General features: G+C 61.7%; 3 protein-coding genes and 1 non-coding gene across 6 annotated transcripts; 1 reads left to right on the top strand and 3 right to left on the bottom strand.

Annotated features, from left to right (window-relative positions):
• Positions 1–55,950: 55,950 nt before the first annotated feature.
• On the bottom strand, positions 55,951–81,822 carry FBXO31 (F-box protein 31). 2 transcript variants are annotated; one of them, XR_005884104.1, is made up of 10 exons: positions 81,522–81,822; positions 74,278–74,349; positions 65,670–65,746; positions 62,708–62,875; positions 62,050–62,124; positions 59,409–59,518; positions 58,535–58,688; positions 57,582–57,886; positions 56,800–57,140; positions 56,739–56,748 (listed from the first exon to the last, which is right to left on the bottom strand). XR_005884104.1 is itself a non-coding variant. In XM_040982263.1 (9 exons), the coding sequence occupies exons 1-9, from the start codon at positions 81,820–81,822 to the stop codon at positions 56,918–56,920; spliced, it is 1,485 nt and encodes a 494-aa protein (XP_040838197.1). In that variant the 3' UTR covers positions 55,951–56,917. The 2 variants fall into 2 exon arrangements, 1 of the variants encoding a protein (XP_040838197.1); XM_040982263.1 differs by having other exon boundaries at positions 55,951–57,140.
• A 427-nt stretch (positions 81,823–82,249) lies between these two features.
• On the bottom strand, positions 82,250–82,322 carry TRNAM-CAU. The gene has a single exon. It is a non-coding gene; the product is annotated as a tRNA-Met (tRNA).
• Positions 82,323–84,279: 1,957 nt separating this feature from the next.
• Positions 84,280–89,101, top strand: MAP1LC3B (microtubule associated protein 1 light chain 3 beta). The gene is made up of 4 exons (XM_040982262.1): positions 84,280–84,392; positions 86,851–86,906; positions 87,570–87,676; positions 88,700–89,101. The coding sequence occupies exons 1-4, from the start codon at positions 84,353–84,355 to the stop codon at positions 88,872–88,874; spliced, it is 378 nt and encodes a 125-aa protein (XP_040838196.1). The 5' UTR covers positions 84,280–84,352; the 3' UTR covers positions 88,875–89,101.
• A 4,661-nt stretch (positions 89,102–93,762) lies between these two features.
• ZCCHC14 (zinc finger CCHC-type containing 14) lies at positions 93,763–134,424 on the bottom strand. 2 transcript variants are annotated; one of them, XM_040982260.1, is made up of 13 exons: positions 133,870–134,424; positions 115,110–115,233; positions 110,115–110,188; positions 102,004–102,075; positions 99,861–99,970; positions 99,380–99,474; positions 99,244–99,298; positions 97,883–98,165; positions 97,360–97,451; positions 97,113–97,240; positions 96,317–96,457; positions 94,783–96,243; positions 93,763–93,818 (listed from the first exon to the last, which is right to left on the bottom strand). In XM_040982260.1, the coding sequence occupies exons 1-13, from the start codon at positions 134,422–134,424 to the stop codon at positions 93,763–93,765; spliced, it is 3,246 nt and encodes a 1,081-aa protein (XP_040838194.1). The 2 variants fall into 2 exon arrangements, with proteins under 2 accessions (XP_040838194.1, XP_040838195.1); XM_040982261.1 differs by having other exon boundaries at positions 94,783–96,235; positions 96,306–96,457; positions 133,870–134,090.
• Between the last annotated feature and the right edge of the window lie 5,193 nt (positions 134,425–139,617).

Below are 139,617 nucleotides of genomic sequence, written 5' to 3'. Positions count from 1 at the left end.
CACAGAGGGTTCTAGAGGGTGGGCACTGGCATGGAGGCCATGACGCTTCATCCAAGTCCGAGCTTAACTCCAAATCCAACCTCCCGCTGTGCACACCCTGAGAGGCAGCGGGGTCCCCATCACCCACATGGGAGATCGGGGGGAGTTCAGGCTGGCCCAGCCCTGGCTGTGAGGGGCACCTGGGGAGTGAACCAGCAGATCAAAGATCTCTCTGTGTATCTCTCCACTTTCAAGTTAAACTGAAAATAAGCCAGTTCCTTCCCAAAGACTGTCCAGATCCCTGGGCCATCCACCAGCCAGACCAGTGACCTGCAGGGTCACAGGATGTTCATGGTGGGTGGCACAGGCCAGGGTGTGTGCACAGGAACCTGGGGGCCCCAGCTGCACCCCACATCAGCCGGGGGTCTAGGTCACTGCTACATTTTTCAAATACTGAACATGTTTACGGGCGTGTTTTGACGTGTACCTAAGGGCACCATGCCAGGCAGGTCTGACCCCGTGTGCTCTCAAAGGCTCACCATTTCCTGCCGGTGCACACAGGCCCAGTCCTGCCCCCTGGTGTTCTGAAGGCAAATCTACAGCACATGACGGTGGTCCTCAGCCTGCTGGGCGAGGCATCCCAGCCTTCTCACCGTCTGTGGACTCGGTACTGGCCAGCCGAGCTCTCTTCCCTCCTGCCCCGCCGGCCTCTCTCACCTTACAGAGGCCAGCCTCTTTAGATGCTGCGCACACACGAGATCGCACGGTGCTTGTCTCTCCATGCCCGGCTCATCCCACTAGCAGCCTCCAGTTCCGAGCGTGTCACTGCCCAGACAAGAGGCCATCATCCTTATACTGCAGCCGCACCCCACTGTGTGCGTGCCCCACATCTTCCCTCGCCACTCACCAGGAGGTGGACACAAGCAGCCAGCTCTCGGAGGGCCTCCACACTGCCTCCACAGCCGCTGTGCAAGTTTATGCCCCCGGCGACGTGTGAGCGTTCCACTGCCCTGCCAACACTTGCTGACCACACCTCGCCGGGAGCAGGGATGTGAGGTTATCCCAGCTCTACCTCAGATAATGAGCCCCTCATGGAAGACCTCAGGGAACCCTGCACAGTGCTGACCAGAGGGAAGACCCCCCGGACCCTGGAGGTCGGGCAATAAGAGACCAGACTGGGAAAGCGATGGAAGCGAGATGCTAGTGGGTCTGGGAAGGGGGAGCTGGGGACAGACAGGAAGGGCAGAGAGGCTTCCAGAAGAGAGGTCAGGGCAGCAGGGCATGGGGGCACAGCTGGGGGGCACAGGCGGGAGGGCTGGGCTGGAGGGGCATGGGGCACAGCTGGGGGTCACAGGCGGGAGGGCTGGGCTGGAGGGGCTTCCTCCGTGCAGCCCACAGCTCCCTTCCATCTTGGGCGTCCTCTCATTGGAGAAAGACGAGAAAGAACAAGAAAATAAGACAGAGGTGGACATGGAAGCAGCAGGAAGGGGAGGGAGTGGACACACAGAGAGACAGCCACAAAGGCCAAAGGGACACACAGAGAAGGCCAGAGGGACGTGGCACAGAGAGACCCCGGCCTGGACAGAGGAAGCAGCCTCTGACCGGTCACTGCCCAGGAGCCCCAGCAACGCCCTGCCCCCACAGCTCAGAGCCTCTCACAAAGGCCTTCAGAGGGCCAGGGGGCGGGAGACCCAGCAGAGGCCAAAGCAAGCCTCACCTGACCTGAGCCCCAGGCACTCACCAGCCTGCCTCCCTCTGTCTCCATCCCTCCTCTGCTGCCTTCGGGGGAGGTGCAAGGCAGGGGGCAGGTGCAGAAGAAGGCAATGCAGGCTGCTCCCCCGGGCGGCCCAGTGTGGAGTGCGGCCCCCTGCGCCTGGAATATGCCTCCAGTCTGGAAAACAGTCCGCAGAGTTCGCCCCTGGACCAGCACAGGGGCCAGGAGGGCAGTGCCAGAAGCTGCCCGCTCCCTGACCTGAGCACCTCCCGGGAACAATGGACCCCCACAAAGCACACACATGCTACCTGCGACTCCACAGGGAAGACCCATGCTGCACTGTAACCCCGAAAGAACCCAACGGCCAACCCTGGCCACACCCTCCAGCCCCGGAGCCAAACAGGGTCTCTGCCAACGGGAACATGTGACGGGTACACGGCTGGTCCTCAACACAGCAAGTACAAACGGGGATGGACACACGGCCCCTGTCACGGCAGACACAGGGACAGATGGACACACACAGTCCCCAGCATGGCAGACACAGGGACAGATGGACACACACGGCCCCAGCATGGCAGACACAGGGACAGACACGCACACACGGCCCCAGCATGGCAGACACAGGGACAGGCAGACACACACGGCCCCAGCATGGCAGACACAGGTGTGGACATGCATGGCCCCTGACATTTGCAGACTGATTCGTTTCACTGCTACCCACCTCTGTGAGCGCACAGCCCTAGAAAGCCACAGTGAGCAATGCCAGCTGCACCCAGGCCTCCCACCACAGTCTGTTCTTGGAGAATCCTTAAGGCTGAGAGGGACGCACGGGAACTCAGGGCACTGTCAGAGAACAGGAGTCAGTAAGGTGTGTCCCCCACATGTATGCCCAGTGTCGGCAGCAGCCACGGGACTGAGGCCAGGGACACTGAGACAGGGTGCCCGGAGCGGGAGGGTGATAGCAGGGACAGGCCGTCCTCGGGGCCAGAGCAACACTGCCCAGGGGCTGAGCCCGCACTTAGAATGCTGATCATGTGCTAGAAGTGAAGCAAGGAGGGTCCTGCCATCCCACCCTGTCTGTGCACTCGGCCACGGGCTTTGGAGGCAGGACTGGAGCACGGGGAGCGGGGGGTGCAGATACCACCCAGCCAGGCCCGGGGGCGTGCGGCCCCCTGGAAGCGGGCAACCAGGGCTCCGGGATGTGCACTGCCCAGTAAGGACTGCAGGCAGAGGGTGAGGAAATGAGACAAAATGTTTTCTATGGAGGTGCAGCTCTCACATCCTAAACTCACCCCCTTTAACATTCGCAACTTGGGCAACAGACTAAGTTGCCACTCAGGTTGTCCACACTGGGCGCCAGTCAAGTCCTGGCTTCTCCACTTCCCATCCAGCCTCCTGTTCTTGCATCTTGCAGGGTTCAGGTTGGTGGTCCGAGTGCTTGGGCCCCTGCCACCCACATGGGGGATGCAGACAGAGCTCCTGGCTCCTGAGACCAGCCTGGCGCAGACGCAGACAGAGCCCCTGGCTCCTGAGACCAGCCCGACGCAGCCCTAGCCTCTGCAGGCATAAGCTGTGGTTTTTAGCAGACTTACAAACCGCAGCCATCACCACCCTGCATTTCCAGGATATTTCCACCCCTCCCCACCCCTGACACCTGCCAATCTCGCTCTGGGTTTGTATTCTAACACCTCGCACAGCCGGGCGCCCTGTGCCCAGCTGCTGCAGCCACACGTGTTCCGGTTCCGTCTATGAGGTCGTGTGGGTTTGCAGCTCTGTTCAGGTTCTCACCCCGCACCTCTCCGCTCACTGGGTCCGATTGCACTGGGTGGCACCTGAGCCCATTCCTGTCGCTGTCATGAAACACAGAACAGATTCTACACAGCGCGTGACGGCACATGAGACCGAAGTGCCTGCCAACCTGGCAGTCTGCTGGGACATGTGGCTCCCAGTGGCAGGAGAGGCGTGGAGGTGGCAGGAGACCATGGCATTCCCTCCAGCAGAAGTCCACTGTGCTCCCCCAGCCTCCCATAAGACACGTGCCTCGGCCCTCAGGCTGGACCCCAGTTCTTACCTCCCCTCACCGCCCCCCCGCCATCCCGCTAGTGCCGAGACCGCAGTGTGGGGGCCGGGGACACATCCGGCCAGGGCACTCAGACACACCTGTGACAGCCACCGCTGTTCCTCCCTTCGGGCCATTGCAAATCACACAGCTATGAACACACATACACAAGGCTTTCGGGTGGTCAGCTCAGGCTCTGAGGAACCCAGCTGGCGCCCAGCAGGGGCTTCAGTGGAGCTTCACGCGGTGGGGTGACTGGGAGAACAGAGCTGAGATAGACAGGGTTTCTAGGAAAGGAGCAGAGCCCTACACAAGACCCTCGGTGGAGAACCGGAGACCCTTGGGCTGCGGGACTGTGTGGCCTGACCTCCACCAGCCATGCGGAGCCCTCGGAACGTGTACACATTGAGACTCTGGGTTGACATGAGGTGGCGGTTCCTCATCCCCGGGGACTGGGACATGTGCAAAGTCAAGAGTGGTTCCCTCTTTGTCTCTCCCTTCCCCTGGGAACAACAAGAAGGAATAGCAAATTTGGAAGCAATGAGTTTACCCAATTTCCCTTAATCTTCGATCCTTCCCACCCGGATCAGCCTGTAATCATGATTTTAAAATAAAAAAGAAGACATCAGCCCCATGAGGTTCCCAGCAGTACGTGGCACAGCCCGTGGGCAAACGCGAGCGAGCAACCCCAGGCAGCTCTGCTCCGGTGCAACCAGGAGGGATGGCTCCGCTCCGGTGCTAGAATCATACACACTGCTCAGTTCCTGGTGTTCTCCACTTCCCACTGGAAACATGTAATCCTTTATGGACTGCAAAGAAGCAAATGGCAGGTTTGGGAAGCCCAAGTGCCCTGCAGCCAAGGGGCCAGCGGCTCCACCGAGGGCCACAGGGAGAACTGTGCTGGGGGCGGCAAGCACCCACCCTGAAAGGCCCATCTTTCCCAGCTCTTCAGATCCCACCCTCTGAAGGCACGTGGGGTCTGCCGGGGAGCTGAAAGGTCAAGGCCAAACACCCACCCAGAGAGAAGGCCCACCCAGGAAGGGGCCCCAGAGGAGGGGACTTGCAGCATAACCCCCGTACAGCCAGCCCCATGTGAGCCCACCAGCCCAGGGCGGAGCAGCCAGCCCCTTCCAACATGGCTCCCCAGGCCTGCTGGGACGGGAGGCCCCGCACTGGTCTCCCTGTCCTGTTTCCCAGCAGCAGAACCCACTCCTACCCGCCCCCAGGCAACACAGAGATCCTTATTTAAGCTATAAATCGAATTGAAAACTCATTGACTGGTTCTGGTGTGGTTAGCGGCTTTGTGGCCAGGCTGTTGCCTTCCTCTTTGCTTCCAACGTTGTCCTTAACGTGTGCCAAGGCAGGCTGCTCGGGCGACGAGGCGGTCAGGTTATTAGCAGTTATTACCTTTTACAGCCATCGTTGGCCCCGATATGCTTTTCTGGTGGTCTCATAATTTCCAAAGCCGGACCTTTGAAATTTTACCCCAAGCCAACGGGGCCCGCGGACAGTGCTTCCTCTCCCAGGTCTCGCTGTGGAATGTTTTTCCACACACCGAGCTCCGACCGGCAGGATCTCCAGGCCCAGGCAGCACAAACCAGCTCCTGCTCGCTGGGGCGGGCAACGCCAGCTCCAAGCAGGGTGTCCTCCCCCGCTGAGGAGTGGGCAGTTCAGGGCGTCCTCCCTGCAGAGCCTGGCTGTGCCTTGGCCACCAACAGCACCTGAAGAGCTTTTCCTAGCCTGGAGGGTCACCTGCATTGCTGTGTCCATGCATGCGTGCCCTGGACACGGGGGAGGGGACCACATGCTCCTATGTATATGTGTGGGCCTGTGGGGGTGTGCACATACGTGTACAGTACATATGTGCCGTGCTCACAAGTACGTGTGGGTGTGTGTGCACACAGTGGACAGAAGGAACCCAGCGTGGGTCACGTGCTCGGTTCTCAGGTGGTTCCTGTGGAATAACTCACGGACACTGCTTACTTGGCACATGGTGGCTGTGCATCCAAAGCCACGTGACGTATAAAGCATGTGGGGCCAACAGGAAAAGCCCGAGTGTCGCTCCTCCGCGTGGGTCACACACCCTCTGAGATGAGACACTCCGCTAGGAGTTTTGAGCAAAGGGAGTTGGGAGCGGCCTCGACTCGCTCAAGATGGAGAGCAGGGCCCGAGCAAGGACTGGGCCTGGGTGCCACTTGACTTGAAAGTCAGAGTGACAGTGAGAAAGGGAGAGACACAGAGAGGTCCTCAATCTGCTGGGTCACACTCCTCCAATGGCTACAGCGGCCTGTGCTGAGCTAATCTGAAGCCAGGAGCCGGAAGCTCCATCCCGGTCTCCCACATGAGTACACGGTCCCGGGACTTTGGGCCTTCTTCTGCTACTTTCCCAGGCCATAAGTAGTGTGCCGCATTGGGAAGTAGAGCAGCCAAGATTCGAACCAGTGCCCACATGGGGATGCTGCAGGCAGAGGACGAGCCCACTATGCCACCACGTCAGCCCATAACTCCTGGATATTTACAGGGGCGTCTGGGAGGCCAGCCTGTGCTCTCAGTGGATCTAACATCTCTTCTCACTCTGCCCATGTGTGTACAGCGAGAGTCCCAGCCTGCTGAGCCAGGGACACGCGGCAGAACTACCCAGCTGAGCCGTGCTGCCCCCGGGGGCACCTAGACACCGGACGCTAGGTAAAAGAAGCCGGCCCAAAGAGCCAGCTCTCCTGCCCCCACCAGAGGCTCCCCTGCTCTGGGCATGAGTGATCCCGCATCGGCCCAAGCCCGCCCAGAGAGCATCACCTTGTCACAGTGACATCTGATTCACACAGGGCATGAGGGGCTTGGGATGCGTGGATGTTTATCTGCTGGGGTCCTTGGGCTCAGAGACCCCCGGGCCATCAGCCCCTGTAACCATGGAGATGCGAGGTTCCTGTGCTGTAAACGAACTGCCCAAGCTTACGGAAAATGGAGTTACAAGATGAGCTGATTTCCCTGCAAAAATTTATGAGGTTCACGAACCCTCAAAAGGCTCAGACAAAAAAATTTACATACGACACCCAGCATTTTTGCATCCAACGCGCCTGTCTTTCCACTCCACTTTCCCAGAGCTGTTTCTGAAGAAGCCTCATCTGACCTGAACCTGGGACACAGTTCTTTCCTACACAGACACAAAGCCTTTTTCTTGCTTTTCAGCACACCCCGTACACGTCAAGGCTAGACCACCGCGGGCTTAGCTCAGAAGGCCAGTGAAGCTGTTCAGCCAATTGCAGTGTGAGTGGCCAGGCCTCCTTGCCGGGCCCCAGGCAGCTCCTCTGAGGCCGCCCCTTGTGGGCCAGCTGATCCCTGATGCCAAAGCTCCCGCGTGGGCTGAGGCACCTGGGAGAGCCGCAGGGGTGGCCCTAGGACTCAGATGACAGACCCTGAGCGGTTTCCACCTCCGGGCTGTGACCTGGCACAGCGCTGGCCGCTGCAGTCATTCGGGGAGTGAATCAGTGGATGGAAGAGGGAATACACATATCACTCTGAGTTTCAAATAAACAAGCCTGTTAAAAATAGAAAAAAGGGGGGAGGGAAAGAACAAAAAGCAGCAGGGGCTTAGCCACAGGGTCTGACAGGGCTTCTAGAAGTTTCTGGGAGGATTTTCAGGCCTCAGATGCCATCGACCTCCTGGGTTGTGGAGACGAACATAACTCAAGGTCATCAGAAGGGAGAGGCCGAGAACAAGCAAGATGGACAAAGATTCTGTGCACGGAGCAAAGCTGGCAGAACAGCCTGACCCACTGCCCTGGCTGCCTCGCTGGGGGCCAGGGGCAGGGCCTCTTGGCTCCCGGCACCCCTGGAAGGCGGCAGCTCCACCCGGGCTCCACAGCCAGAGAGAGGAACGGCCCTAGGCCTGGGACACAGCACAAGAAAACATCCACGTGCAGACTCACACATCGGAAGGCGCATCTCACGCTGCCCAGGCCAGCAGCGGCCAGGAGCAGGCATCCCAGCACAGCAGGGCCTGGGGAGACTCACAAGGCAGCCAGTCCAGGGCACACGCGGCAAAGGGGAAAGAGGGCTTTTCAGCCAGGGGATCAAAAGTGTCCTTTAGCAGGCGATAATTACATCCAGGAAGGCAATTACAGTTTTAATAATTTAACTACCTTCCTGCCAACACGGGTGGCCACGCCAGGCGAGCCCATGCCCGGGCAGACGGCTGGGAGGTGACAGACCACAGGGAGGACGTTTCTGCCACAGTGGCCCCAGCGCCTGGGATGCTCATTATAGCAGATGTGGTCCTAGCCATTCCCTGGCGCTCGGCCTTGTTTCCTGAAGCTGCCTTTGGCCCGAGACGGGGCCAGCCCTTGAGGCAGGGCGTCAGGCTGCCAGGCTAGCAGCACAGTGACGAACAGGAGAGCCAAGGGAGCCAGGGCTGGCACAGCTGGGCACTGGCCACCAGGCAGAGATGGTCTGCAAGGCCTCTGGGCCTCAGCCGCTCCCTACCCCCGGTGGCGCCCACCTGCTCTGTCTGATGTGTCAGAGGAAGCCCACGTGGCCTTCTGGGACCGCTGCCTCCACCACAGCTGTTCACATGGCGTGCTGTCACTTCTGGTGCAGCTCATTCCCCAGGCCGCTCCACTGGGCTCACGAGCAGAACGTGAACCACCCCCACAGCACCGCATGGCATCAAGGAGCCCCAGAAGGAAGCAGGAGGCTGTGGCACCAGAACAGCCGGAGTAGCTGTCACCTAGAGGGCTGGGATCCTGCAGACCCTGCCAGCTTCCCTGAAACCTGTCTTCACCAGGGTTGACTGTTTGCACCAGTGCCTCCAGGGCCTCTCTAAGGCAGGGACAGCAGTGGGGCACGGCTAGCGGCAGAAGACTGGGAAAAGCGGGCAGACCACCTTCCACCAGCAGCACACTCGGGGCAGCGCTGCCAAAGTGAGACTGTGCCAGGTGCCTCCTGTAACTGCCTGTGAGCACAGCTGCTGAGGCCCCAGCCCGGGGCAGAGGGAAGGACACCCCGGGAGGGCTGCAGGTGCACACTGCACAGCCGCTCACAGAGGTCAGCACCATGGCTCCGTTTCAGATTGGAGTGGCCGTGGCACAGGCATGAGGCCCTAGGAGGACGCGAGCGGATGGTAACAGCAGCCCCGCAATGGGCAGCCTGCACACCACTGCCTGCTGTGCCCCTGTTGACAGGGGAGGGGCTGGGGTCCCAGGGACTGCACCAGATCCTGCAGTTTTCCACAGGGGCCTCATGTCGCTGCTTCTGCACAGAAGAAAACGCGGTGCAGGGCAGCCTATCGGGTGCTCTTCCTGCAGCTGCCCCCCACGCCTGGGCCCCACGGCACCGGGGCCTGACCTGCAGCCACAGAGTTCAGCACTGCCAGCAGGGCCTGCAGCATGGATTCCACGGACTGTGACCGGGACCTGCTTGGCCTGCCCCTGGCCCGACCCCAGGCCCGGCAGGCGGCTCCACTCCCACTCCGAACAGGTCTGGGACGACAGACTGCACTGTGCCACATCTGGGTCCTGCAAGCACCCCACAGCTCCTGCAGACCCATGCCAGTCTCCCACCATCCCCTTCACAGCCCCGAGCCCAGGCCGCCTGCCACTGAGACTGTCTGTGAGGCGGGGCCAGCGCCGGGGGGCCCCGTTCTTCCTCCAACAGGACGGAGGGTCCAAGAGAGTCCAGACAGGGGCCCGCCGGCCGGGTGGGGCGCACGGCGTCGGAGGCCTCCTCGTCAGCCAAGCACTCGTCCAATCTGTTTCCTCCAGACAGGTGGTGGGTGAGGGGACCATCACAGGAACACGCCCGGCCACTGTGATTGGCCAGGGAATGGACATGTGACTCAATCTAGCCCAACCACGTCACTTCCTGAGAAGAAAGGGTTCTGTCTGGTCACTGGCTCCAAGCCGAGTGGGGACAGCTGATCTGATAGGCCCTACCTGTCCAGCATTCGTTGTCCAGTCCTTCCAGGAACCTCGGCTCCCTCACCTGCCAAGTCGCAGCAATGCTTACCACACAGGGCTGGGCGCCACAGGCACTCATCCCAGAAATGTTCAAACTGGCCGCTTGACCCACAATGCCAGGCGAATAAGCCACAGGTGGAGGCAGCAGCACACACCCGGGAACGCACGGCGCTGGGACAGACTTGGGACACAACCGGCCCGTCCCCAGAGGGCAGGCATGTGGCCCCATGGACGCAGCAGCTCTGCAGTGACCACATTCCAGAAACCAAGGGGAGGCAGGCAGGACGGCACCGGCTGAGCTCACACTGGGTCCCCACAGCTCCTCTCCGTGAGGTTAACACATGAGCATCCTCGGGCTGCCACTGTGTCGTCACCAGACCAGGTGAAGAAGGCAAAGGCCACCGGGCCCGGAGCACAGGTGCGGCTCTGACCCCGGGAGGTCCCTTAGCTTCATGGTGACCAAGACGGCATCAGGCTGGCAGGCCCTCTCCACAGCCCCTCCTGAGCGGCTCCTGCTGATGGCCCCGAGCCTGCCAAGATCCCCACTCCTGCCTGCGAGCCAGCCCCTCGCCCTGCAGTGCCGGCCCACCCACCTCCACTGCATTCTGTACTCCTGAGCACCTGGGTTTAAAGGAAAAGCAGGGGTGGAACGGGTGCCCGGGTGCCCGGTGTGGGGTTCCTTCTTCTGGGAGGAAGCCTTAGAATACACCACGTCCCAGCCACCCAATTTCTGCCCATGGTGAGCATGTGACCTAGGCCAGGCCAATCAGAGCCTTCCCCGGGGTTTTCCAGAGAACAGGAAGAAGCTCAGACCAGCACCTGCCCATGCGGAAGGTCCAGACACAGAGGAGAGGATGAAATGGCCATGGGTAAAGGTGGAGCCCAGCGACAGAGGGAAGGCACGGGGAGTTCCTGGGGTCAGCCATGCCTACATTCTCTCCATGCAGTTACCTAAAAAGGATGTGGTTTCACTCAGAGTTCAAACGGCTGCCGCCATGTGATCCCAAGAGATCAGGACAAGGCCTCACTGCCATGAGACCACTCTCTCTCTCCTCGTTCCTGGCTCCTGGCCCCAGACCAGGCTGATGCAACACATCCTGCTGAAAACCCCAGGGGAATCAGGCCAGGAAAGAGGCTCACTTGCTCCACGCAGGCCCAATCAATCAGACCTGAGTCACAGGGTCTTCACAGCAGGTCCCTGTGAGCCACGCCATGTAAGCCACGCCTACCCCCTTATAACCAGAGCCATGTAAGCCATGCCTACCCCCACAGGCAGGTCCCTGTGAGCCACACCATGTAAGCCACGCCTACCCCCTTATAACCAGAGCCATGTAAGCCATGCCTACCCCCACAGGCAGGTCCCTGTGAGCCACACCATGTAAGCCACGCCTACCCCCTTATAACCAGAGCCATGTAAGCCATGCCTACCCCCACAGGCAGGTCCCTGTGAGCCACACCATGTAAGCCACGCCGGGTGAGCCATGCCTACCCCCTTATAACCAGAGCCATGTGAGCCATGCCACCCCCCACAGGCAGGTCCATGTATGCTGTCCCCCGATGGCCAAGTCCACGTGAGCCCTGCCCTCTCCTGTCACAGCCAGGTCCACCACCCACCACCTGCAGCCCTGCCCTGCCACTGGCCAGTCAGCTGACAGTGGTCAAGCACATGGACCCCGATCCCCAACACGGGGGACAGAAGGAGGTGCTGAGCTCACGGTTCTGCCTGGCCCAGCCCTAACTACCGCAGCCATTTGGGGCATGAAGCAGTACATGGAACAATCTCTCTCCCCCTCTCGTCTCAACATAAATGTCCATCAACAGGCAGGGCTGGGTACCTGACACCACTTGGGCTGCCCACTCCCATCCGAGGCCTGGGTGGGAACTGGCTCCACTCTCCACTGCAACCTCCTGCTGGGCACACCCTGGGAGGCTACCAGCGACAGCCCAGAACGTGGGCTGAGTTCCCAGCTCCTGACTTCAGCCTGCCCGGCCCTGGCGTGGTGGACATTTGAAGAATGAGCCAGCCCACAGGGGAGAACGCCGCCCTCTCTCTCTCTCTTAAAGAAGTGGAGTAACATTTTAAGAGGAAAGGAAATGTAGTTAGTGTTCTGTGACCACACACTGTCGAGCCTTTCTCCTGAAGGAGCGAGGCCCTGCCGTCTGCACCAACGGGGCATGTCACACTGGGCGAAGCGAGCCAAGAACAGGAAGACAAAGGCACACAGTTTCGCCCATGCGCAGCCAAAGCACCAGTGGAGGTCAGTGATGCTGAGGGCAGAGCGGTGATGAGCGGAGCCCGGCAGACAGGCAGACGGGCTGACGTGGAAGGACCAAGTCACAGCCCAATGGGAGGAGCGGCTCGCCTGAGTGGACTGCGACTGCACGGAGCCCTGGCTGCAAAGCGTTCAGGCGGACATGTGCTCGCCGCCCTCGCACAGCCACCACGGAGTGCCACCGTGTGCAGCGATCCTGTGTCAGCCACACACAGCCACCTGGGACACAGGTGCAGTTTCCTGAACACACCAACACCCGTGCCATGGGGCCGGCAGCTCCACTCCTGAGCCTCACCATGAGAGGGATGCAGAGAAGGGACCTGTGAGGCACCTGGGGCCCTGGGCCGCGTCGGGCCCCACGCTGAGCGGGGGCAGCCAGGTCCACGGGCAGCCGCAGCCTCCTGGGCCCACTCAGGCCGGTCTTGCTGGGGAGGCAAGGGGGGAGCGTCAGGGCAGGGCAAGGTGGACGCGCAGACAACACCTAGCCCCAGCTCAGTCAGTACCCCAGCTGTGACAGGGTCCCTTCTCAAGACAGAGGTGGGAGACAGGGGTCGGTGTTACAGTGCTGGACACATAATCAGGATTCCGCAGTGGGTCGGCATCGGGGAGGGAGAGACCCTTCCTGTGCAAAGTGAAGAAAGTCACGTATTTGCTGGCACTCGCTTTACCCTAATTCCAGGCGCAGACGATCTAGTGCTGAACCTCAGAGTGAAGGAGCAATTATGGCCTGAGGAATCCTGACAGCAGGGAGGGGAGGCCGAGGGCAGCCAGCTGGGGTGGGGGCCAGGGCCCTGCGGCTGCCTGCTCTCCCCACCGGCCCGGCCGCTGCGAACCGCCCTGGGTGGGCGCAGGGCCTCCACATCTGCAGAAAACATTTGTTGCAAAGGGAGGACGCAGGGGCCGGCCTGCTGCACGGGTCTCGCAGCAAGCACATCTCTGCCTCGCCGTGGGAGGGCCCTGGGCCGCCCGAGCTGCCCCCTGGGGCAGGATAGCTCAGCCCTGGCTCTGGCCCCTGCTAGCCAGCTGCCTGCGTCACCAAATACCCTGAAGGTGACCTCTGCTCAGGGTCAGGAGGCAGTGACCTTGTTTATCTGAAAGGCAGAGTTACTGATGGGATTGGAGGAAGACTCTTCCTCCCACTGGTTCAGTGCAGATGGCCACCACCGCCAGAGCCGACCTGGGATGTACCCTTGCCCATCAGTAAAACGGGGTGATGTCTGCCAGGTCACCCACGCACCACAGCACCCAGTGCACAGCAGGCATGGGCTAATGCACTCAGTACCCGCGCCCTGAGGCAAGCGAGGCCGCCTTGCCGGCTGGTAGGTGGACAGAGTGAAGTCACTGCAGCAGTCAGCCGAGAATGGGCCCAGGGCTGTCCAGGGGCCCCGGGGTGGTCTGACCCTCCATCCCCACGGGCCGCACACGCGATGAGAATTCAGAGGGGTGACAGAGGTTGGAACACTTGGTGGAATTGAAGCGTCTCTCAAACGTATAACCAGCACCAGGGCAGCTGTGTAGAAGCAGCTGCTGTCACAGGCATTGGGGACAGGAAGATGGCAAGATGGGCACAGGGACGCTGGGCTTCCTTCTGGGGAAGCAGAAATGCTTTGGAGGGGCACAGCAGGCCAGTCCTCCACCAGCACTACCAGCACCCCATGTGGGCAGCAGTTTGTGTCCCAGCTGCACCACTTCCCCATTCAACTCCCTGCTTATGGCCTGGGAAAGCCTTGGGACCCTGCACCTGTGTGGGGGACCTGGAAGAAGCTTCTGCCTCCTGGCTTTGGATCAGCTCAGCTCCTTCCAAAGGTGAGTGTGGGATGCAGATGAATGTCATCTGTACCTTGGACCTGGTTCAGGAGCTGCAATATGGAGCACCCACACAGACAGAATGACAGATCAGGGGCCCTGTGCCGCTGCTGCAAGGACACAGAGCCCTCACAGGGAGAAGGGAAGGGGCCCAGAGACTCCCCAGAAGACAGAGATTCCAAGCAGACATGACGGAGTTGTTGGCACAGGCAGATGTGGAATGGGGTCTCCAGAGCAAAGCCCAAGGTGAGAGACCTGGGGACTTGCCTGAGCCCCGACGGGGGCGGTGGGGGAAAAGCCAGTGCCTGCACCATGTCTCACACGGGCGCGGGCAGGGAACATCTGCAGCTTCTCCATGCTGGCACATCAAGCCTGCTGTGAAGGCTTCTGACCCATTTCAACCTGCTTAGCTCTCCAAGGCCCCAACTCCAAACATGATCACATTAGGACTGAGCACCAAATGCCCAGGAGCAAGTGAGGGGAGACACCAGCTAGTAAGAGCACGGTGACGAGGACGGCAGTGGTGATGGTGATGATGGTGATGGTGATGGTGATGGTGGTGATGGTGGTGGTGGTGATGATGGTGATGATGGTGGCTATGGTGATGGTGGTGATGATGGTGGTGATGGTGATGGTGGTGATGGTGGTGATGGTGGCTATGGTGATGGTGGTGATGATGGTGGTGATGGTGATGATGGTGGTGATGGTGGTGATGGTGATGGTGGTGGTGATGATGGTGATGGCGGTGATGGTGGTGATGATGGTGATGATGGTGGTGATGATGGTGATGATGGTGATGGTGATGGTGGTGATGATGATGGTGATGGTGGTGATGGTGGTGATGATGGTGATGGTGATGGTGGTGATGATGATGGTGATGGTGGTGATGGTGATGGTGATGATAGTAATGGTGGTGATGATGGTGATGATGGTGATGATGGTGATGATGGTGATGGTGGTCATGATGGTGATGGTGATGATGGTGATGGTGATGATGGTGATGATGGTGGTGATGGTGGTGATGGTGGTGATGATGGTGGTGGTGATGGTGGTGATGGTGGTGATGGTGATGATGGTGATGATGATGGTGGTGATGGTGGTGATGATGGTGGTGGTGATGGTGGTGATGGTGGTGATGATGGTGATGGTCATGATGATGGTCATGATGGTGATGATGGTGATGGTGGTGATGATGGTGATGGTGGTGATGGTGGTGGTGGTGATGGTGATGATAGTAATTGTGGTGATGATGGTGATGATGGTGGTGGTCATGATGGTGATGGTGGTGATGATGATGGTGGTGATGGTGGTGATGGTGATGGTGATGGTGATGGTGGTGATGGTGGTGATGATGGTGATGATGATGGTGATGATGGTGGTGATGGTGGTGATGGTGGTGATGATGGTGGTGGTGATGGTGATGATAGTAATTGTGGTGATGATGGTGATGATGATGATGGTCATGATGGTGATGGTGGTGGTCGTGACAATGATGACCTGCCACTGTCAGACAGCAGGAGTGCACAAGGCACAGGTGGTTTTGACAACTTAGCTAGAAAAACTCATCTACAGCCTGAAGGGTAACTCCTTGTCAATGGCAGCTGTGGTGTCTGCCACAGTCATGATGAGATTCTGGTGAATGGTGACTCCAGGCAACTGTACATAGACCACAAGCATCCCTCAGCACATGCACTGTGTCAGGTCCTTGGGTGGCAAAGAGCAGGTCCATTTCCAGCTGTCTCCTGTCATGCCAGCCCAGGAACTCATGAATTCTCTGTCGGAGGGCCCATGCTCAGTCCCCATGGGCCAGGGGCTACATGGCGTCCCCCAGCCTTGGTCTCCCTGTTGGGGGAGCCCATGCTCAGCCCCCATGGGCCAGGGGTGCATGGCGTCCCCCAGCCTTGGTCTCCCTATTGGGGGGGGGCCATGCTCAGCCCCCATGGGCAAGGGGCTGCGTGGTGACCCCAGCCTTCATTTCTCTGTCTTCTGTCGGCCTCTGTGCTGACTTCCTGTGTCTCCATAGAGTAGCAAGATTCTCCTGGCTTCCAAAAGTTCAAACATCCACAGTTCAGCAACTCCAGAATTATTTTATATTAAAATTCATTTTCTTTGCTTATTTTAAAAAGACAGTAACACAGAGGGAAAGAATCTTCCACGTACTGATTCACTCTCCACGTCACTACAGCAGTAAGGGCTGGCTGAACAAAGCCAGGAGCCTGCAATTCCAGCTTGGTCTCCCCAGGGGCCCAAGCACTTGCCTCCCCTGCCTTCAGAAGCACAGCAGCCAGGACACTGGCATCATGGGCTGCATTGCCACACTGGCCCACAAGCTTCTCTGGCACTGTTCCAGAAAAGGCCACCAAGGGAGGTTGTCCTTGGTATCATCAGGGTTACACAGCATCCCTGGGCCAACGGCTGTGACCCGGAAGGACGTAGCAGTGCCAGCCAAGCCTGGACCAACGGCTGTGACCCGGCAGGATGCAGCTCTGCCAGCCAAGCCTGGGCTGACGGCTGTGACCTGGAAGGACGCAGCTCTGCCAGCCAAGCCTGGGCCACACAGCATCCCTGGGGGGCAGGGGATAGACAACATGGCTCCCTCAAGGGGAGTTCAGCTGCTGCTGTTTGCAAAACCACAGATGGCACCACATGCCCACAGCACTGGGGGCAGGGGCACCCATTCACCTGACATTCTGGAGGACTTTGCATGACTGAGCTCAGCTGTTGCGCTGACCACTTCCTGTGGCAAGCCCAGCAAGCGCAGAGAGCTTGGCCTTCCCTCGCCAACCTCCAGGCTGGTCAGCCGTGCACGAGCTTGGCTCTTCCGTTACAAGAAAGAGTTAAGAGTGGCAAGGAGAGGGCCTGACCACCTTGGGCAGCACAAGGAAGCCCACCCACGACTGGATGGAACCAAGAGCTTCCTGTGAGGAAGCAGGAAAGCCTGGGTGGCCTACAGGCAAGGTATGCTGGGTGGTGTCCGGCTTCTCAGCAGGCCAGTGGCTGGGGTCAAAGGTCGAGCCCATTCTTCCCAGCTGATGTCACCAGGCAGAAGGAAGGAAGTGGCTTTCTCCAAAAATGCTCTGCTCCACTGAGGGCTCCTTTCCAGGGTAAGGCTGACCACAGGCACTGCGGGACGACCATGGGGGCATGCACAGAGCCTGTGAGCGCCACGAGACTGTAGCGCATGTTCCAAAGCTGAGGGCAAAAACAGCAAATATTTCCGGGGCTCCCACCCTGCACGCTCCCCAAGGGCTCTCTCCTTTGCACTCAGGGTGGCCAAACAACATGAGACCACCATGGGAGTCCTTCAGACGAGGGGACAGCAGCTCACAGAAGGGGCTGAGATGGCCCAGGCAGCACCGTCAGGATTGCACGGCATCTAACCATGCCACAGCTCTCTCTCAGCTCCACCCCACTGAGTCGCAAACTCACCCTGCTGGCCTGGGAGGTGCAGGCTGGCCTCCTGCTCCAAGGGCACCTGTGCAGCCCCCACCACCTTGGGTAAAAACTGCATGGATTATCATCTAGGAAGTACACAGTTCCCCTACTCCACATTTCCTTGGATCCCCAAACTCCAGTCATTTATGCTGCCCACCAGCTCCTGCAGACAGCTGTTGTATGCAATGGCTGGACAGCTTCTGGAAATGTCCAGCAGTCCACGATAGCATCCTTCACATCGTCCTTCCCTAATGGTGCAGGTGCTGACAAGGAGGACAGTGAAGGCAATGGCAGCAAATGTGGCAGTGAGAATGGTGATGGTGATGATGGTGGTGATGATGGTGATGGTGATGATGGTGATGGCAGTGATGGTGATGATGGTGATGGCAGTGATGGTGATGATGGTGATGATGATGTTGGTGATGGTCGTGGTGGTGATGGTGGTGATGGTGACAATGGTGATTATGATGTTGGTGGTGATGGTGGTGATGATAGTGGTGATGGTGGTGATGGTGATGATGGTGATGGCGGTGATGGTGATGATGGTGATGATAGTGATGGTGGTGATGATGGTGATAGTGGTGAAGGTGGTGATGATGGTGTTGATATTAATAATGGCGAAGAGGAGGGTGGAGATAGTGATGGTGGCAGAACAGCCACACCCAGTGACTGAAGGATGTAGATCTCCCACAGCCCTGCTCTGAGTACCTGGCACACTATCCAAGGCTCTGTCAGACCACATCACAGTAGGAGCTCTCTGCCTTTCTCTTATGAATGTTGACCCATAAACTTCTACAGCCATCATCCACTTCACTCAGAGTCTATTCCCAAAGAGCTCAGCCAGGATCCTACACCATGCCAACCATTATGCTTCCTTCCTGCACAACTTCATCTCAGGGCCACTAGACTCAACCCACCTCACATGGTACGTCCTCCCATCTCTGGTCAGAACTGCAGGGATGACGGCGGAACCAGAGGGGGCAGGAAGGCAACAGGATGGGGATTGGAGGATAAGTAGGGTGGCACCTCCCAGACTCCCAGAGGCCCTTGTGGCTTAACAGGGCAGACAGGCAGAGTGTGCCAGTGCACCAGGCCGGCTGCAGCAGGGGCAGCTACCTGGGCTCATCTCCACCGCTGAGTGAAAGCCTGTCCTGTCCTACCCCATCACACAGCCCTTGGAGCCCTGCCTCCTTACCCAGAAAGTGCTGGGTCCAGAGCCTGCACTCCAGTCCCAGACTCCACCTGGAACTTCAGATAGGAAGGGGTAGATGGTGGTCACGGCCGTGTTAACAGTGAGGGGCACCTAAGGGGTGGCACTCCACCTCCCAGCACATATCCATGAGAGACAAGGCCACGTGGATGTTCCACAGATACCCCACTGCCCACGGAGCCAGCCCTTGGGCACAGACGGCAGCTACCCAGAGGACCTTGCAGATCATGGGGAAGTGCAATCCATCTGGGGTGTGCACGGCTTGCACACGCATGAGTCCACGTGTGCAAACGGGTCTGATCCAAACCCAATCTTTGGGGAGGTGGCACACAAGGCTGGAGTGGAAAAGGCCCAGGAGAGCACACTGCCCACGTATGCCCACAGCAGGCACGCCTGCGGGCCGGGGAGCTGTGAGTGCGGGCAGCGGGCAGGCCCTGAGCACCGGGGCAGAGACAAGGCCCTGAGCACCGGGGCAGAGACAATATGTACTCTGTTCTCACCAAAATAAAGACGGCAGCAGCGCTTCTGGCTTTATGGCTTTTTCCTGGCCTGGAGGTGAGGAGGCTGATTGAAAACGGGCTGCACAGGAGTAGGGTACCCTCCCAAGTGTGGCCAAGGATGCCAACGCCAGGGCTGGAGCCAGGTCGTAGGGCCCCCAGGGACAGGTGGAAAGACAGTGCCCTCCTCCAAAGCCACCTTGTGCGGGGGAGTCTGAGGTCAAGCCGACAACCCAGGGCATTGAGTTTCACGAGGCGAGTTGCTGTGTGGTCTGCGCCAAGCGCCAAGACTTTCCAACCCTGCATTTCAGCGGCGGTTACTCGAGTCTGGGTAAGAGAACGCTTACCCAATTTCCGAGCAGCCTGTGCGCCAAGGGGCCTGTGACCGAGGCGGGAAGCGGGAGCGTTTCCCGGCAGTGTGGGGCACTCCTCTGCGGGGCTGCCTAGAGGAGCGCCTCCTTGGGAGAGGGCCGAGCTCCCGGAGCGCTTTGGGGAAGAGGTCATGTGGCCGCGGCTCCGGAGGCAGCTGGAATGCAGGCTGGAAAGGGAAAATGCCACCTAACGAGGAGGTAGAGGGCTGAGAGGCCACGGCGGGAAGGAGGCCCACCATGGAGGCCCTGCTCAGGCCTAGGCCTCCACGGCCATGTCCGTGAAATAAGGGGCCAGGAGGCAGAGCTGGCGGGCCCAGCCACCTCCTACGTATGTGGCTATGTCAGGCCCTGACCCCAACCCAGGAGCTTCCACCATGGCATGTGCTGGCACTGGCAGAGTGGGGAGCACTGCCCTGTGAGACAGGCGACTCCGGCACATAAGACAGGCCCTGGAAAGCAGGTGGGACAGACTGAGCACCAAGGTCCCACCCTACAAGGCTGTGCTACACGTCAGGCCTGGGCCTGGTGGGAGGAAGGGGCAGAGGCAGAGGAGAGCTGTGTGAGGGAGCACGTCGGAGTACGAGGGAGTGGAGGCGTGTGAGTGTGGGACATTTGTGTCTGAGTGTGTGTGAGCAGGAAAGTACTGGATGCGTGTGTGAACATGTGATTACGTGGCAGATGTGTGTAACTGTGCGACAGCATACGGGACATGAATGTGGGCATGCTCACAGGTGGGTCACGTGTTCCCACCTCCCTCCCAATGTGCTGCCCAGAGCTGGGCACAGGGCCACACAGTCTGTGCCCGCTGAGCTACCCGGCCTGCTGTGAGAGGCAGGATGGCCACCCTCGCTTCCCCGCTCGCTAGTTTCCCGCCAGCCTGGGGATGTGTCCCTGCTCCCCACGCTCATGCTGACAGTCAGTGGGGAGCAGCATGCGGTTAGCTGGGCAGAAGCTCGCGGACCGGCAGTTAGGGCTCGGGTGGGTGGTTAACATGGTCCGGTTGTGTGGGTTGTTGGATGTGCCTGTGGTCTAGCTGACCAGCTAGCTGGCTGAAAATAAACCCGAGGTCTCACGAAGGGCAGAGCCCTGGATGGAACACCCTCTGGGGTCAGAGAGGAGGAGCCGGCTCCCAGCTCGGGGCCTCCGGCTCCGGAGTCACAAGAAGCTCCTTCCCACAGACTTGACCGTGTCTCCAAGTTCTGCCGTGTACAACAGTGACAGTGGCAAGCATGCATGAGGCAGCCGTGCGGCACAACAGCTGGCACACAGGGAACCCCGCCCCGGCACACAGGGAACCCCGCCCCGGCGCGCCCAGGAGGGAACCCCGCCCCGGCACACCCAGGAGGGAACCCCGCCCCGGCGCGCCCAGGAGGGAACCCCGCCCCAGCACGCCCAGGAGGGAACCCCGCCCTGGCACACAGGGAACCCCACCCCGGCATGCCCAGGAGGGAACCCCGCCCTGGCACACAGGGAACCCCGCCCCGGCATGCCCAGGAGGGAACCCCACCCCGGCGCACCCAGGAGGGAACCCCACCCCGGCACGCCCGGGAAGCATGCACACCTGCAGTGGGGGACATCTCTCCCGCAGCCCTTCACAGACAGACCAAGTCAGGCCGGCAGATCTGTCCACAGTCAGAGCCCACCTGGGACTCGGCAAGCGTGTGGAACTCCCGGGGGCTCAAGGGTCCTTCCCCTGGCAGCATCTGATGGGAGGTCAGTCCTGTCAGTCACATGACCCGTGGCCACCCCCAGGACACGGCAGGCATCTAACCATCTGGTGGGTCACACGGCCACCCAGAGCAGGGGCAGCCCACTGCATCCCTGACTGTCACAGACGAGGGGTCAAGCTGCAGGTGGGTGCAGCTAGGCCAGCGACACACGCTGTCCAATGGCACACACGCTGTGAGTTCCCAGAGCCCCAAGGGCGCCATCTCACGCTGCTCCTGTCAGCAGAGCTCGCAGGGAAGCTCAGCGCGCAGTCAGCAGCGTTTCAGTCACTACTTACTTGATCTCTTGATCTCTCTTACCATGAAAACCCCAAGAGCTCTAAGTGCCAAGTGAACGCCTGGTGTTACCATTAACTCCAACATTGCTGACACCTGAACAACATCCGGGCAACCTAGACCCTGGCTCACCCGTGCGGCAGGCACCCAGAGCCAACTCGGCATGTTCCCAGCCACACCTGGCACCATGCTGTGCCGAGCCCTGACGCTTCTCCAGGTCCACCTGGCGTCTGTGTCCCGTGTACCAGCCCTGCCCTGCTGGCCAGAGGGGGCTCAAAGGTGAAGATGGAGCTGTGGGGCCACACGGGGCAGAAGTGGGAACTGAGGAAAAGCCCAGGGAGGGCCACTGACCAGCAGGACTCCCAAGGAGGACACTGGAGGATGGGAGCACACGTGGGCAAGAACACGCATGCCCGGAGGGAGGGCTTGGAACGGGCGGAGAGGAGGACTACCAACCCCTCGGCGACAACGTCACAGGGAGACTGTCCCGCTGCTGGGTTCCTCTTCCAGACAGACGGGAACTGAAGAACTTCCACGACGGAGCAGCCTCCCCTCGCACACAGCTCCAGGGCGGGCACCAGACCTGGCAGTGAAGACAGCCGTACCCCATGCCAGAGGACCCAGGTGAGGGGTCAGCACGCCCCATGTCAGAGGACCCAGCCTGGGCTGCTCAGCCACGCCCCATGTCTGGGCTGCCCCGAGCGGCAGCCTGCCTTTGAGCCGCTGGCCTTCGCCTCCTCCGGGCGGGCAGTCTTGATGGAATTCCTCACGCACAAGGAAGGCGGCCTGGACACTGGTGACCGGGGAGCTGGCTGGGCCAGGCCGCCGCGGGAATCTCAGAGGCCCAGCCAGCTCCCCGGGGCCACTGCCCCCTGGGGCCTCCCTGAGCAAGCTCGGCCCACAGCTGCTGCATGCATGGGCCCGGCCACCGTGGCCTGTGGTACCAGCCCACATCTGCTTGGAGTGTGGTGGTCTGTCTGGGCCGCGCGGCCAGACTCCCTGGAACGTGTGCCTGGCAGTGCCGATGGCCTGATGGCAAGCTCAGGACACAAGCCCCAGAAGGGGTGCGAGGACTGCGGGGAGGGCGGCCCTCTCTGCGCTGAGGCTGTGGCACCCGCTCCTGCTGGGTCACCAGAGATCAGGTGGAAGCCCCCATACTCTCACCAGGGCCTCCCCAGCAGGAAAGGGCCACAGTGGTCCTCACTACCTGGCGTCTGGACCGCAGTGGCAATGTGAACCATCAAGGCAGGAGCATGGCTCCATCAGGGCAGCACACACCAAGGCCTGCGGCTATGTCAGGTGTCAAGGGCACTCGGGCGGACGCCAGAGGTGGGTCCTTCTCTCCACCACGTGTCTCCCCAGCAGAGCAGAGCCTGCGCAACAAGCCCTCCACCTGCCAGTCCAGACTCCTGAACCCTGGCAGCAGCCACCTGCTCATGGAGGAAGAGAAGCCCAGCTGGGCAGGACCGGGCAGCTCAGCCCTGCCTCTTGGAGCCCCATCTCGAGCAGTAGATCCAAGCTGCCCTGGGGTGAGGGCTACCGCACGAAGCCACCCTGCAGACCCGGGTAGCGCATGCCAGGAGCCCCACAGCCAGCACAGCCGCAGCCTGGTGGCCACGTCGGGAAATCAGCTGAACCCCACCCCGACAGCTGGTCCTCCAGGGGCGTACCATGAAGGCTCATGCATGCTCACGGGGTCCTGCCTCGGGGTCAGAGCCATCCTCCCCACTCCCAGCATGCCTGGGGATGCCGGCCGAGCGCGCCCCCACGTGGTCAGCCTCAGCCGGCACAGCCTGCTGCTCCAACAGTCCAGCCACCTCCGCCCCCTCCAGCCAGGGACTGGGTCCCAGGTCCCAGCCCGCCCCGGGGGGCAGAGCCCGCTGCCCCCCTGCTCCCCACAACCATCTGAGGGATCCTAGGAGGAGCCGGACACTGGGTGAAGGTCGTGACTATACTCTCGCTAACAGAACTGGATAAAGATCCTCACTTTCCACCTGCCTCCACACTCCCTCTGGAAAGTACTTTTCCATACTTGTCTGCTTTGCTGGGAAATCTCCCCAGCTAATTGACTTAATTATTCAAAACAAAATTTCCCATCAAACCCAAGTCTCTTTGTGCTGCACAGCTGTTCACCTCCCCCACCATCATCTTTAGGATGACGGACGGCTGGCAAGAGCAATGACAGGCATGTAACATGCCATACCCGCCCCACCCCTCATGGCTCTGGGCCCCGCCACGCTGCCACACTGCCACCCCGCCACGCTGCCACCCTGCCACCCTACCAGCCTGCCAGTCTGCCACCCCGCCACCCTGCCAGCCTGCCACGCTGCCACCCCAGCAGCCTGCCACCCCGCCAGCCTGCCACCCTACACCTCGTCTCCAGGTTCTCAGAACGCCATGCATCACCATGGAGCTCTTGGAAATGGAGCCCGTAAAAGGAGCCACAGATCAGAACTGCTTACCACTTGCCACAACCTCTACGGCCCCTTCCCACACACAAGGGGGCTTCACAAAGTGGTGGGAAACGCACGTCATGGAATCCGTGCGTGTCGTTCAAGGCTGCTGACACCGGATAAACCGCTCTTCCAGTCACGAATACTTCTGGAAGTCCCCTCACACATGCCTGTTTACATGTAAAGGTGTGTGTACACACACGGTGTGTTCTTGGGGGGCAGGGCGGAGACCAGGTGACCAGCCTGGCTCTGTCTGCTCCTCCAATGGGGTGCTAACCCACTCCTGCCCGTGTTCCTGAAAACCGGCAGATGGAGCAGCAGGCCCATCAGGTCCAGGCCGAGGTTTGGGCAAGGCTGCCCCAGGGCCGCATCGGGCTCTCCTGGGGGGCTGTGAGGGGCTCTCCCGTCGGGGGGCCATGAGGGGCTCTCCCGTGAGGGGCTCTCCCGTCGGGGGCCGTGAGGGGCTCTCCTGGGGGGCCGTGAGGGGCTCTCCCGTGGGGGGCCGTGAGGGGCTCTCCTGGGGGGCTGTGAGGGGCTCTCCTGTGGGGGGATGTGAGGGGCTCTCCCGTGGGGGGCCGTGAGGGGCTCTCCTGGGGGGCCGTGAGGGGCTCTCCTGTGGGGGGCTGTGAGGGGCTCTCCTGTGGGGGGATGTGAGGGGCTCTCCCGTGGGGGGCTGTGAGGGGCTCTGCCGTGGGGGATGTCCCACACTGCCATGTTCACTGTGGGAATGCTCCACACCGGTAGGCAGCCATGATTTACTTAGGAGATGGAGTGTGAGCTGAATATGAGCCTGGCCTCGGCACGCCAGAGCTAACACGGCCGACAGGCAGGTGCCACAGCCAGGCCCTGGCTCCCAGCTCCCCGACTGCTGCGGTGCCCTGAGGCCTGTGGCACCGTGGGGAACAAGGCAGGAAGGACTTATTTACACAGGTGTTCCACCCCCCAGTCAGGGCGGCTCCATCCAGTGCACTCACTCCCAGGCCCCAGGGCAAAATGAAAGGCTACTTGGCCCCTCATCCGCCTTCCTTGCTTTCTGACTGCAAGGCCCAGGGTGGCTTCCCTGCCCATGCGGTCCCTGGATTTCCCTGCAGTTGAAGGACAAGAGTGAGGTCACCCACTCATCAGGCGGCGGGCAAACAGGGTGACCTTGTGACAAACAATGTCAGCACGTGGACACCAGTGGCTGCCACACAAAGGGCCGTGGGGGTGCAGCACAGGGGGGTGCAGCACGTGGGGTGCTGTAAATGGGGGCACAGCACGTGGGGGTGCTGCATGTGGGGGTGCAGCACGTGGGGGTGCTGTGTGTGGGGGTGCAGCACGTGGGGGTGCTGTGTGTGGGGGTGCTGTACATGGGGGTGCTGCATGTGGGGGTGCAGCACGTGGGGGTGCTGTGTGTGGGGGTGCTGTAAATGGGGGCACAGCACGTGGGGGTGCTGCATGTGGGGGTGCAGCACGTGGGGGTGCTGCATGTGGGGGTGCAGCACGTGGGGGTGCTGCGTGTGGGGGTGCAGCACGTGGGGGTGCTGCGTGTGGGGGTGCTGTACATGGGGGCACAGCACGTGGGGTGCTGTAAATGGGGGCACAGCACGTGGGGGTGCTGCGTGTGGGGGTGCTGTACATGGGGGTGCTGCATGTGGGGTGCTGTAAATGGGGGCACAGCACGTGGGGTGCTGTAAATGGGGGCGCAGCACGTGGGGGTGCAGCACGTGGGGGTGCTGTACATGGGGGTGCTGCACAGGAATCCCAGGGCCTTGCAGCGTGTATCACCTCTGGGCACTGGGGACCTGGGCGCACAGAGCTGTGGACCCAGGCCACTACTGCCCAGGGTCCAGGCAGTGGCAGAACCCAGCTGGGGCCACGCACTACCTCTCCCTTCGTGATAAAAACTGCACCGCTGCCCTCCTCCAGCTCCACATCCAGGTGGCTCTGCCCACAGCCACCTGTGCCACACAGAGTCGACCGCAGGAGCCAGTCAGTCGTTCTCTGAGACTTTTCACAGTGGCTGGGAGCAGAAGCAGCCCCTCCCACTGAGGATTTGCTGCGAGACAGGTGGCCTGGGGCAGCCGGCACCTGCATGGCAGAGCTGGGAGGCAGAGAGAGACCCCTCTGGCATGACTGTTCCAGGGCCCATCCCTACTGACCCTCCACAGGGCTGGGCGGGGGCAGACTGCGAGGGGGAAGGGTCCGGTGGTGGCCTGCCAGTGAAGGGGCACTGTGTTGGCACACTCCTGACACCTGTAAGGAACACAGACCCCACGCAGGGTGTGGCTCACGGACTCCGAGTGGCACCTCGTAAAGGAGGCTGTTGTCAAGGGAGATTGAAAGGTGCCACTGAGTCAGCTGTTGCGTTTCTTCTGAGTCCTGGACAGGGCTGAAAACGTGCCGGGAAACCCCGAGCCGGGTCGTGGCGCTAGTTTACAAGGTGTCACTGTTGAGGGGGAGCCAGGCCAGCCTGCAGAGAAGCGGGGAGGGTGTGTCACATGGCCAGCCAGCATGGAAAGTTCGCACCAACACAGGCTCGCAGGGGACCCTGAAGGAGGGCAGCGCAGCCCCCAGGGTCCTGGGGTTGGAACACGTGTCACGACTCTGCAAATCCCTCTCGGGGCTCGGGGCAGCTGCCACAGGGCGCGAGCGGCCCCTCCTGTTCCTGGCAGCATGAGGTGTGCCACGCTGCAGACCTGCACCCCACTGACCACGGCGTCCCTGCCAGAGCACCCCACTGACCACGGCGTCCCTGCCAGAGCACCCCACTGACCACGGCGTCCCTGCCAGAGCACCCCACTGACCACGGCGTCCCTGCCAGAGCACCCCACTGACCACGGCGTCCCTGCCAGAGCACCCCACTGACCACGGCATCCCTGCCAGAGCACCCCACTGACCACAGCGTCCCTGCCAGAGCACCCCACTGACCACGGCGTCACTGCCAGAACAGACCCCGGACATGCCAGTGTCAGGAAGATACTCAGGATGACAGCAGACAGCGACTGAACCAAACTGGGGGTCTGTTAGGTGGCTCAGGGCCTCCAAGGCTAAGACCAAAGCTCCAGGACCACAGCCCACCCCGGTCCCCCACCCACACGTGCCCCAATGACTTGCTCACTCTCACGTGCCCCTCCTGTCTCTCCTAACTGCAAACCAGCCTGCCTGGGTCTCTGTACACTGTTGCACTCAGGAGCCCACCCCTGAGAGCAGCATCTCTGGACCCTCATTTTTAAGTCAAAGAATCTGACTGTCCAGGCACGTCACATACACTGCCCTTACTTCCCAGTAGCCAAAATCCTGCCCTGGGCCCTGCTGTGTGCCACTCGATGTCGGGGCCAGGAGACAGCATGCTGAACCAGTGCAGGTCTGGCCCTGCCCACAGCACAGAAGGCAGACCCAACATCGGTGCTTCCGGGATGGGGTGCCCATGACGCGGGACTGGGCCCAAGTGGACACTGCTAGGCTGAGACAGATGGAGCCTGGCGGTGCAGTACCAAGGTACAGGACACACCACTCAGCTGGCAGGCACCGCAGGGCCAGCACTGCAGCCAGCCTGGGAGAGGCGCCCCTGGATTGCCCGTTCAACACCTGGCTGCTGCACTCCCCATCCAGTACCTGCTCATGGCCCTGTGAAGCTTGTGGGTCCTGGCACCCTCAAGGGAGACCTGGAAGAAGCACCTGGATGGGCTTGGCACGGTAGCCTAGAGGCCAAAGTCCTCACCTTGCACATGCCAGGATCCCTAATGGGCTCCAGTTTGTATCCCAGTTGCTCCACTTCCCACCCAGCTCCCTGCTTGTGGCCTGAGAAAGCAGTGGAGGATGGTCCAAAGCCTTGGGACCCTGCACCCACGTGGGAGACCCAGAAGAGACTCCTGCCTCCTGGCTTTGGATCGGCTCAGCTCCAGCCATTGTGGCCACTTGGAGAGTGAACCTCTGTCTCTTGTCCTCTCTGTATGTCTACCTTTGCAATAAAAATAAATAAATCTTTAAAAAGAAGAAGCAGCAGTAGCTCCTGGATCCTGACTTCAACCTGTCTCAGCTCTGGTGAGTGAACCAGAAGATGGAAGATCTCACTCTCTCACTTTCAAATCAATCAATCAATCTGGAAGAAAAAAATAAAAGCCCGCGGGGCTGGGAGTGGCAGAGGCAGAATGAGGCAGGCAGCAGGAAGCGAGGGGGGCTGAGGAGGGCAGGCCCCGGCGGCACAGCCCCTGCCATGCTGACAGGGAGATGCGCAGCATGGCTGCCCACTGCCCAATTTCCAGACAGGGCACAGAGGTGGGTGGTACTCAAGCCCACCCCACATTCTTGCCATCTGAATATCAACTAGGTGCTGCCACTGGCTCCACCCCCTATTCTATCCAAAGACCACCCCAACTTCAGGGGAGCTGCCTGCTCTGACTTCCCCTTTGGCCTGTGACCCAAGGCCCCTTCCTGCCCAGCTCTGGTGGGGACCAGGTGGAGGGCTGAGTGTAGCCCTGGGCATCCCCCAGCACGTCTCCTGAGTCAGGGCCATGGCCACAGGTACCACGTCAGGACCACAGAGACTCGCTCAGACATGGGTCGGGCGCCATCTGCCCTGCCCTGCCCTGCCCTCCCTGGCGCTGCCCCCGCCTGGTCCCCGGGCAGCCCAGCGGCCCTGCTGTGACTCCCTCAGGGGACAGAGACTCCGCCTCCGGCCATGGTCTCTCACCAGATTTGGAAATCACAGTCCCCCATTCTGCCTGAACACTCAGAACAGACAGATAAACTAGACAGTAGCTTTGAAAATAACAACGTGAAACCGTTCAGAACGGACAAAGATAGAAAAAAGGCGATGCAAGAGCCCTGGGATCAATGAAGTCAACTGGCTGAGTCCAAGTTCTCAGGGGAGACGCCCAAGGCCGGGGTTTGTCCCCAAGGTGACGGTGTGCCTCACGCAGCCCAAGCTGGCCATGGAAGAGGGAGGGACACAAATGACCCAGGCCAAGAGATCGCAGGTCCCCCGACAGCAGAGCTGAGCTGCCACCCAAGGACCCGAAAAGCTTCCACTCCCCGCCTGCCCCACGCCGCAGCAGTCACGGCCCCACAGCTGCTGGAGGCCCAGACACAATCACAGCTGTCTGTGCCTTCCAGCTGCAAGGGAGATTCTATGAGCAAACCACCAGCAGGGGACAGCGGGGGACAGCGGGGGACAGTTCTGTGCCCCAGCCCCTTTACAGATGGTGAGGAGGAAGATGCCAGCACAGGGGTGGAGATGACATGTCAGGAGGTAGGACCGGAAAGAGCATCCACGCCGTGGAGTCAGTGTCTGTGCCATGCAGTCAGTGGGCGTGCCATGGAGTCAGTAGGCGTGCCGTGGAGTCAGTGTCCGTGCCGTGGAGTCAGTGGGCGTGCCGTGGAGTCAGTGGGCATGCCGTGGAGTCAGTGGGCGTGCAGTGGAGTCAGTGGGCATGCAGCGGAGTCACTGTCCGTGCCGTGGAGTCAGTGGGCATGCAGTGGAGTCAGTGGGCATGCCGTGGAGTCAGTGGGCATGCCGTGGAGTCAGTGGGCGTGCCGTGGAGTCAGTGGGCGTGCCGTGGAGTCAGTGTCCGTGCCGTGGAGTCAGTGTCCATGCCGTGGAGTCAGTGGGCGTGCCGTGGAGTCAGTGGGCATGCCGTGGAGTCAGTGTCCGTGCCGTGGAGTCAGTGGGCATGCAGTGGAGTCAGTGGGCATGCCGTGGAGTCAGTGGGCGTGCCGTGGAGTCAGTGGGCATGCAGTGGAGTCAGTGGGCGTGCCGTGGAGTCAGTGGGCATGCAGTGGAGTCAGTGGGCATGCCGTGGAGTCAGTGGCCATGCCGTGGAGTCAGTGGGCGTGCAGTGGAGTCAGTGGGCATGCCATGGCGTCAGTGGGCGTGCCGTGGAGTCAGTGGGCGTGCCGTGGAGTCAGTGGGCATGCCGTGGAGTCAGTGGGCGTGCAGTGGAGTCAGTGGGCATGCCATGGCGTCAGTGGGCGTGCCGTGGAGTCAGTGGGCATGCCGTGGAGTCAGTGGGCATGCAATGGCCTGCACCATGACAGCCGTGAGGACGAGCTGGCAGCGAGAGGGAATTTGGCAATGAGACGGGCAGTCCTGCCAGGCATGTTGCTATAAGCACAGGGTGTTCGACAGCCCAGGAAGACTGGAGGGAGAGGAGGCTCGGGGCTGAACAAAGAGTGTTTTCTTAGAAGATGAGATAAGCCAGCAGCAGGGAGGCGTGCTCTGAGCAGCTGCGCTCACGGTATTCCCAGGAAGTTGAGACTCCGACAAGATGACAGGTCAGCCGTGTGGGCAGGCCTGCTGTGGGCGGCACAATCAGGGGGCAAGGACCAGTACTGGCCGGAATGACCTTACTGAGGGGCAGGGCTGTCAGGTGAAGGAGCAGGACAGGGATGGGCAGGGCCTGTGGGGCAGGCGGCTCCTCCCTCCATGGGTGCACCAGGGAAGGAGCTCCTCTCCCGGGGTCCTGCCTGCTGGGAGAGCAGACTTCAGCTCCCCACATCTTGCCCTTTTACCCACAGCCAACTCCACCGAGCCAAAAGCTGCACCTTGGGGGCCAGCACCATGGCCTAACAGGCTGGTCCTCCGCCTGCGACACCGCATCCCATGGTGCACCTCGCAGGCCAGCAGGCCCACCTGGGCACTTAGCAGAGAGCACAGCACAGAGACATCCCCACAGGCCACGTCTGGGCACAGATGCAGTGCTTGGGCGTGCAGTGTCAGAGCGCCCGGCACAGCACGCATGTCCCAGAGCTCTGAGGGCACAGCCTTCCAGGGCTCTGGGAAAGCTCAGCCTTCTGCAAAACGCGGCTTTCAACAACAGTCAATTCTTGAGGTCTCAATAAAAACAAAGGGTTTTGTGGCTTTGTCTCCAATTTGTCACCATTTTCCATAACAACAAGGCCAATACTTGCAACCGTACCCTCTCTCCACCTCGGCTCACAGAGGCGTCAGGGGAGATGCCGCTCCTGACCAGGGAGGACGGTGCGCCTGTGCGGGCAGCAGGCGGTGAGGCCCATGGCCATCCCTGCCATGCAAGCCACCACCTGGAGCCAAGGCCTCTGCAAGGGAGGTGCCCCCGTCCCTCGGCGAGCCATCCCAGACAGAAGCAGCTGTGACAAAGGAAGCCCGACCCCCAGGGTACATTTTCTACATCAAGCACCAGCGCCTAATAAAACAAGTTTTGTGTTTCTGTTTTGGTTTTGGGGTTTTTTTTTAATTATTTATCTGAAAGGTAAAGCAATAGAGAGGGAGACAGAGAGAAATTTTTCAGCCTCCAACTCAGTTCCCACGTGGCTGCAACAGGTAGGGCTGGGCCAGCCAAAGCCAGAGCTAGAACTGTCACAGCCTTGCTCATTGACAGCAGGAACCAAGCAGGAAGCTGGGTCAGAAGAGAGGCAGCTGGGGCTCGAACCAGCACCACAGTCTAACCTACCGCGTGACAACACAGCCCTGAACCAGCACCAGTCTAACCTACCACGTGACAACACAGCCCTGAACCAGCACCAGTCTAACCTACCACGTGACAACACAGCCCTGAACCAGCACCAGTCTAACCTACCGCATGACAACACAGCCCTGAACCAGCACCACAGTCTAACCTACCGCGTGACAACACAGCCCTGAACCAGCACCACAGTCTAACCTACTGCATGACAACACAGCCCTGAACCAGCACCACAGTCTAACCTACCACGTGACAACACGGCCCTGAACCAGCACCAGTCTAACCTACCGCGTGACAACACGGCCCTGAACCAGCACCACAGTCTAACCTACCGCGTGACAACACAGCCCTGAACCAGCACCAGTCTAACCTACCACGTGACAACACAGCCCTGAACCAGCACCAGTCTAACCTACCGCGTGACAACACGGCCCTGAACCAGCACCAGTCTAACCTACCGCGTGACAACACGGCCCTGAACCAGCACCAGTCTAACCTACCGCGTGACAACACGGCCCTGAACCAGCACCAGTCTAACCTACCGCGTGACAACACGGCCCTGAACCAGCACCAGTCTAACCTACCGCGTGACAACACGGCCCTGAACCAGCACCAGTCTAACCTACCGCGTGACAACACGGCCCTGAACCAGCACCAGTCTAACCTACCGCGTGACAACACGGCCCTGAACCAGCACCAGTCTAACCTACCGCGTGACAACACGGCCCTGAACCAGCACCAGTCTAACCTACCGCGTGACAACACGGCCCTGAACCAGCACCAGTCTAACCTACCGCGTGACAACACGGCCCTGAACCAGCACCAGTCTAACCTACCGCGTGACAACACGGCCCTGAGCCAGCACCACAGTCTAACCTACCGCGTGACAACACGGCCCTGAACCAGCACCAGTCTAACCTACCGCGTGACAACACGGCCCTGAACCAGCACCAGTCTAACCTACCGCGTGACAACACGGCCCTGAACCAGCACCAGTCTAACCTACCGCGTGACAACACGGCCCTGAACCAGCACCAGTCTAACCTACCGCGTGACAACACAGCCCTGAACCAGCACCAGTCTAACCTACCGCATGACAACACAGCTCTGAACCAGCACCACAGTCTAACCTACCGTGTGACAACACGGCCCTGAACCAGCACCACAGTCTAACCTACCGTGTGACAACACGGCCCTGAACCAGCACCACAGTCTAACCTACCGTGTGACAACACGGCCCTGAACCAGCACCACAGTCTAACCTACCGCATGACAACACGGCCCTGAACCAGCACCAGTCTAACCTACCGCGTGACAACACGGCCCTGAACCAGCACCACAGTCTAACCTACCGTGTGACAACACGGCCCTGAACCAGCACCACAGTCTAACCTACCGCGTGACAACACGGCCCTGAACCAGCACCACAGTCTAACCTACCGCGTGACAACACGGCCCTGAGCCAGCACCAGTCTAACCTACCGTGTGACAACACAGCCCTGAACCAGCACCACAGTCTAACCTACCGCGTGACAACACAGCTCTGAACCAGCACCACAGTCTAACCTACCGCGTGACAACACGGCCCTGAACCAGCACCACAGTCTAACCTACCGTGTGACAACACGGCCCTGAACCAGCACCACAGTCTAACCTACCGCGTGACAACACGGCCCTGAACCAGCACCAGTCTAACCTACCACGTGACAACACAGCCCTGAACCAGCACCACAGTCTAACCTACCGCGTGACAACACGGCCCTGAACCAGCACCACAGTCTAACCTACCGTGTGACAACACGGCCCTGAACCAGCACCACAGTCTAACCTACCGCGTGACAACACGGCCCTGAACCAGCACCACAGTCTAACCTACCGCGTGACAACACGGCCCTGAACCAGCACCAGTCTAACCTACCGCGTGACAACACAGCCCTGAACCAGCACCAGTCTAACCTACCGCGTGACAACACGGCCCTGAACCAGCACCAGTCTAACCTACCGCGTGACAACACGGCCCTGAACCAGCACCACAGTCTAACCTACCGTGTGACAACACGGCCCTGAACCAGCATTCACTCCCACCATGACCACGTGACCGGCTTTTCTGGGCTGCCAAGCCTGAAGTAGAGGTGCACCCAGCCCCTTGGACAGCCCAGCCCGGTGTGCACACGGCATTCCTTCCAGAATGACAGGTGAGCCAAGCTCGGATTGTCACCCTCTCAGTGACCTGCAGTACTTCCTTGTTGAGCCCTTCGCTCTGGCTGCTAGGAAGCTTGAAGCTGATCCCATGTTCATCGTTGACACCATTTCCCTTGGTCTAGATTTTCCTTAGGGATCTTCCATTTCTGTCCCTGACAAGCCTCAGTATTGCCCTTTATTCTAGATTTGTGTCTTTTTAATGAAAGGCAGATTTAGATAAAGGAAGAGAGACATCCATCCACTGGTTCACTCCCAAATGGCGACAACAACTGGAGTTAAGCCAGGCAGAAGGGAGGCGGGAGCCTCACCTGGGTCTCCCACGTGGTCGCAGGAGCCCTCTGCTGCTTCCCAGGCCACCTGCAGGGAGCGGGGCCAGAATCGCAGCACCCAACTCCCTCATCAGACGGCAGGGCGGCCCAGCACACGCAGTGCCAGCCCCATCACAGACGGCAGGGCGGCCCACCACACGCAGTGCCAGCGCCATCACAGACGGCAGGGCGGCCCACCACACGCAGTGCCAGCGCCATCACAGACGGCAGGGTGCCAGCCCCATCACAGACGGCAGGGCGGCCCACCACACGCAGTGCCAGCGCCATCACAGACGGCAGGGTGCCAGCCCCATCACAGACGGCAGGGCGGCCCACCACACGCAGTGCCAGCCCCATCACAGACAGCAGGGTGGCCCACTACACGCAGTGCCAGCCCCAGAATTAAAAGGTTTTTGACACTCCCAATTTTAAGTAAATGATCTTCTTTTACCTGAAAATCAGCAGAAAATATTAAATAATATTTGTGCTTTCAGATTCCAAACTAAAGTAAGTAACACAGTCAATTCCAGATAGCAGAGTGCAGAAGAAACAGCAATAAAGACCCCTCGCCACCAACATCCACGACAGCGAGGCAGCGTGTCAAAGGTCGCCCTTCAGCGAGCCACCAGCTGCGTGGTCATCTCTGCCCTGTCACCCTCGGGGGCAGTCAGCATGGTGCCAGCCCCCAGCCATGCCAGGGTGCCGGTGTCAAGGTTCCCCTGGGAGCCCCCATTCTAGCCGAACCATGCCACACACAAGGGCCAACAGCAGCTCCACGTGTAAGGGTTGGAATCCGCAACGGTTTCTTTGTTTTTTCAGGGTAACCTACAAGGGATACCAAAAGGAAGAAGGCCGGTTCTAGAGGTCAACAGGCAGCAGTGTGTGTGTGTGTGTGAACGTGTAAGGGAGTGAGTGTGAATACAGTGTGTGTGGACGTGTAAGGGTTCAGTGTCTGCTAAAGACGGAACACCAGAACAGATGGCTTCCCGGACAGCTGGGACCCACGAGCACGCCCGGAACACGGCCTTCTGTGGCAGCGTGGGGCTGACACACATGTCGAGAACGCCTGCATGGCTGAAGCAGGAGTGGCTTTCTAAGTGAAGCTTCCGTGGGAATGCTGTCCCTGTAGGTGAGAGAGTTGGCAGGTGGCTGCTCGCTGAAGACTTCCCTTAATTAGAAGCTGGCTCCGGATCCAAAGTAAACATCGTGAGCCTGCGAGTCTTCTTTGGTTGTTTGTCTGAACGCCGCTGAAAACAGCACGGGTTTCTATAATGCCATATAGACTGGCGTGTCCGTGGGCTGACGGCCTCCTATCCCAGCCCCGCTGAACCTGCCGGAGGCGAGGGACTTGCCCCTGGTTTCCCCAACAAATCCCACAGGAGGGGCAGCTCCCACCACCACCATCTGATCCACGCTCACAGAGAAGGCGTACCAGCCCTGCCATGGCAGTCTCCCCGAGGAGCGGCTCAGGGTCTATGTGGGACACCCCCAAGTCTAGGCAGGCGGAGAGGGTGTGGTGGACAAGCAGCAGGCCACCCGCAGAGCCACAGCCCGCAGCACCCTCCTCCTCCTCGTGGGGGGCGGCTGCAGGCTCCCCAGCCTTTCATCTTGCAGTCTGTGATCTGAGGAGCACACGGGCAGGGTGGCACCCGCTGCTCCAAGCAGCCCCTGGCGCTTCCTGCTCAGACTCGGGCCCTGCTGAGCACCTGCCCGCGGAGGCCTGACAGCGGCAGCCCTCAGGAAGGCCTGCAGGGCCAGCCACCAACAGCAGGCCACTGTCCCCAGGGGGACACACGGCTGGCGGAACCCTACTGCGGCAGCTATGAAGAGCGACCCCGCGAGGAAACCAAGGAGGCTGTCAGAGGGAAAAGAGTGCTGGCGTCCAGGCACTGCGCCGCCAGACGTCGGCCCTGAACTTGGGGTGTCCAGGACCCTCCACGTGCCGCTCTGACACCTTCCTGACACTCAGAGTGGAAAACGCAGCTCCTATCCACATGTCCTCTGTCACGGCCAGCTTCCCTTTAACTGGAGCTGCACCCTACGAAACTTGTAATATGCTCAAAAGCGACTTGGCGGCGGCGAGTTCAGCTCAGGGCCACGGGCAGTGTGCCAGCGCCCTTCCGGGAGCACGGCAACTGAGCCACGGTGGGAGTCCTCCCCAAGCCAGGAAGCGCTCAGGGAGGGGCCGTGCCGACCTCGCTCCCAGGAGGGACACACAGTAAGATGGCAGAAAATGAAGCAGCAGTTTAAGGCAGTCACACCCGGACAGGCTTTGGATGCGGCCGTGAAGACGCAGCATGGGGTGCCCGCACGCCACAGCAGAGAGCCGGGGTTCAAGCCCCAGCTGAGCTTCCTGTCACTGCTCTGAGAAGGCGGTGGACGACGGTCCAAGTGCTGGGATTGCTCCACTTGCACACCAGAGACCTGGGTGGGGCTCCCTGGCCCAGCCCCGACTACAGCAGGCACGTGGGGAGGAAACCAGCAGATGAGAGACGGGAGAAGGAACCAAGGGCAGCCAGCCACGGGCTCACGTCCCCGAGGGAGGAGACAGAGCAGGGCAAGAGCGATGCCCGCTGGGCCTGCCCGCCAGAGCAAACCCAGCCATCATCATCATCATCATCATTATTATTTAAAGATTTACTTTTTATTGGAAAGGCAGACATAGAGAGAGGAGGAGAAACAGAGAAAGATTTTCCATCTGATGGTTCACTCCCCAAGAGGCCATAATGGCTGGAGCCGAGCCAATCCAAAGCCAGGAGCCAGGAGCTTCTTCCAGGTCTCCCACACAGGTGCAGGGTCCCTAAGCTTTGGGCCGTCCTCCACTGCTTTCTCAGGCCACAGGCAGGGAGCTGGGTGGGAAACGGGGCTGCCGGGATTAGAACTAGCGCCCATATGGGATTCTCATTCAAGATGAGGACTTTAACCACTATGCTATCGCGCCGGAAAGACGGACTTACAAAGAGTTGGGGAAACAGAGAGAAAAATCTTTCATCCATTGGTTCACTCCCCAAGTGGCCACAGTGGCCTAAACTAAGCCAATCCGAAGCAGGAGCCTCTTCCAGGTCTCCCACGCGGGTGTAGGGTCCCGAGGCTTTGGGCCGTCCTCCACTGCTCTCCCAGGCCGCAGGCAGGGAGCTGGATGGGAAGTGGAGCAGCCAAGACCTGAAGCAGCGTCATAGGGATCCCTGAGCTTACAAGGGCAAGATCAGCCAATTGAGCGTTCACGCCAGGCCCAACCCAGCCACTCTCCACAAAGGAGCTGCTCCCCAGGAAGGCCTCAGCAGGGCCCAAGCGCTCAGGCCTGCTCCCACACCTGCAGGCCTCTGGTTTCAGTCTGGCCCAGGCCCTGCGCCGCGGCCATTTGAAGAGTGAACACGCAGAAGGAACATTCCTTCTCCTTCTCTGTAATTCTGCCTTTTAGACAAAATAACTCTTGCTTCTTTAAGATCAGTGTGCTCATCTTAGAGAGAACCCGGGTGCAGCTCCTCCACGGGGGCTGGGACGCCGCGGGCTTTGTGCACGCAGACCCAAGGGAAGCAAACAGGTCCCTCTAGCTCTCCCTCCATCTCCCTCCGTGGGGCTGTTGGGGGGCAGAAGAATAATCAAGGGAAACCAGGTCGCTAATGAGGTGCCTTTGGGACTCCCCTCCTCGCTGGGGAGGGGCTACAAAGAGAGCAAAGGACACCTGGTTCAGACACACGGGGCTGGGGGGGGGGCTATGAGGGCTGGGGGGCTGGGGGAGCTGGGGGTCTGGGGGCAGGTCGGGAGGAGCTGGGGGGCTCGGGGGAGCTGGGGGTCTGGGGGCAGGTCGGGGGGAGCTGGGGGGAGCTGGGGGTCTGGGGGCAGGTCGGGGGGAGCTGGGTGGCTGGGGGGAGCTGGGGGGAGCTGGGGGTCTGGGGGCAGGTCGGGGGGAGCTGGGTGGCTGGGGGGAGCTGGGGGGAGCTGGGGGTCTGGGGGCAGGTCGGGAGGAGCTGGGGGACTGAGGGGAGCTGGGGGTCTGGGGGCAGGTCGGAGGGCCGGGGGGTCAGTCTCCACATTTGGAAGCAGCTCTTCAACGCAGCTCGCAGCCATCTCCTTCTCCGACTCCCTCTGCCTCCCCCAGGGTGCAGCCTGCTGGCCTCAGCCCCGTGGGACAGGGACACGAGCCTCCAGCTCCCAGCAGCAGCACGGCCACAGCCTGCAGCAGGGGCGTTGCCCTGGCGTCCATCCTCAGGCCACCCTGGGCTGAGGCGCAGTAAGCATGCAGGAACGGTCAGCTGCCATTGGGGCTCTGCCTCTGCAGCCAAGCCACAGCCCTGAGCTGGATGGACCACACACCTGCCCTGCAAGAGACTGGGGGTGACCCCAGTCCACAGTCCCAGAATTCAGATCCTGCACCTGTGCTCCGTCTCAGGGAATGCCTTGCTGACCACCGCCTCCAAGGGGGACAGTGTCACACCCCAGACTGGCACACCGTCACCATCAGCAGGGCAAATGCTCGCTCCCCGGCCTGACCCCTGCAGGACCACATGGCTCTCGCATTGCCATCTGCATCCCTCCCTCCATACCCCTGTAAGCAGCTCCCGGGTCATGTCCCCCTCTGGCTGTCAGCTCCTGGGAAGACAGCCAGGGCCTTGCCTAAACCATGTCGGCATCCCACCTTGCAAGGGCTCAGGGTGAACAGGCCAAGAGAAGAGAGGGGTGAAAGGAAGGCACAGCCGAGCGCCTCCCAGTCAGGAGCGTGGAGACCGCGAGCACAGCCCCCCGATGTGGAGTCCCTGTCACCCCCAGTGCTCGCTGGCAGCACCACCTCACAGGACAGGGGTGCTGAGACCCACAGCGGGAGCAGGGGGCAGCTATGATGATCCCACACGCACGGAGCACAACAAAGGCACTTTTTAAAAAGCCCTGACATCCAACCTCACAGCCCGGTCTGAGTTCACAGGAAACAGAAGACGAGGAGCTAAAGCCCTGGGCAGCAGGAAGAGCGATTCGCCCATTTGCCACTCTGTCAGTTTGGCTGCACAGCTCCCTGCCGCTCCAGAGAAAAATCTCTTCAAAGATACGATTATGTGGCACAAATGCCAGGGCCACGGCACAGAGAAGTGGCCATGGGCACCTCCCCGCCAGCCAGCTCAAGTCTGCAGGCGCATCTCCCGTGGGTGGTCCAGGCCAGAGTGCCTAGGGACCAAGGGGCAGAACAACCGGCTTCCCTGTCTGCCCCTCCGGCTTTCCTGCCCCCCTCCCGGCTTCTCTGTCCCCCCCCCGCCGCCGGCTTCTCTGTCCCCCCACCGCTTCCCTGTCCGTCCCAGGCTCTACAGGAAAGCACTCTGGAGACCTTCAATTAGTAAACTTAAAGGCCCCGTCCACTCTACAAACCCTGTGGCTTAACAGCAATGTAACACGTGTGTGTGTGTGTGAGAGAGAGAGAGAGAGAGAGACCAGTGCTGCTGTGGACGACCGAGAGCGTCTGCCATGGAGAGACGCAGGGTGAGTGCCACACTCCTGACAACACGATTCACAATTCACAGGATATCCTCCCCCTCTGGAACATCCTTCTCTGTCCAGGGACTGACCAGGGACTGACCAGGGACTGACCAGGGACTGACCAGGGACTCTGGGCTTGCTCCCACCGTGAACCCATGGCCTGACTCTGGTCCCGGCTGCAGGTGGACATGAAGAGCAGGGCCGGCCCTTGGGGTTGCAGGGTGTAATGGTGACGTGCCACCTGGCACAGGCTCTGCCCACCCCCAGCCAGGCCTGGAGACCGAGGCCCAGCACCAAGGAGCCTGCCCTCGGGGCTGCGGCCCTGGTCTGCTGTCACCTCTCCACCTTTGGTAAAACACTGAACCCCCTGGCCTGCCTGGGAAGTGGAGTGTCTCTTTCCTCTGAGGGGCGGCGTGGGGAGATGTGGGAAGAGCAGCCATTCCTCCAGGCCCTGACAGGCCCAGGTGGGCCACTTGTCACCTACTGGCTGAGGTCAAAGTGCAAAGGAAACCGTCTTGGAAATCGCTGCTCAGAGCTGAGCGGAGCTGCGCTGCCTGGGCCAGCGGGACAGTGTTTGCTGGCTGCTGCTTGAGCCGGCATCTCGGCCTGGTTACAGACCGCCAGCTCCCCCTTCACGAGCTGACAGCCAACACACCGCTTCCGTGCCACATGCTTGTGTGTACCACCAGGCAGCTGCCACCCTCAGCCCAGGGCCGGGGGCCAGGCAACCAGGGACAGGCCCTAAACCCCAGGCCTGAGCCGGCTGACCCCTCCCCACCTGCCCAGTGCGGCCCTCGGCTCAGCCTGCCTGGCAGCGGTCTGCATCACCGCTGCCTTTCATCTGTCTGCATGCTGTGTCCTGCAGGAAGCCTTCGCATGTCCGAGAACACCCGGGCACTCAGAGAGAGATCAACAAAGACTCTGCTTGCCTTGGATTCAGATATGACGGCAAATCAGTTGGAAATCAACTTGATGTCCACCAAAATCCAGCGCTGTCTGCGGAGGCTGGGAGGCTCGAGCCCACAGGCCGTGGGGAGATGCGAACAGCCGGGCAACAGCACCGCGGCCCCCACGGCCCGTGAGCCACAGGCTGCCTGCCCCCAGCAGGCGGCAAAGGCTCAGACAAGGGCCCTGAGCTTCTTGCAGGCCCCAGGGAGGCGGGGCCAGCTTCCTGTCCCAAGTGCCTTCCCGGAAGACATTCAGACTGAGTGCGACGCGTGACCTGGGAAGCGGACTGTCACTCACCAGAACTGAGGAACGGTGTGGAGAGAGTCGCTGACAAGCCAGGGAGGAGGGCACAGCCCGGGCCCCTCACTGCAGCGGTGCGGAGCTGACACTGCCACCCAGATGGATCAGCCTGTACTGGCCAGGAATAGACTAATGAGCGCCAGAGCCAGAGCTGCAGGCCAGACGCGTGTCTGAATTCCAGCCCCGCGTCTGAATTAACCAAGGTCCCTCCGGGTGAGCAGGAACAGCCTGGGGACACAGCAGTGAGGACCGTCCCAGCCCGGAGTACAGCAGCACGCTCGGGACTGCTCCACATCCCCTCTCGTCCCTTCCAAGCTCGCCCAGCCCTCTTCTTCCCAAGCACAGGGCACCTGCTCTGTTGATGTGCCCCTAAGGAATGACACACTCCCTTCCCACCAGCTCCTACAGAGCCCAGCACGCACTCCGGCACCAGAAGCCCCGCACCTAGGCTCTCCTCCAGAGCGCCTGGAGACAGCTGTCCATCGCCCAGCTCTCCCCAGAAAGCCTCGGGTGGCAGCTGGGGGCCCGGCCCCTGGCATGCCTCGGCACACCCGAACACACCTGCTGTGACCATGGGCTTCACCTCCCCAGCAGCCCCATCAGCCCCACTCCTTCCCCTCCAGACACCCCGAGGGGCTTCTGTGTCTCGGGGTCCAGAGTGAAAGCGCCCATCTCTCCAGGTGAGCCTCAAGAGGAGGCAGAGAACTCCCGGGGAGGCTGGGCTGCCGCCAGGGGCCCTGGTCCTCGAGCGCCCACCAGTGACGCACAGCCCCCCACCCCCCGTGGCCCCAAGTACGTGTGCACAGTCTCACCGAGACAAAGGTGAGAATGGAAGCGCGCACTGAGAAGGCAGGTGTAGTGGCCGCTGCCCACAGGCCCCAGCGACCTGGCCAGGCAGCTCCAGGGTGGCCACTGGACCAGGGACCCAAGGCGGGGGAGGGGCAGGAAACGCCGAGGTCTCGGCGCTGTCGTCGGAGCTGATGAAAGCCAGGAGCTCCGACAGCGCCACCACGCTGGTGCGCCGCCGGACAAAGGGCACAGTGTGCGGAGCCGGGCTGGCCGGGCTGCCGGGGGCGGGCGGGGGTGCCTACAGCTCCCCTTTCACTTTAATGACTTCTCCGCAGCCGAAGTGCAAAGCCCAGCGCTGCTCCGCACGGCAAGGCTCCACTCTGGGCACCCGCCCGGGCCCCTGCCCCGTGCGCACAGGGCCAGCAGCACCACGTGCCCGGCCCGAGGCCACGCATACCCAGTCCAGCACAGGTGAGACGGAGGGCCACACACACACCAGCCCGAGAAGGGCCAGCACGCCTCACCTGTGCACACACGCGTGTGGGCGTCCCGAGACCAAGAGTCCACGCACAGCAGCTGCGGCCAGCGGGGAGGCGGCCAGCCGCGAGCCCCGGAGTGCCGTGTTAGCTCACTGAGCTCAGCCGACAGCCTGCACGAGCTGAGACGTGCTGTCCGACCGGCCCTGGCTGAGCCAAGAGCGCTTCCCTAAACGTGCGCTTCCCCAGGAGCAGGCAAGGAAGGGGAGCGGGCAAGGAAGGGGAGCGGGCAAGGAAGGGGAGCGGGCACAGGAAGGGGGGCGGGCACAGGAAGGGGGGCGGGAGGGCAACAAGCAGGGCACTCCCTGCGCTGGAGGCTCCCCTTCCTCCACATTTTCAGCATGAAGCCCCCTGGATTCCGAGAACACCCCCATGCAACCGGGCCGTGCACGTCCCGTTCCCCGGACAGCGAACTCCGTCTGAGCCCGGCTCGGCGTCCTGCTGTCGCCCTGACCGGGAACCGAAGGCCTGCTCCGTTCCCGTCCGCGTGGCCCCACACTGCACCCAGCGGGCCCTCTGCTCGCACGTCCTCCCCGCAGTCCTCCCAGGGCGGCCGGTCCACGCTCTGTGTTCCCCGGAGCAGCACGGCCAGGGTCTGCAGGGCGGGCACACGGGCACACTGGGCAGCGCGGGGGTGGGCTCCGCGCCAGCGGCACCTCCACGGCCCCGGGGTCAGGAGTGGGGTCTGGGGTGGTGCTGCTGTGGACCCGGCACACGGAGCCGGGCAGGGCCTGGACACAGCCCGCAGCCTCCGTCGCATGGACCATCCTACAGTGGTCCCCGGGACTCAGAACCTGAACGGAGCCCTCTGGACCTCCTCCTGTCCAGCAGCTGACCGCCGCCCGCTGCTCCCCGCGGCGGAAAGCTCCAAACAGCGTGGGACAGCGCCACCTTCTGGCAGCTCTTGCGGCCACAGCCTCTCAGCCGAGGCAGCGGGCACACTGGGGCCTGGCACCGTAGCCTAGTGGCTAAACCCTCACCTTGAATGTGCTGGGATCCCATGTGGGCACCGGTTCGTGTCCTGGCTGATCCACTTCCCTTCCAGCTCCCTGCTTGTTCCCAGGCCAGGACGGCCAAAAGCCTTGGGACCCTAATAGCCTGTTTCCGGGGCCAGCACCCATTATGGGCACCAGTTCAAGTCCTAGCGTTTCCCCTCCCACCCAGCTTCCTGCTAGTGTGCCTGAGGAAGACACAGAGGATGTGTCAAGTCCTTGGCCCATGCACCCACAAAGCCCCGGGTGGATGTCCAGGCTGCTGGCTTTGGCCAGCCCCGCCCACTGCAGCCCTTTGTGGGACGAACCAGCAGGTGGAAGACCTAGCTCTTCTAACTCCATCTTTGAAACGAAAGCAAACCAATCAATCAATCCTTTCTAAAGTGTCACACGAAGCAGCAGGTGTCGGACCGTACAGTGCATAATTCCTCCACTGGAAAAGTCTAGAATACGGGCTGGAATTCTGGCTTAATAGGGTTAGCTGTCCCTGCAGTGGGCCCTACAAGTGCCAGTTCAAGCCCCAGCTACTCTGCTTCCAACCCAGCTCCCTGCTAACGTGCCTGGGAAAACACCACCAAGCGCCCAAGTCCTGGGGCCCTGCGCCACACGGAGACGCCTGGCCAGCCCGAGCTCTGCGGCCATGTGGGGAGTGAGCCAGAGAACGCAGCTCTGTCCTGCTTTGTAACTGCCCTCCAAACTAGACGGTCCACACACAAATGTAAACTGGGGGTTCCCAGGGCCTAGAGGGAGAGGCCAACAGGCCCTGCTTTCTCCACGGTCCCAAGGATGCTTTGAGACCGAGGCAGCAGCCGCACAGCCCCACGGCGCCCAGGACCCTCTGGCACCAAGGTGGCAGCCCTCCAGCAATATGTGAAGCCACTGCTTCAGACCTTGAAAGGGGGAATTTCACAATGTGTGAATAACTCCACAACCAGTTCACACACACATCTCTGGCACCTGGAAGCCACACGCCCTGTTGTCCCCGGAACATTGGCCGGGCCCAGCAGGGCCCCGTTGCCCAGCATGCTGGGCTCAGGCCCATGCTTGAGGCACCGACTGAGGCCCAGCAAGGAGCGCGAGCCCTCCTTAGCGAAGGGCACTCAGGCCGCCAGGGCTGCCAGCTTAGACACACACATTTATTGACCTCACAGACTTCAGACTCGTCAGGACGAAGTGCCGAAGTGTAAACGCCGCTGAGTCCTGGGTGAGCGCAGCAGTCGGTGGCGTGGACCGCTCCTGAGCAGGGGGCTCCCACGGATGTTCTTGACCACAGCTCAAGTCCAACTTCAAACCCCAAACAACTGCCTGGAAAGGCAAAGACAGCTACCGGACCTGCCCTTTGGCCGGCCCCTGTTGGTGGGTGGGTCCCTGAGTGAAAGCGAGTGGCACGGGGCTCCCCACTGTGTTCAGGGAGGGTGGGGGTCCCTGCAGGAAAGGGCTGCATCACAGGCCAAGACCCCCGACCCCAGAACCCACAAGCTCCTTGTGCGAGGGGAGAGGGTGGAAATCCCACCGCCGCTCCTGCGAGCCCCCCGGAGCCCCCTATCCCAGCATCAGACCCACTTGTCCCCTGCTGGGGCCTGCCTCCCGCCCAGGGCGCGTCGCCCTCCTCAGGCCAGCTCCTTCTCTGCCCCTCCCAGAGTGCAAACAAACCAGATCTCACACAAGTTGGGAAAAAACAAAAAGCAAAGGCCCTTGGCTGCTCTCCAGGTTCTTCCAGGTTCAAGGGCCGTGCACCCCCCGGACAGGCTGCCGAGGGTGTGGGGTCTGCACACGGATGTACCCCCCAGAGCCTGCCCAGAGAGGCTGCCGAGGGTGTGGGGTCTGCACACGGGTGTACCCCCCAGAGCCTGCCCAGAGAGGCTGCCGAGGGTGTGGGGTCTGCACACGGGTGTACCCCCCAGAGCCTGCCCGGAGAGGCTGCCGAGGGCATGTGAACCAGTGGGTGGAGGATTTTTCTTGCTCTCTCCTTCTTCCTGTAAATATGCCTTTCCAATAAAAATAAATCCTTTACAACACACGCACACACACACACACACGCAGGTCTGTGTGCTGAAAGCACTGCCTGCCTGCAGCAGTACTTGCAGCTGGTCCCAAGCCCAGCTCTCCCCGGTCCCCAATGTCCTCTGAATCGGGGTCCCCTGGGCGGTGGGCCCGGAGCCACCCCCAGCCCCCTGCTCACCGAATGGCCCTCAGCACAGTCTGAAGGCAGGCCAGGAAGGTAAAGCTGACGGGCAGGAGGGAGTCCGGGGCGCTGCCTGTCTTCCCAGGGGCCTCCAGCTCGTCCTGGTACAGGGCCTGCAGTTCTTGCCACTCCAGCAGCAGGCGCCTGCTGCAGCAGACCCGCCAGCAGTTGTAGCGCGAGCTCAAGTCCAGGGGCCGTTCTAGGTGCAGAAGCATGGCAGTGAGCCCAGGGCAGGGTCCCAGAGCCGTGCTGGACACACAGAAGCTGGCACTGCCCAGAGCTGCTATCCGGTGGGCTTGTGTGCGTGTAATCAGGACACACACAGGGAAGTCTGATCCCCCAGCCGTCCCCAATCCCACAGAGGCGAACAGTTTACACTGCCACTAACCAGGCACCTCTATCGGCAGAAGGTGCTGATTCGTGGGCGCGAAGGAGCAGTGTGGGCAGCTGTCCGTTTCCTGGGCACTCCTCAGTGCTGCCCCTACGAGTTCCCTCTGACCCCTGGCCCTGCCCTGCGCCCACTGCTCACTGCCTGTGCCCACTGCCACCCTGCTCACTGCTCACTGCCTGTGCCCACTGCCACCCTGCTCACTGCCCTGTGCCTGTGCCCACTGCCACCCTGCTCACTGCTCACTGCCTGCACCCACTGCCACCCTGCTCACTGCCTCCACCCACTGCCACCCTGCTCACTGCCCTGCGCCCAGTGCCACCCTGCTCACTGCTCACTGCCCTGTGCCCACTGCCACCACCTCTCACTGCCTGTGCCCACTGCCACCCTGCTCACTGCCTGTGCCCACTGCCACCCTGCTCACTGCTCACTGCCCTGTGCCCACTGCCACCCTGCTCACTGTCTGCACCCACTGCCAGCCTGCTCACTGCTCACTGCCTGCACCCACTGCCAGCCTGCTCACTGCCTGCGCCCACTGCCACCCTGCTCACTGCTCACTGCCTGCACCCACTGCCAGCCTGCTCACTGCCTGCGCCCACTGCCAGCCTGCTCACTGCTCACTGCCTGCACCCACTGCCAGCCTGCTCACTGCCTGCGCCCACTGCCAGCCTGCTCACTGCCTGCGCCCACTGCCACCCTGCTCACTGCTGACTGACATCCATTTCCCATGGATTTTCTGAAGGCCCCACCTACGGATAGGCCTTGGCATAACCACAAACAGTATGCTAGGAATACACACATGAATCATAGCCTATCATGCTCTGAAGCCACAAATAACACAGGAAGGCACCACGTAGGGAGCATACAGGCATGTCACACTGCAGTCTGTGACCACGTGGGTGTAGACAGCACGTACGGGGAGCATGTGGGTACCAGACTTTGCACCCCAGTAACTACCCGTTACCTCCATGTCTCCATGGGCTTTAGAGGTACACCCCATGACAGGAATCGTAGGAGCCTACAGCTTCTTGTGAAAGCATCAGCAACACTGCCCAACCCCACTTGCAAACAACACCGAGGCTCCCGGGGCCATGGGGCATGGGCAGGTGTGTCGCCAGGCACAGTGTGGTGATGGAGAACACACCCTCCCCACTGTCAAGGTCACGAGTCTCCCCTTTCCTGGGAGGAGAGGGTACACGCATGTGCTGTTACCTTGGAGGCCCCTCAAACTCTGCTGCCTTTTCACCACCTGAAAGGCAAACACTCAGGTGGCTCCTCAGCCTGGGGACCCTCCAGGAGGAGAGGGCAGACGGCTCGGTGTGCCTCCAGAAGCCAAGCCCGGGTTCTCCTTCAGAGGTGCACTGGGCCTTACCTCTGGGGAGCCAGCAATTGGAAAGGTGGGGACAGAGAAACCAGCCCCTAACTTCCACCCAGCTTGCCAAGGGGGCCTGGGGAGAAGGGGCAGGATGGGGCAGACCCCCAGCTGTCACTTCCTGGGAGCCAGAGCCATGATGGCCAGCAAGGGCCTGAGAAAGAGGACAGGATCCGAGGGCTGGCTGCCTGGGCAACCCTCTCCTACCACCTCCCTCCACACCAGCCGGAGCCAGGGGACCACAACTTCAGCACCCTGGAGAGGTGCGGTGAGGCAGGGGATGGCGGGGAGAGGCAGGGGCAGGGAAGAGAGGGAGGGCAAGCAGGCATCAGCCGTGGGTACAGAAGCCGTCCTCTGCAGAGAGCAGTGGCCCGGAACCCCCCCCCCCCCCCGCACCCTTAAGGGCCAACTGGCCTCCCCTGCGCCCGGCCTCCTGCACACAGCTCTGCGGGGTGCTCCCTGGGCACCCGAGAGGCAGAACACTCCCCTCACTGCTATCTGTTGGTCTCTTCCTTACCTTCTTTGCGAACCTCAGGATGCGGGGCACCCAGTAGGGCAGCAGTACTTGACTCCCGGACACAGGGAAGTGGGCCCTGAAGCAGTGGCACAGGCAAGGGCACGAGTTCAAGGTCTGGGACACGAGAAACTGCACCATCTTTTGGATCTAACAAGGGGGAAGAGAGTTCAAGGACAGATGGAGCCGTGCCCTCGCCCCCAACAAGCCGCCTCTCAGCACTGGCCCAGGGTCAGGGCTGAGGGGCGAGTCTCCCCTGCCCGCCCACAAAGGGGCACAGGCTCCCAGCCCACGGCGGGAGGCACGAAGCCCAGCCTCTCCTGGTGTGACCTTGCCTCTGGCTCAGTGTCCCCTGCTGGGAGGAGGGCTTCACCGGCATGCTGACAGTCCGCCGGATGCCACACAGACACAGCCCCGACTGGCTGCACCCCGTGGTCCCCAGCCAGGGGCAGCCCCACGCTCCCTGTGGCCAGCAGCAGCACAAGGACAGAGCGGCTGGCTGGTCCTGGCTCAGGAGCCGCTGCCCCTCAACACGTGAGCCCACATCCACTCTAGGAGAGGCCCCTGGCCGGGCGGCTGAGCACCTCCATCTCAGCTTTCTCCACCTGCTGCCCGCCTCAGCAGCTCCGCCCACCCTCCTGGACAGCTGCCTCGCTGCTGACCCGGGTACCTCAGGGCAGCTCGAGCTCCGGCCAAAGCGTGCCATGCTTCCTCATGGCTGCACAGGGCTGGCTTTCCGCCCTTCTCCCAGGGTCTGGGGCGGGCGGGCGGGCAGCTGGGTCCCCCTCTGACGTACACGACTGCCTGTCCCGCACAGCCAATGCCCACCCCCTCCTCCCCTGTGCCACAAGCCCCTGCCCCTCCCCCAAGTAAAGCCAGACCCCTCCCCGCACGCGGAGGCCCAGGACTGCGGGGAAAGCTTCCTTCCTCCTGCCCACGGACCAGCAAGCACGCCACGAGGGCCACACACCAACAGCCATGGGGCGTGCTGCCCAGTGCGAGGCACGGAAGGGTGCGGCTGCCACCCTCCCCAGCAGGCATGGCTGGGCAGGGCCACGCCGCACGCTCAGGCCTCCTCCCGCAGCAGTGTCCGCCCCTGAGAGCTGGGGGCGGCCTGGGGGAGACGGAGACTGAGCCCCACCCTCCTAGCACCCCATCCCCCGGGACTTGAGGTGCTAGGTGTCCAGAATGGCAGGCTGGCTCCTGCTGCCAGGTCACCTCTGGCACTGCCCTGAGGACACGCGGGGGCCAGCCAGGGCTCCACGACCAGAGACACACGGTCCTGCTGCAGGGCTGCTCAGCTGGGCACCACCCCCCGACCCCGGCAATCAGGCCACTGTGCCCAGGCATGGCACGCAGCACGCATGCGCCCCGGGAGTCAGCAAGAACTTTCCATCCCAAGGGCGGAGGCACAGAGGGCCTTCCCAGCCAGGTGGCCAGAAAGCCGCGACTTCCTCCCCCGCCGGCAGGAGCCAGGGAGGCCGCTTGCAAACGCCACTGGTTGTTGTTTTGTAAGATCCAATCTGCGCTGTCTGGGAGCCGCCCTTCCCCCGCGTGGGTATTTCAGGGGAAACTGAGGCCTCCGTCCAGGGCTGGCCACCAAGTCCAAGCAGCCCTGCCGGGAACGGCCACAGGTGGACAGAAGCCATCGGCCGTTGGGAGGGCACGCCATGGGCATCACGCCGGCCATGCGGGGTGCAGGAAGCCAGACAGAAGGCATACGCACTTCCGTTTCCATACACTCCGAGATGCAAGAACGCCGTGGGGTGGCAAGGCTGGCCGGGGCACGCTTCCCGTGAGCACACGCCCCATGTGCACACGCAGCCGCCTGCACGTTCAGCTCCTCACACAGAGTCTTCCAGAAGTGCTAAAGCAACGCTCCTAGACCATGCGGCACATCCATCAAGACACCAAAGACCCCTGGCTCAGCACCTACCTGCTGCCGGGGCTGCAGGGATAAAGGCACCCAGTAGGGCAGCACGGCCTGGGCCCTGGGCACAGGCAGGCGGCCGGACGCGACGCGGCCCGCACAGCAGCAGGGCTCGTGGTGGGCATCCCGGAGGCCGCGGCACAGCTGGGCGAGAGGACAGAGGGTGTGAGCGTGCGCCCGCAGCGCCGGGCGAGGGGCCGCTCGCGATGCTGCCCACCGCCCACGGCAGCTCACAGGCGGGGGAGGCCCTGGGGCCGCGTCGAGGGGCTGCCACGTGTGCCCGTGACCCTGAGCAAGCCTCAGCTGCCTGCTGCACACGGCCGAGCCTCGCCCACCGGCCCGGGGCACACGGAGCCACGCAGGGCCCTGCGTCACCGCCCAGGACACCCACGCCACGAGGCCACCCGGCGGGAAGAGGGGAGCCACACGGACACTGCACTGCGTGGCGCCCAGACACCCCGCTTCCTTACCAAGGGATCCGAGACGCACGCGTCCTTCCCGAGGGTCTGCAGCGTGCCCCTCCTGGGGAAGAAGCCGGGAGGCTCAGCCCGCGCACGGGGGCAGCGCCCCGGGACAGGCCTGGGGCGCCCGGACAGGCCTGGGCTCTGCCCAGCAGCCGGCAGGACGCGGGGTGCCCCGGGGTTCTCCCCCCACGCCAGGCCCGCACCCAGGGTGCCAGCTGCCCCACACTGCCGGGCCAGAGTGCTCGCGACACGGAGCCCACGGACACGGCTCTGCACCCCGCGCAGGCCCCTCTTAGGACGGCGGCCCCGGGTGTGAGCCCCGCAGCAGCCCCGCACACCCCGGGACTCTCCCTCCCGCACGCGCAGCCGGCCTGCCAGGGCCCTCGGCCCCACGGGAGGCGGGCACAAAGGAGGCAGGAGAGACGGCCAGGGCCCGCACCGCCTCCCGCCGCGGCCTAAGGCCCCTCCTGACAGGGGTCCTGCCCGGGCGCCCCGACCCTGCGCCATGGCGACGCCCCTCGGCCACGGCAGCATGCGGACGCCCCCCAGGCGCCCCTCACAGCCAGTGTCCCCCCACGGCCCCCGGCCGCCCCCTCACAGCGCCGACCGCGAGGGAATGTTCTCCCCGGCGCCGCAGCGACCGCCCGGCCGGCCAATCAGACGCCGCCTTCTAGAAGCTGCGCGACGCCGCGCGGGGAGGGCGGACCCGGGAAGGCCCCTCACCGCTTCCACGCCGCCGGCCGGAGGAGCCGCGGGCCGCCGCTGCAGTCGCCGTCCGCTGCGAGGAGAAACGGGGCAGGTCGAGCGCGTCCCCTCGTGCCCGCCTCGCCCGTGGGCGTCCACTGAGGGTCGTGCCCGCCCCGCCCGTGGGCGTCCACTGAGGGTCGTGCCCGCCCCGCCCGTGGGCGTCCACTGAGGGTCGTGCCCGCCTCGCCCGTGGGCGTCCACTGAGGGTCGTGCCCGCCTCGCCCGTGGGCGTCCACTGAGGGTCGTGTCCGGCGCAGTGACAGCCGGGCGCTGAGCGCGCTGTCCAGGGTCTCCCCGAGGAGCAGCGGGAGGCCCGGGGATGCGGCCACGGGGTCGGGCGTGGGGCCATTCCAGACCTCGGTTCCAGCTGGACATTTCCCACGGATTTGAAGCTGCCCTTGGAGGGGACGGGACCTGCTCCCTCCGCGAGCCCCGTGGCAGACACTGTCCCGTGCGTGGACGGTGATGGCTGCCACGGGAGCCGGAGAAGGGCCAGTTCGCCTCTGGATTCTGGCGGGGCCCTCAGGCGAGACCACCGCTGCACAGGGAGGGGCACAGACCCGCACCCCACCACCAAGGGCCGAGGCGACCCCCGTCTCGGCGTCCATGTCAAGGAGTCTAAAAAGCCCCTTCCCCGCCTCTTCCGCGCTCTTCCCCTGCAGCCCGCTCCATCACGGCTGTCTGCTGCCGGGGAAGGGAAGCCGCGGCCCTGGGTCCCTGAACTAAAGGCCGCCTAGGCTGTTATTCTTTCCGTGGTGGCCGGCAGCAGCCAGCCAGCTCCTGGGCTGCCAGCAGGCGGTGCACAGAGCAGGGCTCCCGCCACGGAGGGGACCCTCTCCCTCCTTTGTCTTTCTTCTGGACAGCAGAGGCCGGCATCACTCCCAAAGCACAGCACACCCACGTGTGGAGTTTTGATTCAGGGTGACTGTTATCCCCAGGCGACCATGGGTAGGAAGGGAGCCCACCGGTCCAAGTGCTGTGGCTGAAGCCAAACACAGTGTTTAAAAACTGAAATCCACCACTTACAACATTGGCACTTCATATGGCACCGGTTCAAGTCCTGGCTGCTCCGCTTCCTATCCAGTGCCCTTCCAGTGCACCGGGAAAAGCAGCAGCAGATGGCCCGAGGGCTCCTATGCCCACCCGGGAGACCCAGAGGCAGCTCTGGCACCTGGGTGCCAGCCTGGCCACTTGGGAGTCAAACAGCAGATGCAAGATCTCTCTCTCTCCCCTTCTTCCTATATAACTCTGCCTTCCAAATAAATCTAAACAAAAACTGCAGTTCTCAGTGTCGGCCGGGGACGCTTTGGGGTCTCCCTGAAGCCAGCCTGTCCCCGCTGCACGCTGGGAAAGTCCGAGGGACGGCTCCCCCACGGACTTCTGTCCACAAGTGCTCCCAGCCAGCCCTAGGGACGCCACTGCTGCGGGATGCCATCGCAGGCACTCCGCTGCCTCGGCCCCTTACCTGTGGCGTGCGGGACCTCTGGGGTCGTCACCCTACCGTCCCGATCTCTGTGGCATGGGTACGGCATGGCACCCTCCTCCGGGCGCCCGTGGAACGCCAGCATGCTAGCCTTCCCCTGCTCCAGCCCACTGCAGCCTGTGGGGACATGGCACCATTGTCATCTTGCCATCATGGCACCACAGAAACAAGTGTCCTGGATGGACAGTGGTCAGCTGTCCATGGGCCTGTATCCCCCTCCCCAGCCTCGGGCATGCGTGCTGGCATTCTGTCTGAAGTCAGTCACCTTGCTTAGGGGAGCCTGCCTGCCAGTGTCCTGTGCCCACCAGTGTCCCGTGCCCACCAGTGTTCTGTGCCCATGGCGTCCGGAACCGGAATGCTGGGAACAGAGGAGAGGAACTCCGAGGTGGTGAGCTGTCCCCAGGCCTTGGGCCACATCAGACACACACATCAGACCCAGGTTCCTGGAGGGTGTCCTGGCCTGTGGCCCTGCCCACTGACAGCCCTCTGTCACCCGGGCAGCCATGTGAGGACAGCAGCAAAGGGTGTCCACTGTGTGGCTCAGCACACACGTGAACACTGCACATGCGCACACACACACCACCAGGTCCCAGGACTGACCCCTCTTTAACCACGTCCCTCCCCACACCACCACTCCCTGCAGCCTCCTGGCATACCCCACATACCCTCTTTTCCTCATTAATGTTTCCCATCCTGGGAGTGAAATGCAGCCGCACAGCACAGCAGGCAAGCCCCTGAAACAGCCCCCACAGGGCACTGGGGGTGTGGAAACAGCCCCAGTGAGCTCCTGCCGTGTGCACCGTCAGTGTGGCTGAGACGTGGTCCTCAGGTCACCCAGCCTTCAGTCAGGACGGCCTGATGGGGTCCTCAGCAGGGCGTTTCCCGAGGGTGGGCGTGGACAGCCCAGGGGGGCCCCACTCTGCCTCCGGGCTGGCACCGTGTCACAATGAGCTCAGCCCAGCGGGCAGTGCGGGGAAGCACCCAGTGCAGTGTACCCCCAGCCATCGCCAGACAGCACGGCGTTGGCCACGCTGGACATCAGCTGGGCAGCTTCTTGCCCACGTAACAGTGCCCAGTGCCACTGGCAGAGGCCTTGGAAAGCTCAAGGGCTTGACGTGCAGCCCCATGGCCAGCTCCATCCCCGTGCCCTCCAGGCGGTGCCAAGGGGTTGCAGGCCATCTGCTCGGCTGCCCTGAGCCTTCTGCACCAGCTCTCCCAGCCTTCCACAAAAGAGCTGGACTAAAGGCTGCTGCTATCTCCACAGAACAACGAAGGTGAGCCCGAGCCAGGGCCCTCTCCCTGTCCTGGAGCCCACCCTCAGCCAGCGTCACCCCAAGTGGCCCCGTCCACTGTGAGCTGGGCTCCTGAGACAGGATTTCCCTAGGTGGAAAGGCATCAACACGGGGCTCGCACTGTGGCGTAAGAGGCTAAGCTTCCACCTTGAAAATAAACAAAACAGGTTTAAATCCACCTCACACCAACACCAGCTCTTCTAGAGTGGTCAGGGTGTGGCAGCTGTGGCCCCGGGCAGGTCCCTCAACCTCCCCCTCCAGCTAGGGGGACTGACCCACCGGGCCTGCACACCTGGATCATTGTAGGATTAACACCTGTAAGCCACACAGTGCCACAGACAGATACATGCCAGCTGTGCGACCCTGCCCCAGCCTGGCCCCAGGCAGCAGGGAGGGCCCACACAGGGTGTGGTCAGGGACCTTCAGGCCCAGATGCCCACAAGTGCCCTCTCTCGGGTGGTGACAAGGTCAGCCACCATGGAACGCGACTTCTTAGGGCGGGGACAGGTCTCAGGACAAGGGGAGGGTGTTTCCAGCTGGTACTGTGGGCAGGGGTCAAGCCACATGCAGTGACCATGAATGCCCACAAGAGGTCACTCTTCTGAAGAGCTGGGACAAAGGGAAGATGCCAGGTGCCAGAGCGCCAGCAGACTCCGCCCTGGGCCTGTAGTCCCTTTGTTGAGCTGCCAAAGACCAGGGAAGCCAACTGGACAGGGAGTATGGAATCTATGCGGGGTCAGTGACCACCACCCCTCCTCCTGCTGGGATCCATGCACTGGCTACAGGAGCACCCACGCCACGCAGACACAGGCTGCCCACACCACGCAGACACAGGCTGCCCACGCCACGCAGGAACATGGCTGCCCACGCCACGCAGACACAGGCTGCCCACGTCACGCAGGAACATGGCTGCCCACGCCACGCAGACACAGGCTGCCCACGTCACGCAGGAACATGGCTGCCCACGCCACGCAGGCACAGGCTGCCCACGTCACGCAGGAACATGGCTGCCCACGCCACGCAGGCACAGGCTGCCCACGTCACGCAGGAACATGGCTGCCCACGCCACGCAGGCACAGGCTGCCCACGTCACGCAGGAACATGGCTGCCCACGCCACGCAGGCACAGGCTGCCCACGCCACGCAGACACAGGCTGCCCACGTCACGCAGGAACATGGCTGCCCACGCCACGCAGACACAGGCTGCCCACGCCACGCAGACACAGACTGCCCATGCCATGCAGACACAGGCTGCCCACACCACACAGACACAGGATGCCCACGCCACGCAGACACAGGCTGCCCACGCCACGCAGACACAGGCTGCCCATGCCACGCAGGCACAGGCTGCCAGGGTCGCAGAGAGGCTCCAAGCAGACACACCCACACTCCCCTAGTGGGAACCTGGGTTTCGTGAGGCTGGGGTGTGGGTCAGCCCCAAGACCCACCCAGCCCCCTCAGGACCCACCCCCACAGCCCACGAGGGCTGAAGGGCAGACGGCACTGAAGGCGAATCCAGCAGGCACACCCAGGGGACCAGGCCAGGGACACAGCTGCCTCCAGCGGGGGCCTTGGCCCAATCCTGCTGGAGACCGAGGGGCCCTTCGATTCCCAGCCTGCCCTGGGCTTCTCTCCCCAGTCAGGGCCAGGGGCTCAACACCAAGTGGTGACAACTTTTGCTAAGTAGACTGATTTCAGACAACCAAAAGCACGCGTGGCTCTGCAAGAATACGGACCTGACCCATCCCCTCCTCTGGCTGGCCCCTGCGAGCACAGTCCACACCCAGGGGAACCCGCTCCCACCAGGAGCCTCCTGAAAACACACCACCAGTGGCAGGCCCACACTTAGACCCAAGTCCCCTACAGAAGCTGAAGACATGCAGGCGCCATCCATTACCTGCACCCAAACAGCGAGACGCACACCCGTGTGGCACAGGGTTGATGCCCTCAGGCCGGGGGCATCCCAGAGTGTGCTCACCCAAACACTACATTGAGAACAGAGGGGACAGGACAAAAATGGCCTGGAGGAGCCCGGCGGTCAATCCAGCGGCCTCATTTTCCACTGTGCCTGCCATTTTCCAGGAGCCACCGCGGCCAGCAGGGGCAGTGCCAGCTGGAGCTCTCTGAGTAACAAAGCCATGGGCAAGCATCGTCTCTCCATCACCAGCTGAGCACCCACAAGCTGTGCCAGCCTGAGGACTCAGGCTGCCCTGGCTGGCAGGAGGATCTCCTACAGCGGCCCTCAGTGGGGGTGGGGAGACCACGGAGCAGTCCCTTGGCCAGGCAGATGTGCCAGGGTGCACGTCTGGGGAAGCTGCGGAGCAGCCAGCAGGTCCGTAAGCTCCACAGTAGCCAGCAGCCACTGTAACAGGCCCCGGCACCCAGGAGGCTGGTGGCTGCAGGCAGAGCAGGGCTGAAACCCCCCTCCATGAGCTGGGCCAACCCCCAACAGGGAGCCAGCACGAGGGCAGCTGCTGGCGGCTTCTGGTCAATTCAGAACCCGTGACTGCCCGAGTGTCTCCTGCATTGTCACAGCCCAGGGCCCAGGCTGCCAGCCCACCTGGCCAACTACAGGCCCCCCACTCCCAGCCCCACCAGTTCCCCAGGCTCTGCAGCACCCCAGGATCCCAGCCCCACCAGTTCCCCCTGAGGCCCCAAGTTCTGTAGTATCCCCGGCTCCCAGCCCCCGATTTCCCGAGCTCCTCAGGCCCCAGGCTTTCAGCAGCCCCAGTTCCCGAGCTCCCCAGCTCCCTGGCTGACCACACTACCTCCCACAGCAACCACATCTGTTGGAGTTGCTGCTGATAAAGCTGTGTAGCCACCCAGACACCAGAAGCAGGCTCATGAGACTGGAGGAGTTTTAATCAGTACTTTCTTCAGTCACCGTGCTCTGTACAAGGCAAGGCGAGGCCTCCGTGGAGCTGGGGAGGGCCCTAAGAGTGAGCGAGCCTCTTGGTAAAACCTGCGCTTCCCGGCCGTGCCTGGGCAGCGGCCGCTCCCTGGGAGCCACACGCCACGCCGGCTCCCCGAGGCTCCGTGGCCAGTCACCACCGCCCAGGTCCAGCCGCATTTGGCACAAGGAAGTCACAACCACAGGGGCCGGGCAGGCGATGACAGTGCTTCTGCGCCAACCCGGGCCATGCTGGAAACCATGGCCCAAACTTCTGTGTCAGGACACGCTGCTAGAACCTGGGGGGGGGCGAGTCGGGGGCCGGGACAGCGGGGCGCAGTTGTGTCCCTGCTGCTGCCATGTGGGCCCCTCCTCCTGAGGGTCTGCACGGTCCACTCAGGGGTCCACTCTTGGAAGCCGGGGGAGAAGGTGCCAAGCAGACCAATCCTGGGCACAGAGCTCCTTTCACTTTCAAGACCAGCCAGGGAACGTTCGGGACGCCTCGCGGGGACCAGTGAGGAAGCTCCCCTACAGACAGGCACAGTGCCCCACCAGGGACAAGGACCAGGACAGCTGGCCTGGGACAGCCAGAGTGGGGACCGGGGGCTCGGACAGCCAGCCCATCTTATCCCACAGGAGAAAAAGGGCTGGCAGCGAAAGGAGAACTGTGCCCAGCCTCCGACTGCCCCCACACCGCTGCCCGGGAGCCCGTCCCTCCCCCCGACTGCCACAGCCACCTGCGCAGGCTGGCCACGGGGCGGCTCCCAGCTGGCCATGCCGCAGCCCCCGCCTCAGCTGTCCTCCACAACTCACAGACACACAGGACTATGTTACACACTGTACGAAGCGTCCTGGGGGGCTGGGCCCCCAAGCAGAAGGTGCGACTTGCAAAGTGCATGCTGCGACCCTTCTCAGGGCAGGTCCAGGCCAGCCGCGGTCAGGACGTGAGGGCTTGGATGTTCCTGAGCATGTCGTCGAAGGCCTGCGGGGACGGCGCGTCGGCGTTCCGGAAGGCGGCCTGCACCCGGCTGTACAGGCTGAAGGACTTGAGCTCCAGCCAGATGAACCCAAAGCGGTCCTCGTCGAACAGGATGAAGAGGCCGGGGGTGCGCTCGGGGCTGGTGAAGCCGTGCCCGGCGATGAGGCCTGTGCCATAGAAGCTGAACAGACGGGCGGCATGAGGGACGGAAGGGCACTGCCCGGCACATGCCAGTCTAGATATTCTAGAACACCCTCAAGCCACGCGGGGCCCTTCCACGTTTACCTGCCATCAGGTAGGCAGTGGCAGCAGTGACACCACAGAGGGTCTGGGCCCAGCTATGGGGGCGGGGGTGCCAGGTGGACCCTTCTGACCCAGGGAGGGGGAGTGCCGGGTGGACCCTCCTGACCCGGGGCGGGGGTGTGCCGGGTGGACCCTCCTGACCCGGGGCGGGGGTGTGCCGGGTGGACCCTCCTGACCCGGGGCAGGGGAGTGCCGGGTGGACCCTCCTGACCCGGGGGCATGAGTAAACTGCGAGATGGGCAGGAGCTTGCCCTAGAGAAGCCGCAAAGCTCTGGAGCCCGCCCAGCCCACCCTGCTCCGTGTGGCCAGCTGTCCTCACCACATCCTGCACGTGCGGGGGTAGTCCTCGCTCCTTGAGCTCACACCCACAGGCAGCACAAATGGCTGCCCCTGCCCCGACTGGGCGGGCTGCTGGGCTGCAGCCGCTTCCTGGGCGGGATGCGCGGCCGGCTCCTTGTCCTCGTGCTGGCCCTCCTGCTGCTCCAGCCGCACCTGCTCCCGCACCTCGAGCACGAGGCGGGACAGCTCGTTGAAGCTGCGCAGGTTCTCGACGTCCGGCAGCTGGATGCGATGCCTCAGGTCTATCTCCACCGTCTGCTGCCCCGCAGGGATATTGGGGTCACCCTGCAGAGTGGGTGGGCGGGGACGCACAGGCACATGCAGACCTGCCCCCATCTGCCCCCATCTCCCACTGACAGCCCTCAGCAGGCCGCCCAGGACAGGGTCTTGCGGCTTCACCCAGCAGTCCATCCAGACAAGGAAGGGTGAGCAGGTGTTCTGTCAACACACCACGCACTCCTGGGGCAGGGCTGGTGGCCTTGCCCGGGACAGGGGCCCGTCTGAGGAGCCCCAGGAAGATCCTCGTCCCCACAGTTCCCCAGGAAACGACAGCCAGCAGAAGCCACACGCAGCCTCTGCCTGGGCAGAGGGGCCCGACGGACAGAACCCAGCTGAGGCCTGCAGAGGCCAACAAGCCCACCGAGGGCCCCTAGCGTGGTCCTGGAGCTGGCAGTGAGCTGTTGGGCAGCCGGGTGAGGCTCACGGGCAGCTGCGAAGCCAGGCGGCTGCCGGGGCCACCTGTGCCACACGGGCATTGGACTGCCTGCAGTTCAGTCTCATCCAGACAGCTCGGGGAAGCCCAGTGAGACCTGGTCCTGCGGGGGTGACCAATGACAGCGCCCACTGGACCCACAGACCCGGGCGCAGCACTGCCAGGCTTCCTGGTGGCGGGGCCCAAGGTACTGCTGGGCCGGCCCGAGTGCGCCCACTCACTGTGATCTTGGTGCCCCTGGCCAGCCGGCCGTGGAAGCTGAGCATCACCACCTCCAGGCCGTGGCTGCCGTAGGTGCCCTTGAAGAGGCCGGGCTGGATGAGGTCGTCCGGGCGGCTGGGCGGGAGGTAGATGCGCCGATAGGTCAGGCAGTTGCTGTGGAAGAGGCAGAAGTCATAACCCAGGCTGGGCCACACGCACAGGGCAGGGGCGCAGCCTGGCGAGGGAGAAGCTGTCCTGGCCTGCGGGCAGTGGGGCATAGCATGGCACCACTAGTGCCCTTGTCCCCACCCCAGACTCACGTGGGGCTTTCAGGAGGGCAGGGGAAGGCCACTCCTGATCCACCAACCTGGAGAAAGGAGTTGGTCACCTGAGGCAACACCGCACAAGGGGGAGGCCAGGTTACACGGCACAGGCCACAGCCAGGGACAGGACAAGAACCCAGCCCCTGCAAGGGACACAACTTCGGCAGGACAGTCACAGGAGGAGCCACGTCAGACATGATGGTCCCCATGGGGGCAGGGGCCACACCCCTCAGAGGGCCACGGGGAGGGCCACACCCACTCACTCGTACTGGCCGGTGGACGGGGCTCCCGCCCTGAGCCCTGCACCCACTCACTCGTACTGGCCGGCGGACGGGGCTCCCGCCCTGGGCCCCCGCACCCACTCACTCGTACTGGCCGGCAGACGGGGCTCCCGCCCTGGCCCCCGCACCCACTCACTCGTACTGGCCGGCGGACGGGGCTCCCGCCCTGACCCCCGCACCCACTCACTCGTACTGGCCGGCGGACGGGGCTCCCGCCCTGACCCCCGCACCCACTCACTCGTACTGGCTGGTGGACCGGGCTCCTGCCCTGGGGCCCCGCACCCACTCACTCGTACTGGCTGGTGTAGATAAACTTCATCAGGATGAGCTCCTGCATGTGCTCGTGGAAGATGTCCTCCAGCGTGCGGCCCCACTCCTCCCGCAGCCACGTCCGGAACTCCTGCCGGAGAGCACGTGCCGTGGAGGTCGTCGGGACACACGGCAGGTGTTGGCCACGATGCTGACGGCAGTCCCTCCCACATGCGGACCATCCCAGTGGGGGGAAGAGGGGAGCTGCAGCGAGCCATGATCCCCAGTGCAAGGCACCGAGCTGCCCAGGGCCGGAGGCACTGCTGGGCTCACAGGCAGGGACCACAGGCAAGGACAAGCGCTCCGGGCCGGCCATCCACACAGGCCTGGAGCTGCAGTGCATGGCCTGGCCCTGCTCCCAGGGACAGTGAGCAGGTAGCTCCTGGGCCGGCGTGTCGGGGCTGCCCATGGGCACTGGATAGAAAGGCAGGCAGTCATCACCAGAGCCAGCACAACACCAAGGGTACTTGGTGCTCAGTACTTTGTCTCTATACTACAAACAGACCCGATTCAAACCGCTGCATCTCAACTCAACATGACAAGGCAGAACCGGCTCTGCTGAGGCAAAGCGATCGACCAAGAAGCCAGCACAATCTGGTAACTGCTTTAAAATCAGAGCTCTCAAAGGCCAGCAAGAAAACAGAAGTTACTACAAGGCCAGTACTTAAAAAAAATAATAAGATTTATTTTTATGCACTGGCACACAATATTAGCAAATAAAAACTTTCAAGGGCCTGGCAGCGTGACCTAGCGGCTAAAGTCCTCGCCTTGAACGTGCCGGGATCCCATATGGGCGCCGGTTCTAATCCTGGCTGCTCCAATTCGCATCCAGCTCCCTGCCTGTGGCCTGGGAAAGCAGTGGAGGACGGCCCAAAGCTTTGGGACCCTGCACCCGCGTGGGAGACCTGGAAGAAGTTCCTGGATCCTGGCTTTGGATCGGCATAGCATCGGCCGTTGTGCTCACCTGGGGAGTGAATCATCGGATGGAAGATCTTCCTCTCTGTCTCTCCTCCTCTCTGTATATCTGACTTTCCAAAAAACAAATAAATCTTTAAAAAAAAAAAAATGTTCAAAGTTCCACTTGCAACATCCTTTGGTCGCACAGGCCGACGCCTTTAAACCACACACTGCCAAGAGTACATGAGCGGCCTGACAGGCAGCCAGCCCGTCCACGTGCAGCCCGCAGGCTGGGCTCTGCCCCAGCTCCCTTCCACACGCATTTCCAGGCCCGCCGAGCTGGCCGAGCACACCCAGACACAGGGGATGCTGACAGGCTGACTCTGAAGTCCACACGCCAGCTCCACTAACCCCAACCTGCAGCCACTTGGGAGTAAATCAGTGGATGGAAGATAGCTCTCACTCTGCCTTTCAAATCATTCACCTTACAATTAGATTTCATTAGAATTAAAACCTTGGGCCTGGTGCAATAGGCAGTGGCCAAGTCCTCACCTTACATGTGCCAGGATCCCACATGGGCGCCGGTTCTAATCCCAGCTGCTCCACTTCCCATCCAGCTCCCTGCCTGTGACCTGGGAAAGCAGTCAAGGACGGCCCAAAGACTCAGGACCCTGCACCTGCATGGGAGACCTGGAAGAAGCTCCTGGCTCTTGGGGAGTGACTCAGCAGATGGAAGATCTTTCTCTGTCTCTCCTCTCTGTAGATTTAACTTTCAATAGAAATAAATATTTTTTAAAAAATAAATAAAAATCTTCTATTAAAGTGGCTGAATCTACAGAGAAGAGGCTCTTAGAAACATCCCTGGATCAGCATCATGGCGCAGGGGGCTAATCTTCCACCTGCTGTGCCAGCATCCCATGTGGACGCAGGTTCAAGTCTCAGGCTGCTGCCACACCTGTGAGGGCAGTGCGAGACAGCCACGGTGCTGTGGCTCTGCTCCCACAGGAGACAGTGAGACCAGACGCAGTGCTGGGCTCCTGCTTGAGGCCACTTTCAGAAAAGCACTTTGTAAATTCATAAACAACAGATACTAAGAGTGGACGAAGTAAGGAAGGACGGGACCTGAACTGAGCACGGCCGAGACGCCCCGTGTGCCGTAACCTCAGACTCCGCAGGACAAGGTGAATGCCAGCCCACCACTCACACAGAAACCTCACAAGTGCACTGACCAAAAACGACCCCTTGGAGCCTGGCCGGATGACGCGACTCTCCTGTCTAGCCAGAGGCCCAGGGGCCAGGCAGGCTTGGAGGCGCGCTGCAGCTGCTGCAGCCTACCGGGCAATGCCAGGGAGACGGGTGCTCGCTCAACAGACCGCCATGCTGCTGGTCACAGGCAGAGGCTTCCTTCTTTTTTTAAAAAAAAGATTTATTATTTTTTATTTATTGTAAAGTTAAATATACAGAGAGAAGTAAAGACAGAAAGGAAGAGCTTCCATCGGGTCTCCACACAGGTGCAGGGTCCCAAGGCTTCGGCCGTCCTCCTCTGCTTTCCCAGGCCACAAGCAGGAAGCTGGAGGGGAAGCAGGGCTGCCAGGATTAGAACCGGCGCCCATATGGGGTCTTGGCGTGTGCGAGGCGAGGACTTTAGCCACTTTGTGCAGAGGGCAGGTCAGGGCAGTGCCCCATGCGTGTCCCCACGTTCCCCTCCAGGAGCCCGGCGCTCACCTCCTGCCTGCCGCCAGACATCCGGTGGTGGTCCGTCTGGTTGCACTTGGTGGAGAACTCGTCCTTCTTCACAATCTTGAGGAAAGGGAGCAGCAGAGAGTCAGGCCAGGATCACCGTGCCTCCTGCTGTTTCCACCAAGCCCCCAGCACTCCCACCACGCTGTACTGCAGCCCGGGTGCTGCTGCAAACACAGCACCCCACGCACAGTCCAGTTGGAGTCCAGGACCCCGTCACACGTGTGGGAAGGCAGCAGAACACTGTGTGGGCCCCTGCCCCACGGAGAAGCGCATGCAGCGCCCGGCTCCTGGCTCCTGGCTCGGCCCGGCCACCACGGCCATCAGTGGAGTGAATCAGCACTGGAAGGTGTCCGTCACTCTCCCCAGCAGGACCTGGGGCAGGTGCCTGATGACACCCGGTGCTCCTGGGCCCTCGTCAGTCTGACAGCAAACAGCACAAGAATTCTACTCCAAGGAAAGGAGAAGGCCGGAGATGAAGTACCATTGCCAAGACCCAGGGCTCCAAGGGCACGCACCGGCAGGAGCCGAGACAGCACACAACTCCTGCTCCCTCTATCCACATGGCCCAGTGAGCGTGCTGACACCCCGCCCAGGAATGCCCCAGTTCTCATCACGCCCCTAAGGGACACCCAGCTCTCACCTGGATGTGGCCATTGTGGGGTCCTTTGTGGCCGTACATGCACTCCACGGTGGCAGACTTTCTCTCCATCAGGTGGATCCTAAACAAAGGCTTGAATCTCATGGGGTCATCAACGTGAGGGTCGTGGGGTGGCAGGTACATCCAGCCAATGATAAACAGGCCGTCCACCTGCACCAGAAAGAGCACTCAGGCCACGCCCACCACCTGCACTCAGGCCACGCCCACCACCTGCACTCCAGCCACGCCCACCACCTGCACTCCGGCCACGCCCACCACCTGCACTCAGGCCACGCCTACCACCTGCACTCAGGCCACGCCCACCACCTGCACTCCAGCCACGCCCACCCACCTGCACAGAGCCCACTCAGGCCACACCCACCCTGCACCACCAGCCAGAAGACAGGGAGGTACAGGACCCCACCCACAAAGCAGTTCCCTACTGAATCCAGGCTGAGTTGAGGAGGCCCCTCAGACTACCTGCCAGCTCCAAATGCAAAGGGGGGTGGTCAGGAACTGGCCAAGGGAAGAGCCCGGAATGTGAGCCCAGCAAGGCACGGACCCAGCATGGGTGGGCTGCAAGTGCATTCAACAAGCACGGTTAGCTGGAGGGACCTGCCGGGTACTGATGGGAACAAACCTCAGTCAAGGTCAATTTGGGTGGGAACACCTGCTGATTCTGCGGGGTCTGGCATGAGCACAGTGTACGGGCAAGAAGCACCCAGAACTCCGAGTGCCAGTGCCAAGTGGGGCAGGTGAAATGCCACAGGGCTGAATCTGCTCGAAACGGCTCCAGGCAGGAGGCAGCAGCTGCCTCTGGAAAGCTTTGGCAGGTGCCAACCCTCCCTCGTCTGTCCTGGGTATGGGTGGTGCACAGAAGGTGGAGGGCAGACAGCAGCAAGCCAGCCCAGCCCCCGGGGACCCCTTGGCCCACAGGGGGTCCCAGCACCACAGCTGCCAGGGCTGAGAGCAGGCGTGGTCAGCAAGGCCAGGGCTCCATCCCACTGTCCCCCGCGTTCAGAGGCTGTCCCACCGTTTTTTCCTTTGTCACTCTGATACTCACTGCTGGTAAGAAAAACAACCCCCTCTTCCCCGACCAAGAAAGGACAGTAATTGGCCCTGCCAGCGGCTGCTTGGCTCAGCTCGGGAGGGAATCCTGCAAGAGCCAGGCCGGGCCCGGGAACTCAGCCGACCAACCAAGGGCAAGCCCGTTTCTCAGCAGACCCAGCAGTCTTTGGTCCCCAGAACACCTCTTGCTGGGCAAAACACACAGTGACAGCAGGCCCTGCAGACCCACACGAAGACTGCCGAGCCAACTTGGGGACCTGTACAGCCGTCTGGAGACAAAGCAAGAGCAGCAAATCCAGTGACCAAGCCAGCCCTGGGCCACTCTATTCCCTGCACCCCAGAGGCAGACACCGGGAGGCCGAGGGCTCAGCCAGGCCGTACCTATGCTCCCCGGCCACGCAGAACACCCACACCATGGAGGAGCAGCGAGGCCCTCTGGAGCCAGGGCACAGCGCCTCACCCTGGAGAACCCTTGCAGAGCAGGGCCCACGGGAATCCAAGCTCCCACTCGGGCGGAGGTGGACAGGGAAACAAGCCCAAAGCTTTTCACATGCACAGCTGGCGGAGACGGGGAGACGGACGCAGACCAAACACATCTTATCTTTCCTTTCCAACACAAGCTAACTGCTGAGCGTCTAACTCAAAACCTAAGGCACCAGCTTTTCTGACTCAGCTCCCTGCTTTTGTGCCCACGAAAGCAGCAGACGATGGTCCAAGTCCTTGGGTCCCTGCACCCACGTGGGAGACCCAGAAGACGCTCCTGGCTCCTGCCTTTGGCCCGGCCCTGGCTTTGTAGCCGTGTGATCAGTGAGCCGTGCATGTCAGATCTCACTGTCTCTCCTCTCCAGGAATTCTTCAAATAAATGAAATAAACCTTAAAATAAACCCCAGCAGCTGACCTTGGAAAGTGAGGCCGGAGGACTGGGATGAGGACTGCAGGACACCCAACAGCCCTGTGGCCACAAGCAGTCCACACGTGGCCAGGCACAACCTTGCTCGCCCCCTGCTCGGGCGCCCCAGTCCACCTGGCCTGTTCTCGGCCTCCTTGCGCTCCCCAGGGGCCAGGCCGCCACCGCCTCTCCTCTCTGCAGCCTGCTGCTCAGCGACCAAGGCCCCAGAGGGCTATGCTGCCAGGGTCTGAGCTGAACGCCACGGGGACACGCCAGGGGGAACATGGGCACCACCAGCCTGCCTGGGAGAGCGTGCCCGCAGCAGACAGTGCCGGTGGGGTGGGAAGCACAGAGGCAGCTCTGTGCAGGAAGCGACAGCCCTGTGTCCAGGCTGCAGGAGGACAAGCTCGTGCTGCGACAGCTGCACGCAGGCCCGTGTGAGGGCAGCAGCAGGAAGCTGACCTGTGGCAAGAAGCGGAGCTCATGGAAGTCTCCAGAACTCTGGCCTCCCTAGGAGAAACTCTGATAGTGCACCAGGCCCATACCGAAGGGCTGCTTCCTGAATTTGCTCTGAGGTCGTCTGCCATAGGCAGCAGCACAGGGCGCACGGGGCACACGCCTGCTCCCAGCCTCACCCCGGCAGCAGGCGCCCCAGGTGGGCTGCAGCAAGGCAGCACCACGTTCAGAGGCTGCACATGCCACAGGTGTGGAGAGCAGAGCCAGAGCCCCACAGGAGCCTGTGCCCACAGCCCTCTTGGCAGGCACTGAGGCCCTGGCACCATCCTTCACTTCCGGGCGGTCAACCAGTACCTGCTTTGTACCACCCTAGAGCTAGCAAGTCCCGTGTCCAGGAGGCTGGAGCGCCTCAGTCCAGGACACCAGGTCTTCCTGATGACAGCTCATGTCCCAGGGCAGGGCTGGCACCCCCGAGGGGCAGAGGCCTAAAGGCCCCAGGCTCACACCACACCTACCCACACGCACATGCCCGCGGCCAGGCTCACACTTACCACCACATTCAGCAGCCCTCCGTACGGCCCGATATCCGGCTGCCACAGTCCCAAAATGTGTCTGTATCGGTGAAGCACTGCGGGAAGAGAGCGAGCAAGGCTGCCTTTAGACCCGCTGCCGAGCAGATGGAGTGGCAAGGCCAAGCCCAGGACACAGCCACACGCCTGCGCAGGGCCCCCGGCCGAGGCGTCCAGGACACAGCCGCACGCCCGCGTGGGTCCCTGGCCGAGGCGCCCAGGACACAGTCACGCCTGCGCAGGGCCCCCGGCCGAGGTGCCCAGCACACAGCCACACGCCTACAAGGTGGCCTGGCCGAGGCCACGTATCTACTCCCTCTGCATGTGTCACCTGCTGGGGGGCAGTGCCGGAGCCTGGACCACACTGGCACTGGGGCAGGGAGCACCATGAGGGGCCAAGAGGCTTGGGCAGCAGGCAGCATCCCAGACCCCTCGGAGCCTGCAGGAGGCTGGAAGAGGCCGAGCTGGGGCCAGTCCTGTGAGAGCCAGCCGGCGCCCACCCGCCCGGCCCGCACTGGGTACTCCCTTCACAGACGGGCTGGGTGAAAAGCCATGGGCAGGACTGGAGCCAGGGTGATGGAGGGGCGTGCGCAGCAGAGCTCAAGGCTGGCCCCGAGGCTGGCAGCTAACCTCCTAATGCATAACATCAAGTTGCTGCGGACCAGCAGAGCTGACAGAAGCGGGAGGGTCACTGCACGAGGGGAAGTCAGAGGGCAGGCTGGGAGCAAGACATTGCCGCGTCTTCACGCCTCAGGCGCCCGCGTGAGGCAGCGAGTCACGCCAGTGCGCCCCAGACCACGGGAACCGCCCAGCACCGCGCATCACACATCCAGCCCTCACCAGGCACCACAGGAGCCATCAGATCCACGACACCACCCCAAAGAGGGCCGGGAGAGGCCGCAGGAGTCCAAGTCCCGGAAGCCCTCCCCTCGGCGACGTCCCAGCGGGGAGAGCAGGGCGCCATCGGCGCTGTCAGCGGCGTTCTCTCCCAGCTGCCCCGGGCCTCCGGGGAGTTCCTCCTTGTGGGGCAGGGAGGGGTGGAGCCAGCAGGAGCGGGGGGGGGGGGGGCTCCAGCGGGGTCTGCCCACAGGGTGCAGTGCTACCAGAGGCAGCTGCTCGGAGGGCCCAGTCTCAAGTGAGGAAGAACTCTGAGATGGAGAGAGGGCGGTGGCAGCAAACGGGGACAGCCCCGGCAGGCTGGGCGAGTGTCCGGAGGGGAGCGGGAGCCGCGCCTGCATTCAGAGCACAGTGCCCCGGGCAGTTCTCCCACCTGTCTCTGCCCTGGGAGACACTGAGTGGAGGGCTTCTGGAGGCGCGGAGCCCCCAAACTCGGCAGGGCCTCATCGGTACACTGCTGTGGAGAGGAGACGTCCCCTTCGCTCCTCCCGTGAGGGGCTAGCAGCTCCCAACAGGGCTCCACACACGAGCAGCTGCCCGGGAAGGTAGGCGCCGGCCTGGCCTCTACACCCGTCCTCCAGCACAGAGCAGTTCCCGTGCTCCTAACCCGACACGAAGCTGCTCCAGCAGCAGGGCCCTAGCACCGGGGCCAACCTCCACGGCTTTCCCAGGCACTCTAGTGGGGAGCAGCTGGATACGAACTGGCACTGCTGAGGGGTACCGGTGTCACAGGAACAACTTAAGCCTGCTGTGCCACAGCACCAGCCTACACTGCAATTCTTCCATCTTCCATATTTCCACACTTTCATAATATTTAAAAAAAAAAAGGAAGTAAGCAGCACTGTTGTTCTGTAGGACAGTGTAGGAGGGCACAGGCCCTCTCCACCGACCTACACTCCTGGCTTCATGCAAGCGACTCCAAGGCCTTCGAGGCCACGGAAGCCTGCAGCACACCCCGGCCACTCCCACGGGGCCTCGCCTCCCGGAGCCTCGGCTTTGCTGGGAAGCAGCATCTCGAGGCTCCAGAGTTGGCTGCCAGCCCCCGGGCTACAAGCTCATCATGCCCGCTGTGGAAGTCGGGGTCCCAGGGGACAGGGGTGTGCCGAGCCACCCTGAGACAAGGGGGTCAGTCACGCACACGCTGACCCCAGAGCAGGCCCAACCTCATTGCGCAAAAACCAGAGTCTTACAACATGGGATTTAAGCCACATCCAAGCAGTTTAAAAAGTAAACACCTCTGCTCTTCCAACTGGGATTAACCGGCCAATCAGACAGGTAGGACAGAGTTCAGACACGGGACGTGACCACGACCTCCACTTCATGCGACAGGCTTGAAGGATACAGGAGTAGCAGCCAGTGTGTGGCAAGGTTCCGCCACAAGGCTCCCCTGGGGCCAGTCCTGACGGCTGCCCAGCCTCTCCCAGGAGCAGCCAGCTCACCATTCAGCCCCTCTCGAGAGCACACCTCGGTCCAGAGCTCAGAGTCCCAGCACGGCGTTGTGCCTTACGGCTGCAGATGGCAAGGCTCCAGAACCCCCCTCAGCATCCTTCAGCAGCACTGAGGGCGGGCCGTGCGGGAGTCGGCTGGAGCCGGCAGCTTGCTAAGCCAGGGGTGACGCACGCAGAAAACCTGCTTCCTCCATCCTTGCCCAGCATAAAATGCAAATGCACCCCGGAGTGAGTGCAGGGCTCTGAGAAGACACCCGGGAACCCTGGAGTGAGTGCAGGGCTCTGAGAACACGCCCCGAAACCCGGAGTGAGTGCAGGGCTCTGAGAAGACACCCCGGAACCCCGGAGTGAGTGCAGGGCTCTGAGAAGACACCCCGGAACCCCGGAGTGAGTGCAGGGCTCTGAGAAGACACCCCGGAACCCCGGAGTGAGTGCAGGGCTCTGAGAAGACGCCCCGAAACCCCGGAGTGAGTGCAGGGCTCTGAGAAGACACCCGGGAACCCGCCTAACACGGAAGCCCACGGCGGATGTCCACAAGGGCTTTCCTACACAAGCTGGTAGTCACACGGACGCACACTGTATGCCGTGAGGATGTGGACACACGTGGGCGCCGTGGTCACGCTGGGCACACCCTGCACGGTGGTCAGGTGAACACACACATTGTGCGACAGCCACCCAGCAGCACAGCGTTCAGCAGAGAAGCACGGAAGCCAAGCCGGCAGCCATGCAGAGAGAGGGAAGCCAGCCTGAAGGACCGCCCACGGCACGTCCGCCTCCACACACACTTCCGAGCTGAGTCAGGAGGAGCGGGTGAGCGGGCCAAGCCAGGGGAGCTTCAGGGCAGAGCAGCCACTTCACGTGATACTAGAAGGATCCGTGTCATCACACCGTGTCGTTGCACACGTGTCATCACACCGTGTCATCACACATGTCATCACACCGTGTCATCACAGTGTGTCATCACACATGTCATCACACTGTGTCATCACACCGTGTCATCACACATGTCATCACACTGTGTCATCACACCCGTGTCATCACACCGTGTCATCACACATGTCATCACACCGTGTCATCACACCTGTGTCATCACACCGTGTCATCACACATGTCATCACACTGTGTCATCACACCGTGTCATCACACTGCCATCACCCGTGTCATCACACCGTGTCGTTGCACACGTGTCATCACACATGTGTCATTGCACACATGTCATCACACTGTGTCATCACACCGTCATCACACCCGTGTCATCACACCTTCATCACACCCGTGTCATCACACCGTGTTGTTGCACACGTGTCATCACACACGTGTCATCGCACCCGTGTCATCACACCGTGTCATTGCACACGTGTCATCACACATGTGTCATTGCACACGTCATCACACCCGTGTCATCGCACCGTCATCACACCCGTGTCATCGCATCGTGTCGTTGCACACGTGTCATCACACATGTGTCATCACACCGTGTCATCACACACGGGTCATCACACACGGGTCACCACACACACGTGTCCAGACCCACTCACAGCCCCTCGCAGGGAATGAACCCCGACCTGAGCCACTCACCGCTCGTGAGGAGGCCCTGTCGGCGCAGGTGCATGTCCCCAAGCAAGGGTACCCTCTACCACAGCACCGACGGGGAAGATGTCCCAGGACAGCAAGGCCTCTCTGAGATCCTACCTGACTGAATCTGAAACTGCCCTTTAAGCGCTCTGGGAGCTGGGGCCGGCTCCAGGCGGCCAGGGGGCCCGAGCAGCAGACCGGGCCAGTACTGTGGGGCATCCAGCATGCAGACCAGGCTCTCTGGACAAGCAGATGGGCAGGGCCATCAGGACAAGGCCTGGGTGCTGGCTGCAACACCCTCTGTCCTGGACCCCGTGGGCAGGTGGACGGACTGGGTCCACATGCCGGGGCTTACTCCCATACTGCTCGCTGTAAAATGACCCCCACTCAGGGAGCGTCCCCACCCTACCAGGCTTGCAGGGGTCCCTGAGCCACAGGGAGAGTTAAACGGGTGTCCCAGGCCACTGAGCAGTTCATCCTGGGCTAAGGGGTATTGTGCTGTTCCCCACGCAGGAACGTGACAAACAGTTCAAAACATTAAGCCCAGCACACCCTTCCCAAGCAGAGAAAAACACTGCAGAACAATGCACCTGGGTTTGGAGGTGATCATTGACTATTTATTTAGACAGAGAGCGAGAGACAAAGAGAGAGAGAGATCTGAAGTGAAAAACAGGACCCGGCATAATAGCCTAGCAGCTAAACTCGCCTCGCACACGCTGGGAACCAGTTCTAATCCCAGCGGCCCCACTTCCCATCCAGCTCCCTGCCTGTGGCCTAGGAAAGCAGTCGAGGACGGCCCAAAGCCTTGGGACGCTGCACCCGTGTGGGAGACCCAGAAGAGGCTCCTGGTACCTGGCTTTGGATTGGCGCAGCTCTAGCTGTTGAGGCTACTTGGGGAGTGAATCGGCGATAAAAGATCTTCCTCTCTGTCTCTCTTCCTCTTTGTATATCTGACTGTCCTATAAAAATAAATCTTAAAACAAACAAACCAGAAAAACAAAACAGGAAAACTGCTCAGAGCAACCTAGAGCTCGGCAGGCTCTCCCCGGCGCCCAGGGCACTGTGGCCCTGCCGTGGGAAGCCATGCTGGCCTGCAGGACACTGCTCCACCAGCCCAGGTGCCCAGAGGCGCTCACAGCACAGCACTGAGCAGCCACATACAGGCAAGACAGAGGTAAGCCGAGGTGAGGTCGGAGAACGGCTGCCCAGAGCCAGCCCCCGGCCAACAGGGCTCCCCCCACGCACTGTCCCCGGCCAGGACAGGGCTCCCCCCACGCTGCCCCCGGCCAGGACAGGGCTCCCCCCACGCACTGTCCCCGGCCAGGACAGGGCTCCCCCCACGCTGCCCCCGGCCAGGACAGGGCTCCCCCCACGCACTGTCCCCGGCCAGGACAGGGCTCCCCCCACGCTGCCCCCGGCCAGGACAGGGCTCTCCCCACGCTGCCCCCGGCCAGGACAGGGCTCTCCCCCACGCTGCCCCCGGCCAACAGGGCTCCCCCCACACACTGTCTCCGGCCAGGACAGGGCTCCCCCCCCACGCTGCCCCCGGCCCAGCACACGGTCCGGGGACTTCCAGGCACCTGGCCTCAGCCTGACCCAGCCTGGCCACTCGGGGAGTGAACCCGCAGATGGGAGATCCTCGTCTCTCCTACTCTCCATAAATTTGCCTTTTCAATAAAAATAAATAGTAAATCTACATGTATATAAAAAAACACAGCTTCACGTTTTTCAAAAGGCCCAAGACAAGACTGAGGCACGGCCAGATGACCGCACACGGCTCTTCCCCACCACCTGTCTCGGGCACAAGGAGAACCTTCCCTACCAGCGGCTGCCCTCAGCTGCCAGGACCCGCCCAGCCCAGCCAGCCCAGCCCAGCCCAGCAGCTGGCGGCAGTCCACTCCAGTCCACAGTGTGGGCGCCACGTGGACAGCTGTTCCGGAAAAATCCCATTGGGTGAGGGAGGGGAGCTCTAAGTGCTGGCCCGCCAGATGGGTTTCCGTCAGCCATGCCCACAGGCGAGGCGCAGGGACAAGTGGCCAAGCCAGCTGCCACAGACTGCCAGGAAGCTGGCAGAGGCCTTCCTGCCTGTGGGCGTCACCAGCCCCTCCTCACACAGGCCCCTGCCACCAGGCTGCACTCCAACACAGTGCCGCCCAAAGCATCCACAAAAAGCCAGACCTCCGATCCTCGTGGGGCTGTCAGCAGGGGCGACCTGCACAGACCACAGAACACTACAGCACCCCAGGGCTGCCCGCTCAGCAGGGCTGAGCAGACCCTGGGCAGACGGGGGCAGCGCTAAGGCTGCAGCAACAGGCACGCATTGCAAACCAACACTACAGCTCCCTGAGGGGCCGCGTCACCTGTCCCCTCAGCTCCGGCCTGCCTAGGCTTCCAGACAGGGCTCGTCCGCTGTGACCACGGGACCTGTGACTGCAGAGGGTGACGCAGCTGGCAGTGGGGGCCACGGCATGTCAGCGGGAGACTGCCCTCAGCTGCTTCCTCCACGGGCACGACCCTCAGACAGGCACACACAGAGGCCAGCCCGCTCAGGCGTAAGCAGCAGGGCGAAGGGACCCCTTCCCACGCGGCGGCCGGCTTGGCTCCCAGGGCGCAGGCGCAAGCCGGGGGCATACGTACGGCAGGTGTACACATCTCTGTACTCCATGTGCTCGTAATCGGGAAGGAGTTTCATAAAACGTCCCGACTTCACACGCGGGTTTATACCTGAACAGACACAGCAGGGAGAGGACAGGATGGCTCCACGTTTCATGACCCAGCACCCTCTGCCTCACCAACACGACACACTCCCCGGGCACTCGCGCCACCCAGCACCCAGGGAGCACAGCTCTGGCCCAGGCTGGCAAACTGAGCCACTAAGGACATCCTACGGCACCTTTCCCGCTCAGCGACGGCTGCCACATATACACGATGGCCCAGGCTGGGGGACCCCTGCCTTGCTCACCCTCCCCTCAGGCTGCAACCCCCCCACAGGGGTCATGTGCCGACAGGGTCCCAGCAAAACCTCGCCCAGCCAAGCCGGCCACTGCCCTTGTCTGTGAGCTGTGGGGTTGCTTCTTCATGTCCTAGGCTCCTGAGTCCCACGTGGTCACTGCTGAGTCAGTGGACAGCTAAGCCCCCTCCTCCAGCGACAGGCAGCTGTTCTCCGACCCACCTGTCCCCAACTTTAGTGGTCTTCTCCCCATTGAGGCTTTCAGGGCAAATTGACAAAGACATGCACCATGAAAATGCAAACCAGCGCTGGCACTGGGCGAAGCGGGGAGGCCGCCCCGGCAGCGCCGGCACCCCTCCATCGGCTCAAGTCCTGGCTGCAGCACTCTGCTAACGCACCCAGGGCAGCAACCGAAAGTGGCCGACTGGGCCGTGCCACGCCCGCGGGAGGCCAGATGGAGCTCCTGGCAACATCTGGCCCAGGCCTGGCCACTGCAGCCATTGGGAGAATGAACCCGCGAATACAAATCTCTCTCTCTCTTCCTTCCTAACTCTGCCTTTGAAATAAATAAATACATCCCCTAAAACAAAGGAAAATAGGGCCCAACATGGGAGCCTAGTGGCTAAAGTCCTTGCCTTGCACGTGCCAGGATCCCATGTGGGCTCCGGTTCTAATCCCAGTGGCCCCATTTCCCATCCAGCTCCCTGCTTGTGGCCTGAGAAAGCAGCGGAGGACGACCCAAAGCCTTGGGACCTGATCTGCGTTGGAGACCAGAAAGAAATTCCTGGCTCCTGGCTTCAGATCAGCTCAGCTCCAGCCGCTGTGGCCACTTGGGGAGTGAACCAGCAGGTGGAATATCTTCCTCTCTGTCTCTCCTCTTCTCTGTATATCTGACTTCCCAATAAAAATAAATAAGTCTTAAAAAAGAAAGAAAGGAAGGAAATTTAAAAAGAAAACCTGAGGGAGGTGTGCTGGCCCAGCCAGTTGAGCACCCTGGGGTGCTGTCCCCCTGGTCTCACTTCCAGCTGACGCAGGGGAGGTCCAGAGCTGGCTGCCTGGGTTTGCCCTGCCAGCCCCGGGGGAGGGCATTCTGCCTGGCTTTGGCGTGGGCCATTTGGGGAGCAGACCCCCACCTCTCAGGTACACATCTTACTAACATTAAAGTTACCAGCACTGCGTCATAGCACTGCGTGATCTGCAGACGGCCGCCAGCCCTCTCCGCCACGCCGCCCTCTCCGCCACGCCTCCCCGCAGCCGGCTGCCCAAGCGTACCCAGAGTGCCCCACACCCACAGACGAGGGTGGCCCTGTCTGCCAGACATGACTGCTGGGCTCTCAGCATGGCTCTGGGGCGACGTGGGCCAGACAGCCCCTTGAGTACCCTGGCGGCCAGCGTGGACACCCACGGTCATCACAGCCGCAGAAACCTGGGGGCCACCGCCTCAGCAGCCGCAGTCTCACGGGCGGGGGGTGGGGCCTGCTCCTGGACTGAGGAGTGACCCCCCCCAGAAACCAAGCAAATGCCAGGGCTGTGGGACCCCGTCAGAGCCCACGGCTTCGCGCCCCCAGGCCCTGCCCCTGGCCACCGCAGCAGGGTGCCTGCCGGACTAGCATCAGTGCTCCTCCCGCCAGCTCCTCCAAGCACTGCAGGACGGCCCGCCGCTCCCACCCTCCCAGCTGCCCCTCCCGGCAGAACCACGGACAGAAACAGGCCAACTCACGCTTTGCGTAGACATCCCGACAAGACACGCCCGTGATCTCCAGCTTCCTCAAGTTCTCACAGACGCCGTACTCTGCAACGAGAAACAGCCGCCCACATGTCAGAGGGAGAGCAGCAGGCAGCGACGGAGACACGCTGTGAAGGGCGGCAGAGCCTCCCGCTGCATGGAGACGGGCAGGTGCACAGCCCGGCCCTGGGTAGCAACAAAGCCACCATCCACTGGCTCAGCGGCATCTTGGGGGACATATCAGCCACTTGTCAGCCAGCCCCAGCCCTAGAACGAGGTGCTGCCCAAACTCCCTTCCCTGCGGAAAGATCTCCTCACCCCCGAGGCCACGGAGGGCTAGTCCAACTCCAGAGCCGCTGGTTACCTGCTCTGTTCAACCCGGCCGCCGACCACCGGCCGCAGCCTGCAGCCGCTGAGGGCAGAAGGCTCACGAATGCGAGGGAGCCCCACGGCTGTGAGGGGGACCCCATGCACCATCCTGCCATCCCTTCCTCACAGCCCCACCAGCTTACTCCTCCCTGGCCCCTCTCCCACCGACCACCAGCCCACATACCCCACACACCCGTGTCCTCGGGGTCGGTCAGTTGCAGATGGAACCAGCCCCATCACTGCTGGTACCAACCAGGCCCCTCACTGGGCGCCAACCGCTCACAGCACTGCCCGGCCTGCAGGCTGAACGCAAGGCCCCGGAGAGCCTGGGACCATGTGGGCAGCCGAGCACAACCCCAAGCTGCTGTCAACGTGGCCTGCAGTCCCCTGGTATGAATGCCCTCAGCTCAGCAAGCTCCGGGAGGGCTCCCCACTGAGCAGTGCCAGCAGGGAACCACAGCTGCACCGTTACCCAAGCCTTCCCACACAGACCAGCCCCAGTGGATCCTGCCGTGTGCTCGGGCCTGGAGCTGCCCAACAGAATCCAGTGAGTGCCCAAGTGCCCATTTACAGACAACATTCAATCCCCACTTGGCCGGGGCTGCTGCTATGGATGGCACACACCCCACAAACCCTGACAAGACCCCACAGAACTTGCAGACCCCATAAACCCTGTAGACCCCACAGACCCTGTAGACCCTGCAGACCCTGACAAGACAGTGCATCCCTTTGCGCTTCACTGCTCATGGCTCATTCCAGACGCAATTCTCTTAACCACCAAGTTACATATAAATCTTCTAAAATCACACACTCCTAAGAGAATCCGGAGGAAACCCCAGTTCTGGGTGTGCTCGCCCACACCGCCCCACCAGGTGGCCCAGAACCAGGTGCTCTTCCAGGTCTCCCACACGGGTGCAGGGTCCCAAGGCTTTGGGCCGTCCGCCACTGCTTTCCCAGGCCACAAGCAGGGAGCTGGATGGGAAGTGGAGCTGCCGGGATTAGAACCGGCGCCCATGCTCCATGGTGTCTGCAATGCCTTAACTGCAACACAGGAATGACCACAACGCACATCGACAGGGGAACGCCGAGCCTGCCACCCGAGGCCCCTGCTACCTACATGATGGCCAAAGGTACCCAAGAGCCTGTCAGGGGTGCAGGGTCCAGGACCACCCTCCCATTAGAACCTGCCATGTTACTAGGCCAGCAGGCACCTCCAACAGGCCACGCCCACCCATCTACGCCCACGCTGCCCACACCGCGGCCATGGGAGTATCCCAGCAAGCACAAGTTCCTCCCAGCTGACACTCGGTAAAGCTGTACAAAGACGCTGGTGTAAGTGCTGGCAGCTCCGGGTGGACACAGCCACCGAGCGCCGAGTAGCAGGACCAGCACATGACTGGCACGCCACCCCGGCCACTGTGTCCCAGCTGAGCAGAGCTGGGCTGCACGAGGACACAGCCCTCCCTGCTTTGTCCACTCTCTGTCCTCCCTCGCACCAATGATGGCAGTGTTCCTGCAGGGGAGCCGGGGCCTCAGCAGGCAACATGGCGGGGCTCCCGCAGCCGACCAGTGCGGGCCTCAACGCCCGCACAGCCCTGATCCTGCATGCTCCCGTGGCTCTCAGAACACATGTGAATGCTGCCTGCGACGGGGCAGGGAGGAGGGCATGGGCCCCACAGCATACCCATGTCTGCCTCGGGGCCAGCCCGGTGCCAGGCACCATGTCGCGGGTGGGCGATGACTGGTCTCGGAGTGCTAACGTCCTTCGTTCAGCACGGAGGCAGCCTCTCTTAACTGCTTGGGATTCCGAGCGATGCCCAAGTTTGAGCAAGGCTGACCATGCAGTGTCCACCGGTGGCCTTGTCATGTGTGCTGCTGGTGACACACCAGTCTAGGCTGGAGAGGGCACCGTGGGCCAGTGTAAGCTGCCACTTGGGGTACCCGGTTCCAGTGCTGAGGATTCTGCTAGCTGCCTGCTAACACACCCACACACAGACGATGGCCCCAACAACCAGGTTCCTACAACCCCACAGGAGCCGCGGGGACAGCCCAGGCTGCCGGCCCCTCCCAGCCTTGGCCACAGGCGCGTGGGGAGCAGCCACCGCAGACAATGTACCCTCGCTCTCTGCCTTTCACGAAGATGAAAGCGATATTTTCTTCTTAAAAATCAGAAGAAAAGAAAAATCATCATGTAGTGTTAATGCAGAAATCCTTGGTGAGTTTTTCCTAGTGTTCCTAAAAGAGTATTACCAACCCTGCTCCTATTCAAAGAATCACCTCCCCACGGTGGGAGCATCTTTGTTCCGACAGTGGCTAAGGCCTTTTCCAGCTGCTTCTGTGTGTGAGCCCTGCCTCAAGTCCTCCAGGGAGGCTGCCCGTACAGCTCCCAGGCCAGCAGACCGGCAACCCTCCCCGCTGCTTCCATGCCATCTCAGCCCAAGCTCTGCTCTCTGGCTTTCAAGCTTACCAGCCCTGCTGCCTTCCCAGGCACGCAGACAGGCTGCTGGGCGGGGGCAGCGTGGCGGCTGACTCCTACCAGCACTGCCACAACGGATGCCGAAGCCAGGGAGGCACACTGGCTCCCCTGCTTCTGAAGTGACGCGTAATGCTACAAGCTGTTAGTTCAAACACACTTCCTTGGCAATTTCGCCTTAACTCTCTTTGTATCTGAAAGGCAGAGAGAGCCCTGGATTCACAGTACACTCCCCAGTGACCCCAACAGCTGGATCCAGGAACCCGGGCCTCCAGCTGGGTGTTCCGTGCGTGTGTTAGGGACCCAGGCACTTGCCTCTCACCTGTGCAACAGCAGTGGCAGGTCAGGTGTGGCTGCCCTAAGCTGCCCCTGGGCACACTCCCACGACCAGCTGGTGCGGGGTCACCCGGCCCCTGGGCGCACTCCCATGACCAGCTGGTGCAGGGTCACCGGGCCCCTGGGCGCACTCCCACGACCAGCTGGTATGGGGTCACCGGGCCCCTGGGCACACTCCCACGACCAGCTGGTGCGGGGTCACCGGGCCCCTGGGCGCACTCCCCAGCTCACACATTCTCCCCTCTTGTCCTCACCTTGCCCTCCAGCAGGACGCACCCTCTGGTCCTGAGCCCAGGACACCCTTCCTGCCTGCATTGCGTAATCGCTGCACAAACCCTGGCAGCAGCACCGGCCAAGACGTCCCTGGCCAGCCACCAGCAGGCCAGCTGGTCACGGCAGAGAAGCCCACCACTTTCGGCGCCCACAGGGCAGACATGCTCCCAGCTGGGTTTCTTCAAGTCGGCTGGATCTCAGCCCACGCTCCTGAGGCCGTGCCCGAGACCCACCTGCACCACAGCCACCCCCGGGCACCAGCAGGGACTCCAGGGAGTCACAGAAGTCCCCCAAAGTCACTTGAAAATCCACACCCTGCCAGCCTCCCTCCTCCCCTTGCCCATGTCAGCCATGGTCTCCTGTGGCCCCCAGCACACCGGCAAGAACCGAAACAACACGTCTTACACACAGAAAAACAAAACTAAACACTGGTCTCCAATTTGCCATTTTCGTCACAAGAACCGGTGTCACAGGAGAGGCACACCTCACTCTGAAGGAGCACCTTTGCACCTGCAACTGAGAGTATGCAAATGTCAGTGGGGTCCCGGGCGGCGGGGTCCGGGCGGTGGAGGTCCCGGGCGATGGGGGTCCCGGGCAGAGGGGGTCCCGGGCGGAAGAGGTCCCGGGCGGCGGGGTCCGGGCGGCGGGGGTCCCGGGCGGAGGAGGTCCCGGGCGGCGGGGTCCGGGCGACGAGGGTCTCGGGCAGAGGGGTCCCGGGCGGCGGGGGTCCCGGACGACGGGGGTCCCGGACGACGGGGGTCCCGGGCGGCGGGGGTCCCGGGCAGAGGGGGTCCCGCGCAGAGGGGTCCCGGGCGGCGGGGTCCGGGCGACGGGGGTCCCAGGCGGCAGGGGTCCCGGGCGGTGGGGACCCGGGCTGCGGGGTCACGGGCAGGGAAATGCTGACTCATGCTCGGCAGGGTGGTGCCAGGGGAGGCAACCCAAGGACACACAGCTGGCTGAAGTCCACCTGCTCCCTGTCCATGAATTCAAACATCCCGCAGGACCAGCACGGACTCTGACACTCGGAGCACAACAGGGAGGCGCTGAGGCAGAAGCCGTGAGGGCAGAGACACCCCCTCACGCAGGAACTGACTTATTTATAACCTCACGCAAACAAGCAATGGCAGAGGCCTGCGGCCAAGGCAGCAACGCAGGACAGCACTGGCGCCCTCCGCGTCCCGTGACACAGACCACGCCACCTCCTCGTAGCAGCAGCACTGGGCCGCTGGGGGCTGGTAGGGCCAGGTACAGGTGGGCCACCGGAAGTTCTGAGCTCCTCACCAGCCGTCACAAAGCTGACCCTGAGTCCCCAGTGTACGTGGCCCAGCAGCCTGTCATCGGAGAGAACTCTCCGGTTGGGCCCTGTCACTGTGTCCTGTCTGCCCCAGGCCGTCAGGACCCGAATGCTCAGCAGCATTCCCACTCCTGTTTTAAAAGGGGCCCAACGCGACAGCTTCGTGGCTCAAGCCCTCCCCTTGCATGCACCAGGATCCCATACGGGCTCTGGTTTGCATCCCAGCTGCTCCACGTCCCATCCAGCCCCCTGCCTGTGGCCTGGGAAAGCAGTCGAAGACGGCCTAGAGCCTTGGGACCCTGCACCCGTGTGGGAGACCTGGAGGAAGCTGGCTTTGGATCAGCTGAGCTCCAGCTGTTGCAGCCACCTGGGGAGTGAAGCAGTGGATGGAAGATCTTTCTGTCCCTTCTCTATAAATCTGACTTTCAGTAAAAATAAATAAATCTTTTTTAATTTTTATTTTAAATTTTGAGTTAATGGTACAATTCTGCATGGTCTGGGATTCCCTCCCCCAATTCCCACCGCCGACTGACTGCCCATACCGTCCCAGCAGCACACGCCTCACGAGGAGTTACAACGCCGTCAGCGTGCTGTTGAAGTGGGCCGGGCAGTGTGGGACAGTCCCGCAGCCCACTGCCAGACACGCCAGCACTTTCCCGTCTTTTGTCTGGAAGCAGGGCTGCATGTTGCATTGTGTCCTCACATCTGGATATGGCAGTCTCCAACAAATATGAATAAATCTTAGAACAGAACAGAACCACAGATGTACCTGACAGAGCAAGAACAGCTGGCCACCCACTGGTCCACCCCAACACGCTGCAGCAGCCAGGGCGGGGCCCGCAGCCCCCCGCCAGCAGGGGCCCAAGGCCTTGACCCACGCCCAGCCGCCTCCCAGACACGCTAGTGGGGGCTGGGTCAGAAGCAAAAAGACCGGGACCGGAGCCAGTGCTCCCCATGGGACGTTGGCAACCCAAACCGAGGCTTAACCCGCTGTGCTGCAGCGCCATCCACCCCCCCACCCACCTCCCATTTCCATGGTCCATTTTTTGTTCTGGAAAGTGCAAAGATTAAGTAGACAGAAAACACATAAACACGAGGTGCAAAACACACAAGTTCTGCTTCCCTGTTCCTGCGGGCCGAGGCTGCTCCCAGAGTCTACACACCAGGACCCGCCTCGCTTCGGACCCGCTGTGTCCCCATGAACACCAGAAGCGGTGCGGGCTCGGGGCTGGCGACCAGCCCGGGAAGCAGCATGGCCCTGCGTGAGCGCCACGCAGCCGGGCAGCACACCAGGGCCCGCCTTCCTCCGGACCCCGGCCGCGAGCCCGCTCACACCCTGGGCACAAAGCTGTAACCCACGACAAATGAAGTTCAAAAGGCTTCACAGCACGGTAAAAGCAACGCAGCCAGACTGTTAAAAACACACAGACACGGAAAGCGAGAGGCACAAGGTTAACGATAAGGCAATAAAGGAAACCAGAAGCCCAGTAACCTCAATCTTAGCCGCACTTCCTCACCCACGACACCCAAAGGCCCTCCACCCACGCTGGCCGGCCACTGCCCACGGGGAAGGCCGCCGGCCAAGGGGCGGCATGCTGCAGAACGGCAGGCGGCGTCCAGCGCACCCACAGCTCACGGCTGCTGCCCGACAACACCACTGCTGCACACAGTGGAATTTTCTTCCATCATAATTATTTATTTGTGGGGCCGGTGCCCTGGCATAGCACACTGGGCCTCAGTCCCACAGGGGCACCAGTTGGAACCCGGCTGCTCTACTTCCCTGCAGCCCCTACCTGTGGCCTGGGAAAGCAGTGGAGGACGGCCCAAAGCCTTGGGACCCTGCACCCGTGTGGGAGACCTGGAAGAGGCTCCTGGCTCCTGGCTCCGGATCGGCTCAGCTCCAGCAGCTGTTTCGGCCATTTCGGGAGTCAATTAGTGTCACCCTGTGTCACCTTCTCTCTGAAAATCTGCCTTTCCAATGAAAATGAGTGAATCTAGTTTTAGAATCTGAGCTTGCACTGAGTGGCAGGTGCCCGCACCTGGGCCAGGAAGTGGGATGCCAGCACCACAGCAGCAGCTTAACCCACTGTGCCACAATGCTGGCGCCACAGCGGAATTTTCAAATATGCACCAGGAGACCATGAAGCTGTGTATGAACCACCACGACAATTCAAAGGCCAAACTAGATGTGCTAACGTGCATGACTCCCAGACACACACAGAGGGAGGCCTACCCTGAGAGCCACCAGGTCAGCGCTGCTTCTGGAGGGCAGGGACGGGCCGGGGAGGGCCTCAGGACACAGGACACACCTGCTGACGGGCCAAGGGGCTTGTGGGGGGCACGGCGGACAGCACGCAGGACACAGGTCCGTCCCCCGGCCCGGCGGCCCGGCGCATGGATCTCAGGCGTCACAGCGCTCTGCCCAGCGCTGCCCTCGGCCCGCACACCCGGCCTGCCCGACCTCGCCCGCGCTGCGCGGCCCCGCTGGCTCACCCTCGCGGCAGCGCCGTCTCCAGATGGTGTCGGTGTGCAGGATGCGGCGGAACTTGGTGCAGACCTGGGCCAGGCTGGGCAGGTCGGTGCCGGGCAGCGAGGCGAAGATCTCCACCAGCAGCTCGGGCGGCAGCTCCAGCAGCGAGCAGCGCGGCGCCGGCGGGGCCTCGATGCGCTCCTCCTCGGGGTCCGTGTCCGGCTCGCTGTCGGCCGCCGCCGTCTCGGCCGGGCCTCGGCGCTGCTGACGCCGCCGGCACCCGCGCGACGGGCCCACGCCGCACAGCCGAGCGCACACCGCCATGCCGCCACCACGGCCCGGCGCGCCTGTGCGCACGCGCGGCACGCTCCGCCCAGGCAGGAAGGGCTCCGCCCACGAGGGGAGGGGCAGCCGGGGCCACGCCCACAGGGGAGGGACTGGCCACCAGGGGAAGAGCGCGCGCCGCACACGCACGAGAGGGGAGGGCCGAGCCCGGGTCACGCCCACAAAGGGGGAGGGGCCGAGCTCAGGAGACGCCCGTGGTCGTGGGGGAGGAGCCACGCGCCGGCCACGCCCACGAAGCGGAAAGACCAGCGCGCGAGCCACGCCCCTTCCTATAAATGGCCGGCGGGCACTCTGCGGTCCTGCAGTTGTCCAAGGTGGTCAGCGTTGTCATCAGGCCCGCGCCTGCGCGGGACACTAGACAGCACACTGAAGACAGATGCGATCTCCAGGAACAAAACAGTGCGGTTGCCCCGTGTGAGGATCGAACTCACGACCTTCAGATTATGAGACTGACGCGCTACCTACTGCGCTAACGAGGCTTCCTGGTAGTTTGGCCGCCGTGCGTCCCTTTGCAGAATGCGGGCGCCTCCTCCGGGCCACCCCACATCCCCGGCGTGGTGCGGGACAGCGTCCTCGGGCGCGCACCCCGGAGGGACCGACCCTCCAGCTCGCGGCCGTGCACAACTGCGCGCCCCCACGGCGTCCGAGAGAACCCCAAACGCCCTGCACTGCGGGGTGCTCCCGGCAGGCCCCCGCAGCACCCCCACACACGGACACCCCACCGCTCCCTGGAGCGTCAGGGTGGGCATAAGCTAGGCTTGCACGCCATCCTCCCCCCCAGCAAGCTTTCTGTGTGTCCGTGGGTGCCGGGGCTCCTCCTCGCCACCAGCACACTCCAGTCTTTCTGTGCTGCAGCGCTGGCACGGGCGCCTTTGTCTCCGGCCGAGCCTCGGGCTCGCGGCACGGGGCAGCACAGCCGGACGACGTCCCCAGCGCCATTGGTGGGCAGAGCTGGGATCGTGCGGCCGCGCCATGCACGCACGCTTGCGGACAACGCTGCCGTTCCTGTAGCCAGGGGCGCACGGGTGTGTCCGGGTGTCCCGGTGCAGGCCGGCCAGGGCGGCCACGTGGGGAGGACACAGGCGAGGCCCCCGCACGGCACACGGCACAGACCCCCCGGCGCAGCCCGTCCCCCCAGGGCGCCCCGGGCAGCAGCGTCGGGCCCCCGACTCCGGCCGCGCTCACAGCGGCGCCCCAGCGACACCTGTTTGTTTACTTGTCCCCCAGGACGGCGGTGACGTCAGGACGGATGGCGCCTCTGGCCAATAGCGGCCCAGAAGGCCCAGCCGCAGGAGGGCGTCTTCCAATGGGAAAGCGCGGAGGCGGGACGAAGGCGGCATACCCGAGACTCAGCGCCGACCGCCGACTACCTCGCCCTCCATGTTGAGTGTGGCAGGCTTGTTTTTATTTTTGTTTGTGTGTGTTTTCCTTTTGCGCAGGCCCAGTGTGGCTGACAGCTACATCCCCGACATCGCAGTCAGCCTCCCCCACCGTCACGGTCCGTTCCTGCCATGGAAATACGGACTGGAGTGAGAATGACAACCCCAGCACTGCCTGGCTTCCTGGGACGGACGCCTGGCAGTCTAAACGCGCCATGAAATCCCCTAGAGCAGACTCTGAATCCAAAGAAGGACCCACGGTTCGATCTCCAAGGATTATTTCAGAGAACAGTGTTGTCATGCGAGGAAAGCCCGCCCCGCGCCTGTCCCGGCCCGGCGCCCCTTGCCCTGTCGGCTCAGGAGGACCTGCAGGTGTCCAGGTGCCCGTCGGCCTGGGAGAAGCCTGGAGCCTGGGGCAGCCGCGCCGGCCAGGGCAGGAGGGAGGCCGGGGTGCCCAGCCCGCCGCCGGGTCCCCCAGCCCGTGGCCGCCGCTTGTCTGCTCTAGAACCCGGCAGGGCTGTGCAGAGGCCAGAACTCGGTGTTGGGGAGAAAACAGAAACCGAAGTGCAAACAGCCTCCTCCTGGTGGCCGGGGCCATGTCTCCCCAGCGGGTGGGCGGCCAGCAGCCCCAGGCCCAGCTGGACCATGGGCTCCTTTGCCCGTGCGTCTGCTCGTGACCAAAGCCAACAGCGTGTAACAAAGAGAGAAGCGGGCACCTGGGGCTCCTGTGCGGCCCCCCATACGCCCCCTCGGAGGGGGCAGGACGCCCCCCACCCGGGGAGAGCACCCCCACCCGGGGTCGGCGCCCCACGCCCGGGGAGGGCGCCCCCACAATACCCCGGGGAGGGAGAGGGAGCAGGACTGCGCCCCAGGACGCCCCCACACCGGGGACGGCGCCCCACAACGCCCCTCGGAAGGAGAGGGAGAAGGACGGCGCCCCCCACGCCCCCCACGCGCCCCGCCGCCCCGTCAGCCCGCGGCTTCCGCCACGCCCGCCATGGCGCCCGCCCTCGGCCGGCCCCGCCCGCCCGGTGACGCCGCGCGGGTCACCTGACCGGGCTGCGGGCTGAGGAGACACAAGGGAAGACGCCGAGCCGGAGCCGCGACCCCTGCGCGCAGCTCCCCGCGCCATGCCGTCCGAGAAGACCTTCAAGCAGCGCCGCTCGTTCGGTGGGTGTCGGCGGCGGGGCCGGAGGCGCGTCCGGGGCGGGGGAGGCCGCAGGGCCGAGGCCGGGGTCCGAGGGCGCGGGGCGGCGGCCTGCGGGGGACGGGCGCCCGGGGACGGGGCGACTCGGCGCGGGACTTGGCGCGCCCCACGCCGGGCCCGCGGCGCCCGTGTGCGTGGGAGACGGGCCCCTTCCAGCAGCACGCGAGCCGCACTTGTTTGCGGGTTGTTTATTTTTAGATCGTTCTGAGGAAATAAGCGAGGGCAGCTCCCTGAGCAGGCCGCGTGGTCCTGCCCGGGGCTCTCCTGGGTCCAGGAACGCCGCAGGGCGCACCCCAAACATCTGGGTGGGGAGCAGGGCTGGTAGGTGGCACCTGGGAAGGTGACTTGGTGCCAGCACCCTGACTCAGAAACCGCTGCGTGCTTGGAGTTCTTGATAAGCCCAGGAGTTTCAAAGCCAAGCAGTTTTGTTTATAATCAGTCTTTGCAAATGTAGTCCTGCTACGGTGGTAAACTTGGGCCTGAAGCGCTTCTGCAGTTTGTCCCTGTGCTGGTAGGCCGGACCCACGGGGCCCAGCAGCCAGGCCCTCTGCTGCCCTCGCCGGCTGGCACAGCCTGCACTTGAGACTGCGAGAGCCTTAACGCTTCTCCGTGAGATACACTTTTTAAAAAACACTTATTTTTATTGGAAAATCAGACATACAGAGAGGAGGAGAGACAGAGAGGAAGATCTTCCGTCCGATGATTCACTCCCCAAGCAACCGCAACAGCTGGAGCTGAGCCGATTCAAAGCCAGGAGCTCTCCCAGGTCTCCCACGCGGGTGCAGGGTCCCAAGGCTCTGGGCCGTCCTCGACTGCTTTCCCAGGCCACAGGCAGGGAGCTGGATGGGAAGTGGAGCTGCCGGGATTAGAACCTGTGCCCATATGGGATCAGGGAGTGTGCCAGGCAGGGATCATCCCCCAGCCTACTGCCCTGGGCCCTGAAATTTGACTGTAAATGTGCTAGGATATCTCAGAGCAGCTTTCCAAGTGCTGAAACAACGCCTTGGGCAGCTTAGAGGGAGGAGCAGCAGATTCTTTGTTTTTGTTTATTACTGGAAAGGCAGGTAGGTTTACAGAGAGGAGGGACAGATCCTTTCGAGCTGAGCCCATCTGGAGCCAGGAGCCTCTTCTGGGTCTCCCACACGGTGCAGGGTCCCAAGGCTTTGGGCAGTCCTCCACTGCTTTCCCAGGCCACAGGCAGGGAGCTGGATGGGAAGCGGGCTGGCTGGTCCTGGCACTACAGGCAGAGGATTATCCAGCTGAGCCACTGTGCTGGTCTCTGTGCGTGTGAAAGGGCGGCTGCCAGAGGTGGACATTCCGTCCCTTGGCTCCTACATTGGCCACAATGGCCGGATGAAGCAAGAAGCCAGGAGTGCCACCCGGCTCCCTGCCTGTGGCCTGGGAAAGCAGTGGAGAACGGCCCAATGCCTTGGGACCCTGCATCAGCATGTGGGAGACCTGGAAGAGCCTCCTGGCTCCTGATGGGCTCAGCTCATTTTTATTGGAAAGACAGATATACAGAGAGGAGGAGAGACAGAAAGATCTTCCGTCGGATGGTTCACTCCCCAAGTAGCTGCAGTGGCTGGAGTTGAGCTAATCCTAAGCCAGGAGCCAGGAGCCTCTTCCAGGTCTCCCACACGGGTGCAGGATCCCAAGGCTTTGGGCCGTCCTCCACTGCTTTCCCAGGCCACAGGCAGGCAACTGGATGGGAAGCGGGGCTGCCAGGATTAGAACCAGCGCCCATATGGGATCCTGGCACGTTCAAGGCAAGGACTGTAGCTGCTAGGCTATTGTGCCAGGCCCAGAAACAGCTCTTGCATCTGCTGGTTCCCTCCCAGATGGCCGAGGTGAGGAGCCAGAGCTGCAGGCTGAAGGCGGGAAGCGGTGGGTCTGCCACTTGGGTCCAGGCCCGAGGACCGGGGCCACTTTGTTAGCTTCCTAGCTGCGCTAGCAGAGAGCTGCGTTGCAAGTGGGGCAGGCAGATGCTGAACTCGCGTCTGGATGAATGCAGTCCTTCGGAGCGGCCAGCTGCGGCTGTGGCGGCCACGTGGGGCGTGAACCTGTCTCTCCTGTGAATCTGCCTTTCTAATGAAAATAATATACAAACATGAAAAATAAAAGAGAAAATTGTTGGCTCCTGGTTTCGGCTCAGCTCTGCTCCAGCCCTTGCAGCCTTTGGGGAGTGAGCCAGCAGATGGAAGACCTGTCTCCCCTCCCTGTAGAATCTGTCTTTCAAATAAATGCATGGGGGCAGGTGCTGGTTATTCTTGGTCTTGTCACACAGCCGGTAGTGCCAGGTTATCTGTTGCTTGTGACCTTCCGTGTCAGCGTTGTTTGGGCGTGGGCCTTGTCGCGGCCGAGCTCGCCCTGGCGTGTGGACGTGCAGAGTGCCTGACGTCGTGTCTGCTACTCTCCTTGCAGAGCAGAGAGTGGAGGATGTCAGGCTCATCCGAGAGCAACACCCGACCAAGATCCCGGTAGGTTTCCCAGTCCCCGTGGGGCTCTGCGGTCGCCACCTGCTGTCGGTGCGCCGTGTCCCTGTCGTGCCGGATGGATGTGTCCTAAGTATTGTTCCTCGGGTCCTTCAGCTGAAGTCTGATTTTGCTACCCTTAGTTTTATACACTTAACTCAAATTTAATTATTTAGAGAGAATGGAACAGGGGGGCTAGACAGAAGGCAGAATGCAGTAACTCCAGATTTGAACTTTAGTCACTGTGGCCTGGCCGACGTCGGAAGGCAGGAGGGGAAGCTGCAGGGATGGAGAGGTGGCCCTCCCACAGGCTTTCTGGGGCAGGGGGTCTGGGGAAAAAGCTTCAGGGAACCTCAGAAGTCCCAGGCTGGGTGCCAGGTGCACCTAGCCATCTGGGCCGGCTCACTGGAATCCCATGGGATCTGCAGGTCCCCGTGGCATCCGGGGCAGGCCACACTCCCCAGAGATGCCTGCCGCTCTGTAGGCCCTGTTGGCTTTGGCATCCAAGTCTTAGGATGACTAGTGTGTATTTCTTGGTTTCAGATTCAAATAGAACAAAGGGCCACATGGCTCTGTCCTTTTGTAAGAGGCAGCGGTGTGAGCTGGAGGCCGCTCTGCCGTGCTGCCAGGTGCCGGTCCCTTTGTAACACTCCTTCTGGCGTCTCACAGGTGATAATAGAACGGTACAAGGGGGAGAAGCAGCTTCCTGTCCTGGATAAAACCAAATTCCTCGTCCCTGATCACGTGAACATGAGTGAACTCATCAAGATCATCAGGTACCCAGCGCCCCGCGTCCCCGTGTCAGTCTGGCTGAGGGCCGGGTCTGAGACTGTCGCGTGCTGCGTCCCCGTGTCAGCCTGGCTGAGGGCCGGGTCTGAGACTGTCGCGTGCTGCGTCCCCGTGTCAGCCTGGCTGAGGGCCGGGTCTGAGACTGTCGCGTGCTGCGCCCCGCGTCCCCGTGTCAGCCTGGCTGAGGGCCGGGTCTGAGACTGTCGCGTGCTGCGTCCCCGTGTCAGCCTGGCTGAGGGCCGGGTCTGAGACTGTCGCGTGCTGCGTCCCCGTGTCAGCCTGGCTGAGGGCCGGGTCTGAGACTGTCGCGTGCTGCGCCCCGCGTCCCCGTGTCAGCCTGGCTGAGGGCCGGGTCTGAGACTGTCGCGTGCTGCGTCCCCGTGTCAGCCTGGCTGAGGGCCGGGTCTGAGACTGTCGCGTGCTGCGGCTCGGGTACAGGTGGTGTTTCTCCAGCAGCAGCTGGGCATTCTTAGCTGTGCCCAGCAGCCTTGGCCAGCGGGCATACATACCCCACTGGGCAGCGGCAGTGAGTGGAGGCCCGGCTCGTGCCTCCTCTGTCATGTTTGCATCTGTTTCTCACGTGAGACCCTAAGAGCCTGTTTTTTAAGATTTATTTTTATTGGAAAGGCAGATTTACAGTGAGAAGGAGAGACAGAAAGATCTTCCATCTGCTGGTTCACTCCCTGAGTGGCCACAGTGGCCAGAGCTGAGTTGATCTAAGACCTGGAGCTTATGCAGGTCCCAGGGCTCTGTGCTGTCCTTTACTGCTTACTCAGGCCCCAGGCATGGAGCTGGAAGGGAAATGGAACAGCTGGGATATGAACCAGCGCCCATAGGGGATCCCAGTGGATGCAAGGCGAGGGCTTAAGCCACTAGGCCACCGCGCCAGACCCCCCCCCCCAAGAGGTCTTGAGACTGATTTCAAGGGAGTCCCAGGCGGGAAGCATCGTCACTGACTCTCTCCTGGTGACCGGGCCTGCGGGCTGACGCACTGCACGCTGTTTCAACAGGAGGCGGTTACAGCTCAATGCCAACCAGGCCTTCTTCCTCCTGGTGAACGGGCACAGCATGGTGAGCGTGTCCACACCCATCTCGGAGGTGTACGAGAGTGAGCGCGACGAGGACGGCTTCCTGTACATGGTCTACGCCTCCCAGGAGACGTTCGGAAGGCAGGCGTCGGCGTGAGCCTGCGCGGCGCAGCTCCCGGGGCGGAAGGAGGGCTGTCCAGCTGGCCCCACGTCGGCAAGCAGCAGAGTCCGCCTAGGCGTGCTCGCCAGTTGTTTTTGTATGTCAAAACAGCTCCAACCACGTACATTCAGCTATGGGAAACTATTATTTAATCTAGGCTATCTTGTTTTCAAATTTCAGGAGTTTAAAAATAAAACACCTTGCATTCTAAGTTGCCAATAAAATAGGCCGTCAGTGGTTTGAATGCCCTTCCCTCCACAGTGACTTCCAGGCCTGCGGAGCTGCGTCTTCTTGGGGTCGCGGAGCCTGCTGCCTTGTCCGAGGGGAAGCCCCCTCAGCGTTAGGTGTCAAGCACAAGCCCCAAAGCCACGTTTGCCCCCACGTGGGCACGACACAGGGCCCGTGGAGGTGCAGGGGCGGGCAGCTCTGGCGCCTCCCAGCAGCAATACCCTAACCCCAGGCCTCCGTGGTGCCCAAAGACGGTGGATTCGCTTCTGCCTGGGGTTTTTCTCCACGAACTCAACCCAGGCCTGCTCTGGTAAATTAACAATTGGTGCAAAAATTTTTTTCTTTTGTCACTAGCAGAAACTACAGAATGAAGCACTGAGGGGCCCCCTGCCCACCTGGCTCACAGCTAAGTGATCTGTGGCTTCTATTTTGCTTTTTTGTTGCTGCTCAAGGTGTCCTGTTTGAAAGCGTAGTTAGGTCGCCCACCATTGTGAGCTCCCTGCCGCCCCGAGTGCGTGTCCACAGGTCAGGGATGTGTGTCAGCCGACCCAGAGTCCATGAGCACGGGGTCACTGCTTCCTGTTCCCCCCGGGAGCAGCGTGGCTCCCCCACCGGTGGGGGCAGAGAGCAGCGGGCTGCCCCGGGCCTGGGCCAGAGCAGCACAGGGCCCTGCATGCGTGCGTCCGCGGCTGTTTGCACACTGTGTATGCTGAGATTGTATATGCCGTTATAAGACATCGTTGTGACTGCTGTGTGAGCGTTAAGCTCCCTGTAAGGCGTTACTGCATTTTCAGAAAACGTGCTATGCTATGCTAACAAGGGTGACCTGCACCCCACATCAGTGGGTGGTCACTTTAATGACATTTTCATGAATTGAGGCGAATAAAGGCACAGCTGAAAACGGGCTCAGTTTAACAGGATTGGTCCTTCAGACTCCGTTTCTGTAAGCTTGGTGGGGGCACTCTCCAGGAGGGACACCCCTCCCCCCCCCAGGGGAGCCACAGGTGTATTCCAGCAAAGACAAGCAGAGGCCTGCGGCAGCTCTGTGTGGGTCAGACAGTGTTTAGAAAGCTCTGGATCAAGATGAGGTTTAGGCTGGTGCTTCATGGGAGGGGTGGGGACTGTGGGTCCTGCGAATGCGCACCTTGGGACACAGAGATGGGAGGGCCAGCTGGACCTCCCGGCTTCGCCCTGGCCCAGCCCGGCTGTGGGGGGTGTCGGGGGAGTGCACAGGCGGACAGATTGCGGTCTCTCACCTTTCAAATAAGTAGAATCAAAAGTAAAGCCACGGAGTGACTTTGGTACAGCATAGCAGTGGCACTATGAAACACACAGGCTCCCACCTGTCGGGTGGTACCTGGTATCCCGACCACAAGCAACATTGGGCAGAGTGGCACTCATCCCACCCCAGCAAGGACACTGGGCTAGCCTCACCACCCCCAGCCTCCCAGGGCACCTGAGACCTATTCCCGCCAACTGTTTTAACCCGCAAAGGGGCTTTTGGTTTCATTTCTATTTATAGAGAGAGGGGAGAGGAAGATCTTCCATGTACTGGTTCACTCCCCAAATGGCTTCAATGGTCAGAGCTGCGTCAGTCTGAAGCCGGGAGCTGCTTCTGGTCTCCCACACTGGTGCAGGGGCCAAGGACCCGGACGGGTACCCGTGTGGGATCAGCCTGACGGGCTCCGTGGCCTCAGGAACACACCGGTGTCTCTTGCGCGGGAAGACCAAGAGTTAGCGTTTCCCTGGCCCTCTGTGAGACACAACTGACGAGATCCAACGATGGGTCTTCCTTAAAATTTTTATTTTCAGTACATTAAATTTACTCATAAAAACATTCTAAAAATGTACAATTTTTCCTTTTTAACAAAGTATAATAAAACATAAAAATCCCAAAAACAGAATACTTGACATTTACAATTCAAAATCAAATTAGCAGAATATTAAATATTTACAAAACTATATCTTTTAAAAATATTTATAAAGTTACATGCAATTTTGTAGAATTGACAAAAGAATGGCTCAAAAATGAGTTTTCCTTCATTCCTAAAAAGAAAACATGTCCAAGAGAAGCTGTGAGGGTTTCAGTCTTGGTGCCAACGCCGGCCGCGCCCACGGGCCGGGCAGGGGACCTGGCTTGCTCCCGCAGCTCGGGGTGGCGACCGGGACCTCTGGTCTCCACCAGCACAGTATATGGTTTTCTAGAATATTGCGAGTTTTAGTAAAAGATGCTCAGTTCCACTCAGACCCTTAGGACTGTGAACCACTGGCTTCACGTGCCCCCACTCACTCCCTGGGCATCTGTGCCTTGGGGGCCGCTGGTCACAGAGTGGGGGCGAAGCCTGGGTCAGGGCCCCTCCCGAGACCCGTCACTACTGTGCCGCAATACGTCATCTGTAGTGTGCGTGGACTATGCTGACTCCTTACAATAAAGGACTAGAGTTCTAAACACTGAAGGGGAATACAGGGCGTACAACTACTATATTAACAAGCTGACTCTCGTAGCCTGCTGGCGGACAGACTGCTGGTTTTGGAAATGCTGTGTCTTCTCTAAGTGCTGGCTCCCGCCCCTGCACGCTCTCACTTTCCAATTACGAAACTGTGTTGCTCAGGAAACAAGACTCAGTAGTCCCTTTGTCCCTCTGGCCCCGCTGGGAGGCGACGGAAACACGGGTGAGAAACGGAGACTCCAGCAGCACCCAGCACGAGTGGCCAGTGCCACGGCCGCCCGCCCGCGAGAGCGCCGCCAGTCGAGGCTGCCACTTGGGGAACGAAGGACCCCGAGGGGTCAGTCCGTTTTCTGTGTTTTAAACTGACAGTTTCCTGATGAAATGCAAAATGCTCTTTTAGCTTCTCGACTTTGGTTGCTTCTGGGAGGAATCATCAGAGAGAATACTGCTGGCCGACAGTGTCCAGTCCAATGCTGGCTCTGCCCGGGAGCTGTGGCCGCCTCCGAGCCGAGTGTCCTGTGGCCCTGGCAGCCCCCTGAGGGGTCACTGCACACGCCTGCAGGCGGGGCGGACGGCCCACCCGGCTGGCCTCAGCTCGGTCACACGTCTGATCCAATTTCCTGTGGCAAGGTTAACACTTTCCCCTGTACTGATGACTAAACCCAAAAGCTGAAATGATTTTCACCTTTGCTATGAGACACTTTTCATCAAATTCACTGTGTTGAAGTAGGATTTATTTAAAATACTTCTTTGTTAAAAAAAAAAGGAATCTGAAGTTTGGCTCTCAGCACATCCGGGCCACCACCACGGCCTCAACATCACTGAGCACGCCTAAGTCATTCAACCCGAAGCGCCAGTTCTGGTTAAGGCAAAGTTGTGTCAGTAACTGTTGACATTTCGTAGTGTTTCCAGTCCTACCAGCTGCTGCATTAAGCATCCCGGGGCTCCCGAGGACCACGGGCCGTTCTGCATTGCATAGAAACAAAAGTAGCAGTCTGCGCTCAGGCCTCGGAAGCCGGCCCAGGAAGCGAGTCCGTCTCAAGGACACACCGCCAGACCTCACTTCCCACAGGGCTTCTGCTCTGCGTGGTTCTACATGAGGTCAACTGAATGGAATGGAAAATTTTCAGCTGGAAAGTTCCTGGCACGACCTTAACCCACCAGTATGAACACTGAAGGCTTCAGCATTTTAAGTAATGTCACCAGAGTGGGCTGTCCCTTTACCCAGGACGGCCGGAGTCCCAAAATCCCAGACCAGATGCTCTCATCCCACTGGGGTCAAAGACCTAGAGAGGACTTTACTTCCTGCCTTAAACGAACCCAATCTGGTGCTTGCAAGCCCTGGGCTCCGTGTGGGCTGGGTGGTCTCCCTCTGTCTACCCCCCCACGGAAGTCCCCTAGCATTTAACGGGACTGCCAGTCAGTACCCAGGCTGATACCAACCGGCTGACAGAGAGAATGTCAAACCTTCCGCTCGGACATCGAAGGACTGTATTCCTGTTGAAATGTCTGTCTCGAGTGTGGATCTGGTAGCAGCGTGCACCTGTCAGAGGCAACCGGGGAGCCGGGCCCCACTGCGTGTCCGTGAGCTCCCGCGCGGTGCTCCCGTGTCTGGGCCCTCAGGAGCAGGCTGCTGCATGTGGTCAGAGCAGGGGTCGCGAAGACGGAGCCAAGACTGGAAGCGGTGCCAGGTGGCGCGGCCTGCTGGTGCCGACTCTCGACGACTTCCGGAAGGCCCCTGCGCTGCCCGGGCTCAGGAGTTCGTCTCCTAAACGGCAGCTGTCACGTTCCACTCCTCGTAGTGCAATCCTTAAAAATCCCAGAGATTAGTGCCTCATCGCTTCAGCAAAAAACAACAAAACGGGCGACATTTCCCTAACCCGGGGGGGCCGGAGTCCGACCGGGGGACCCCACCCTGATTGCGTAGCTGCCCTGGAATGACGTGAGCCTGGAGGACCGAGACATGTGAGCGGCGTCGGCCACCGCCACGGAGACGCCTGCTGGGCGAGGCCAGAAGTCAAGCTCCGCTCGAGGATTTGGCAACGAATCGAGTTGGATGCATGTCTACGCTGGGTTCTCTCTCCAGTCTAGTCAAGTAAAGCACCTTTGGATTAAACATTAAGCTCGACAGCAACTAGACTTGTCAGTTCTGTATTTAATTTTCCTCATGTCTCCATGGCGTAGTGATGTTGTCGCCAGAGAAAACTTCAGTCGGTGGAGTCCAGGCTTTCCGCTGGGGGCGCGTATTTCAACCTAAAAGTACCTGGAGAGGAGAAAGAGACGACACGGGGTCACTTCACGGCTGCCGGGAAGCCGGGGTGCAGCTACCCGCGGGGCCGCCCCGCTCCCCGGGCCTGGACAGCACTCTGCGGCGTGTGCATCCGGCCGAGACCGAGGGCAAGGTGACCCGTCCACTCCTGGGACTCGACCCTGCACTGCGCGGGAGGCTCCAGGGACACAGCCTGGCTCCACGAGAGCCCACGTGGCAGGGCCACCAGGCCCGAGTCACAGATGCCTCCCGCCACAGGCTCGGGGCGAGCACGGGACAGGCGGCTGGGCACCCCTGGCAGCAGTCAGGCCAGGCCAATCGCTCAGCTCCCAGAGCCCAGCTGCTCTGCAGCCCAGCGCTGCGTGCACAGCGCCACAGGCCCTGCGTGACACCAGCCCACGCAGGCACTTGACCTAACCACGAGACCAAACAAGCATGGAGACAGGCAGTGCAGGGCTCTGAGGGAGGCTCTGAGGGAGGCTCTGAGGGAGGCTCTGAGGGAGGATCTGATGGAGGAACTGAGGGAGGATCTGAGGGAGGATCTGAGGGAGGCTCTGAGGGAGGATCTGAGGGGGCTCTGAGGGAGGATCTGAGGGAGGATCTGAGGGGGGATCTGAGGCAGGATCTGAGGGAGGATCTGAGGCAGGATCTGAGGGAGGCTCTGAGGGAGGATCTGAGGGAGGATCTGATGGAGGATCTGAGGGAGGCTCTGAGGGAGGATCTGAGGGGGGATCTGAGGGAGGATCTGAGGGAGGATCTGAGGGGGCTCTGAGGGGGGCAGCAGCTCCCTTCTGTGGGGTCTCAAGTGTGGGGCTGCACATGTGCCATGAGTGGGCACCTGGCATTACACCCTCCTGGCCCCAGACGGCAGCGTCTGCAGGAACAGACTGAATCCCACAGGGGCCCTTCCTCCTGGAGGCAAAGCCGCCATTCAGAGTCTGTGCGTGCCACCCCGTACCTTGCCGATTGAAATCCATGGACGGCTGCTTGCAGTCCTGGGCACGGTGACCAGTGGCCCCGCAGTTGTAGCACGACAGGTTCCCACTCTTCTTGTGACCGGAGCCATTGCTGCCCCCCACCAGCCCCTGCGCTTGGTACATGCCCGCAGGCCCCGCCATGAAGTTCTGCATGGGCGGCACAGCAAATGTGGACTGGCCGCCCAGGACGGGCTCCGTGGGGACACTGCTGCTGTAGGGCGCGTGCACCACAGGGAAGGTGGAGCCGCCGCCATACTGCTGAGCGCCGACGTAGCCGTTGCTGCACACCGGGCTGAAGGGCAGGAAGGGCAGGGTAAACACGGACGGCCCAGAGAACGGGTGCTGGAAGTAGTTGGCGTAGCTGACAGTGAGGCCGCCAGAGCCACAGCTGCCGCTGCAGCCACAGGACGTGCACACGATGCAGCCGGGTGGGGGCGGCGCAGGCTGCGGCGGCGCTGGGGGCTGCTGATGGTGGTGATGATGGTGGTGGCCCTGACTCGAGGCGGCCATGTTCCCCGTGGAGCTGCCACCACCAGCACCGCTGCTGTAGAAACTGTTCTCCGGGACAGAAGCGAGCGCAGGACTCGAGCTGGGGGCCGGGCAGCTGGGCAGCGTGGCCATGTTAGCAAAGGACGTGGCGGGGAGGCTGCTGGAGGAGGCAGTGTTGCTGCTGGCACAGAAGCCGGCCTGCAGAGGGCTCACGGGCAGACTGCTCACTGAAGGAAAGGCAACTTTGGTGCTGGCTGTGTAGAGAGCGTTCCGGGGGCTGATGACGGCGGGGGGCACGCTGAGCTGCACGTTGCTGGGACAGGACGTCTGCCCGGACATGGGGGTGTCTGCGGGAACTGAGGAGGACAGCAGCAGCTTGATTGGGGGCCGGGCCACGTGCAGCACGCTGCTCGGCGTCCCCGTCGCAGCCGTGCTCGACTCCCCTGCCAGGGCCGGCTGTTGCGCTGTCTTCAGCACCCTGTCCAGTGTGGATGCGTGTACAACTTTGGCCCGGGGACCGAAGGAGACTGCGGGGGACAGGGAGCTGCTCTCTGAAAGTCCAGAGAGGACCTGCATGGGCTGATGGGGCGAGGACGTGGGCAGCACATCCATCATGGCACTGCCAAAGCTCTTGTCCACTTTGACGCTGCCCCTCGGCCCGGACCCTTTCCCCCTCTCCTCGAGAGACAGGAGCGAGTGCACAGACGGCGAGAGGAGCCTCACGTCCGAGCCCCCCCTCTCGGACTTGTGCACAGAGTTCAGCATCCGGATGGGTGCCAGGTGCGAGGCGGCAGGCAGCATCTGCGGGGGCAGGGGGTGGTGTGCCGCCGGGCCGGAGCCGGCCTCGTTCTGCACGGGGAGGACCTGGGCCGTGGGCCTGGCCGCGCTGGACGTGAAGTGGCTCAGCAGCATGACCGGCTTCTCCTTCTCGGGGCCCTCCAGGGTCTCCACACCTACAGGGACAAGCACAGCGTCAGCCAGCGGCCCGGCGGCCGAGGGCGGCCCCTGCCCCAGCCGCATCCTTACGCCGCTCATTCTCCTCCGCGCTGTCAGAGCTCTCTTCCCGGGCCTGCACGCCCCGCGGGCTGGAGGAGGAGCTGGAGTACTCGGAGGAGCTGCCTTCCCGGGGCAGCTGGTGAGAGGGCTGCTCCACATCCACCCGCAGCTCTGCAAAGAAACACAGCACGGTCCCACATTCCCTGACCCCGCAGGCCAGCGGAACCGGGCACCCCTCCCAGGGTCACCCCTTCCAGACGGGCCCTGAGGCTGGTGGCCCACACACCGCCCAGGATCCCAGGCCAGTGACCCCGCCATCACTGGCAGGGCCTGTTTACCAAGGGGCTGACAGAACACCCTTTAGTCAGTCACGGAGTAGGACACCGCCATCTCCCCTTTCTGTTCCCATCATACAAGGCAGGAGGAAGAGGATGCAGTTGAGAAACCAAATCCCTAGCGAGTCACACCCCCAGAGCAGAAGGCAGGTGGTGCGGGAGGGAGGCGCACAACCTGGGCAGAGTTCTGTGTCTGCCCACTGCAGCCCTGCCCGGCTCTGTGTCTGCCCACTGCAGCCCTGCCCTCCCCCACAGCCGGCTCTGTGCCTGCCCACTGCAGCCCTGCCCTCCCCCACAGCCGGCTCTGTGTCTGCCCACTGCAGCCCTGCCCGGCTCTGTGTCTGCCCACTGCAGCCCTGCCCAGCTCTGTGTCTGCCCACTGCAGCCCTGCCCGGCTCTGTGTCTAGCTGGCTGAACAACTCAAGTTCACCGGTCTCCAGATGCTGACTCAGCACGGCACACGTGAAAGTCGGGACAGAGCCCTCACCTACCTGCAGCGTGGCTGCCGCGCCCCGTCTGCACGGGCCCCACGTGACTGGTGGGGGGCACACGAGCCACCCCGCTGCTGGTGACCAAGGGCGTGGCTGAGGGGTTCAGGCAGCGTCTCTCTGACTTCTCCCTGGTAACACACGAGCACAGGCGCGGTGAAGTCACACCCCCGGTGCCCCCAGCGGGCCACCCCAGGCGTCAGGTGGCACTGGCAGTCGGGGCAGGCCCAGTGAAGCAGGGCACACTTACTTTTCCAGCTCCAGTTGAGTCTTGAGTTTTTTCTTTGCTCCCATGGTGAGGGATTCAAATTTATTGAGATCTTCTTCAGTGAGGCTCAAAAACTTCCATAGGATAAACAAATGGCCAGTTAGCAGAGCCCTGCCTCTCACTGCCCGCCAGCAGCCTGCCTTCTGGAAGAGCTGTAGTCTGACCCACCAACTTCCCAGTTTACAAAAAGCCACCAAGCCACTCTGCCCAGCAGGGGGAGCGCAGAGTTCATCAGTGACCAGTGACCACAGGCCTGCCCAGAAGTCAGCCCCGCCTCTGCTCTGGACCAGCGCGGGAGGTGGACTGAGCAAACGGCGGCCCTGGGGAGCGAGACCTACAGAGCTGGGGAAGCCTGTCCTGCTGCCCGGAGCTTCCGCAGAGGGAAGCCGTGCCCTGCCAGCCCCAGCTCGCCACCACAGGCACTTCAGAAACCAGCGTAACTGCTCAAGAGATGAGGTGGGAACACAGGTGGCTCGGAGCCTGGCACCCCCAGTCAATGACACACCTTCTCCATGGTGAGCTGCTTGAAGACCGGGTAATACTTGTGCAAGCGCAGCTTCCGCAGCCAGTCTAAAATCCCGTTCTGCTCCTGGGTCTGGGGGGCCTGCAGACCGGAAGGCATGAGGATGGCGGGCGAGGCGTCCATCTGGGTGCGGTAGGCCAGCGCTGAGCCTGCGCCCGCTGAGTGAGAACAGTGGGGCAGGGCGGTGGCTGCGCTGGCGGCGTGTGGCAGGTGATGCTGGGCGCTGCTCTGAGAGGCCGGGATGCCAGCCACTCCGCACACGGGCCTGCAGGACAAGCAGGGACGCAGGAAGACAGCGTCTGAACACCCCACCCAGGACCTCTGCCGGGGGTATGCACAGGCCAGCACCTCCTGGATGGCCTCCCACGTCACTGTCCACTGTGAACCCTGCACACACTCTGCCCTCTCCCACGCTGGCCTCCCCGGCCCTGCATTCCTGTCATGAGGACAGGCATCTGTGGTTACACACCCATCTGACTCGGCCGTGTGTATCCGCACCGTGTGCGTGCCTCTGGGTGTGAACACAAGGACCACCACAAGACTTTGGGCCAAAATGCCCAATCTCTCATTTTTTACTTAGAAAAATAGTTTAGCTAATCGTGTGAGAGGCAGAAAGCACCTCCTTTGTCAGTTCATCCACAATGCTTTCAGAAGCCAGGACTAGGCCAAGCTGAAGCCGGGGCCCCCATCCAGCTCTTCCACATGCTTCCATCAGTGCTGCCTCTCAGGGTGCGATTCACAAAGGACTGAGACTGGGTGCCAGAGGTGGGGGAAGCCCAGGCACTGAGGGGTGAGCCGGGCACTGAGGGGTGAGCCGGGAACTGTGAGGCAAGCCCAAACACCTGCAGGGGCAAACACCTGCACTGTGTTACTCTCAAACAGCTGGCTCTGGCAAAGCACTCAAACTGGCTCCAAGTGAAGCCGTGACGGTCCAGGTCTTCAGGGCACAAGAGGCTGCCAAGCGCAGCCAGCTTGCCATGCCCCCTGCCTGCATACGTACTCGGTGCTGCTTCCCAGGGACCAGGCAAGAGACTGAGCAAGATCAGCGTCCCTCAGAAAAACCCCACTCTCCACACAGCCATCAACAGAGGAAGTGTACATGACAAACCCCCTGGCCCAGCTTGGCATCAGGTCGCTCCAGACAGCAGGCCTCTTCCGCAGACGCTGAGGTCCCCGTGGGGAGCTGCTGCACAGGGGGCCTGAGCCCAGTGCTTGCAACGGACACGTGCCCCCAAGAATCGCTCTGGGGATTTGCTCGCTGGATCTCTGCTCAGGCCCTGCCCCTCCTGCCAGGCCCAGAGGGGATGGACGCAGCTGTGTGCGCCCATGCAGAGGGCCCTTACCTTCCAGACACACCCATCATGGCGCCCACTTTGGAGAGGGAAGGGTTGCCAGGACCTGTACAGAAAACACGCGCCGTCAAGCCTTACAGGCGGCCCGAGAACTCTCCTTCCCGCAGGCCCTCATGCACAGACTCACTTGGACCCGGAAGCGGTGGGCTGGGCGCTGCAGTGCTGAAAAACTTCTTCACGTGGTCATTTTTTAATACGTGAGAAGGTAACGAAGACAAATACCTGAGAATCAAACCATGACTCGGTGGGCACTGACGCCCCCCGGAGCCCTGGGACAGACGCACACCGAGGCCGCTCCTGCTGTTCCCCCCACGAGGACTTGGGGTGTGGGCAGAGAGCCAGAACTTGGGAGCGGCCACTGTCACCCACAGGATGCCAGGACTCGCAGTCAGGCCCAAGATGCCAGCCCAGGTCCCTGGTGGCACCAGGCCTCGTGTCACTGTGCCAAACGCAGGCTGTTTACGCGGCCCTAGTTCTATCTTGGAGCGCTCTCAACTGGCAACGCCAGCGCAGAAGTGGCCATCAACATGACTTCCTGAGACCTCCAAGGCCCCAGGAACGCTCAGCAGAGGCTGCCCGCCTGCCAGGGACAGCCAGGGAGAACCGACCTCAGGCCTGTGTCCAGGTCCACGTGGCTTCGCTCGGCGTAAAACGGCTCTGGGGCAGCTAAGCACGGAATGAGCTTCTCCGAGCTCTCCTCCGGGTGGAGCTGCGACAGCTGCAACAGAAGCAGAGGTGCTGGAGGCATGTCAGCGCTTGCTGCTCCCAGGACCCTCAGCTGGCAGCACCCATGGGTCCCGCACCCACCCGGCACGGAGGTAGCCCCCAGAGCAGCACCCCTACTGGAACAGCAAGAAACAGTTTGCAGCCTGACCTGCCCAGAGCCACCAGGACGCCAAGCAGCAAGGCCACCACTGGACACAAGGACACAGGTGGCCTCTCCTGTGGCACCACATGAGGGGCCCCACAGGCTGCATGCGGCCAGCGTGAACACAGCCACCTCCCTGGGTCCTCTTCCCTGGGTGTGAATGCCGAGAGCCAAGTAACGCCACAGCCCTGGGCAGGCTCCCGGATGCCCTCCCAGCCCAAGGCAAGCCTGCACACCAGGGAACAGGGCAGTGCTTCCTGCCTCTGGCACCAAGCGATGCGGAGACCCACACTGCTGGGAGAAGGGTGGAAGCTAAGCCCCTGCAGAAGGGGCATGAAGCCCCCTGGGGACCAAGGCCCCGGACCGACACAGAGCAGAGGCCAGTGCAGGGGAGAAAGCCCGCCCAGACGCCCCGCTCCAAGGCCCGTCCAGGAACAGCACCCACAAGCCAAGAACCTGGTAAGGTCTAGAAATCCCACTCAGTGCCAGAGGCCACAGGGACCACGGAGAGCCCAGTGAGGCAAGCCACGAGGACAGCCACCACCTGCTGGGGGCGCATGGTGACACCCCCCAAGCCCCTCCACTCTAAGGACCCACTGGTGGCCTGACACTCCAATCAGTTTTCCAGAATCTTCCAAACATGTCACCCACCATTCAATTACAACGTACAAGACATGCTGACAGCCGGAGCGGCAGGAGGAACTAGCATTGAGGGGTCCCAGACAGGCTTTGCAGTGGCCGCGAGGACCCATAGCATTTAGGGTCCAGGGAGAGGGGAGACAAGAGGCTCCAGGGCACAGACACAAGCTCTAACATAAGAGCTGTCACCCCATGGCAGTGAGGCCAGACGGGGACTCAGCAGCCTGCACAGAGCAGAGAAGGGGCAAGAGATGACCTGGCCCGAGCAGAGGAGGCAGTCGGAAAGGCCCGGCTCTCGGAGGCCTCAGCACAGCCCCGGCGCGTGCCGGCCCGAGGACGGCAGACAGCGAGGCAGCTACCCAGACCAGCAGCCAGCCCCGTGCTGGCAGTCATCGTGGGACGCAGGAGTCCTTCTAAGAGAGACGGTGGCCCGGGCCAGCAGCACGGAGGGCGTGTGGCTTTCCGGGCGTAACCCTAGGAGCTGGGAGATGGGTGCCCTCTCGTGCCTGGCTGGCTACAAGGCTCAGCCGGAGCCAACGTGTTCCCACGCGAAGCCTGACTCCTCTTCCTGCTTTCCTTCAGAAACTGTGAGACCAACCACAGCTGAGTGCAGGCCACGTCCACCACCCAGGCGCGGGCCAGCGACTGTGCACACACGGGCCACGTCCACCGCCCAGGCGCGGGCCAGCAACTGTGCACACACGGGCCACGTCCACCGCCCAGGCGCGGGCCAGCGACTGTGCACACACGGGCCACGTCCACCGCCCAGGCGCGGGCCAGCGACTGTGCACACACGGGCCACGTCCACCGCCCAGGCGCGGGCCAGCGACTGTGCACACACGGGCCACGTCCACCGCCCAGACGCGGGCAAGGGGCTTTAAATGCCTAGGCACACGGATGTGCACGTGTGTACGTGTGGGCAGAGGGGTCTCTCTGTGGTAGAACTTTTTGTTCATGGTATTCCCTGAGCCCACCCTAACCGGAGGGAAGCCCAGTGCGGAGCGCAGACTGGCTGACGTACCTGCCTCTCCCTCGGCTTCTGCCAAGGAGGCTGGGCTCCAGAGGGAGCCACATGCAAGGACTGGCGGCCTCGTGGCCGCACATCTCGGGGAGTTCAGGCACACGGCTCGCCCCCTCAGGAGCGTCTCCCTGCTGCTGGGGAAGGGGCTGCTGAAGTCACTTGGCAGTGTCAACGGCTGCCTAGGAGTGGGAATATTAAAATTTAGACTCCTTAATCACCTTACCTTTGAAATAAATTCAGTCACTTCACAAGAAGATTTGGTTACTGATGTTACTGAAGAATCCGACCACAAGACCTTAAAAAAAATAAGCAAACAAACCTTAAAGACACACACACTTAATTCACAGCACACACGTACACGTTCCAGTGAGCGAGTGATTTCCATGTCCTCCACCAATTACCCAAAGCCAGCGTCTACACTGCGTGTGCCAGCACTCACACAGCACCGTGAGCCCTAGAGAAGGGCTGTCCTTGCCGACAGTGGCCACGGCTGCAGGCTGGGCGGCGTGAGCACGGCAGGATGCCAGGTCTTCCCGAGCAGGGCAGGGAGGCAGCCTGTGGTCAGCCAGCCGGAATGCTGGGAAAGGCAGCCGACAGGGCTCTGCGGACAGGCCTGCCCAGCTGCCTGCCAGCCACCTGCACGGGCGCCGTGCTGCCAATTCCTCGGAGGGTCCCGGGGGGTCGGCCGGGTCTTTGCCACCACCAGACGCCCAGGGCCACAGTCACAGAAGATGCCAGCTACAGGGTGACTTCTGATGGCCACAGGTCAGCTGAAGGCATACACCCAACAGGGGGACAGTACATGACCAGGGAAGCTAGGCTGCCTTGGGAAGGGACAAACACCAAAGACAGACCTTGTCCTGAGGTCCAGAAGTTACCAAAGGATTCCAAGTCAGGAAAGAGGATGAACTAATGTGTCACTCTAAAGTGGGCTTAGAGAGAGGCCAGAGTTAGATCCACCCGCCCGCCTCCATGCTGGGCTGGACAGAGGCAGGCACAGCCCTCCTGGCCCTGAGACAGGGGCGCCCCTTCCACAGCACTCAGTCCTCAGAACCACGGCAGCTGTGAGGCTGTGCTGCAGGCCACATACCCGGCCCCCTCCACTGCCAGGACAGCCACCAAGGCTGCGCTGCCCACGGCCCCTGCAGCCAGACACCAAGTGGGCACCACAGCACAACTGACATTTACTTAAGAACAACTGCCAAGAAACACTGTTCTTACCCTCTCCCACCTGTTTCTGACTGGAACCTTCTTCCCTGTCCCCACACTACAAACACATCTGCTCCCCGGCAGTTCAGCTTCAGGGTGCACAGCTGCGCTGAAGCTCACTTCCTGCTTTGGGAACACCCAGGGTTACCCCAAGTTCCCAGCAGGCAGGCACTGTTCACTTGCTGTTCAGTCTGAGCACGGAGGGGGGACAGGCCACAGCAGGTGCACGCTCTGCTAGCCTGGCACATGCTAGAACTCAAGTCCCAGTCACCCGCCAGCCACAGCATTACTCTGCATGTCCCCAGGGAATGCTGCAGCTGGGGGCCAGCACCCCAGGCTCACTCAGAGTCACCCCAGGCACAGCAAGGAAACAAAGGACCTCAATGACTCTCCATGGCAGAGCACGCCATGTTCAGGGTCTCTCCACAGGCAGCACCAGTTCCCCCAGCCCATCCCCTTTCCACATCAGCCCGTGGAGGGCATGATGCCGCAGGTGCCAGTCACCCAGATGGCCTGTGCGAAGTCCAGCCTGCATGATCCTGGGCAGGGGGCCCAAGACCAAAGCCGTGCAGGCTTAATCCTGTCAATTATGAGGAGAACACACCCCAAAGGGCAGGCTATGGAAAAGCAGCTGCCAGACTCGAGAGCTCCCGAGAAGGAAAGAAGGCAGTGGGAGTGCCCCTCTGCCGGGGTGGGCAGCACCACACGACCCACCCAAACAGAGCACAACATCCACAGGAAGCAGTCCAGAAGTCCCACAAGAGGAGGGCGTGCAGACAAGGAATCTCGCAGCAGCAACAGGAAGCCTGGGAGGATCCCCCATGGGGTGGGCAGGGGCTTCGCACTGAGCGGCCGCCAAGCCCCCACCAGGCCACCACAAGGAGCACATTCACAAGAGCAGTGTATCCAGAGCACTTGGGAAGGAGACAGGGAGAGGCAGAGAGAGAGGGGGGCAAGAACGGGCCACAGGGGCCAGGCCGTGTCCAGCAGGCCGGGGACCACACGGCTGCAGGGGCAGCACCACTCGCCCTCTGCCCACCAGCCTGGATGTGTCTGCAGCTACGACCCCAAGAGCTGCCGGCAGACTCATCCCTTGTCCAAGCAGGTATTCAGAGCAGATAATGTAACACTGATTTAGGGTGTAATTCAAGTGTTTCTTCAGAGTAACTTGCAGGGCAGGGATAACAGCTGAAAAGGACTTTCCAGCACCGCTATACAATTCACAAGTCAACACCAGTCACTGCAGGCGTGGAGTCTTTCCTTTCTGATTATGTGTAATATGGAAGTATTCCTTGTTAAAAGATTTTCCCTTTTACATGTTTTTTTTTAACTATTATCTGTTTATCTGAAAGGCAGAGGGCATGGGGCAGTGGCCTAGTGGCTAAAGTCCTCACCCTGAAGGCGCTGGCATCCCATATGGGCACCACTTCACGTCCTGGCTGTTCCACTTCCCATCCAGCTCCCTGCCTGTGGCCTGGGAAAGCAGTTGAGGACGGCCCAGAGCTTTGGGACCCTGCACCCGCGTGGGAGACCTGGAAGAGCTCCTGGCTTCAGATCAGCTCAGCTCTTTCCATTACTGCCACTTGGGGAGTAAATCAACGGATGGAAGAGCTTTCTGTCTCTCCTTCTCTCTGTCAATCTGACTTTCTAATCATCAATCTGACTCCAGTCATCCCGCTTGTACTCTCACCGCCCACTCAGGCCAGCACACCTCCCGGCTTCAGGCTCAGCCCAACTGCTCACAGCAGCCAGGCAAGGTGTGGCTCTCGGCAAAGGCGTGGGCCTCCGCGTGGGCCTCTCCCGTGGGGGGCCAGGACCCGTGGCCTGGTCAGCACTGCTGTCCCCAGGGTGTGCGTTAACAGAAAGCTGAGTGAGAAGCAGAAGAGGCAAGATTGAAACAGGCACTATGATACAGGAGACATGTGTCCCCAAGGGCTTTGCTTTTATTTTATTTTTAACTGCAAAGTCAGATATTCAGAGAGGAGGAGAGACAGAGAGGAAGATCTTCCGTCCGATGGTTCACTCCCTAAGTGGCCAGAGCTGAGCGGATCCGAAGCCAGGAGCCTCTTCCAGGTCTCCCGTGTGGGTGCAGGGTCCCAAGGCTTTGGGCCGTCCGCCACTGCTCTCCCAGGCCACAGGCAGGGAGCTGGATGGGAAGTGGGGCTGCTGGGATTAGAACCGGCGCCCTTATGGGATCCCAGTGCGTGCAGGGCGAGAACTTTAGCTGCTAGGATACTGTGCTGGGCCCTAAGTATATAAACTTTAACATGAGAGAGCGCAAGAGAAGCTGCAGCTGATGATCTGAGATGCCACAGGGCGCGGCCTCCGCGCGCACTCGGCCGCCTCCAGCTGCGTCCTCACCTGCAGCAGGATCCTCACTGCACAGCCGCCTTCGAGTCTCACCAGTGAAGCCAGAAGAGCTGCCGAAGTGGACATTCCCACGTGTACAAATTCTAATTTAGTACTTTTTTCTTTAAGATCAATTTATTTTTATTGGCAAGTCAGATTTACGGAGAAGAGACAAAAATCTTCCATCCATTAGTTTACTCCGCAAGTGGCTGCAATGGCCAGAGCTGAACTGATCTGAAGCCAGGAGCCAGGAGCCTCTTCCAGGTCTCCCACACAGGTGCAGGGTCCCAAGCACCTGGGCCATCCTCCTGTGGCTTTTGCAGGCCATAAACAAGGAGTTGGAGGGAAGTGGAACAGCAGGGACATGAAGTGGCGTCCACATGGGATCCTGGTGTGTGCAAGGCTAGCACTTTAGACACTAGGCTACCACACCGGGCCCCACCTGGCTTCAGATCAGCTCAACTCCAGCCATTGCAGCCACTTGGGGAGTGAATCAGCACATTGAAGATCTTTCTCTCTCCTTCTCTCTGTATATTTGCCTTTCCAAGAAAAATACATAACAAATCTTTAAATAAAAAAAGTTCTGGTGTTTGCTCTACATACTCATTTTATGTCCTCAGGAACTAGTTTCTGACAACTACAGTTTCAGCAAAAATAAAACCAACTCCATGAAAGACAACAGGAGACCTCAAATTGTTCGTCAGTTACTTCTACACCCTTCTAGAAAGCAGTGGTCCTGGTACAGAAAGCTCAGATGCAACAGCCCCCAGACGCGCGACTGGTCGGCAGGGCAGGAGCTGTGAGCTGCGGCTCCGGGAACACCCACGGCCCTCTCCACGGCGCAGCCGCCCCTGGGCCGAGCACCCCGCGCAGCTCACGCCCCTGGGCCGAGCATCCCGCGCAGCTCACGCCCCTGGGCCGAGCATCCCGCGCAGCTCAGGGCCGATTGCATTCAAGAGGACAGTCCAGGCCGTTTCCGCCCAAGTCCAGGGTCTACGGACAAGAGGAGGAGGGTGACTAACCTTCTGATACATTGTTGCAAGCTGCCCCAAAGCCCAGCCATCCCCACGGACCCCGCCCTCCTGCGGAGCCCAGGCTGCACGGTCCACTGCTGTGGCCTGGGCTCCGCTTTCTTTCTTCTTCTCCTTCTTTTTTTAAGATTTATTTATTTTTATTGGAAAGTCAGATATACAAAGAGGAGGAGAGACAGAGAGGAAGAACTCCTGCCCAATGATTCACTCCCCAAGTGAGCACAATGGCCGGTGCGGAGCCAATCCAGAGCCAGGAGCCAGGAGCTCTTCTGCGTTTCCCACAAGGGTGCAGGGTCCCAAGGCTCTGGGCCGTCCTCCACTGCTTTCCCAGGCCACAGGCAGGGAGCTGGATGGGAAGCAGGGGTGCCGGGATTAAATCCAGCACCTATACAGGATCCTGGCATGTTCAAGGCGATGACTTTAGCTGCTAGGCCACTGTGCCGGGCCCTGGGCTCTGTCTTCTAGCACTGTGTATCAACAGACTCATCTGTGGTATGCATTCCCTTTTTTCAGAATAGAGAGTCTGGTTAGTTTCAACAATTATGATCCAGCGACACTGCTACCGAATCAGCAGCCCACTCCAGCACACTGCCACACACACACCCAGGACCGGGCCGGATCAGCAGCCCACTCCAGCGCACTGCCACACACACACCCAGGACCGGGCCGGATCAGCAGCCCACTCCAGCGCACTGCCACACACACCCAGGACCGGGCCGGATCAGCAGCCCACTCCAGCACACTGCCACACACACCCAGGACCGGGCCGGATCAGCAGCCCACTCCAGCACACTGCCACACACACCCAGGACCGGGCCGGAACAGCAGCCCACTCCAGCGCACTGCCACACACACACCCAGGACCGGGCCGGATCAGCAGCCCACTCCAGCGCACTGCCACACACACACCCAGGACCGGGCCGGATCAGCAGCCCACTCCAGCACACTGCCACACACACCCAGGACCGGGCCGGATCAGCAGCCCACTCCAGCACACTGCCACACACACCCAGGACCGGGCCGGATCAGCAGCCCACTCCAGCACACTGCCACACACACCCAGGACCGGGCCGGATCAGCAGCCCACTCCAGCACACTGCCACACACACACCCAGGACCAGGCCGGATCAGCAGCCCACTCCAGCGCACTGCCACACACACACCCAGGACCGGGCCGGATCAGCAGCCCACTCCAGCGCACTGCCACACACACACCCAGGACCGGGCCGGATCAGCAGCCCACTCCAGCGCACTGCCACACACACACCCAGGACCGGGCCGGATCAGCAGCCCACTCCAGCACACTGCCACACACACACCCAGGACCGGGCCGGATCAGCAGCCCACTCCAGCACACTGCCACACACACCCAGGACCGGGCCGGATCAGCAGCCCACTCCAGCACACTGCCACACACACCCAGGACCGGGCCGGATCAGCAGCCCACTCCAGCGCACTGCCACACACACACCCAGGACCGGGCCGGATCAGCAGCCCACTCCAGCGCACTGCCACACACACACCCAGGACCGGGCCGGATCAGCAGCCCACTCCAGCGCACTGCCACACACACACCCAGGACCGGGCCGGATCAGCAGCCCACTCCAGCGCACTGCCACACACACACCCAGGACCGGGCCGGATCAGCAGCCCACTCCAGCGCACTGCCACACACACACCCAGGACCGGGCCGGATCAGCAGCCCACTCCAGCGCACTGCCACACACACACCCAGGACCGGGCTGGAGTGCATCTTCCAGAGACAGACACTGCAGCTCCCTTGGGGAAATTCCCAGCTATGGAGCTGAGGCAGGTGCATCTCAAACTTACTAAAAGAAACTGCCAAAGTATGTTCCAGCAGTGTTGAGATTCCAGGTCTGTCCTAGGCTCCCACGCTGGCGCTTGTGGCCAGGCCGGGGAGATCTGCCCCGACAGGTCTTCTGACTACAGACTCTGTTGTGAACAGAGACTCTACCAGCTAAGTGATCCGCAAGTATCTTCTGCTACTCTGGGACTCCCCATGCTCCTCACAGTTCTTTTCTTATTATTAGAAAGGCAGATCAGATTCATGGAGAGGAGAGACAGAGAGAAAGATCTCCCATCTGCTAGTTCACCCAAGTGGCCGCAACGGCCGCAGCTGATCCAGTCCGAAGCCAGGAGCCAGGAGCTTCTCCCAGGTCTCCCACACAGGTGCAGGACCGTCCTCTACTTGTTTCTCAGGCCACAAGCAGGGAGCTGGGGAGCAGCTGGGATAGGAACCAGCACCCGTATGGGAACCCGGGGCTTGCAAGGGGAGGCCCTCTCACAATGCCTTTCCGAGAGCTGGTTGTGAATGCTGCACCGCAGTCAGGGCAGCAGCTCCGGTGTCCCAGCTCAGCAGTGTGGGTGACCCCAGCCTCCTGCCGACGAGGCCCTGCCTGCAAGGCAGCGACGGACTTCCGGTCCAGAGGCTGACCCAGCCCTGGCTACTGCAGATGGGAGCTCACTCTGTCTTCCTGTTTCTGTCTCTCAGAAAAACAGAATAAGAAAACAGACTCCTGGCTTAGTTTACATCCCCTCGCTCCCCCTCCTCCTTTCCCAGGTTTAGTTCAGCTTTACGGGGAGGTCTGTGGTCAAGTTAAGAGTTAGCTCTGCAGGGGGGACCGAAGGGGAGGGGACGCTGTCCTGCCCACAGCAGTCCTCGAGCCCCTGCAGCCGGTGGGATCTGCAGTCAGGAGCCGGAGTCCTTCAATCGACTGTGAACACCCTCCTTGCAGCCCTGTGAGCTTCAGAGCCAGCCTGGGCAGTGGGGGCAAGGGGCACACAGGTGCACAGTGCCCGCGTGGGGAGGCGAGGTCACCCAGAGCTGCCCTCTGGTCACCTCACAACACACCCCTCAGGCACGCGCCATGGTCCTTCGGGAAGAGCTTGCTGCCGTGCTGGAACTGGCCCACTGCACGGACACAGCTGTGTGAGCACGGCCAGGGCCCCAGGGCAGGGAGCCAGCCCAGCAGCCTGCCACCCCGTCCTCATCAGAACCTCCCTGTAGGAAGGTTGAGCCAGCCTGGAGCACCTGTTACATGGCATGCCCCCTGGAATCAGACCAAAGGCCTGGAGCAAAGCCCAGCCCACTAGGACCAGCACAACGCTTTCAAAATACATGCCGCCAGCATCAGAAAGAAATCATGCAGAGCCACCTTCCTGCCAACAGGAAACCAGGGTCCCTGCACCCCCTGGGGACACAGAGTGCTCCAGCAGCAGCAGCCCCCACGGAGGGGACGCAGACACGCAGCAACCATCTCTTCCTCCTGAGCACGCTCCCGTGGCTCCCCGTCAGAGGAACGCACCTACGCCACATGTCCACCTGCTGCCAAGCCAGCCTCCAGCGACGCCTGAGCACCATGCTGCCGGCAGCCAGGGGGCCCAATCAGCTGCAGGACACTTCTCAGCGTTCGGCAGCTGACAACCAAGACACTGAATTCTGGCCAGCACAGCCCAAGGGAGGCATCCAGGGTGCTCGCAGGGACATTCCTCCCCTGGATGAGCAGGTGGGCACAGGTGCCCCAGAGCAGGGCAGAGACCCCTCCAATGGATCCCTGTGGCCTCACTGCCACGACTCCTCAGCAGCCCTAACCCTGGGGCCAGCGACGGGGACCTGGGCAGGCAAGCTCCCACGAGCCCTGAGGCGCGTTTGCCATGCAACCCAGCTGAGCACCTCTGCTGGCCCAGCATGTCCCTCCCAGCCCTGAGACGGGGACCCCCTTACCTCAAAGGAGCAGTCCACATTTCGGTCACTTTGTGTGTGCGACAGCCCCTTCAGGTCTACCTTTTCAACACTCACTGCAAGACAAACAACAGGATTATAAAGTGGAAGCAGACCCCAGCGCCAAGCACGGCACTTCAACATCTCACAGCTGAGGTATTTGTTTTCTTTATTTTCCTCAGTGATTTTGAGAGCAGCGTCACCGACAGCCAGCCTCTGCGGGTTCACTCCCCGGATGGTGCAGGAGCCAGCACTGGGCCAGGCCGGAGCCAGGAGTTCTGAGTGTCCTCCGTGGCTGCAAGGGTCTAAGCACTCGGGCCATCTTGTATTTGCTCAGATCATGAGCAGGGATCTGCATGGGAAACGGTGCAGCCAGCACATCAAGTGGCGCCCCCTATGGGACGCCTTAACAGCTCCTGCTCACACAGGTCCCACGCAGTGTCCACACCTGTGGCTGGCACAGCACACCTGCCCAGCAGTGCCCACACCCCTAACTCTGCTTTAAAATAAATAAATCTTTAAAACAAAACACAAAAGCCAAGGGTTTTGTCTGAACTTTTTGTTACAGCAAAGTCAATACTTTGTGCCTTTCTGGGCAAACCTAGGTTTCAGGAAACCAGAACACAACAGCTCAGAGTGGGGAGCTCTGCCCTAGGCTGGTGGGGCGAGGCAGGCTGTGGCCCCTCCGCTGCTCCCACCACGGGCAGGTAGAGTGCTCCCAGGCAGATGTGCACAGCTGGGTGTCAAGGCCAGCTGCTTCTGGCTGTAGGATTTGAGGGACAGCCCACTGATGTGCTGCCAGGCTCAGACCAGCTGCGCACTCGCAGCTCCAACTCCAGGCATGCGTGTGCAGACCTGGGGGACGGAGCTGCGGACGGCTCCACCTCGCACAGCCCTAAGGGTGTGCATGGGGACAGTCCAGAGAGCTTGCTGAAGCTGCAGCTGCACCGTCAGGAAGTGCCCACCAGCCTCGCACACCATGGGCAGTGGCAGAGCCATGCAGCCAGGACACACACCCGGCGCAGGCGCTCACACCTGAAGTACGGGGGCAGGACACCTGCGCCACTCAGCACGTGAAGAAACAGAACTGATATTCTGGAATTGGACAGAAGTGAACATTTTAAGGGGGATAATGGCTAAACAGTCTTTTGGCTGAATGTCCACTCCAGAAGCACAACAAATCCAACCCAGCTAAACCAAAGGAACCATGATGAGATGCTGCAAAGCCAAGCGAGCTGCCTGCGAGCAGCTCACCTGCCAGCCTGCGGGCTGACGCTCCTGCGGCGGCTGGCCTGCACGCCCAGGCTCTCATCGGAGGCCTCACGGCGGCCAGAGGCCTCTCCAACCCGGAGGGAAAGTCACAGGAAAGCAGAGGAACCCACATGCTGCGTGGAGGGCCCAGCCAGCACCCTGCTGGTGTGCACCCCAGAAGGCGACACGGTGAGCTGAGGGGACCGTGAGCCAAGGGGACTGGGCAGCCCCTCACAGTGAGCAGCCCGACACGGCTCCATGACGGCAGCCGAGCCCCCTGAGGACTGTCCCACTGCAATCGGTGCTTTACTGCTTCTGCACCTCCCACGCTCTTTACTGTCTTAACACAACGCCTGAGGCCACACCTGGCACTGGCCCGGGCCATCTGGGTCCGAGGTGTTGCGCAACAGCAAAATTGCCAAATGCCGTATTTCTTGCAACGCATTCGCGTGAGTGAAGCCCATGCTGCCTGTAGCTCGGGGCTCTGGTGCAGGAAACAGCCGGGCACTTCTGGGCACTTCCAGCAGGTGCGCATCTCTGGAATGAACCCTGCTCGGGCAGGTCTGAGCCCGCCCGCCTCCTGCCTGCCCGTGTTGCAGTCATCTGCAGCCGCAGGCTAAGCAGGGGACAAGGCGGCACAGAGGCAGACAGCTGCGTGTGCCTCCGTCCGCCGTGAGCCTGACAGCACAGGCGTGAGCCTAGCAGGGCTGGGGGCTGTGTGTGTCCCCTCTCCTGACCAACACCCGCTGCCTCCTCACGTCCAGAAAGTCATCTGTACGCATTGGACATTCAGTCCCACCCTCTGAACTCTGAGCAAGCTCGCTCTGTCTTATTCCCTCTGCATCCAGTGTCTCACGGCAGGACTGTATCCCGGGGCCAGAGCACTGAGCGAGCGCTGCTTGTGACACCGTACTCCACAAGGCTGCCCTGCTTCATCTCCAGCGCCCCGCTGACGGGCCTGGGACAGCAGGAGACGGTCCAAGGACTCACGCTTGGTACCCCACCCGAGACGCCAGGATGGATTCTCCGGCTCCTGGCTGGGGCCTGGCTGCTCCTGGAGCCACTGGAGGGGTGCAGCTGGATGAAAGATCACTCTCCCTGTCGCTCTTTCACCCCCCAAATAAACAAGCCAACAAGACAAAACAACAAACCTCTCTTTAGAAGGAACTGCAGAAAGACAGGCTGTGTGGGGGCACCAGGCATCCCTGGCAGCCCTCTGTCGTTCCTGCTCCCTCAGCCGGGGAGGTGCCCCGGTGCCCGCCAACAGCAACTGCTGTCATACGGGAACAATCCACCACGCCTGAGGGGCTCGCCTCCTTGGCACCTGTCTCAACGGGGCATATGTCCCGGTCCTCGTCTTCCGCAGGTCCCTGGAGACCCTGGTGACCCTCTAACAGCACTTATTTCAATTCCGTGACCTCTTTGGTCTCCACGGCACTGGACCAGCAACTTCTAGTCGCAGCATCCATGCAGCTCCCAGGAGGGCAGCTGAAGTCCACTCAACAGTGAGGTTTGCCGAGCGCTGCCCCTGGGTCCACGCTCGTCCTGCTCCCGAGTCCTGGACTCAGGGTGCCCGAGGCCAGCCCCAGGGCTCATGTGGACTCGGTGAATGACATGCCAGCAGCCTGAAGATCGCAGCCTCTGTCTTCTGAATGAAATTAACAGATAAAACCGTGGACAGGGCCAGAGAAGGGGCATGAAGTACGCTGGCACGCCATGTCCGGAGCTGCCGCCAAGCTAAGCAGAACAGAAGCTCTCCGCCAAGACGGGGAAACAAAGGCTGGTCCGGGGAGCCACAACACAGGGGCCGGTGCGATGGCTCAGCTAGCTCACCTTCCCCCTGAGAGCTCCAGCATCCACACAGGTGTCTCACATGGCTGTGTGTCCCTGCCGCTCCACTGCCATCCAGCTCCCGCCTACGGCTGGGAAAGCAACGGAGAATAGCCCTTGGGCTGCTGAATCCACACGGGAGATCTGCAAGAAGGTCCTGGCCTCAGATCGGCTAGCTCCGACTGCTGATGACACTGGTGGAGATGTCCAAACCCTAACACCATACTCTAGGGTGGGGTGTGAGGGTGAGAGGGTACATGACTGCCAACTGGCAGCGGCTGGGAAGGCCCTGCCTGACAGCAGTTGCCAACTTCCAAACCGGAAGGGCCCCCCACAGCTGTTTACTGCTGCCAGCGTGGCGTCAGGCACCGAGAGGCTCTTGGGAGAGTCCTAGCTGGTCCAGATGGGCGCCAGCCCCTCCCCCGGCACCACAGTGTGGAGATCCGGCTGTCTCGCCTGCGTGTGCCACGGAAGCCCCTGATGACTGACCTTAAAGACAAGCAGGCGGGGAGGCCGACCTGGCCCATCTGGTGATGGCGACCACGGTGCTGAGTGCACATGTCTCAAACTACCTGGCAAATGAAGCTGACTCAAGCTCTACCAGGGCCTCTGCCTTGCCAAAACTGAACTTCAAGAAGGTACAACGACTACAGGCTCCCAGGACAGACACAGCAGTTCTTTCCTGCCCCCCGTAGTATATGCCTTATGGGAGCTTCTCTAAGCCCCCTGACAGGACGCCATGAGGGGTCAGACCCACGCTCCTGGCCTGCGAGGCGCCCGGCGAGCTCTGCCTCAGCCTCCCCGCTTCACCTGCAGACCCCGCGACAGCTCTGCAATGTCAGGCGGGGAGTGGGTGAGCAGGGACAGCCAAGGCCCAGGGCCAACACGCCCGCTAGGGGGCAGCAGTGGGCTTGGCCTTGCTGGGCCGTCTGGAGCAGTGCAAGCACTTGACCTGCACCACGCGCAGCCGCGCCTCACGGGGGAGGCAGAGCCGACTGCACACAGTGCTACCCTGTAGAACCAAGGAACGGGGCGGCAGGGTCAACGGGCCGAACCAGCACCCTCTCCACAGAAGGCGCGGCTCCCACCCCGGGGCAGGCGGGAGCAGCCTGCAGGTGCTCCCCAGGGTGACGGCTCTGTGAGGGGACAAGGGCAGCCTTGCAACAGCCAGGGCTCCGACTGCGCACGCTGCCTCCCGGCTCTCGGCGCAGGCCCCAGAGAACAACGCGTGACAAGTCCACTCTGAAGGAAGGCCTGGGCAAAGGACCAGGCAGGCGGCAGCCTGGACCACAGCGGCGAGATGCTCAGAGCGGACCAAGTGCCTGCCCCCGCCAGAGGAGTCAGGCTGCTAGAGAAAGCGTGAGGACGCAGCCCACGCGTCAGCCACAGGCCGCAGGCACCGAGAAGGGGCTCCTTCTGCGTTTTCACCTCACGCACGGGTGGCCTTGCTGACCTCTGACTGTGGCCTTCCTGTGCCCCGGTGAGGGGCAGCGCCCAGGCCTGGAGGCAGGGGACAGCAGTAGCCACACGGCGGGCAGCCAGCCTCGGGCCCCAGGGCCTCCCCCAGCAAGGACTTCATGACTATCTCACTGAACTGGGACGAGTCCTACAAACCCCTTCCACGCTTCTCCTGTCCAGCCAGCCCAGCCTTGCGACTAGGGAAGGCCGTGTCCGTGCCTCACCCACCACCACAGCCTCTCTCGGTTGCTACTCCCGCCCAGCCTGGCGGTCGCCACCTGAACGAAGCTGTGTGCAACTGAATGCAGCGCAAACAAGCCGGATCCCCTCGGCGGCAGTGTGAGCAGAGGGCGCCTGTGCAGCCGAAAGCTCCTGGCCGTGGGGCCCCAGAGCTCAGCTGTGGGCTCCTCGCGCGCTGCGGGCTACACAGCCACGCCGAGCATCCCCACGGACACGCACCTTTGCCGTGCTTCCCCAGCGGCCTCTTGGGCAGTGGCTCCTCAGCGGAATGTGCAGACGTGTGCAGCGCGCTTTCCAGGCTGTGACTGCCACTGTGGCCGGGGGCCTCGGTCCTCGGGGTAACCTGTGGGGACAGAGACCATCATCTTTCCCAGAGACAGAAGCACAATGCTCTACTCTCGTGTGAGCGGGATCTGCACACGGAGTGGCCCAGTAGGGCCTGGAAAGTTCCACACTGCCACACTTCCCGCAGACTTCCCTGGACCGACGGGGAGCTGCACTAACTTCTTCTCAGTACCCAACATTTTTACAGCCAAAATACAACAATTACTTGTAGGATTTAGAGGAATGAAAATTGTAAAGGTTTTAACTTCTTTACAGTCACAATTTAACATAAATTTCAAGTATTAGAGAAAGACACCAATGTTGAAGTTTACCCGAAGAGGCCTAGGAAAAACAAAGTATACACAAAGGGAAAAAAGCCGCAGCAGCCCGCGCTGCTGACCCCGACCCACTGCCCTGCGTCCCTGACCCCGACCCACTGCCCTGCGCCCCTGACCCCGACCCACTGCCCTGCGCCCCTGACCCCGACCCACTGCCCTGCGCCTCTCGCAGCCTGCAAGTTCATTGTCTCCCTCCCTCCAGGACAGCAGGAACACACACTGCCAAGCAATGGGCTTGCCCAGGAGTCAGGGTGTGGGTCTCAGGCATGCATTGAGGAGGCATGACAGAGCCCCATAGACTGACTGTGACCTGCCACAGGCAGCCACAGCAACAGACGCACACCAATCCACTGTCCCCAGTTTGGGAAAGCCAGCCCGCTGGGCACAGGGGTTAACAGACACAAGTTGCTGCTAAGGCATGGAGGGAGCTCATGGCAGGGCTGGTCAACGGGGCTTGATGCCACTCAACACTGGACAGCTACGCGCTGCTCCTCCAGAAAGCCGTGTCTCCCGACAGCGCCACAAGATGCTAACAGCTGTAATTACTCACATTTGCACAGGAACTAAATGGGGTGATTTTTCTTAATTTTTCTTTCATCATCCAACGCATAAAGCATCCCAGAACCTTGTATTATTTTATGCATTTGAAAGATGAAGATAAGTGGACACACACAGCCCTTCCACCTGCAGCTTCCCTCCCATGTTGTCCACAACAGTCAGGGCTAAGCTAGGAACCCCAGCACAGACAGGGCCTCGGGGTGAGCGACTGCGGGGTGTGAGCAACTGTGGGTGTGAGCCATGGGGGTGTGAGCGACTATGGGGTGTGAGCGACTGTGGGTGTGAGCAACTCTGTGCTGTGAGCCATGGGGGTGTGAGCGACTGTGGGGTGTGAGCGACTGTGGGGTGTGAGCAACTCTGTGGTGTGAGCAACTCTGTGGTGTGAGCCATGGGTGTGTGAGCGACTGTGGGGTGCGAGCCATGGGTGTGTGAGTGACTGTGAGGTGTGAGCCATCACCGCTACCTCCCAGCATACCCCTTGGCAGGAAGCCGGGTCAGGATGAGGAACAAGGACTTGATCCTAGGGCAAGTCTGATATAGGACCGTGAGCTGCGCCACATTGTTCCCACTCAAAGACGGTTAGTTCCCCAAAGCCACAGCTACTCTGGGAGGCATCTATAACCGCACCTGCGTGACACCCCCAGCTCTACCTTGTCTGGGCTGACAGGAACCCACAGGTGCTCACAGCTCCTATAGCATATCACGCCAAGGCCAGTGCTAGAGGACAGACCAGGACAGGAGGGACAGCCCACAGCACCAGACAGCTCTCACACACATGCCACCGACCCACCCCATGTCTCCCCCAAAGAGTCACCAGGAAAATCAAACTGAGCCCGTTGGAGAGCACATTGGGGTGAGCAACACACCTTGCCAAATGGGAGCACTAGAGGACCACAGCAGGAGTGCCCAGAGGAGGGGTGCCCAGAGGAGGGGTGCCCAGAGGAGGGGTGCCCACAGCAGGAGTGCCCAGAGGAGGGGTGCCCAGAGGAGGGGTGCCCAGAGGAGGGGTGCCCACAGCAGGAGTGCCCAGAGGAGGGGTGCCCAGAGGAGGGGTGCCCAGAGGAGGGGTACCCACAGCAGGAGTGCCCAGAGGAGGGGTACCCACAGCAGGAGTGCCCAGAGGAGGGGTACCCACAGCAGGAGTGCCCAGAGGAGGGGTGCCCACAGTAGCAGGAATGCCCAGAGGAGGGGTGCCCACAGCAGGAGTGCCCAGAGGAGGGGTGCCCACAGCAGGGGTGCCCAGAGGAGGGGTGCCCAGAGGAGGGGTGCCCACAGCAGGAGTGCCCAGAGGAGGGGTGCCCACAGCAGGGGTGCCCAGAGGAGGGGTGCCCAGAGGAGGGGTGCCCACAGCAGGAGTGCCCAGAGGAGGGGTGCCCACAGCAGGGGTGCCCAGAGGAGGGGTGCCCAGAGGAGGGGTGCCCACAGCAGGAGTGCCCAGAGGAGGGGTGCCCACAGCAAGAGTGCCCAGAGGAGGGGTACCCACAGCAGGAGTGCCCAGAGGAGGGGTGCCCACAGTAGCAGGAATGCCCAGAGGAGGGGTGCCCAGAGGAGGGGTGCCCACAGTAGCAGGAGTGCCCAGAGGGGTGCCCACAGCAGCAATGCCTCCCTTCACTTAGCACTCACAGAAGGGAGACTGACCCCCCCCCCCACCAACAGTATCTTCCTCACTGATTTCAATCCAAAATGATGCCAAGTCCAGGGTCTAAACTGAAAAACAAAAAAAAAGGCAAACCAAAGCAGGAAGTTCCCTGGGATCTGCGGGAAGAGCTCCAGGCAGTGGGCCACCGTGGCCCAGCTGCAGGCAGAAGGGCAGTGCGTGGTCTGTGCGGCAGGACGGTCGGGTCAGTGCAGGGCAGACAGACACACGTCTTCCAGGGCTCACTCTCCCACGCAGCCTTATCTTGACTTCGGCCCGTGTTGACACTGAAAGCTGCCTCACGGCGTTTCCCAGAAATGCTGTTTTGGGCTATTTTTGGCTAAGTCCATGTGTTCCATGTGACCTTCCGAGCTCCACTCAAGTGCTCTCCGACTCATCGTCACCGACAGAGCCACAGGCTCAGCTGCGTGTGCGGGAAGCGAGCAGGAGGCACCCAGCTCAGCTGTAACTTCAGTGAGCCACACTGCTGCTCTTCACCTCGCCCCTGCACAGCCTGGGCAGCCCACTCCACCTGGAACACCCCTCACCCCTGCGCAGCCTGGGCAGCCCACTCCACCTGGAACACCCCTCACCCCTGCGCAGCCTGGGCAGCCCACTCCACCTGGAACACCCCTCACCCCTGCGCAGCCTGGGCAGCCCGCTCCACCTGGAGCACCTCACCCCTGCACAGCCGGCGCCAGGCTGTGGGGCCTCCGGGGGTGCAGCCTGCAGAGGACACCTGCCAGCGGGCCTGGCCAGGCTGTGGGGCCTCCATGCAGGCGGAGGCTGTGAGCTGCTCCCCCAGGTGAGGCCCCTCAGGCCCCACAGGCAAAGGCGACCTCTCATTTCCCACCTGCAGCACGGTGCCTAACGCCGACGGTGCCTGCAGGTGAGTGTGTGCTGCAGACCAAGAAGCATCTGAAGAGGGACCCAACACTCCCTCCCCTGCCCTGACCACTCCTGGAAGGGGACACGAGGGCTCAGGGAAGCGGTAGCTGCCGGAGAACCTGGGGCAGCAACAGGTTCTTCTGAGAAACCGAGGCCTGGCCACGCTGCGCCTTGACCAGCACGTCAGGCACAGGAGGACGCAGCAGGTGCCACGCAGCACCTGCCTCCAGCAGTCACCTGGCTCGTGACACGGCCTAACCTGGGACCTCACAGGTCCCAAATTCCACTCCTCCGCTCACGCACACACTGCGAGTGGCCTAGGTCAAAGGCGATTACTACAGCCTCATGTGGGGGCTGCAGACAGTCGCTAACACACAGACGGGCTGGCAAAGAAGCTGACTCACGAGCTAGAACGCCAGCAAACCACAGGGGTGGGGGCTGCTGAGAGGGCAAAACGTCAAAACCCGTGCTGGGTTCTTGTTTTTTTTCCCCTAAGATTGACTTATTTGTAAAAGTTACAGAGAAAAGAGCAGACAGGGAGACGTCCCACCCGTGGTTCACGCTGCACATGGCTGTCACGGCCAGCGCAAGCCAAGCCGGCGCTTCAGCCCTGGGACAGGGGCCCAAACGGACCAGGCCACGGCAGGCAGCGGGCCCCAGGCACCAGAGAGACCTTCCGTCCACCGGTTCACCCCCAAATGACTACAACAGCCACAGCTGTGCCGATCCAAAGCCAGGCGCTTCTTCAGGGTCCTTAACATGGGTGCAGGTTCCCAAGGACCAGGCCATCCTCCACTGCTTTCCCAGACCATAAGCAAGGAGTTGGACAAGAAGTGGGGCAGCCAGGACTACAGCCTGTGCCCATATGGGATGCCAGAGCTGCAAGGTGGAGGATTAGCCAGTTGAACCATCATGCCAGCCCTTAAGTAAGTCTTTTTTATAAAAAAGCACAAATTGCACATCCAAACTGCCAATTCGAGACTTTGGCAGCCAGAGGTTGAGACACCGGGGTACGCTGTGCAGGCCCTTTGCCACGGCCCCGTCACGCTGTCGGCAGGGTGTGTGTCTATTCGGCCACGGGAGGACAGTATGACATACACAGATACATTATCTCCACATTTTCTTTCAAAAATTTATTTTTATTGGAAAGGCAGATGTACAGAGAGGAGAGACAGACAGAAACACCCTCCATCTGCTGGTTCACTCCCCAAGTGGCCGCGATAGCCGGGACTGAGCTGAGCCAAAGCCAGGAGCTTCTTCCAGGTCTCTCACGCGGGTGCAGGGTCCCAAGGCTTTGGGCCGTCCTCCTCTGCTTTCCCAGGACACACAGGGAGCTGGATGGGAAGTGGAGCAGCAGGATATGAACCGGCGTCCATGTGGGATCCCAGTAGATGTAAGGCAAGGATTCGGCCACTAGGATATGATGCCAGGCCCATTCTCTCCATACTAAAACTAAGGCCAGCCCCAGTGAGGGACCAGTGAGGAGCAGGACCCAGGCCTGCCAGGAGCCGCCTTCCCATGTGGGCTCGAGACCCCCAGCTGCAAAAGAAACGTGGTGCTCACCCCTCAGGGGTTTTGAGAGAAACCCTAAAACAGGCATGTACAGGACCTGGTCAACTGGGCAGCACCATCATCCGACCCCAGGACCCCCCTGAGGGACACGGCCAGCCCCCCGTGGGGCTGGACCTGGGCAGCACCAGCATCCGACCCCAGGACCCCCCCTGCAGGGACACGGCCAGCCCCCCGTGGGGCTGGACCTGGGAAGAGTTATAACAGCTGCCCACATCTGCATCTGTGCAGCACAGGCTTGAGTACAAAATGAACCCCCCAGGACATCACATCAGCTGTTCCCTAACTGGCTCACGGCAACAGCAGCATGCTGTGTGTGCTTCCAGTGTCAGAGGGACACCTCCTCACCCAGCAACACCAACTGCTCCAACCATGCGCACAACAAACAGGCAAAGGCACTTCCCATCCTCTCAAAGCACTAAGCTCACTCACAAGAACTCATCCTAAGGTGATAATCAGGGCCCGGCACGGTAGCCTAGTGCCTAAGTCTTCACCTTGAACGTGTCAGGTTTCCATATGGGCGCCAATTTTTATGCTGGCAGCCCCTGCTTCCCATCCAGCTCCCTGCTGTGGCCTAGCAAAGCAGTGGAGGACAGCCCGAAGCCTCGGGACCCTGCACCCTCGTGGGAGACCTGGAAGAGCTCCTGGCTCCGGACTTTGGATCAGCTCAGTTCTAGCTGTTGTAACCACTTGGGGAGTGAATCAGCAGACAGATCTTCCTCTCTGTCTCTCCTCCTCTCTGTACATCTGCCTTTCCAATAAAAAAATATATATTTTTAGAAAAGAGATAATTAATGATGTAGGCAAAAGTTTGTGTGCAAGGAGATTTCCCTGGGCTTTAAAAGGGCTACAATAGAGGCTGGCATTGTGCCACAGAGTTAGGTCTGCAAAGCCCATACCCCACATGGGCACAGGTTCAAACTGCAGCTCTACTTCTGATCCAGCTCCCAACTGAAGTGCCACCTCTGTGTGAGACCTGGGTGCAGCTCCCGCCCCTGGCTCTGGCCTGACCCACCCGGGCCCCCCGCCCTCGCAGCCTCCTGGGCACTGACTGACACAGTAGACAGGTGGACTAACTCTGCCATCCAAACAATAATAAATATTTTAAAAGTATATTTTTTTAAATGTACTTTATTGATTCAGAGTTTCAGAGAGATCTTCTATGCACTGGTTCACTCACTCCCCAAATGGCCACAAGGACTGCGGCCAGATGGGGCTAAGCCAGGAGTCAGGAGCTTCTTCCAGGTCTCCCAAGTCCTTAGGCCATCCATCCTCCACTGCCTTCCAGGCACATGAGCAGGAGGCTGGATCAAAATTGGCACCACAGACAGCACCTTTACCCACTACGCCATGCCACCGCACCAACTCCTAAATGAAGAAATCTTAAATAAAAGCCAACAACGCATCTGTGCAACATAAACATCACAACAAACGTGCGTGTGTGTGCATATAATTGTACAGCCACATGATTAATAGTATGCAACCTTTATAAACAGTTTCAGGGGCAGCACTGTGGCCCAGCAAGTGAACTACTGCTTGTGTTGCTGAGAGCCAAGAGCCAGGACCTGCATCCTGGCTGCTCCCCTACTATACTCCCCGACACCGTGCCTGGGAAAGCAGAAGGCCCGAGTGTCTGGGCCACCAGACCCACAGGGGAGACCTGGACGGCGCCCCAGCTTCCTGGCTAAAGCCTGGCCCAGCCCCAGCCATCAGGTCCACCTGCAGAATGAAGCAGCAGACAGACGTTCTCCATGTGCCCCTCCTATCATGTAGCTCTGCCTTTCAAATAAATAAAAATAACTTCAGAAAACACAATGCATGGGAGCACTCACGCAGATCAGTCAAAAAAGAAAGAATATACATCAACTGCATGTGGAAGACCTCACCCCAAATGCAGCTGGCACACCGGCCTACCACCTCCCCAGGAGCCAACAGGCAGCAGTGAGCGAGCGACAGAGGGCAGGACAGCCAGTGGGGAGGGGGCACAGCCAGCGGGAAGGGGGCACAGCCAGCGGGGAGGGGGCACAGCCAGCGGGGAGGGGGCACAGCCAGCGGGAAGGGGGCACAGCCAGCAGGAGGGGGCACAGCCACTGGGGAGGGCGGGACGGCCAGTGGGGAGGGGGCACAGCCAGCGGGGAGGGGGCACAGCCAGCGGGGAGGGGGCACAGCCAGCGGGGAGGGGGCACAGCCACTGGGGAGGGCGGGACGGCCAGTGGGGAGGGTGGGACGGCCAGTGGGGAGGGCGGACGGCCGGGGGGGAGGGGACACAGCGGGGTGGGGGGAGACAGCCAGCGGGGAGGGGGCACAGCCAGCGGGAAGGGGGCACAGCCACTGGGGAGGGCGGATGGCCGGGGGGGGGGGCGGGGGACAGTGCACAGCCAGCAGGGAGGGGGCACAGCCAGTGGACAGGGTGGGACAGGCAGAGGGGAGGGGGCACAGCCAGTGGGGAGGGGGCACAGCCAGCAGGAGGGGGCACAGCCAGCGGGAGGGGGCACAGCCAGCGGGGAGGGGGCACAGCCAGCGGGGAGGGGGCACAGCCAGCGGGAGGGGGCACAGCCAGTGGGGAGGGGGCACAGCCAGTGGGGAGGGGGCACAGCCAGTGGGGAGGGGGCACAGCCAGCAGGAGGGGGCACAGCCAGCGGGAGGGGGCACAGCCAGCGGGGAGGGGGCACAGCCAGCAGGAGGGGGCACAGCCAGCGGGGAGGGGGCACAGCCAGTGGGGAGGGGGCACAGCCAGAGGGGAGGGGGCACAGCCAGCGGGAGGGGGCACAGCCAGCAGGAGGGGGCACAGCCAGCAGGAGGGGGCACTGCCAGCGGGAGGGGCACAGCCAGCGGGAGGGGCACAGGCACTGGGGAGGGCCAGGGTGGAGCCCAGGGGCTGAGCAGCCCTCCAGGTGCCCCAGGGAAATGAATCCTAACACACCTACCACCACACAAAGTCACTTGTTTGCAGCTTACTTTCTAAGTAAGCTGTCTCTGTCCAGGATGAAATAATATGTTACAACACTTTAAAGTCAAGGTCTAAAAAAAAGCACAAAATGGGAAAGAAAAGCGATTTGTAAGCATTTTACTAAAACAGTCATTACGTTTCTCTTAAAACCAGGACAAGAAAATGGATAGTTCAACAGTGAGAACTACCAGCTGACTTCAGCCAGCTGGAAGCCAGTGTGAACCAAACACTTTCCACATAAAAACATTGCTCTCACCACTCCCGGGGCACACGGGAGGACTGCCCAGGGCCTCCCTGCCGAGTCCGGACCCTGGGGCTGCGCGTGCCCCACGGACCGTCCACACAGGCTCCGGGGAAGGCTCAGCACACCCAGAATGGGCGCACCATGGCCAGGCGGGAAGACCGCAGAATCCGGCAGGGCCGGCCACTCCGACCTCTAAGGTGCGCGAAGCACACCCCGGGCTCCTGGCAGCCTTGCCGACTTGAGCGAACACCGAGAAGGGGCTAGCGCTGCCCTGTGCATCGACAACAGCTCTCCCTTCATGTGTGAGCCACCACTCAGATGGTCTGCTGTCCACACCACTGCCTCCACTCAAAATCCCCATCCCGCGTGCAGCAAAGCCCCAGTGCTGGTGAGGCAGGGCACCATCCTCCAGAGAAGGTCCCCCGAGACAGGCCAGCCTCCTCTGCTGCTCAGGAAGCAGCCCTCGCCAGGCACTCGGGCAAAGCGGAGACACGTGCACTGCCAACTGCAGCCCACGCAGCACGGCGCCCAGCAAGGACACAGCCCACAGGAAAGGCCGCCCTCGGGCTCCCTCCCTGGGAGAGAGAAGGCAGAACAAGGAACAGCCACGGCAGCCAGGACTGACGGCAGGGAACAAAGCAGGCCTGACGACCGCCATCAAGGGCCCTTCCTGGTGGCCATGCCAGCGGCACCAGCCGTGGGAAAGCCTCGCGGAGCCTCAGCTCCTTCTCACACAGCGGCTGCGAGCAACAGAAACCGCACACTCCCTCCAAGACACTGTGAGCACAAGGGCGTCCGAACGCCGCAGCCACCGTGGAGCAGCCCCGGGCTGCGCGTCCTGCCACACGCCGAGCGGGCAGTCCACAGTGCCCAGCACCAGCCGAGCGGGCAGTCCACAGTGCCCAGCACCAGCTGTGCGGAGCAAATCACAGCACAGACCTGCCCTCTCTCCTTCTTGCTGTAGATCTGCCTTCCCAAGAAAGATAAATGAACCCTTAAAATACATACATAACATTAAAAATAATGTAACAAATTCACTGGAATACACAGTTGTTGGACACAGAGAAAACGGACAGGCTCAGCGCAAAAACTGAGCAGAAAGGCAAGGGTGAGCGTCCCCCCAGGTCACTGCCGGGATACGTGGGCACAGCGGGGGGGGGGGCATGAGGGGGTGTGGCACGGGGGAGCTGGGGCACGAGCAGGCCACGAGAGAAGAGACCGTGACACACGAAGGGGCTGACACACAAGCAGGTTGTGAGGAGGAGGCTGTGAGAGGAGGCTGTGAGGAGGCTGTGAGAGGAGGAGGTTGTAAGGAGGAGGCTGTGAGAGAGGAGGAAGAGACTGTGAGAGAGGAGGCTGTGAGAGGAGGTTGTGAGGAGGAGGCTGTGAGTGGAGGCTGTGAGTAAAGGAGGCTGTGAGAGGAAGAGGCTGTGTGGAGGCTGTGAGAGAGGAGGCTGTGAGAGGAGGCTGTGAGGAGGCTGTGAGAGAGGAGGCTGTGAGAGAAGAGGCTGTGAGTGGAGGCTGTGAGAGAGGAGGCTGTGAGAGGAGGCTGTGAGTGGAGGCTGTGAGGAGGCTGTGAGAGGAGGTTGTGAGGAGGAGGCTGTGAGTGGAGGCTGTGAGGAGGCTGAGAGAGAGGAAGCCGTGAGCGTCACGAGGCCCCACCCCATCCCAGCTTTCAACCACTCACAGAAGGAACCCTGCTGCGTGTAGGGGCTGCCCGACCCCAGCTGTGTCTGCCCTCGCGAGGGCAGAAATGTGAAGCAATGGATCCGCTCAGGAGAGCATGCTCCAAGGGCAGCACGGCAGGGACGTGAGCCCAGAGCCCGGCCGGAGTGTGTGGCAGGGTGCGGACAGCCTCGGAAGGCCCGGGTAAAGCAACGGGGTGCAGAGAAAGAGCTGCAAGCATACTGTTCTGAAGCGGACGCATCACAAGGGCCACCACACCACGAACAGCAGGCCAGGCACGAGAGCAGCCCAGTCCCCCGGCTCCTAGTGACCAGGTCCAAGTCCCTATGCAGCCATGTCACTGGTACTTTCTCTAAGAATTAAGGCTCCAAGTTCATGAATGCTGGTTAACATATAAGATCAGGGCGGGGGGAGCTGAATCCACGGCATAGGTTAAGCTTCCATATGCAGCGCTGGCATCCAATAGGCACCAGTTCCAGTCCTGGCTGCTCCACTTCTGAACCAGCTCCCTGCTAATGGCCTGGGAAAACGCTGTGAGCCTGCTCAAGTTCTCGGGACCCTGCACCCACGTGGAAGACCAGGAAGAGGCTCTAGGCCCCTGGTTTTGGACTGGCCCAGCTCCAGCCATGCAGCCATTTCTGGAGTGAACCAGTGCATGGGAGATCTCTCCCTCTTATATCTCTGTGAATCTTTCAATACAAACGCATCTGTTAAAAAGAAACCAGGGGGAAAGAAGCTAACCAGCTAATAACTGCTTCTTGTAGACTTTATAAACAATGACCTCAGCTTAATTCTTAAAGGAGACCATCTCCCATGTGCACGGCAGCACGGCTGACTTAGAAATGCAGTTTACTAATCTATGGTCATGCTTGTCCCCGAAGGCTACCGTCCATGCCCTGGCTCCCTGGCACACTGCCCAATCCCAGTCTGTCTGCAAAAACGCATGCCATCTATGTAATCATCACGCCAAATGAGCTAGGAGAACGGAGAGAGGCTGGAGACTGGGAGAGAGAGGGCCAGTGGGGGCAGGGCAGGAGGGATGGCGGGGGCAGGACAGGAGGGTTGGTGGGGGCAGGAGGAGGGATGGGGGCAGGGTAGGAGGGATGGTGGGGGCAGGGCAGGAGGAGGGATGGGGGCAGGAGGAGGGATGGGGGCAGGAGGAGGGATGGGGACAGGGTAGGAGGGATGGGGGCAGGAGGAGGGATGGGGGCAGGGTAGGAGGGATGGTGGGAGGGCAGGGCAGGAGGACGGGGGCAGGGCAGGAGGGATGGTGGGGGCAGGAGGAGGGGATGGGGGCAGGGTAGGAGGGATGGTGGGAGGGCAGGGCAGGAGGACGGGGGCAGGGCAGGAGGACAGCGGCCTCCAGAGGACACTGGCTGTGGCTGGGACAGTGCTGATGAACACCACATGTGCAAAACTACAAGGGCAGGCTGCGAGGAGGGGTGCGGGGGGAGGGGGAGCTGCTTAAAAGCCTTGGACTCCGGCTTGGGCAGGAAGTGTGAAGGCAGACAGGTTCGAGGAGGGGAAGGGAGAAGCTGGCCCACGCACACGAGGGCTGCACCAGCTGGCAGCCAATCACAGCTGGAAGCGTCACGCGTGACGCCCAAAGAACGGAGCTCGGCCTAAAGCACCCACCATTACCAGCCAACCAGCAAGGCAGGTGCACACTGGGAAGCAAAGACGCAGAGAACGGCAGGAAAACCAGGGGCTGCAGACTTCAGCCACGGCCCTTGGCGGGCTCACTCGGACACTGCTCAGCCCACGGGCAAACAGGCACACACACATCATACAGCTGCACAGCCCTGTGGGCTGTGACGCGCAGCAACGCAGCATGTAGCACAGGACGGAAAAGCGCCCTTCCACAGGGACTGGCCCGTGACCGGCCCGCCCTAACCGAGACCCCCAGGACAAAAACCAAGGACAGCAGGGGCAACAGCAGCCATCGGGGTGAGGGCGATGCAAGCCACTGGGCCACCTCCCAAAAGGGACCTGGCTGGGCAGAGGTTTCCAATGTGTCTGCTTTCATTTACTTGGAAGGCAAAGAGCCACAGAGGAAGATCCTCCACCCTGCAAAAAGCCCATCACCAAACCTGGGCTGACCCCCAAACTCCATCCAGCTCTCCTCCTGGGATGACAGGCCCCGGCTACATGGGCACCTCACAGGAAGTGGGGAGCAGCAGCAGAGGCGGGGGGCTGGAGTCCAGGCCCTGCAGGCCAGACACCCTCTCAGTAGGAAATGAGCTCCTATCACCCAGGCAAAGCGACAGACGCAGTGGGCCCTCAGCAGCTCCTGACCCTCCCAGGCGGAGGGCCACCCCTCCAACACCCCTTCTCGCGTTTTCTGATTATATTATCAGTTAAAAACAACTAAAATCCCTTGCTTTCACCCAAGCCATTAGAGTCAGAGGCAAGGCACAGCAGGCAAGCCACTGGCAAGTGCCAGCCTACTCCCCAAAGTCACCTCCTTGACACCCCGGGGAGCCCAGCACCAGGGTCCACAGTGGCGCCCACCCACAACCTGCACTGCAGATGCGCAGCAGTGGCCAGCAGAGGAAGGACTTTGTAGAAAAACAAACCAGATAAGCAAGAACCTGCCCACAGGCCAAGCAGGGAGTGAGTGGGAGTCAAGGGCTGTGGAGGGGAGGGGACAGGAGACAGCAGACAGCCGGGACCCCCTGAGCACACGTGACTGCCAGAGCCGGGACTCTCTGAGAGCATGTCAGAGCCGGGACCCCCTGAGCACACGTGACTGCCAGAGCCGGGACCCTCTGAGAGCATGTCAGAGCCGGGACCCCCTGAGCACACGTGACTGCCAGAGCCGGGACCCCCTGAGCACACGTGACTGCCAGAGCCAGGACCCCCTGAGAGCATGTCAGAGCCGGGACCCCCTGAGAGCATGTCAGAGCCAGGACCCCTGGAGCACACGTGGCTGCCAGGCTCAGGGCGGCTGCTCCTGGTCTGCCAAGCACCCAGTGAGGACCAGCATGGCAGGCGAGCTCTCCACTGGGAAGTGGCTCAGGGTCCCAGCCGCCTCTCTAAGGCAGGATGACGCCGCCAGACCACACTCTGGCCCAGTATTCATGCAGTGGTTACAACAGCCATTTGAAAAACTTATCATCTTCTCTCATATAACTTCAGGCCTTTTTTTTTTTCTTTTAGATTTTTTTTAAATTATTAATTGGAAAGTCAGATATACAGAGAGGAAAGACGGAGAGGAAGATTTTCCGTTTGCTGGTTCACTCCTCAAATGGCCACAACAGCCAGAGCTGAGCTGATCTAAAGGAGATCCTGGCCAGGTCTCCCACACAGGTGCAGGGTCCCAAGGCTTTGGGCCGTCCTCCACTGCTTTCCCAGGCCACAGGCAGGGAGCTGGATGGGAAGTGGGGCTGCCGGGATTAGAACCAGCGACCATATGGGATCCTGATGCATGCAAGGCGAGGATTTAGCCACTGAGCTATCGTGTCAGGCCCAAAGCAGACAGCTACTTTCCTAGCTCTTGGCAATCTCTCCTTCTGAGAGGAAACGCTTCCACATCGCACTGGGTCTCTCCACAACCATAACACTTGTGGGGAAAGGCAGAGTGGCGCAGGGGCAGGCTGCCACCCAGGAGGCCTGCAGCCCACAGAGCCAGCTGTGCTCCAGACACTCGGGTTCCGACACAGCCTCCTGCCGACGCTCACCCTGGGAGGCAGCAGGTGGGACCTGGGCCCTGTCACCCAGGGGCGGCCTCGCTCCAGCACGGCCCTTGCAGCTGCGGTGTGAATCAGCCAACGGAAGACGGGTGCTGTCTGCCTTTCAAATAAACATTTTTTAATGGAGAGACCGGAAGGGAAACATTACCGTGTGAAGCTGATTCCTCAACCGCGTGTGCTCAGGCTCAAGTACAAGGTCAGAAAGCCTGCCAAGCAGCGCGACTTTCCGCCACGTTCCTGTGCAGTCGGGAGTGTGCCAAGCGGAAATCGCCTCTCCAGGCACAACAAGCCCTTCTCTTGATCATGTCAGTCTCAGCAAGGGTGCAGCCCCATCCCCACAGCTTGGAGACCTTCCAAGAAGCCTGCCTCAGAGGTGTAGGATTTGTACATGAATGTCGCGAAAATACCAACTCACCTCAAGACGGCCTTGACTCAAAGAGGAGGCCGGCGAGGGCAGAGGCTGAGGGAGAGCGCAGGTGCCCGACAGGAAGCCGACAGCACTCTGGTGGCAATGACGCCCACCTCCTGGGCTGTACTGCTACGTGGCGACATGACAAGCACCCCACCCCAACAGAAGGACTCCCTCCACACCGCATCCCGCAACGGTACACACACCTGAGGCAGCCCAGGGGACGGGAACGGCCCTCACACCGCACAAGGGCCAAAGGCAGAAGGCGTCACCCAGCAGACAGACGCAGGCTCACACAGGCCGAGATCTCGTGAGATCTGCACAGGCACCGAGCACACTGCCAAGCAGAGGGCAGCTCCAGCAGCATCTACGTCACTGCTGGTGCCCCCTGCCCTTCATGGTAAAGACAGGGCAGCCTCCCTCACCCAGGAACTGCGTAGGACAGGCAGCGGGACCTGGGTGACGGCAGCAGCCACTCCAGACCAGGTCCAGCCTGGGTACGCTGGGCTACGTGCAGCAGCCACCAGCTGGTTCCTAGGTTCAAGGCCTCCCACAGCATCATCAGCACAGAGCAAATGGCCCAGGCTTCTCCACGCTGAAGGGACTCTGCACCCTCACAAAAGCACTGAATACTTATCCTCAGTCCTCGAGTAGACCCCAGGTCACCCAGTGTCCACTGCCAGGCAGCGCATCTGTGAGCCACCCCATTCACCTTAGTGCCCGGGACCTGCAGTGCACGAGGGCCTGGGCAGTCTGCAGGACTGGGCCACCCAAGGTGACTTGACTGAGCGGGAGGCCCTCAGACAGCTGCCAGGTGACACGTCAAAGAAAACAGTGCCACACTGGCAAGCGAAGCCAGCGACGGCCTAATGGACAGGGCCACAGCCTGCCCACACGGGGCAGCATTACTCAGCCACAAAGACGGTCAAAGTCTGTCCTAGCCACCACCCAGATGAACCCTGAAAACACAGTGCTGAGGCAGAAGAAGGGATGTTACCAAGCACCTCAGCAGGTGGGCCATGCGCTCCTCTGGGGGACACATACAGCGCCGTGGCTCGTGGCTCGGGCGTTTCCTGGCCCCAGAGCCGCAGCGAGAGAACCCCACAACCAGCAGCCTGCATGGGTGTGCCCCAGGCAGTTAGGACTGCCCTCGCAGGAAGGGGAGCCCAGCCCAGCCCGCAGCACTGAGGGGCAGAGCAGGCACACAGCCCCGCACCAGCTGCTTCACTGTGGCGAGCATCCCGCCTCAGAGGAAACATAGTGGCTTCTCCTCCCCGCCAAGCTCAGCCCTGAGCAGTAAGAATGCCCACCAGGAAGCCCCTCCCATGCCCCTCAATGCAGCTGCCCACCCATGTGGACTCCAGGAGGGCAGCAGGCTGGTGCCAGCCCCCCAGGGAGGGCATGCAGGGAAAGACCAGCATCAAGACTGCACTCTCAAACAAACAAGGGGGAAAGACATAAAACAGTGAGGGTTTGGGAGAAAAAATTGTAAATAACAACTGTTTTAGAGAAATATAGCTAAAAGAAATACAAGTTTAAATAAGACTTCAAAGTCACTGACATCTTCAAAAGAAAAATACCAAGTCTCAAAACTCAGAGTGCGAAACAAAACGCAACTAAAGAAAAGTGAACGAGCACCCAGAGGGGCCGCTCTTTCCAGGGCGAGCGAGGAAGGCAGAGCCCCCGACGGCAGACAACATGGGACGTCACCCGGAGACCGACAGCCTGCCCGTCCCAGCGCCCAGGGCCCGGGCTCCCTCAAAGCCACCCCGAGGTTCCCATTCCCCGGAGGACAAGGGGCCTGGCAGCCCCACAGAACCATTCAGAACCAGTTCACAGCCAAGACATAATTACGTCAGCACACAGACAGCACTCCCACCATGGAGCACTAGAAGCCAGAGGGGAGAGCCACCCCCATCCCAGGCCTCACACACGGGACCCGGAGGCCCTTACACACACACACACACACACCCACGGGGACACGGAGGCCCTTACACACACACACGGGGACACGGAGGCCCTTATACACACACACGGGGACACGGAGGCCCTTACACACACACACGGGGACACGGAGGCCCTTACACACACACACATACACACACACAAACACACACACACACGGGGACACGGAGGCCCTTACACACACACACGGGGACACGGAGGCCCTTACACACACACACGGGGACACGGAGGCCCTTACACACACACACATACACACACACAAACACACACACACACACGGGGACCCGGAGGCCCTTACACACACACGGGGACACGGAGGCCCTTACACACACACAGGGACCCGGAGGCCCTTACACACACACGGGGACCCGGAGGCCCTTACACACACACGGGGACACGGAGGCCCTTACACACACACGGGGACCCGGAGGCCCTTACACACACACACACACGGGGACACGGAGGCCCTTACACACACACACACACACACACACACACACGGGGACCCGGAGGCCCTTACACACACACACACACGGGGACACGGAGGCCCTTACACACACACACACACACACACACACACGGGGACCCGGAGGCCCTTACACACACACACACACGGGGACACGGAGGCCCTACACACACACACACACACACACACACGGACCCGGAGGCCTTTACACACACACAAACACGGGGAACACGGAGGCCCTTACACACACACAGGGACACGGAGGCCCTTACACACACACGGGGACACGGAGGCCCTTACACACACACGGAGGTCCTCACATACGTAGGGACACAAGGCCCTCACACACGTAGGTGCAGATACAGAGCGCCTCATCCCTCACACACTGAAGTGGAGTGGCCCCAGCACTCCAGACAAAGTCACAGAACAGGAAAAAGGGGTGCCCGTGGCCACTTGGGGGGGCAGGGCCAGGAACAAACCTATTGCTTTTTCTCACCAAAGACTGCCCCAAACCAGTTGTGGTTAGGGTGGAGCGTGCTGCCCCTCAAAACCACAGCCAGCACCTCCCGCACCAGCACGGGCCTCACCCAGGTGGAGGCAGCTCCCGGGGCAGACCCCACGGTGGAGACCCCACAGGCCACCTGCAGCTCCACAGGCCCACAGCCACAGCCACGGCCACAGCCACGGCTGAGACCCCACAGGCCACCTGCAGCTCCACACGCCCACAGCCACAGCCACGGCCACAGCCACAGCTGAGACCCCACAGGCCACCTGCAGCTCCACACTCCCACAGCCACAGCCACGGTCCAAACCCCACAGGCCACCTGCAGCTCCACAAGCCCAAGGCCATGGCTGAGACCCCACAGACCACCCTGCAGCTCTACACGGCCACGGCCACAGACACGGCTGAGAACCCCCCCGGCCACCTGCAGCTCCACACACCCACAGCCACAGCCACGGCTGAGACCCCACGCCACCTGCAGCTCCACACTCCCACGGCCACAGCCACGGCCCAAACCCCACAAGCCACCTGCAGCTCCACAGCCACGGCTGAGACCCCACGCCACCTGCAGCTCCACATACCCACAGCCACAGCCACGGCTGAGACCCCACGCCACTTGCAGCTCCACACGCCCCCACAGCCACAGCCACGGCTGAGACCCCACGCCACCTGCAGCTCCACAGGCCCACGGCCACAGCCACGGCTGAGACCTCACGCCACCTGCAGCTCCACACTCCCACGGCCACGGCTGAGACCCCACAGGCCACCTGCAGCTCCACACTCCCACGGCCACGGCTGAGACCCCACAGGCCACCTGCAGCTCCACACTCCCACGGCCACGGCTGAGACCCCACAGGCCACCTGCAGCTCCACACTCCCACGGCCACGGCTGAGACCCCACAGGCCACCTGCAGCTCCACACTCCCACGGCCACGGCTGAGACCCCACGCCACCTGCAGCTCCACACTCCCACGGCCACGGCTGAGACCCCACGCCACCTGCAGCTCCACACTCCCACGGCCACGGCTGAGACCCCACGCCACCTGCAGCTCCACACGCCCCCACAGCCGCCACGCTCCCACAGCCACGGCTGAGACCCCACAGGCCACCTGCAGCTCCACACTCCCACGGCCACGGCTGAGACCCCGCGGCCACCTGCAGCTCCACACTCCCACGGCCACGACTGAGACCCCACGCCACCTGCAGCTCCACACGCCCCCACAGCCACAGCCACGGCTGAGACCCCACAGGCCACCTGCAGCTCCACGCTCCCACAGCCACGGCTGAGACCCCACAGGCCACCTGCAGCTCCACGCTCCCACAGCCACGGCTGAGACCCCACAGGCCACCTGCAGCTCCACACTCCCACGGCCACGGCTGAGACCCCGCGGCCACCTGCAGCTCCACACTCCCACGGCCACGGCTGAGACCCTGCTGCCCAGCCTGCAGGCACCCAAGCTCACAGGGACGTTGCCAGTGTGGGGACACGGAAGGAGCAGCTTCCCGCCAACCACCAGGTGGAATTCACAGAGGAGACTTGAACTCAATCCCAGCAAAAGCCCCTCCCTGGCAGAAACGTCACCCAAGGAGTGGCCCGACAGCCCGCACTCCTGGGAGGGCAGAGAGGGCAACCCCAGAAGCAGAGCGTGCCCCGGGGCCCAAAGCCAGCCGAGCACGTGCAAGGCCTCGGCCGGGTCATCGCGGGGAACGAGCTCGGATGGCAGCGAGAGCCCGGGAGGGCCGGGGACGCACCTTGTGGCAGGCCGGGCAGGTGGGCACGCCCTTGCCCGCGGGGCCCCCGCCGCCGCCGCCGCTCAGGCTGCTCTGGATCTGCGTGAGCTCCTGCCGCAGCACCTGCTTCTGGTGGAAGCTGAAGGCCGGGTGGTTGGAGGCCATGGTGAAGAGCAGCAGGAACTCATCGCCCGTGCGGCCCTCGTTGAGCTGCAGCCCGTAGTTGTGGATGATGGAGTCGATGTGCGTGAGCGTGCGGTAGAGCACGCCCGCCGCCTCGCGCTGCTCCGAGCCCAGCAGCGCGAGCGACACGAGCAGCTTGCTGCGCACCACCTCGTCCGTCAGGTTGGTGAGGCTGCCCAGGTCGGCCGGGTTGTTGGCCTTGATCTCCGAGTCGCGCAGCGAGTGGTAGTCCTTGCGCGCCAGGTCCTCGAGGCACGAGCCGAGGAAGCGCAGCTCGAGCGGGATGCACAGGTCCAGCAGGCCGCACAGGAACTCGACGCGCTGCGGCGACGGCAGCTCCGAGAACCAGCGGTACACGCCGTCCCTCTGCAGCGGGCAGCGCTTCTCCACCATGCTGCCGCCGGGCGCGCGGGGGCCCCCCGCCTGCAGCGAGCGGCCTCGGCGGGCCCGGCGCTCACGGCCGCGCAGCCTCCCCGTGCCCAGCGGCGGCCGCGGCGCGCCTCGGCGGCGTCGTCGTCGTCGTCGTCGTCGTCGTCGTCGCCCCGGAGGCGGCCGCCCCCATCGCCCCGCGCGCCGCAGGGTCCGTCAGCGCGGGCCGCCGCCCAGCCGGCCGTTGGCGGGGAGCGCCGGGAGCCGAGGCCGCGGCGGGCAGGGACGCGCGGCGGCGCGGAGGGATCCGGAGCGGACACGGCCGGCCGGGCCTGCGCGAGTGGGCGGCGGGCGGGGGGCCGCCCCTCGCGACGGCCGGCGCCGGCCGCGCCCGCCCCCGCCGCCGCCCATTGGCCCGGCGCGCCCGTGACCGGGCCGGCTCCCCGAGGCCATTGGCCCGCGCGGCGGAGGCCACGCCTCGCGGGGCGGGCCGTCCGTCACGTCAGGGCCGCGATTGGCCGGCGCGGGGCGGCCGGGCGGAAGACCCGGGCCGGATCGCCGGCCGCTTTTGTTCCCTCAGGCTTGCGTGGAGGCCGGGGCGTCGGGCCGGCCTGGCGGCCTCGGGGCGCGGCGGCGCGGGGCGGGCGGCCGGTGTCCTCCCGGGGCGGGCGGCCCGTGTCCTGCCGGGGCCGCCGGCGTCCGCGCCCCGCCACGCCGGCCTGCGCCCGTGCGCGCTGTGCGACCTTGGGCCAGTCGCTTGGCCTCTCTGAGCCGCGGCCGCCTCCCCCGGGGAAAGCTGGGGTAATAATAGCCGGTGAGCTCACAGGCTGCGGGGCGGGACGCAGCGTGGCCGCCTCCTCCTCAGCCTGGACCGGCCTGGGGCACGGTCCCCTTCGGACCCGAAGGAAGCCCCCGCCCGTGCCCTGGGCAGAGGTGGCCTGCGCAGGGTGTCACGAGGTGCTCCTGGCCATAGGCCCTCAGGGCGCCCCTCAGCCCTGCTCCCAGGGCACCCCGAGTGGGCAGGCCAGGCGCAGGGACCCGCTCCAAGCCGCAGACCCCTCCGGGCCGCCTCTGCTCCCTCCTGGGCAGCCGGTCCAGCACCCCGGCTCGGACAGCACCCCGCTTGCGCCGCCAGCACCGTGACCTTGGCTGTCCCTCTGCTGGCCGGCCCCTCAGACTGACCCCACGCGGGAGCAGGTCAGGCAGGTGTGATTAAATGAGGTGAGATGGCACCGGGATGGCCCCACGTCCCGGGGACTGTCCCCACCCCAGGAGGACAGACAAGCCAGGGGATGAATGAAGGCAGAGAGGCACCTGGGTCCGCCCGGCCTGGGAGTGGCCACCCCGAGCTGTGAAATCCTGCCATTCAGTGTGGCTCCACACCCCATACCTGGTCCCTCCCGAGGGCAGCACCCCTCGGGCCAGCACGCCCCAGCCCTACCTATGAGTCGCTGCCTGCCTGGGCACCCCACTCTGGGACAGGCTGGACCCCTGCCCAGCCCAGGGCACTCTCTGGGGCAGGTGTGGACCCTCCTCCGGCCCAGCCTCCTTCCTTCCACCCCAGCCCCCTGGCCCCTCCTCTGCAGGGCTCCAGGCCTGGTCGTGGGAGAGCTGGGGGTCCCGAGGAGAAGCCCCCAGGCTGCTGGCCACGGGCTGAGCGTGTGGGGCTGTGTGGGGGAGCCCCGTGCCTAGCGTGGGCCGTGGGGGTCGTCCCTCAGGCTGAGGGCTGGCGAGGCCGGGACTGCCCCTCCACAGCTCTCCCAGCGGGTGCTGATTCAGACAGAGAGGAACTCAGATTTACCACAGACTTGCCCGATTTCGCAACAAAGCCACAGCTTCCCCGGCTGCTGCTCGCATCGGAACCGGTGACACCGAGTGGGATGTGGCTGCGGTCGGCTGTCTGCGGTAATCAAACCCCAGCCCTGCTGCCATCCGGCCATCTGCTGGTCGCGGAGAGCAGTGGCTGCTTGGGGTTCAGACAGTGAGGACAGAGCTTTGAAACGAGGGGGGTCAGCTTCCAGAGTGAGGGCTGCCGATGTACCCTGCTGTGTGGGTAGCTCAGAAAGCAGGGGGGCCTCCAGTGCACCCTCCATCCTTCCCTCGGCCTGAGCCTCAGCACCCCTAACGTGGCAGCTGGAAGGTGAGGGGACCCAGGGCTTCTGCATCCTGACAGCCGTGGGTGCACCCTGGTGGCTGTCACCCACTGTCGCAGTTCCCCCTCTCATGGATGCCACTCGGGGTCCAGCCCAGCTGCACTCAGTTCACGCCAGAAGTGGGTTCTGACCCGACTCCCCTGCCCACAGACCCTGCCCCACCCACAAGGTCACAGGGGCCAAGCTGTCTATTCAGGGTGTCTGTAAGTCCAGCCCAGGTGTGGGCTGCACGCCCGCCTTGCCCGGCCCGGCCCAGGTGTGGGCTGCAAGCCCGCCTTGCCCGGCCCGGCCCAGGTGTGGGCTGCACGCTGCCTTACCCGGCCAGCCGTGGCTGCTGACAAAGTCCACCTGCAATCATGAAGGGGCACTTGTCCCCGCGCCACGCCCGGCCCTGCTCTCGGCCTGGAGAGTGGCAATCTGCTGCTCGAGGTGGCTGCTCCTCCCCAGGGGAATTCTCCCCAGACCCCCCGGACCTGGCAGCTCCGTCCGGTCTCCCACATGAATTGAGGGGCCTGAGAGCTTTAGGCACCTTCTCTTTGTACAGTTGTTTATTTTGATGTTGTTTACATAGTTGAGAGAGATGTGCTCGTATGTGGCCTCTGATGAGGCTGGGGGACGGAGGAAGGGGGTGGGATCAATGCTACAGGTTTTTTTTTCTCTGTCCACTGGAGAAGGGGATGGGGCCACTTCTTGCTGTCACACGGCGTCAGCACCCAGGGATGGGGGCCGTGGCTTGATGTGTTGGAGACCTCTGTGAGTGGAAGAGCGTCGTGTGGGGGTCACTTGAGTGCTCTTGGTCGTCCCTACACGTCGTCAGCTGCATTGCACCGGGGTTGAGAAAAGCTGCAAGGTCTGTTGGCTGGGACCATCTTCTGCTCCTTCCCCAGGCACATTAGCAGGGGCCAGAGGGGAAGTGGAACTTGAACTGGCGGCCCTGTGTCACGGGCAGATGCTTAGCTCATTGCACCCAACACCAAGCCCTCGCACCTTGACGCTATGTAGTGTCTTTAAATCTGCACACACAGGCCGTGCTGTGCCGTGTCCACGGGGCCCGCCACCGGCAGGGAGACCCTGCTTGTCTCTGTCCAAGGCCGCCTGTTGGTGGCTTCCCCCGTTTCTTGTTAGGGTGTTCACCTGTGTGTCTGTAAGAGCTACGTGGTTTAAGCGTTGTATGCGCTCTGAGTGTTGGGGCAGAGCCCCTTGCGTGGCTCAGGGTGGCGTTCTCAGCAGTGGGACTGGGTTTTGGGAGGGGTGGGGCAGCAGCATGCCTTCTTAGTCCTCTGCCATTAGATTTATTGATCTTTCATTCCACCTCGGTCTTGAGTCGTGGTGAGAGCAGCTCTCCCCGCACACTGGTTGTGAAGGAATGAGCCCACGCTTCCTTCCACCATTAACACGCTTTCCTTTCTTCCACACTGAAGCCTCTGGTCCACACGGAGCTCACTGCTGTGGGAAGCATGATGTGGTTAACCCACCCGGACAGAACCCAGGGCTGCCAGCTAAGGGGCGGGCAGAAGGCGTACCAACGGAGCTGATGCCTGTGGCCGGTCAGACCAGAACCTGCGGCCTGCCCTAAGCAGGGGCTCCCGCTGCGGAGGCCAGCACCGGCTTGCCGGACCCAGGAGACGCCACTTCCGGCCTCCCCGGTGTCCCTCGGCTTTCAGTGCCCGGCTGTGTTCACACGCAGCCACCTGTGAGCGTGTGTGTGCAGGCATCCAGCGAGCTGCCCACTTGTGCTTCACAGTCCTCTGTGGAATGGGCACAGGGCACAGAACATGGCGGGAGGACTGAGGGGGCCCCTTCCGGCCAGTGCTGGGCAGTGCTCAGAAAGTTGTGGCTGCCATGACTTTCAGAAGCGACTTTGTCCCCGTGCACAGATGGCTCCGGTGCCACCCACCTGGACTAGTGCCAGCTCCCGAAGCCCAGGAGCGCCCTGACCTTTGTGTGGGTCCATGCACGTGTGTGCCGGGGTGCATGTGTGTGTTACGTGTGGGTGCTTGGAGAGACGTGCTCCGTGTGTGAATGGTGTGTGTGCGTGAATAGATGTGTGGTATACGTGTGTGTTGGTGTGTAGGGGGTATGACGTGTGGATGCGCCTCTGTGTGTCAGCGTGTGTATAGATGCAGTGTGTGTCTGCATGGGGAACACCCTGCACCTGCACTGGGCCACCTTCGAGTCAGCCGTGACCAGTCCCTGCAGGCCCCACCTCTGGCTGGGAAGGCTGAGGGGGCAGCGTGAGGGCTGTGGGGGGAGACGGTCCCGTGGGTCAGCACCTCTTGATGATGGCGATACAGGACCAGAGCAGTTGGGTCACTTGCAGAGGTCAGCCAGCTGCCAGGGCCAGGCCTCTGGCTGTGGCATCACCGTGCCTGCTGGCAGCCCAGCCAAGCGTTTGGCAGGGAGAGCAGGAAGGGCAGACATGCCGTGGACAGCACGTCCACGCCTCGTTTAGCCACATGTTCTGAAGCCGCCGGCTGGCTCTCTGCACCTGCAGCGGAGGGGCTGGCGGCCGGGCAGCGAGGCAGGCTCCCCACGGTCCAGCTGAGCCTGCTGCTCAGCACACACCACAGGCCCGCTGTCCTCGTCCCCGCTTGGGACAGAGCGGAAGGCAGAGAGGAAGAACAGACCCGTGGTCCCTTGTCTCCCCTGGTCACCCCAGCAGCACAGGGCTCTCCTGGCCGCCTCGTGGCCTTGGCCTGTGCGTATGACCCCAGCTGCCCTGGGGCTTCTGTGGAAGTGCGCACATATGTGATACATACCACATGCAAATGTGTGGTACATGTATGTGTGGTGAAACCACATGTGTGTGACATGTGGACTCACGTATGGTACATGTGCGTAAGTTTATGCTGCGTGTTAATGTTGGTGTGTCTGTGTGTATATGTGCATATATGAAAGATTGTGTAAGCACATGTGTGATGTGTACATGGGTGTACATGTTTGCAGTGTTGTGTGTATGGGTTTATTTTAAGATTTCTTTCTTTTTATTGGAAAAGCAGGTATACAGAGAGGAGACACAGAGAGGAAGATCTTCTGTCTGATGGTTCACTCCCCAAGTGGCCGC

This window comes from Ochotona curzoniae, unplaced genomic scaffold (assembly GCF_017591425.1).
Source record: "Ochotona curzoniae isolate NIBS_2020 unplaced genomic scaffold, NIBS_Ocur_1.0 contig_3622, whole genome shotgun sequence".
Lineage (NCBI taxonomy): Eukaryota > Metazoa > Chordata > Mammalia > Lagomorpha > Ochotonidae > Ochotona > Ochotona curzoniae.
Note: the sequence above shows the minus strand (reverse complement) of the source record. Positions and strands in the feature narration are given on the sequence as shown.

Excerpts from the sequence above, each read along its gene's own strand:
- FBXO31 (XM_040982263.1), bottom strand. The coding sequence starts at position 81,822 with ATGGCGGTGTGCGCTCGGCTGTGCGGCGTGGGCCCGTCGCGCGGGTGC. Across the intron at positions 62,876-65,669 it reads GAGGGCTGCTGAATGTGGTG|GTGGACGGCCTGTTTATCAT; the intron begins GTAAGTGTGAGC and ends TTTCTGGTGCAG. Across the intron at positions 59,519-62,049 it reads TGTCTGGCGGCAGGCAGGAG|GAGTTCCGGACGTGGCTGCG; the intron begins GTGAGCGCCGGG and ends GCTCTCCGGCAG.
- MAP1LC3B (XM_040982262.1), top strand. The coding sequence starts at position 84,353 with ATGCCGTCCGAGAAGACCTTCAAGCAGCGCCGCTCGTTCG. Across the intron at positions 84,393-86,850 it reads CAAGCAGCGCCGCTCGTTCG|AGCAGAGAGTGGAGGATGTC; the intron begins GTGGGTGTCGGC and ends CTCTCCTTGCAG. Across the intron at positions 87,677-88,699 it reads GAACTCATCAAGATCATCAG|GAGGCGGTTACAGCTCAATG; the intron begins GTACCCAGCGCC and ends CTGTTTCAACAG.
- ZCCHC14 (XM_040982260.1), bottom strand. The coding sequence starts at position 134,424 with ATGGTGGAGAAGCGCTGCCCGCTGCAGAGGGACGGCGTGTACCGCTGG. Across the intron at positions 115,234-133,869 it reads CCTGCCCGGCCTGCCACAAG|GTTACCCCGAGGACCGAGGC; the intron begins GTGCGTCCCCGG and ends CTGTCCCCACAG. Across the intron at positions 98,166-99,243 it reads ATGATGGGTGTGTCTGGAAG|GCCCGTGTGCGGAGTGGCTG; the intron begins GTAAGGGCCCTC and ends CTTGTCCTGCAG.